Source organism: Apteryx mantelli, chromosome 3 (assembly GCF_036417845.1).
Source record: "Apteryx mantelli isolate bAptMan1 chromosome 3, bAptMan1.hap1, whole genome shotgun sequence".
Classification (NCBI taxonomy): domain Eukaryota; kingdom Metazoa; phylum Chordata; class Aves; order Apterygiformes; family Apterygidae; genus Apteryx; species Apteryx mantelli.
In genome coordinates this window covers 73179285-73281230 of record NC_089980.1, presented here as the reverse complement: position 1 = coordinate 73281230, position 101946 = coordinate 73179285, and the positions used below count along the sequence as shown (strand labels likewise).

Here is a 101946-nt window from a genome sequence, read left to right as displayed (position 1 = left end):
AAAACCCCCTTGGAATAGTTATAGTAAGAAGAGGAAGAAACCCCCCCCCACACACAATTATTTGGTCTGTATACAATAACCAAAAAGGAAAATACTTAATTTTCACCGTAACAAATGGCATACTCAGCAGAAAAAAAGTCTGATTTGAGCTATCCCTTCATAGGGTAAGTAGATGGCAAGAGAATTTAAGTAAAAAAATGAGACAGTGAGGATGAGGACTGCTAACAGGCAATCCATTTAGTTTGAATTTTGAATAGCGCTCAAGGAAATTTACCAGAAATGTAGACTAAGGAACTATACATTTCTTTGACCCAAGTCAATACTAGCATTTACTTTTTATAAATTATAACTATATTTATTAATTTAGTTTGCTTACAGGAGTATACAAAAGGAGTAGAGCCACAGATTACCAAGAGAATTTGACCACTTCTGACCAACAGCTGAGAAAATGAGCAAAAAAAAAAGTCAACTGATTATGATCAACTGCTTGTACATGCCACAAAATTACAAAAAAAATTTCCCTGCAGACCTGTGATAAACCCCTCCCCACCTCTGAATAAGTTTCAATTCCCAGGTAAAGATGAATCAACAAAATTAAAATATTGTGCTGTTTTATTGGTGTAAAAATCACACAATTGCTAGTTCTGATTCTGCAGAGATACATCCATGCAGTTAAACATCTATGATCCCACAGCCAGAAAAAGCCATTAAATAGAATATCTGCTGTTAGTCAGCAATTAATGCAAATTTACATATGAGATCAAAAGGTGTGTATCATACAATATACAACAAATCCTAATACAGTACATCAACCTGAATAGCAAGATACACTCAAGGAACTCTGTTAATAGTGAAACCTGTCTATACGCCAGAGAAATAAGGCTTGAAAACAAGATGACAGAAGGTACCCCAGGATTCCTAAGAAGCAAACTGTTCTTTTTTTATTTTTTTTTGCTGGGAATTAGAAGTTCATAGAGGTGTTGACACATTACTTGACAATACAATTTGTTATAGTGGAGACTGGTGGATGTGATCTGTTATTAAAAGGTAATGTGTGAAACATGCAATTATAGGTGGTGCTCAGGAAATGTGCAGTCAATATGTTTGGGATTTATACCAACTCTTTTCACAGAAGGGATGACTGGAAAAGGTCTGTTTGATAGACTATCAAATGTACCATAAGTCTTTATATGCATGCAGCTGAATCAGGATCATGAGTGGATAAAATGCGAACACCTGGCAATCTGTGGTCACATAGTCTACAATGTATGTAACAAAATCAAAATCAAATCTGGTTGATATGGCTAACAGCCTGCAAGAACACTGTCAGCCTGAATAAGTTGGCTTATTGCAAAGAGGCAGGCTTTCTGAAATTGTGAACAATTTTCAAATTGTGAAAGGCAGCCTAGGAGATAATCGTGGCTGATGATAGCCGATTTGTTTTTCTCTCTTCTTGCACAATAAAATAAATGCCATAGCAAAAGAAGAGCTTATGTGCTTGAAGTTTAAAGTCAACTGATTAGCAATCCTCTTCTGCAAAGATGTTTCAATGGGGAAAAAAAGAAACCACTAAGAGATTCCAGTTGGAAATTTTGGCGACGAACTCTGCAAACTCAAGTCCAACAAAGATCACGGATGCCCACAGAAAATGAGAGGCAGTGTCACATTCAAGGAAAAGGTTTTTCTGTACTGAAATTAAAATACTTAAATACAAAAGTGGACAGATTGACAAAACAGAACCATAACATTTAATGCAGAATAGAGTGCACTGAGCTAAATGCATGGATCTTTAAATAGGCTTTGAAACCAATACCCCTTTCAAAATTAGTAAATTCACAGTTAACGGCAGTAGGCTTAAAGGTGAGAGAAGGGTCGAAGTTGTTCCAGTTGGACTTCCAGGGAGATTCTCTCTTCAAGAACATCCTACAAAAGAAAGATTTTCTACTCACTGTCCACAGAGAAAGAATACTAAAAATTTCCTCATGCGATGAAAACTGGTAAATGTCAGCTTCAGTTTTGAGAACTCCAAGTCCTTTCTAAAATCTGGAGAGCTTTTCCCATAATCTGAACAGCAGTTTGGCTACCCAATATTTCTAAACAAAAATCAGTACTTTGCTGAAAATTGAAGTCATTTAGTATTTCTTCATTCCTTTCAAATTACCCACAATTACACAGTTGTAACCAGCTGCAAATCTAGCTGTAATATTTTCAAATGAAGTCTGATGTGTTAAGAGAGGCCCTCCTGTTAGTTAAAAGATCAGCAGCTGCCAATTTTTTTTTTCCAGTTTTTCCTCTTATGTGAATTTTATGCACCTTTACTTTTTTAAATAACCACTAACAAGTAAAATTCAGGTTTGGCAGTTTTTAAAATGCCATATCTTCAGGCTAGATAATAAAATAAATCTAAAAATGAATTAATATGTTAACTTGCTCATTACATTTAGACAATGTAAACATAAGGAAGATGTAGGTACCTACAAACAAATCCAAAAGGACAATAGCTTATACCAGTTAAACTGATAACTGTTGTTCTGTTTACTGAGCTGAGAATTTTGCATTCTACACCATTTATTTTATTATGTATATTTGTTTAAAAAATATTTATAGTTTTAAGACTTTAAGGTTTGCTTTTTCCTTCAGAAAAGGAAAGCCACCTCGACTGCTCTTCTTAATACTCTGCTTGTAGAATATTTGATGACCACAACAGCTACCCTGGATTATTAAAACTAATTTAAAATTTCAGCATTTTCCCCCCCTCATTTTTAATGTATCTGAGAGCAAATCAAGACATTGAAAAGCATATTTTATAGTAGTAAAGGTATCCTTTGTAATGTAACTTTCACAAAAGTTGTCACAATTAGGTATCTTTTGTGATCTATAAAAACAACTAAATATTTTAAATTGATATCCTCTACTACATATCATTTGCATGCACAGTTACCAGTTGTAGTGCATCACTAACATCTTGCCCTCTTCAGACTTTTTTTTTTTTTTTTTTTTTTTTTTTAAAGACAAAGATTATGGTATTACCTTTAATTGCTGCTGTAGTTCACTATTCAATCTGGCCAAAACAGTGTTCGTTTCCTTGTTACGTCTGATTGATGCCTGAATTGCCTTCTTGTCCTTCCCCACTGATCTGAGAATACATTAAAAGTATTTTAATAAGTCATTTTGTTGCTTAACTGAATATCTCATTTATAGTCCCTCTTTAAGTGAGCAGAATCTCCTTTTCAAAATTTATCTTGTTTCAATGAAACAGTGAAAAGCACATTTTTAAAACTGTCATAATAAATCTCCTGAAGTCCCAACGCACTATAGCACATTCATTTACCTCTAATTGACTAATGTAATAGTCTACTCTCATGCTAGGACACAGACTGCAGGTTTAAATTTTGGACTGTTAATAGCGACCATTATTTAAAATTAAATACTACATCTTAATATTTTCATCACTTCTTTCCAGCATACTTGCAGAAGTTAAGAGTCTGCACTCCAAAAATCAAGCTCATTACAAGGTCTCTCAACAGTAGGGACTTCAGGATGATTTCATTAAAAACAAAAAACACTTTAAATCATTAAGTGACTAATTCAAACACACTGAAATTGCTCACAACTCTTCCCTAGAACAGAAAGTGTGTCTGCTGCTAAAATGTAAACTTCCCAATAACAGATGTATTTATACACTTCTTGGGTTACCTAGGAATAGATGGCTGTGAAGCAAGAACAGCAGCTATGACACCTGTTTTCTGTGTATGTTCCTCAGCTTCAGGTCTTAGCTCATCTTCTGACTTTAATCTTCTGCGAATAGGCTTTGGTGGCGGAGCAAGTGGGGTAGTACCTTTACCCTGAGAGGGAAAACACAGCCTATTAATTCTCACAAATATAGTGCATTTCTACTTAGACCATATCTGGTCATTTGTGTTATGTACTCTTAGAACCAGTTACTTGGCCAACTGTGAATTTATAACCCCAGATATATTTTGATAGATGTCTAGCTGCATCCTCATACTGTCTGGAAAAAAACTAAGCACTAACTCCTTCCCTGGTGAAAGGGCAGTAAATTGCTAAATGCTGACATGCTTGATGTGCAAGCAAAAACCCAGTGGTACAGCTGACATAACTACAAATACACAATAACATCTTGGTTATGTTTCTTCCCTCCTCCAGTATCTACATGCCTATACCATAAAGAAGTTACTGTTACCAAGTTCTGCACTAAACCAGTTTTGAACTGTTTCTAAAAACTTGAATACTTAAAAGTATCATAATGCTTTGTTGTTCATCTTGAGAATAAAACTGAACATCTTATGATGCAAAAATTCACCATACATGGGCCTATTTTGAGACTTTTACGTGTAAGAAAACTGGATTCAAGTGGAAGTATATAAAGTTGGTGTATCAAAACAACTGCATATTTTCATATACATCAGACAATTGCACTCTTTTTCCAAGTGTACTTTGCATACCGCATTAGTGGGGACATTAGCAGGTGCTTTGTCTTCAACTCTTCCATCTGCTTTGGCAACTCTAAGAGAACTTGCAGAATCAGAGGGCTTTTCAACCTAAAAGAATTTTAAACTATATTTAGAAAACTATTGCTTAACAAATATTTGATTCAGCAACAGTTGGAATAAACAGAAGTATGCTGTGTTTCTGATATAAGAATACAGTTAACATTCTAAATTCTAGTTCAAGTCTTCCTTAGAAGCATATGCTGGAATATAATAACAATACCTGCTTTAAAGCAAAACTCATCCAAAACCATCTTTGTCACAAACACTGCTCTGATCTGGGAGCAGGTTATAGAAAAGGCACAAGGGAAAAAGCTGCGCTTCCAGAATCAGCCTGACCTGTTTTTTGTAACAGAAATTCAGATTTTGATACAGAATCTAAATTCACCATGAAAAACCTGCTAAACAGTTACTTGAAAGTACTCTGCTCTCAAGCACTGTACTCTAGGTGTTTAGAACACGGAAAGACCTCTGAACAAAGTTGGATCCCCACTGTTACAAGGCATGTACAGGAGAGGCTGTGACCTGATGATAAAACACTACAGCTGTTTCTGCAGTAACGTTATTACCACCATCTAGCTATTTGTTACTGTCAAAGGTTAATTCCTCCAATGGAACAGATAATATGACTGTTCCCCATCCACCTCAGTGCCAAATGATCAGCAGGCTTAGCTTAAGCAGCTTTCAGTAGCAGCTTAAACTGACATAGCTGATTTTGCCATGAAGTACATGGAAAGTGCTCAAGTTGTCTATCTCACTGATTTTGCTGGGTGAGAGAAGCAATAATATCCTGCTGATAGGCAGAAGGATTTTGAAGCATCACAGATACTTTTGCAACTGATGATGCCCAAGTGCCCCAAAGAATTTACAGTCTGTATGGAGGGTGCAAATTATGAGAAGGAAAACATGAAGTAATGCATGTAATCACAGTAAGGCAGTAACAAATGGGAACAAACCTGCAGGTTTCCAAATTCCAAGTCCTGTGTCATATAGCAGGAAACCAGGCTTTGTAAATATCTCAGAAAAATCTATTACAGGAAGATTTTGGAGCTCTATTCACTTCAGCTGTTTGTCCAATGGCTTTGAACTAAACTGAATAACTGGATTTTAGCAGCTGTTTATGATACATGACAGTCATCTCATTTAGAAGGACTCACTACTTTAGAACTTATCTGCAAGTCATTTGAAAGACTGGCAGAAACAACCAGAAGAGAAATCTCTCCTGCACTGAGTTTTAAATGCACCAACACAAATATATTTGTTCACATACACATGCTAATAAATACAAAATCTTTTGAATTAAGATCAAGAACCAAGAGCAAAAAAATTCTTCTGCCCAGGTGTTTGGTAATTACTAAAGATGACAGCAATATATAATAAAATTGTTTTCTAGCAATGGATTAGGCCACTAAAAAAGAATCACTACTTCAAACAGCATAAGCGGGTTTTAACAGTGAAAGTCTTATAACTGTTGGTAGTATTAAGTAATTGATAACATCTTCATTTCTGCTCACCTGCAAGACTTCTGAGTGTGTTTCAATTTCATCTTCTTCCTCTTTGTTTACACCTGATACAGCAAATGCCTCGAACTGGCTGAAGTCAGCAAAATTTGGCTGCTCTGGTATTTGTTGAGGTGAGGTACTAGTATGAGCTATTAGGCCTTCAGCATCTACTGGGCGATGCACATGAGGACCTGGACCCTACAATAAAACAATGAAAACAGTTAGCAACAAAGTTCTTGACGTAATGGATCTGAGGAAGAGATTTCCCAAACAGCAGTTTGTGACAGAACACTAGTAATGAAAATTGCCTTTTTAGCCTCACAATTTATGTCCTGTTATTAGAACAGAGCACATCTCATCCAAGAAAAACAGACAAACCACACTCCGCAGTTATAAAAACAGAGAAATAGTTAAGAGAAAAGGAGGTTCAGTCAGATAAGCTATTATGTCAGTGGAAGAGACTGAAGATGGATGTATAGTAGGACTATCTAGAATCACTGGAAAGCAGGAACATTTCTGCTCTAACAGAGTCCAGCTTGGCAACATGAGGCTTGAAACAGATTTTTAGCCTAGTTCCATAAAGAAACATGCTTATGTAATCATACTGTGTGGAAGTATGTGTCTGCCATTGTACCCTCCTTCCCTGCAGATGATTTCTGAATTCACTGACTGACTTCATGAAATTTTATAAAAACAGAAATCCAAGTAGAGAACAGACATTACAAATGATCCAAATGCAGGACCTGCTGTACCATGAGCTCAGACATTATTACATATCAGAGAAAACCCACAGGAGACCACTTAAAGAGTATTTACACTGCAGAAACAGCTTCAAGCAAAAAAGAAATCCATGAGAACTAGGCTTTATTTCTGGTGTTTATAAAACTATTAGTCTTCTACATATGACACAGACAATTAATTGCTGTATGACTCAAATTCTAGCTGCTGTTGAAAAACCATCAAAAAGCAACTCTACCTGTCCCATGTCAGATCTGGACAGCAGTTGAAGGATTCAGCTGGTTGAGACAAGGAAAAACTTCTTTGCAAGACATGTTTTCTACCAGGTCAGCTAACTGAACTGATTCAGGTTAATACTGCAAGATCACTTAGTCTATAACATGGGAAGTAGTAGAATCACTCTTTTGGGGAGCAGACACGTTATGTGAAACCATACCCTGTGCCAGACATATGGATGTAAAGACAAGTACTTAAGTTTCACAGCACTTCAAAAGATCTCTCTGTGTGTTATGTCCTATTAGCAATACAGGAACAGGGAAAGGAATGTAAAACTAAGTTTCCTCTCTTAAAACACAGAGTGCCAAAACTGTTCATTCCTCCTCAATCTCTAGTTTAAGCTCTTCTCCATGGTTCCACCAGAAGCAATTCCTTTTTCAGGAAAGGCTAACATAATGCAAAGACAGAACGTAACCAACATTGACATTCTACTGTTTTCCAAAAACACCAGCCAATAATCCACATTTTAGAGAGAAGTTACAATTTAGAGCAAGATAAAAATATTACTGTCTCATGCACCAAATTAGAGTATGATATTTTCAAAAGTCACATCACCTGTGAAGGCTGCGGTCTTGGAGGCACTGCAGGGGGATAGGCAACAACTCCAGCCTGTTGCTGTCCTGCAAGAGAGGCATCACATGTGGCTAAGATTGTTACTCTAATAGAGCACTGATTTTTCAACTTGTCAACAAGAAAAATCCTGCAAATGATGCCTACGTATAAATCTGACATATTTAGGACTGTAATGTCCTTTCAAATTTACAAATAGACAAACTAAGAATATGGAGGTATTGTCCTTCACTCCAGCTTGAAATATAAACATGGTCATACTTTTCTGATCTTAGTCTTTTCCTTTTAACCCTATTATACACTGTTAACATTTCCTTGCACTTCATGATCCTGAGCTGAGAAGCACCTTTCAGAAGTGCAATAAAAACCTTAACAAGAACATCAAAAGCAACTTTTAATTATTTCCTCTTAAGTGAAGTATTTAATATTTATCTTCTAAATAGCTCGAATAACAAAAGAACTCCTCTTGAAGGTAACAGGCAGGCACAATCCATGACATGTGGATGCAATACCAAAATGATATTTCCCAATTCTGCTTCCCATACTCATCCACAGGACTAAAATGCCAGCACTCAGAATTTACTTTTAAATTACCTATTTAACCAAAGCAGCATATAAATTTTTATATAAACAGTAAGAGTGACAACTTGAGATTTTCAGCTTTTTCATTCAGAAGTAATATTTTAAAAATACAGTCTAAATCTTTCCTCAAAGGAAAAAAGAAACTGTCTGCTTCAGAGACAGATGTTCTGAAAAATAAAATACACAAGGAACACAGTATATCTACCTGGGGTGACTGAAAAGGATCTGTTCATATCTAAAGATGATGATCGAGAATGAGACTGATGAGGCCTTGGAGGGGGTGGAGGTGGTGCAGTATTGTCTGGAGAGGTTCCTGAATGTGATCTGCAAAATATATAAGTCTCTGCAGTGTGGTTTTTTTTTTTTTTAAAGCAGTTACAACAACAGAATTAAAATTCAAAATTCCTTCAAAGTATGCAATTAAAAATAAGTTTGATAGGTGAAAAAGAGCCTGACTATTGCTTTTGATTTTGAAAGGAGCAAAATCACTTTTAAACCTCTGATATTCTTTGATTTCACAGTTTTTATATTTCTAGTTGCTTTAATCTCCATTCTCCAAATTATTCTTATCTTGCCTCTAGTAATTTATCTTGGGGAAACCTATAGCTTCTAACAGACATCCTAATGATAGTTCAGGAATGCAGAATCCTCAATATGGTAATTCCACCCAAATGGTAGTCACTATTATTTGCAAAATATGTAAGATGTAGTCAACATCCTGATTAGCTTTTAAACTGTTAAGCTCAATGTCATTGAAAGAGAGTATTATGTTTCTGTTGCACCTGCCTTCAGGTCTATCAAGCTTAAGTAAGGTGTGCATGCATGCGTATTCTAATACTCTGCCTGAAATTTTCCAAATCTGTGTACTTGGTAGGATCTTCAGAAATTTTGACTCATTTTTTGGAAGGGTCACCATCTAGTGGATCTCTTGTAAGTTCATCAAGCACACATTCAGAAAGCATGTTAGAAGGATGAAGTACTGCACTACTCAGTGCAATTTAAGTGGGATTTACCGTCTACAATATTTTTATGCAGTTTTCATTTAAAAAGCAGCTTGCAGAAACTTCCTGGAGTAGTCCAATTTTGAGCAAAATACTGACATCTGACATTAACATAGCTACACTTTTATTCAACTAATACAAAAGTGAGTCTTTTCTACACGATTGACTCCTCCAACATTCTTCTATAAATATCACGAGACGAAGCTAGGAGAGTTAAGAGGTACCCTAAGTTTCACACCAAAACCTGAAATTTCCAAATGTATAAATCCAGACAGAAAACTGAGTTATCCTAATACAAGTATCTGCCTTTTCTCCTCTCCAGGAGGATGCCTCTGTAACACTACACAACCCCTCCAGTTAATGAAATACAAACCTAATTACAATGACTCCTGTCACCTGCTGAGCTAGTAGTATCTTAAAGGCACAAGTAGGAAGAAAAGAAAAAAGTGGGTTAAGAACACTCCTGAAGTATCATTATCCGACAAAGCCTTGTCAGTTTTATCTTCTTCAAAATATAAAAAGTACTCTGAACTTATGGCAGGGTTAAGCAGAACGCTATGTGTATAGGTAAAGTTGCAATTGGTAAAAGAGATATCAATGGAAGGGAATTATAGAGAAAGTAGGAGAATAATTTCCTGGCTATACATTGCCAGATTTGGAAAATCTGGACAGAGGCTACCTGTGCCAGAAATGGGCCACTCAGAGTTGCTGATCTACACAAGTCAGCAAGAGAACCCAACCCAAAAAGTCAGAGACAAAAAGAACGTGCTACAACAAAAACAAACAAGAAACCATCATCTTGATAGGGCAAAAGCATACATAGAATCAGGACAGAGAATCAGATTTGCCATTAAGTAACAATGGGGGAAAGTTTTCAAGATGCTGTACTGAAAGGTAATTGCAAGTCTGTCTTTGCTATTGAAGTCACCCTAATTATTTTTGTTTTGAAGCTTACCTTTGAAACTCATTGTAAGATGGTTAATGGCGTAGCTGGTTTTTAATCCTATTCAGGCACAGATTTAATGGGGACAATTAGCACCAGCTGGTACAGCACATTCTCTTATGTCATAAGATGCATTTTTGGTTATGTGTTGCATAGCTTCCTCCAAACCCTTAATTTATACTGGGCCTATGACTGTCCTTCATTTTACACAAGCTCATTATTAACAGAGATTGATTTACTTCCGTGATATTTCTAATTTATTTTTTAAATCTTTTATGCTACACAGAATTACCAGGTTCTTCTCCTTAATGCCTAATATGGTATTTTTAAAAAAATCAGTTGCAAGCAACATTATGATCACCTGTGATTATACTCCCTTGTGTTTAAGGAAAAAGTTTTTATCAAAACTTCTGACTGATCAGAGAGTTTCATTTGATCAGCCAATCCCAAACAACTCTTTAGACTACATTATTTTTTGAATTCTTGCTTTACACATTAACAGTAATAGTATACATTTCTAATACATTAGAAAACAGACTGCCTTCAGACTTCTGACTGCTAAAGTAATAGTCTTGGCCATCACTTTAAAAGCTATTTGTCAAATAACCAGAAATTCAGAATAGGGAGACTAGGCCTCTTTAAACACCTTTAGTTTATTTGTTTATTCAGTTGCTGCTCTACTGACCGTTGTCGTGTTACAGTGCTTCCAATTTGCTCTGGATCTGAAGTATAGGAGTCTGAACTGCTGTAACCATCTGCTGGTAGAAGGAAAGCACAACATTTCATATTCATTTTTGCATCATTGTTATACTCTAACAGATACAGTTAATATATAATTTCAAATTACCAAAAACAATTTAATGTCCTTGTAAGATATCATCTGGGCAGGATTCAAAACTCTTGAGTTTACATAACTGAATGTCCTAATAGAAGCCAAACCCAGCCCCCAATACTATGAGTTGCTGATTACTACTGGGATGGTCTGAAGAACAAACAATGACAATAATGTTATATTTAAAATACAAAAGGTAAGTTTCCTAAGAGTAATTTTTATCACTTGGCATTCTATCACTTCAACAATCTAGCCAACATGAGTAAGGAAAACAAAACAAAACAAAAAACCCCAAGGAGTAGGACATGCTTGATTTTAGAAGCTCTGAAGAACCCTGTCATTAACCTTAGAAGTCAAAGGAAGAGATATGCACAGTACACAGATGAACTCTATAGTTATGTTACTACTGTAACTTCTTTACCATCAAGGCTAGTAGTCAGGAGTCTCACCAAAATCACAGTATTTGTGCAGAATTTATATTGACAGAAAGCTGTTCTCAAAGAATAATTCATCACATTGGATGATTCCAGAGCACCCGGTGAGGCACAATGCAAGGTAGAAAGTCACTGGAGCAATAAGATTCATGATCAGAAGACAGTAAGAAGAAAATTCTACTTACGAACATCAAATCATACAATTAACTCTTCTGAATTACACAGACTCAAAGGATTACTTTAACCTCCTAGGATACTAAGATTTTCAAAAGTGTAAGACACATGACCACCTAGAGATGAGAACTCAGAGGAAATTATTTTCCTTTACAGTAAGACACATTCTTACCTATTATTTTTTTCTTAAAGCTGCATGTTTTTCTGCATGCACCTTGACCTAGTGAAGTTTACTTGAGACACTTACTATGCAGAGTCAGCTCAGGCATAGTTTATTTCAACTTAGTTTCAGGTTAAAGTTACTCTGCAGGTGTACACGTATCTCTATTGAGCAAGAACTACAGAGAATTAAAAAAAAAATGAAATCTTTATACACATTTGTTAAAAGCCCAGAAATGGCTAACCTGAGATGACATTCGAGGATGAAGTGAGAGAAGCAGAAGTTGACTACAGGGTGAATGAAATAATCTCTCTCAAAACATCTAAGTACTGGGTATATTTGTGGAGTCATTCAGGATGAAATATAACCTAGTCAGACAAGAATTTGTGTAATTGATCACACTTCTAAAGAGGCAAGGAGTAAGCTCTTCTGGACGAAAAAGCCAGTTTAATATTATTTCAGTAGGAAACAATTAGGTTTCCATGATAATAGAATGAGTAATTCTAAATGGATTTCAGAGATTTGAATAGTAAACAGTTTTAATCATTATATAATGCTAGTCACTCAATTATAATCTTCATACTACACCAGTACTGGCAAATCCAAACTCACAAGAGTTTGAACATAATCTTAAATCTATTTGAATCCTTCTGAGTATTTCTCCAGTAACGTAAGCATGATAATCAGGAAAAGTTCAAAATATGAATAGTATATAAATAGACTTTTGCGATGTAATTTTTCCCTCAAGGATGGTTCTACTATTCAGTGTGAATTATACAAGTTAGTTGGTATTCATTACGGAGGGACATGACAAGTTTATCTTTCCATTCCAATTGCAGTATTCTGCAATCTTGTTTACATCACTGAACCAGAGTTTAAATGAACATATTCACAAACTTGTTTTTAATGATATACTGAAGTAGCATGCTGCTCTAAAGTTAAAACAATCTGGGATGATGGCAATTTTTTCCCCCCACTTTTATTTTACTTGCATAACAATTTCAGCAGTATGGGTATCCAGTAATCAGAAGAATTACTAGTGAAAATTTCTATTTTCTAAGGCTGTTTATTCTCTTTTCTCTGTTTCAAATCATTTAACTTGTACAGAAAGACAATTGTGCAGTGCCTATATCTAAAGGTTTCTTTCTCATCTTATGCCATGGAAAAGTTTGTCCTTTCTTCCTGGATTAGGTTTGAGATACAACAAACAAATTCATCACTTCCAGGCTGAATTACGGTTAACGCAAAGCACTAATAAAGACAAAAAGGAAATTTCTCAACATCAAGCTGATGCTCATAAATCTCCACCGGTTCTCAGTTTCAAATACTATTTTAATATCTTGACCCAAGAAGAGTAGACTCTTGAAGTAAAATACCCTGCATCTAAATTTTGAGTAATAAAACACCCAGAACAAAATATTCCTAGTTAGGAGTACTCATGTATGAAACAACACTTCCAAAACAGAAATATACAAAAAAACCCCCACACACACTTCAAAAAAGTTTTTTTTTTTTTGAAGTAAGAATGAGACTCCCTATTCTTAAATGCCTTCTGGCATAGCTGAACCAAAACACGCAACTAAAGCAAACACTGAAAAAAGAGATCAGCCCAATAATTCAAGAAAATGCACTAGGGACACTGTCGCTGATTTAGCATGGAAGGTGCTTAGATACATTGTCAATATATGACTCTAAAGAGCCTTAGGAAATGTAATTACCAAGACAGCAAGACTGCAAAGAAAATCTTGTCAAATTCTTTGCATTGTCTTTAAACATCAGAAATTCAGTTTCTAAAGTTAGTTTAGATTAAATGACTTCTTCAGGATTCACCCCAAAGGTGTTAACCATCCAACTTTCAACACCTACAAGAGCCATTTCTTCAGTAAAAGGATGGGCTTCCCACAACAACTACAATTTGAGGTGCTACAAAGTGGCCTCGTTACACAGCAACAAGATCTGTTTTATATCACTACATTCTTCTGAGGGAAGAGTCATTCTTGGTATAACTAGAATTACTGGCCTTTTATTTTATCAAAACTTTACTGCTGTTGTGTTGGAGGATTAACCTATATTCAGATAAAGGAAAAGGAATATGGAAGGGCTCTCAGAACTTAGATCCTGCATATAGTAATAATTTCCCCACTACAAGACCATGTTTCCTCATTCTTTCTCTTGCTTTTAAACTGGTAAGTTCAATGTCATTGAAAGAGAATATTAAGTTTCTGTTGCATCTGCCTCCGGATCTATCAACTTTAAGTAAGGAGTATCTCAGTGCATGAGGTAGATATTCTAATACTCTGCCTGAAATTTTCCAAATCTGTATACCGGTAGGATCTTTCTTTTGCATCAGAAGACTTCCTAGTAAGAGAGCTCTGCTGGGGGGGGGACAGAAAGGCTCAAGAAATTACCATGAAAGAAAACAGTGCCACTGAAACAGAGCTCAAGAGCAAAAGAAAAATTGTTTCAGAAAAGCACCTTCTAGATAACTCCTGTATTACTGACCTACTAAAATACTTCCATCTTAATATGAATTCTTTATCTTTTTACTGAAGGAAAGTTCCCAACTTAAAGGGAAAAGGATTTCAGAAACACTCTAGAGACTCAGATTACATGTGATCCGGAACTTCTCTCAATACTAGACAAATAGGCCAATCAAACCAGAATAAAGCAAAAAGTTTTAGATGCAGAAGGTGCTTAAAATAAATGAAAGCTATCATGGGCAAATATACAGTTAAAAAGCTGTACCTACAAAAGAGATCTAGAAGTCTATGACATTTTGTTAAGAGCTAACACAGAGGAGAATAGCCTGAAAATTTATTTTTCAAAAAATATGTTATAACATGGGTCTGAGAAGTAGAATCAAATGCTACTTATTCAATTTAACTTTCAATACATTTCAATTGCTCATTCTGAAATTAAAATAGAAAACAAAGATGACAAAACAGCTGATAGGAAATAGACATTTTTTGAACAGAGATAGCAGGAAGAGTCCAAGGGAAACATCTCCAAGGACATCAATAGTACTTATACTTTATGTTAGAAATGCCTTTATTCTCATGTTAAGTTTATGCTCATTTCAGGGCTTCTGCATCTAGCAAGGTTTCATTCACTGAAAAATTATCAGCTCTACAGTTTGCTTAATTTAATAGCGACATCCAAAGGTACTTTGATACTTACTAACTGTATTTCCAGCTGTAAATTTTACAGATGAACTCATTTTGTTTTCTTCTGGGAGATCAGGTGGTTTCACAAGTAATGGACTAGTAGGGTTAGCATGATCTAGACGAAAAAACAAGTCTAAATAAATAAAATGTATTTACTTTACTTCTCAGGCCAAAGCTTTAACAAAAATGTTCTCCCCTAAACTGAAGTGCTGTAGTCAAACTAAAAGTGTTTGAACTATAACACTTTTTATTTACAAGTCATTTTATTTTTGAAGTTTTACATTTTAATAGTGTATTTATATTTCTCAGTGCTCAGAGTTGTGAATCTTTACCTATTTACAAGGTTAGCGGAATGCTGAAAGTAGTGTGTTCTGCATACTTGTTTATTCTCATATGCTATAAAGCAGCACAAAAGTTACATGAGTTTATGAAAGACTGGAGTATTAGGTCATGTTTATAAATTGAGACTGTGGATTCCACTATTCCTAAAGGAAAAATATCAAGCAAGCTTGTTTATTGTTGACCAGAGTATAAAAAAGGCCTGCCAATCATTTCAAATGCTGTCAGGTTTCAAAGGAATAAACTCAGTATTTCTGACTGCAGCAGAACAAGCCGTCTCTCCACAGCTCAATTTTATTAACTACAAAACACAGGATTTACCAAAGCAGGCAATGTTCTCAATTTGCACAGCCTCCTCCAGTATTTAATGAGAAAACCTAGGCATGCTCCCAGAGTCCCCAAACAAATCTATACTATCATGCCTTTGAACTACTCCAAGCAATCATTTCCTATAGACAGTGAAATCCTCTCAGTACCAAACAGCCAACTCGAACTCTGCATATACCAGAACAGTACTCTAATACTTAACACAGAGAATCTCATTAATAGTTACACTGGTTGCAACTCCAGATATTTTTATCTAAGTACATGGAAAAATGTCAGATTTTTTAAGGAAGCAAAGCCAACTGTAATTGTACAAAACTTTCTTGATTAGCAAGGGAAAACATCCTACCACTTCCAGTTCTTTTAAGCTCCATTTCCTGCATGTGGATTTTGCTTGGAGTCATTCTTATGGGAACTGGGTGTACAATTGCAGTATCCTGTGGAGGAGATGGAGGAAGTGATGTCAATCTAGTTTTAAATTGTTAAATCTCTCATACCATGTGAAAGCAGTTTCCAAACAAAAAAAATCATAAATTTAATTTCTACAGAGTTTCAGGGAGTTGAACATACCCATAAACCCAAAGTTGTACGAGCCAAAGTTACTCTGAACATTTATAAAGTGTACCTAGCGTTCAACTTTAAAAGGGCACTAGAAATGTTTCTACAGTTAACTGTGACTGATGTAATTAGGACCTCTACTTTGTTAGCTTTCTGCCATCATCTGGCATGCCAGATATCTGTCACTTCAAATGCATCTTCAAAAACTTTAAAACCCCACTCCCAGGTTTTACCTATGATGCCCCCAAAAGTTATGGGCTTTTTAAAAGAGCATGAGTAATTCTCTGTAAAGTACATACTTTGCAGCAGTTTAAGCCAAATAATTTTAGGTATCTTCAGAACAGTAAAATCCTTGAAACTTTAGTATAGTAAACACTATGAAATATATCTTTAGATAGGCATTGACTTTATACCTAGGCATTTTCTTTGTCAGGGATTACACTATTACAATGTATTTTATAGACAGCCCTTTCCATTTGATTTAGATACCAAGAGTAGATAGCTTAAAAAAATCCCCAAACTTTTACGCTTGCCCACATGTAACAAAAATATAGACATACTCATATGAGATTTTTTTCTGTCATCTATCTTCAGAATATGTGAATGGATGGGCCAATGACAGCACAAAGAAACAGCATATTCTGTCTCTAGGCATGCATCAAGAGGTTTCAAAACTCCTCGGGCATCAGAAGCTTAACCTGATTTTGACTATTCAAGTAGATCACTTCCACAAAGCATAGTACATTTAGATGAATAATTCTAGTAACTGTTTAAACTGATCTGTATTACTCTTGCTGTAATTATAAACTTAAGGTCACTTTCTAATAACAGTTCAAACACTCTTGTAACATAACTTATGGATGTCAATTAAAAATATATTGGATTTTTCACTAATGGGATTGCCATGCAAAGTTCATTCTTGCTGTAGCTTTGTTCCTGTGCTCTAATCTAATGTGCAGCTAATACAAAAAAAACTAATTTGTCTGAAAAAGCTAAATGAACTTCATATAAAGTATTAATACAGATCAATATACACAAAGCAACTTAACATGTTACCAACTTTCACTTAAACTAGGCAAATTATGTTCATATACTAAAGAACGAAAGGGCTTTTTTACTCCTCCCACTTATCTTTTCCCTTCAAACAAGCTGCTTCTCCAACAGTAAGAGAAAAGAGTCAGTCTATCAATTTACTCTTTAGTTAGTTTTTAATAAATGCTCAAGAAAGCCGATTCTCTCCTTTGGGAAAGCAGGAGAACAAGCTGTTCTGTAACTCAGGCCTATGGCATTACTGTTGAGATTACTAAGATAAGAAGTCTGCATGGTACTAACAGAAATTTCATGTCATTTGTGTCTTATTTCAATATGAAAATAAAGCCTCTGAAGTATTGTCCCCAAGGCGGTTACTTTAGCATGCAAAGATGTTCACTGTTCTTTTAAAAAAAACCTACCATGCTAGTAGTTGTATTGGAGAGGGTGAGTAAAAAAGCCTTTCAAAAATGTGATCTTACAGTATTTTTATATATATTTTCCCCATATATTATCATCACAGTTCTACTTTTAAAATTATCCACGTATGGGGAAAAAATTTACACTTCAGATTTCTGTTATTTGTTAATTATATGTAAAAATAAATTACTAATCTATTGTGGAAGCAATATGGTGATAGCTACTTACTATTGAGCAATTGCATATAATAAGAAACAAAACTAGGAACTGATTTCAGATACGTACACTTCTTTAAAACTCATAAGTACAGCACATTAAACTGAAGAAGTCTATCGTAGAGATTAAAAAGGGTTGATTTTAGGTATGACATTTTAATTTGCTTTGAATATATTTAATAAGGGTGATTCTGGGGGTTAGAAACAGTGCAGTCTCAATTCTATCGTCCAGCATCTAGAACATTATTTCTAACAAATATCAGTGTTAACTTCAAGAATACAGACCACCTATATACATATATATACAGACTTAAAAAAACCCAGAAAACACAAGTGACCCGTTTAATATTAGAAGCAGTGAAATGCATATTATGGGTATTTATTATGTTTTGTTATACAAAGAAATTAAAATGAACACTAACACGGTGATAATTAAATCTGTGAGAAAAGCAGAATGAAAGCACCTAAATACTGAAGTAATTTTAATGCACTTCAGAATTGCTTCAGTGTCACATGCTATAAAGTTTGAAACCAGCAGAACTTGAAGCACTGTAGTAAATTTCTGGCTCCAAAGCTTGGCAAAATATTTAACTACATAATTATTCAGAGCACTCCTCACTAACTAAAGTGTTAAAACAGCAAAGGATTTAACTGGAGAAATACTAAAAGCCCTATTAGTAACATGGTAAAAACATTAGGAGTATGAAATACCGCACCCATTAAAGTCTGATAGTTTTTTTCCTTAATTGGCACTGTTAGCTCTAAGATTCTGTGCAAACCAAGCTCTGCAATTAGAAAAAGACATTGAAGACAAAACTTGAAGAGCAACTGATTTATTACTGATAGTGGCCCTTGAGTTATCTTACGAATATTTTCAGAAAACCCTTACATTTAAATACTTTGCATAATACAGGTTTGAGAGCAGTGTTGTATTGCATCAAAATCAAGAAAAAAAGTATTTTTTGCACTTTGATATTAAAAGTGAGTAGTACCAGAAACTTATATTCCTAACATAAGCAAAAAAATTAATAAGCCTGCCACCATTCCCAAAAAAGCAGTCCATGGAATCATGCATAACAGCTAAATACAATGTATGGAAATTTGGTGTTAATAAAATTAATTTCAAACAAGCAAGCTAAGTGATTGACTTACAGGATCAGCTGGTGCAATGTTAGAATCAAATTGGGTCAGAGTTTGAGAGCTTGAAGAGCGTTCGCTAAATGTCTCCCACTGCTGAACAGACAGAGGAGAGAAGTCAGCATGATGAGAAAGAAGGAAGTAAAAGATCACTGAGGAGATTTAGCACAGTAGTTCGGAGGTTGCACTGGAAAGTAGTGTATTCACACTGGACAGTATTTGACTTGGAAACCACACTAATATACACTGAATCTTTTATTTCAGTCTGAAATTCCTGTGCAAGCAAGTGTATTACCTACCAATATTAATGGTCTATATTCACTCTTCTTAAGGAAGATACAGGTGCAGAGTCAGTTCAGAAGTATTCTAAGAGTTTGTGTTTGTCAATGAAAATCATACAAGTTAAAAAAAGCTGCTTAAGTCACTGAAATATTGTAAAGATATGAGCAGTGCCATATGTTGTGGGTGTTCATAACTACAAATCCCACAGAAAGGTTCCTTAGTTTTGTAGTTGCCAAGTTTCAAACGTATTTAGTAAATACGATTTTCCTTCAAAGTCTTGGACAAAAATGAACACTGAGCAGAGTATGCTAATTAAACCAGTTCAGCTTGCCAGTGCAACCCCTGAGAAATGATTCTATTCTGCAAAAGAGTATTTTTACAAGCCTAAATCACTGACAATGCACAGAATTAACTTCAAATATACTGTTGATTGCTAAAAGCAAATAAGTCAATCTCTGAACAGTTTTACAAGATATAGGCATGCTGTATCAATACATAATTGTCAAGAGTCCTCATGCTCAATAAGTAAAGCTACAGCCACAGGTGCATCAATGAGGTACTAAAGTATATACAATTAATCCGTGATCCAGAAACTAGATTACAAATCACACGAGGAATGCTACACTTGTTACATCTTGGTAAAATAATGAGTAAATATTAGTCAAGTTTCAAACAGTACAGCAAAAAATACAGATACAAGATTTTTAGTGCTCAGAAAATTTGACAAAAATGACATTAGTACAGCTATGAAAACAAATGAATACTTTTGTCCCACCTTTACAAGGCAAATAACTGTAAATGTTTCCAGAAGACACAGGATGAGCTATATGGTTGTTAGCCAACCTAATCTCATGCACGCCTTTATACCGTATTATATTCGGTGAATAGCCTGAATATGAAACTAGTTTAGAACAGTTATTCCAGAAATAGTTCTTTTTATGGAAACTCCTAAATAACTGTTTTTAATCAGCTGAAATTAATTACAAAAATTCAGAAAAAGATTCACAATGTTTTTAAGTGCCTTCATGTATGGAGATGTTCCTTGTATATACAGGGCCTTATCTCCTCATTTCAGAATTTCAGTTAAGGCATAAATCATGCGACATTATTCAGCTGCTGTTTTTTTTTTTCCCCACAAAACTGTCCCTTTGTCAACAGACTCTAATAAAGCCTTTATAACAAGGATGTAAGCTTTCCCTCCCTAAATACTCTCTCCTACTCCCTGTATTAATCCTTAACTCATCTCTGGGCTTCCCCTCTCCTCCTGGTCAAGAAGGGGCAGCATAGCACTGCAAGTAATTTGAAGCTATCTAAACATGTTGAGTGAGCCAGTTTTGACCAAGTCAGAAACTTAACAGCCGTGTTCTTCTGGCCTCTTCCTTGGCTTTGCCTCTTGCCTTCACATAGCTGCCCATTTTCATGAAACTTGCAGTAGCATCTATTTTAGGACTACCACTACCCTTTTAAATGCAACTTGGTCTATGGCTTCAAAGTTACTGGTGAGACTGGCAAACAGTTTGATTACAGAAATCTTGCTCCTTTATAGAAGAGAAGTTAAAAAAAAAAGACATACAGTATCTATGTTACACCTAAATCAGTGCCAAATCTTGTTTAAGGTGGGTGTCAGAAATGCTGATGTACCTTTTTTTTTTTTTAAACCTAACTAAGGTTGTAGTATGCTGAATGTACCTTTTATTCTACTTCTCTGAAGACGTACAGCAGGACATTTATTAATCAGCCTCAGGTTCCCTAGCTGGCCACAGAAAAATCTTTTAGAACACCTTCTGGCTGCCCAGGGGAACAAGACATTTGTGCTCCCTCCTGAAATATTACCAAGGGGTAGTCACTGCTAATTCCCTGGTTAACAGAGAAACACATATTAAGTATCTACTGGACCGCATCTCAAACTCTGTGTATGGTTTAAGAAAGAGGTTGACCACACCTGGTTAGTTCCAAGATTAAAACTCCCACTAACTAAAATATCTGTCTTCCAGAAAAACCTTTCAAATGGTTAACTACTAGCAACTAAAACTCACAACCACCTGAACTGTTACTACAAGGTTTAAACATTTGAAACAAGGTCATACGGTTGTGAACTCAAAACCAACTCTCCATATCTGTGTCAAAGCTAATATGATATCACACTAGACAGTTTTCAAAGAAATTTAAAAGGCTTTTCAGTTTTTTACATTCTCAGAACTAAGTGCTCAGACTTGAGACTAGATGACATAGGTGTCTAAAATGAGAAAGAAGTGATGAGCAAAGACATAAGAATGCATGCATGAGATGTATGCATGAGATTAGTATCAAGAGTAAGGTGGACTTTTATGGTGCTCTTGCTTTTGAGGTTTGAGGCTGATGCTTTGGTCCATACTCATGAGTTTACACTAACTGAGCCTGGCAATTAGAATCTAAAAATCAACTATGAGCTAGAAAGAACAGAGAAATCAAAGCTTTTGAAAGTAACTGGAATGAAAACTGCCTGAAATGACAGTTGATTCAAAGTTGCACACTTTTTCAAACAATCCCTTTGCGGATGACAGTTAGAAGAGGTTCAAAGAGGAAACAATTATACTGGTGCCTGAAGTCACACCAGAAATTCTTTTGTGGCATTAAAACCTTGTGGACTTTGACCTGACTCATGATGGAAGGAAAAGGATGAGGAGCAAGAAACATGCATAGCAATATAGGTGAAAAAAATGGAAATTCCTTGATTAGATGAAAACCTCCTCATGCATTTCAGCAATTTCTTAACACTTAATAAATTTTTAACTCTCAGTATAATTAGTGTTTGCTAGTATATTTAGTTTGAGAGCTTTTCCAAACCTTTTAAAGTTTGAACTGATTTTCAGAGAGAAAAATACCACATTGTCTATTTGGATGGAGAATGTCAGTTATGTAAGGGAGATTTTGGCTCACAAAGCAGTTGCATTAGTGGAGCAAAGTTAATGACAATTTGCTATATAATTAGTTTGAGTTGCACTGGCCACTGCAGGAATCTGTTCAATTGTGTTTCAGCTTACCAAATGATTAGCTTATTAAACCTTTATTACAAGTATGGAGAATACATCAACACAGAATTTAAAACAGTTGCAGACATTTACAACTTCTTAGCAACAACTGAGTATCTGCTCACCTCCTTCCCAAAACATAGCTTCTACCAGCAATCTAAGAGCCACTCTGTTAAATGGAACAGCTAAGAATCACTAAATCATATCCTTACTTATTTAATGATAGCACCATTGTAAGGCTTCCATTTGTCAATAAAAGGTAAGGCAAGCTCTTACAAGTCCTCCTAAAAGATGAGCAAAATCTCATCTGCTCTTGCCTTTTAATCCTAAAAAGTCTGCTTATTTTCATTTTCATATTGACTCCTGTTGGTTTGTCTAGGTTTCCTACTACCAAAATTCTATTCACTTGAAGGCTAAAGAGAGAGAAAAAAAAAAAGGCACAAAAAGTTCTTTCAGTACGAGACTTAAGAAAGACAGTTCTACCTATAGGTGAATATTATTTTAGCTGTTAAAAGAAGTTTTAGACTCTTCTTGAGCATCTCAGACTATTAAATGAAAAGACTTTACAACGAATACTTTCAGTACTTTGCTCTTGTTTTCTTATAATGAAAAATAAGTCTACATCTTTATAGTATGGTTGCATTCAGGAGTACCAGATGTAGCCCATGGCCCCTAACCTTGACAGTCACTGTACAAACAGTATAATTTTTCCCTTCTCAGTTAACCATTTGAGTCTCTGAAATAGCTCTTAGAACAAAACACTGGTTTATTCAGAATATATTGTAAATCCAAAAATCTGTTAAAACAGATCAACAAAAAAAATTCTAGCATAATGAAACTTACAGATATTTTTAATCAAAGGATACTTGTGAAAGAATCCTCTTGGGTAATTTAGGTTTCAAATTCTGACAAAATAGAGGTTTACTATATAAACAATCTTATCTAGATGATAAAATGAATACCAGCAGTACATGATAGCAGAAATGTAATATTTAAATAAATTTAGCCAATGGTTGGCTTCAGATTCAACTTTGAATTTGTGCTTCTGAAACAAACACAGAGCTACAGCTTCTCTACCTTACTGGCAAGATATTTTACATTTTAAGGTAAAACCTTCACAGTTAACGGTCTCAACATCCATATCTGTCAGAAATTTACTTCGCAGTTTTGCAAAAGTTGTGTCTATAAAAGTTTGAGTAAAAACCCCAAGAAATCAAGAGTGGATTAAAACTGATAAATATGAAACAAGATCATTTTATGATTCATATAAACCTTAATTACTATTAATGACATAACATTTCAAACAGTAGCTCATCTCACCATGAGACAGGAGAATCAAAGTAAAAATTACCTTTATTACAATTTAACATATTGTAGAACCTTCCTTTTTTTTTAATGTCTATTGTAGGGCTGAAGTTTTTTCAATGCATTCAATTCATAATCAATACTCCACTTATGATGAATTATGGATGCATACACAATTTAGTTATTGACTTTGGCAATGAAAGTATTCTTAGATAAAAGCGTTTGCTAACCTCACTGCTCTGATTCAGTTCTGGCCAGGTCTGGTTTAGGGATGGCATAGATGGTGACTTGCTTGGAGGAGCTTCTGCTGGAGAGCTGGCGTAACCTACCTCACCAGTCTGTTCCCCAGCTTCTGAAATGACAGGAACCACTATAAACCAAAATCATGAATTGCATTCAGTTTAATCTCAGTAAAAGCTGCTCGCATCTCACAAAAAGTGCAAGTACCTTTTGTTTTTGACTTTTCCAAGCAAATATTTAGCAGCAGACAAAATACACTCATTCAAGTCAAATGTGCTGTTTATAAGGCACTGCCCTCATTTTGAGGATCTTCCTGAAAAGCAGACTTTGAAGATTATTGTGTCACACTATCTCCCTTTGCTTGGGGTTCTAAATAGCATGAACACTGACTACATGTAGAAATAAATATAATTTATACTTACATTAGGAGCAATTAACTTCACCCCCCCCCCAAAAAAAAAAAACCCAAACCCCAAACAAACCAACTAGTAAATGTGCCCCTCCAGAAAAGCTGGAACTGGAAACACTTGAATAGTCAGTGGTGACCAACTGCAACTTGGGAGGCCAACAATAGGCCATGGTCTCCAAAATGCTGGTGGGGACAGCAAGAGACCCAGACCAAAAAAACCCAGCCAACTCACTGAAACCCATAAGGGAATTAATGGTCCCATAATGTGGTAATAGGAAGCTGAGATGTTACTGATTAAAACCAAAAAAACAAACAAACAAAACCCCCCCACACACATATACACAAAAACCAGTAACTCAAAACATCAAAGGTCTTGTAAACTGTCTATGAATAACCAGGTATCAGGCCTCAACCTTCCTAAAATTATATCAAGTACATAGCATCTTGTACAGCTGTCCTTCAGAAAAAATAAGTTTATATATTATTCAAGATAGAAGCTGCACCTCCTTCAGGTAAGAAAAAACAAATTCCAGCAATAAAAAAAGTTTACAACAAGCTGCTGTTTATAAGCAGCATGCATCAGCAAGTAGTCAAGATGATACTGTGGCCATTGTCCGTAACACTCATATACTAAGTTCAAAATATGGTAGTGGTAATGCTTTGAGAATACTTAGTGCATATCAATTGCTTTGAAGTGCAAACTGAGCAAAAATTTCTAATGAATTAAAAAAAAAATCACTCCAAATTCTGATTAACTGTGCTATAGTACATACTGAACAACTACTGTTAAATGCAAGGTCAAATGATAAGGCTGAAAACTCCTGTGGATAAACTATCTAGCTTTTTGTAATCCAGGGAATTTACAAGGATCTACACAAACCATAGACATACAGGGAGAATGTCAAGTGGTTAAAGTTATCAAGCCGTATAAGACACAAAGCATGGCAGATTCTCCATAAAATACCATCAATAAGCAGCAAATTTTAATTATATGCTACATTTTGTAAGAATGCTGAAAAATGTTTTTACTAAGAAATAAAACAAATCAGGACTAAAATTTTATTTCTTAAGAAAAGCATCCTGCATAAACAAAGTATTCTTGGAAGAATTCTCAGTCTATTGTCTATTAATAAGGAAGATAGCCACAACAAACTAATTTATTTTCCTTTTCTTAAAAGGAAATGGCATTGTTGCAGCAATCTAAACAAAAAACAAAGTTACAGAAAGAAAGGTAAAAACTGTCTTGAGTTTTGTAAAGGGTTCGCAGCTTTCTTAACTCAGATGAGAAGTGATTTTCAAGGGGAAATATTCAAATTTATTTACATAATAAGAACTGGGACTACTACTCTTTTCAACTGCAGATCAAGAAAACATTCTGTCAAGACAGTGGCTAGCAACAGTACTCAATCGATAAAATATGCATTTAAATAGAAAAGTATTCATATAACTAGTCTTTGTGTGGATTTTCAACCACTGCAGTTTTTTCTTCTAGAGATTCTTACCCAGACACACCTTGCTCCTTCTGAAGAGCTGACATTATGTAACTACAAATACCACAGCACAATGTAATCTTAAGTTTAACTGCAACTGCTGCAATCCAAATAATGCTTTGAAGTATATGATCCAACTCAAAATACTAAAACAATTCAAATGTATTGCAAAATTGCCACATTATTCCAAGATTACAATTTCCAAGAACTTAAAAACACCTCAAAGAATAAAACCTATATATCTCTCCCTAGTCATGAGAAAGATACTAAAATCTTTTCAATTTTATTTTTACCAATTTTCAGCTGGGATGGACCACAATCCATAGAGCCAGAGTGCTATTCTGCCATAAAAATGACCAGCTATACAAGCGCTTCATACAAGAGCAATACATATGTGCTTGCATGCAAGAGACAGCAAGTGTCAAGCACAGAGAGCTGCAGCATGGAAGATCAAGGGAAAAAACTCTAACAAAAGGACAGAAATAAACTTATCTTTATTTCAGAAGTTTTAACAATAAGCTTAAAACTAATATGCAAAAGGTAAACAAAAATTCAAGTAATTCAGCTTCTTGAATCATTTGAAAATGTTATTCACACTAAGGCTTCAGGCAGCAGGAGAGGATCACTAATACAACTTCTTTCTTTGAAAAAAGTTGCATCCCATGAGAAAACACACTCAAAAAGATACTCCAGTACCATATTTTGCAGTTTCTATTTCTGAAAAGGCTGTTGGAAGCAAGCTTTATTGGAACACAGCTTCTATGGAAACACTACAAAAATTTAATTGCTTAACTTCTCCAGGCTGACTTACAGTCATCAAGTTGTACCTGTATAACTTAACCTGCACACTATCCTGCACATAGACCTCTTAGTAGCTTTTTATTTGGATTAAAATATTAAACGTATACTGGAGATTTGGACTGTTGTAACTAGAAATAAAACTATAGCCAAATCAGTAATTTTTCCTGAAGTCTTTTAGTCAACTTAAAAGTTCAGGTGATAGATCATGCTAGGTGCTAGAAAAGATTGTCTGTTTCCACCACTGGTGGCTCAAATTAAAAAATTCATGTTATTAGATAAAACTGAACAAGTTTGCAAGAATTGCTGCTTTTAATTTCAGTTATTAATGACATCAGTAGACTTAGATATCAACTGGACAATTTTTTAAAGCATAGCTTACACAGTACAATAACCTTCTAATATTCACCAGAACAAATCAGATAACTTTCTTTTACTATCCGAGGAAAAATATTTTTTCTACTTTTAGAAAGCAGTTTTTCTTCAGATTTAAAAAACACTTTGTACTTCATGAAAGTAAGTCACAATAAGTTTTATATTAACCAAGTTGGCTCTAAAACAAAAACACCCTATAAAACTTTCTGGTTTAATGTCTAATTTATACTTTAAGGTTTCCAGACAACTTCAGTTAAAAATGACAAAATCCTCTGGACTGACTATGCCAATAAAAGGCAGTAAAAGCCCAGTTGTAGATGTAGATATAGTTATAACAATGGTTTATACAAATGAATGTTACTTCATTTCCTATCATGACATTGCTTGACCAGCAACTTTATATATATATATATATATATTATATATATATATATATATATATATATATATATATATATATATATATATATAAAAACAAACAAAAAAGACACCTACACAAACGGTGGAGCAGCTGAGTTTTAGACATTTGCCAGGCATTCATCCAAATTCATTGTAGATATTTCTTACAAATATTTTAGCCATAGTAATGTGCTTACTCATACTGAAAACAATTACTGCTGACTGCTGCTGAAAGGTACTTTCAGGGGCCAAGCTACTCCCACAAAAATGGTTTAATTATTAAAACAGATGTTTTAAGAGTCACAGTATCTAGTTTAAGAACTTGTCAATAATTATCAGGTGAAAACCCTGCAGCCTGATTCTCTGACATACTACAAACACAGGATGAAACTACTCCTTCAACATGTTTACTAGAAAGAAGGAAACCAAAAAATCTGTACACCCACTGTATAACCTGACTTTCCAAAGCAGACTGCTTGTTAAAAAGTAATCTAAGGAAATGAAATTTCTACCTTTTTAATATCATGACTTCTGTAGCCACCATAATATTTTTTCTCTAGTCACTGTATCTTGCTTAAAAAAAACCCACCCACAAATACAGAAGTAATCAGTAATTAATAGCACCTGAAAAGATCTATCCTCCCTGGCTATAATAAACTGGTAACAACTACAATAGTAAAAAGGATGTCAAGTTTTAATCTAAAAATTCAAAGCCTCATCATCTTTAAGAAGAGGTGAGAAGTAGTTAGTTTTCTACAAACAGGGAGTAATGTGGTACAAAATGGGTAGGGGGCTTGAAAGGGGTTAGTATACCTGAGTTCCAGGCTTTTATATAGGCCGCCTGCCTCTAGGTCTGTAAACTCATCCACTTGGATAAGCATGGAGTTTGGTAATGAATTTGTAAAGTTAGTTTTAACACAGATTATTACATTCTCAGTTCTACAAAGATTCAACATTCAATGCGGATATACCATTTACAAAGTAATTTAAAAGTTTTCAGCTTCCTTTATCTGTTTATTATAAAAATGAAAAAAAGACTACAAATACTCTGTTTTTAAATGCCGCTTTTACATGGAACAGTAGTTTGCTTTTCAGTCATGGGAATTCAAGTGTTTTTGACAAATATTAACAAGCAGAACTCATATTCAGTGGTTTATCTGAGAGCAACCAAAGGTAAAGGACTGTGCATAGAAAGACTAGGTATCACGAGTATAAATGCTGCTGTCAATTCAGGAGTAGAATAAAAAAATTCTGCACTATTGATCCTGTACTTTAGAACTATGAAACTATCCTACCTCTTGTCTTGAATGGGAATATTTTCTAAGTACCTTCAAGACTTAGAAGCTCATGCTCTATTTTCAGAAGTGACTGCAAACAGAAAGCATATTTATTTGAAAACAAATTTGAAGTATGGCTGGATTGGGATTTTGGAATTCAGTAGCTGATCATGAATAAATCCATACAGTCATAATCTTGTTTTGCTTAAACCACCTTTAAAAGAGACAGGCAGTATTTCCAAATGAGTCCACATATGTACTATTCCTAAATAACACCTCCCTGTACAGAAATACGTATGTATTTGGATTAATTCTGAGCACTGATTAAGGTTTCTAAAAAGCACACACTACGCTGAATAAAGCATTATGCTCAGTCTGTTTACAACCCTATAAATATCTGCTGCTATACTGTAACCTTAACTACATGGGCATTTGAAAATAGTGAAATTTTGGTACTGAAACATGTCTTACCCGCAGAGTCTTCCAAATCAATCAGTTTGGGCATTAAACTTTCAGGCAGTTTTTCTGGCAAATCATACCCATTCTTCCTAGCAACTACCAGATGAAAAGCAGCACAAAACTCATCCAATGTCAGCGCACCATCTTTATCAAAATCTGACAGTTCCCTACAAGAAAAGCTTAATATAAATAAAATGAAGTTTCTTAAGATTGTTTAATTTCCAAGAGACATAATTCTGCTGTGTTACCTGAAAAATCAGAGAATGCAGACTACAGTCCATTTCACCCTATTAACACCATGTAATTAGAGTGTTATATGCTCTATTCTTCAAAGAATATGAGCCCTCATTAATGACATTTCTTTGAGGCTAAAGATGAGATTTAAACTCAATTTAATCTCTTCCGTTTTTTAAAGTCATTTCCGTGCATTTAAGACAGTACTATACAACATTATTTGCCTCAGATTTATGGCAAGTATAATGAAGCATTTTCTTGCAGTGCCTAAAAATGATAGTGCTGAGACAACATGATTTGTTTTTAATGAGGAATATTTGAATTAAAAACCAATATACTGTTTAAGAGAAAAATCAAATCTGCCAAGGGAAGCTGTTCAATGACAGCACCCAACAACGTAGTAGGCATTCCAAAATACAATGAAAGACAAGCTTTGTGCTAAGTCAAAGCTAAATTTGTCATGAAGTACCACCAGCATTTAAGAATATTTGTTTCTGTATATTCTATTTACTCTTACTAGCTAAGACACAAATAAATAAATATAGATAAGTAATTATTTATAATTAAGTATATCTTTAACAATAAAAGACCTCAAAGTACTACTTACTCTGAAGCGTTTGAAATTTCTTCAAAAGCTCAAAACACTTTGTAAACAGTATTTTGCCTAGACCCTTAAGTCCATAAAAATACTGGCATAAACGTGATTAGGACTGAACACTGAAGTAGAAGTGAAATTTTACTTAAGGAACAACTTCTAGAAAGTAGATTATTAGATGACTGATTGCCAGACAGATGTCATCCTTCAAAATAATTATCCCAAATAAAGACACATCATACTTACCAAATATGAGAAAGCTCAAGAATAGGTAGCTTTGATTTAGTGAAAAACTCTTTAGCTGCAGATCCTGAAAGATTATAATAACAGTACTTAATATTTAATGCAATTTAAATCATTAGAAGACTTAGAAATGCATGGTAAAAGAGGCTACTTAGCAAAGGTTTGAGGGGAAAACGGCACTAATTACAATAGTTAAACGAAGAAAAGCCAAGTTTCAAGTCCTTTCTTGAATTACACTGAAGTTTACCAGTGTGGTATCAGTAAAATGCATAACTTTCTTCAAAATAGTATATAGACCTATGTACACAACACCGTCTTTGTAACAAAATTGCTGCACCCATAATTGTATTTTTAGAAAAGAACTTACCTGGTATAAATCCATTTAGATCAGGTTGAATGGTTTTAAACTGATTAACATAATACTGCCTTTGTTCATCAGTTATTTTCCAGGGATCATCATAACTACTTGATTGCCTACGAATTTCATTTGCTGTTGTAGCTGATGCTACAGTTCGTACTGTTGTCTGGTCCTGAAATGAAATATTTTTCCTCAGTATTATCTACCTAAAACGCTCCTATGAATTCTAAACTTCTTGCCTTCAAAAAGCAAAGCATAGTTAAATCTCATAGTAGTTTAAGAACTGCAGGAAACTATCAGCAGATTGCATCTACAGGATAAGGACAGGATATTTTTGCACACCGATACAAATGGGTAGGAATGACTGCAATTATGTAAGCAAAAACAAAAGTATGGAGCATATGCAAAAAAGCTAAGCACAAATATTTTAAAGTCATGATTGCTGACATTTTTAAAATTAGTAACTTTCTGTTAAATCATTCCAAATGAAGTCAATTCAATGAATGAAATATCTGTTGGATAAATAACACCAAATGGACAACAGCCCAGTTCCATAGTAAGCAACTGCAGTGAAAAAAATATACAAAAAAATGAACTGCAACATCAATCTGAATGAAGCAAATCAAATACCAATAAAGTGTCACACCTGGACAGAAGCAGGATGCATGGTTAAAAGAGCACTGGTTGGTGGGGTATCTGCAAAACTGACCCAATTTTCTTGATGAGGTGGTGGTGAATGGCCAGACCATATGGGATCACTAGTAGTAGATGAGCCTGAAAGCAGAAGAAATAATTCCTGTTCAAAATACAATTTTGGAAAACTGAAATCTCTGGATAGGGAAAGCAGTCACAGGAGACACAAGCTCCTCTTTGATCCTGAGAGTGTAGAGCTTCTTCTATGCTTGTAGAATTGTGAAACAAACTGAATTGCACCAAGATGACAAAGCTCACCTCCCAGCAACTCACTCATATAAGTTTCTATATCTGGCCAACTCAAGTCTGCACTAAAAAGAAGCGAGCAATAAGCTTATTGCAACATTTGTAAAACTAAAACTGGGTTTTGCATATATAATAGTTTTGAACGAGCTAATTAATACTCCATGTTTTCACTTAATTGTAATGAATAACTTGCACAGACAAGCAGTTATTTAGAAGTGGTGTATGATAATAGCATACAGCTTTATTATTATTATTATTTTTTTAGGTTTTGGTTTGTCAAAGAACTCAGTCTTGGAAAGTCATCTTAAGAATCAGTTCTTTTGGCATAGACCACTTTTTTTTTCTCCAAATAATTTCTAGACCAACTTACTCAATTGCTTAAAAACAATCAACGAATAGTAAAAGGCATCCATATACAGCACTGACAGCTGTAATGTGTTAAGTATCTAGAATACAATAGTTGAGATTCAGCTAAAGCCTTCTTATAAGCTTCTTCTGAAATACTGCTGCTGTTCAATATCTTAATATTAAAATAATAATGATGAAACAACTATAAAAAGATTTGGCCACCCACTGCTCGTTGTACCAAAGACTCTAAATTCTCTCAAGTTACAATTACAAATTAAAAATTTGAGTCAAACCAGGGGTAAAACAAACTATCTAGAAAGTTCTAGAAGAATCAGAGGACTCCAGTCTATTTCCTGACTCATAAAAGAGATGTTGAACTCCTGAAACCTAAAGAGCAGTTGTGACACTGAATCTTTTATTCTAAACTATTCTTCTTGTACAACAATGTTTTGTCTTGAGATCTGTTAACTGTTCTCAGAAAGTAATACTTAGGAATGTCTATCACGTTTAGAAGCAGATTTGCTTAGAAGCAGGTCAACTTTTTGTGGCTTTTCTTAAGCATTCAATACAACCCACAAACAAGCAATAAGACATCAATATTATAACCTCAATCTTTCCACTCAGATCCAAATCCAAGCAACAAACCCCAGGAATTTTTTGCCAAGGTGCTGACTGAAAACATAGCCCTGAGAAGTCCATGTATATGGGTAATTTATTCTATGAAGCTGACAATCAATGTTTTCAGGATCTTGGAGACTGATGAAAACTCTGGCACCCAATCTGCAGTAAACAGAGTAAAGGAAGCCTAAAAATCAGTGAGGCACACTGATGACTAACACCTAAAGTACCCTTTAACATTGTTAGTATACAGAGTTACTATTTAACATTTAGCAGGTAGCAATTATTCTTTAGATTGGCAATTGACTTTTTCCCCAGGAGAAAGTAATGAGAGAACTACTCAGAACTGGTTTGTTTTTCTTCTTTTGCTATGTACAGTAGCCTTATTTGTGTACAATGAGTTTAACCTTGCATTACATAAAGTAAAAAATGAGATAGGCTTAGATTTCTGGTAGGAGAAAGAACATCTCCTCCAAAAATCTTTTAGGTAAGCTGAATATACAAAATTGAGAGGTTACATCATTTCTGAATTTCATCAAGATACCAGAGTAACACCAACATTGTTTTAAGTTTGCTTTTATTAGGATAAAGCTGTGAATGAGAAACCCCCATTAAATACTCCCTTTGATCCCTAACTTGCCTTCCACTTCTAGAAGCTCCTGATGTGATCTGGAGCTTCTGGTAGCTTTATCCAAAATTGCTGAGAATAAAGGCAATGAGTTTCACAATTCTTGACTTGGGGTTCTTCCTCAATAGCTAGCCTAAGTCTAAGACATTAAAAAGAAACATGTGGAAAAGCTCAGAGTTTCTCTCCACCTTGTCTCACTGAGCACAGAGCTGACGGACAATAACATTGATGCAAATCCTTCCCATTTCTCCTATGGAGATGTGGCACTACAAATTCACTTTTGATGCAGTGGTTTTCTCCTTCTCTGTCCCTCAGTCACTGACATTATTACCACTAAGCCTATATATATTTACCCTGCCTTTATTTCTTCCAATAACTTGTTTTAGTGCAGTCTAATATGTGTACCTCTTACCACAGCACCTCTTCCAAAACAGTACTGTGATAGCAATGAGGAAGCCAACAGCACCAAATGGTTATACCTTCCAAGTACTTTGCAAGTATTACAAGAATGGTTTTCTTTTCCACTGTTCAAATCATCTCAGCAAGAATACTGCTGCTTTGCTGTTCTGGTTATTTATTCTGTGATGCAACTTTTAGGGCATAGGACAGGAAGGTTGAAGAAAAGTTACTTCATGATTAACTGCAGACACCTGGCTGTAGACATACATTGACACTAGCTGATACTCAGCTCTCAGAACATCAAAACTACATCTATTTGACATTTGAATTGGAGATTGTCAACCCTCAGTTTCTCCTTGTCAACTACAAAACCAGACTGAGAACACTGAGGTAGGAGGGAAGGTGGAAGCATTAACACTTTAAATAGAGGGTAGGCTTAAGACTGATTATCAGATGTCGGATCTGAACTAACTGGAGAAGTCTAATGCACTGTTTAGTATGAAGACATAACTTAATTCCTGTGGCTGCTATATATCCTTCTCCTGCAGCTTACACATCTTACCAACACATTGACTACTTGTGGAAAATGGATCTCAGTTCCTGTGGGATGGAATTTCTTTCTTTAAGCTGTAAACATGAATGTAAGAAATAGTCTATCTAGGTAACATCTGAGTAGTCTGTACTTTTCTATACACTGTGCAAGTGTGACTTTTACTTAGGGAAACGAAATTTTAAAATAACTTTTTAAATTAGCATCAGCTTTCCTCACCACTGCTTTGTGACGAAACCTAACTAGAAGGGGAGCACAATTTTGGAAATAAGACAAGGTGTTGTAGAGCTCTTCCCTCCTTGAATAATCACGTCTAAGTAAAAGCAATCCTTACTCTGTGATAAAAACAATCCTTACCCTGTAATAAGGAAGGCCAATTATCAATAGTTACTGAAATAGTAACTAGGAGACAAAGCACCATTCAGTACTCTGCAAGCACAGTAAGTATTTTAGGACCGTAAAGATGTGAGTGAACTAGTAACCACAGTAGACATCTTCCAATTTTATGAACCTTTCTGGTTCCTGGTTTTATGAACTGCAGTGAAATCACTTAACAAGAAAAAAAAAAAAACCCTGTGGTTTGGGGCTGCAGATTCTCATACATATTTGGACATCAAAACAGAGCTTTCTTGTAATGGCAAAGAAAGCTAGCAGAGGTTCTGTGACTGAACAGAAGACCTCAGATTTCTCGACTAGCTTGAAATTATTATCTGGATACTACCAACAAAAATATTCTGCTCTTTTTTTTTTCCTGTTGAGATAAGCAAACTTAAAAGTAATTTTTACCCTCTATTCTGACATGCCACTCAACTATCATTTGAGTTTGGCGGTGAGGAAGGGGTTCTTCTTCCCAAGTTTGCAACAGCCAGCATCCTTCTAGTTGCTGAAGCTGGAGTATAAAGTGAGCTGAAAAGGGAAAAGCATGCAAATTTTCTCTCTCTCCTATTACTACAGGAATTGAAGGTTCTCATCTCAGATACAATTCTGCTTCCTTATAAGTTCACTCTTGCACTTTATTGTTCTATGAATACTGATCTAGAAGAAATGTTCAAGACTGATCAGAGATGCAAGCCAGAACTGATACACAATGTGATTTTCAAACAATAGCTTTATGTTAACAATATATTAAACACATGGAAGACTTGAGAGACTCAGGTTTTAATAAAATTAACTGACATTTAAGAATTAGACATAAGTAAACTTTCATTTCACACAGGTGATAAATGATTGTCACTAAACTTTTCATTCCTGATATTAAAAGTAAAATGCACATGCCCATTCAGTGCTCTCTTTACAAAAAGACTCAACACAAGATGGTAACAAACTTTGGCTGCTTATCTTAGGTCAGTTATGTATACGCAAACTTAGTTACTCATGACAACGCCTCAAATTTCAGCTTCTTATGAAGTATTCCTAACAGGATCCTAACTGAAGTACTGGACAAAAAGGTGAGGGAAAAATTATAAAATCCAAATTCTGCTCTGCCAAGAACAGGTTTTCTTCCTCAAGAAATTGAGGACTACAGCTAGAAGCTATGATTTAGACTTCTGATACAAGATGAGGTGTAAATTTTTTAAAAAACAATAATTGATTTTTTTTTTTTTTTACTGGGCCAATTCAATACAGAAAACACCATTTAGTTTTACTTGTAATGGTAGTATGACAATACACTAGTCTCTTTACTGTGCACAAGTCAATCTTTATAAATATATATTTTTAAACAAAATCAATTTATGCTTTGATTGTTGCTTTTCTTGTTAAAAGCAATATGCCATGTATTAGACCCATCAGAAACATTTTCACACTTGAGTTTCCATGCTTTCAGTTGACAACCTCACCATTACTCTCAACCTAATCTTTCACCTACTGTTATATAAACAGAGACACCTGGGTTCTTGTTTTTCTTGGATCACAAGTGAAATGGCACAGTCCTGCCTTAAATTCTAATGAAATAATGTCACATACTTGCAAATTACCTGATTTTTCAAGACTGGATACCCTGCCTCAGAATCAAGACGAGCTTGCACTGCTCATTTAAAGAAAAAGTAAACCACAACCTACCTAAGTCTACCTAAATGTTAGCAGAACTCCATTTTTCTAAAAAATACACTCCTTAAAAAACATTCTCAAGAGAAAGGAAAACACACATGAGGAACTGTCTAAAACTCAGCTAGAATTCAAGGGAATAATTAATGGTGAAAACGAATCATCTACAGTAAATCAGGATGACAGTTTTTGTTAAGCTAGTATGATGAGAAAATCCACTCTTACAACATTAGCACTGACAGAACAGGCAATTCTTCTAATAGCATGTCCAAATTATTTTAAACACACTAAGAACTTATCTCAGTGTGGAATACAAAATTGACGAATGTTGAGGTAATTCAAAGCTCTTCAGACTTCTGAAAAATGTATCTGCCAGACATCACAGGGAAAGCACTGCAATATTAATTTGGCATTACAACTTTATTTTTAGAAAAACAGTGTGGAGCAGTTCAATCATTATGAGCAGTTTCCATGCTTTCTTTTAGTCCTTGACTTCACTAGTTAGAAAAGCTTCACAAAATAGAAAGCAGGTACCAGACAAACTTGTATTCCAGCCTGCAAGAAATGCAATGCTCAAGAACTAAATATGCAAGAAAAAAAGTCAAGAGACAAAGCTGAAAAATCATTAACAGTATGTTTTAACTCTAAATTGATTAGCACTCACTAGCAAATGATATTCAGGAAACAGGCATAAACCTTTCCATACAACCTATTTCATGCCTAAATACCCCTGAAAACAAGTTTTATTTCCTTAAAAACTGGTAATTCAACCAATTCTAACAACATAACACTTGGTCCTCCACTGATGGTTATAACTACAAAATCAAAATATACTGGAAGATAATGAACTCCTTTGGGAATATCAAGACTGAAATAAACAAATCACAATTCAATCTGAAACTACAAACTACAAAATGCAACATATTATTTAGTAGTATTGTCAAAAAATGGAAGCTGAATTAGAATTGCTCTACTGTTCCCAAATTTAATAAGGTTAGCAGATATCAGAAAAGAAAACAAATTGTTGAAATATGAGATATTACGGTGGAAAGCTTTTTACAATTTGAGTGCTGAGATAAAACAACAGTGATGGTCTTCATGTTAAATGAAGAGCAATTAATACAGGATGAAAAGCCATATACTGAAAAACAAGTTATGATTCTACCTTGACATATTTGAGATACCAGGCTTCAGTTATGCTTACATAAACTTAAAGAAAGAAAGGAGAAAAAAAAAAGCTAAGAGAATTAGTCATTCTCACAATTCAGCTAATCTACCAGAAGCATAATTAAAGCAAACAATACATTATCTTTCTCTTTCCCTTGAGCTCCCCATGTTTTTGGGAACACCAGCAGTTCCTGCACAATTTCAACAGGATGACAATTTTATATTTTAACTTTCCACTGGGAAACTCTGATACTCTCCCTCCCTCCAAACTCTTAGCATTTCCAGTATCACACTAAGAAATGGATCTGCCATACACAAGACCACAGATTCCGCATTGCTGACATCAACATGGACATTTGAATCTGCAACAAAGTTTCCAGGCTTGAAAAATATGGAGATAAATTGCCCTAAACTCAATTTTTTTTAAATTGTATTTGTTTATTTAAAGAGTTCCACAACTTCGGGTTACAGCTGAAGCATAACAGAAGACATTTATACCTGGTTGTGCTTCACTAAATGGAGCCCAAAAAGGCCCAGGTCCAGCAAGAGGTCGTTCATTATTCCCTCCGCTGGGATGGCGGTTGTGCTTCCTCCATGTATGTGGAGAGGTTGGTGGGGATTGCTGTGGTGAAACAACTGGAGATGTGGACTCCTAATAAAACAAAGGAACCTTTTAAGTTTTGTACTATATAACTAAATACATAAAAGCCTATCTGAAACCATTATTTCTAGGAACAACCATTCATTATGGTTAGAATTTTTTTCTGGAGAGGGAAAAGTTTAGTTCTTATCAAAATGAGGGAACAGGAGGAGTCAGGTACAATATGATGGACACTGAACACATTCATTTCAAAAAACTTCATCTAATACATTTTTGAATTTACTATTCTTAAGACAACAGTGATGTTGAGTGGCTTCAGTATAAAGGAAACCAGAAGATTACAAGACTCACTTTCACTTGTGATAAAAGCTACATTTGAACCCAGGTCTTAAAGGAAAAGGTTACTTACTGTACAACCTATTATCACACCTAACTTTCATCAAGTGATATACAATCACAGTTACTTTCATTTAAAAAAAACAAATCAGAATTAAACATTTTTAAAATCAGTAGACAGGCCACAAAACTTTTTTTTAAACACTGAAATGTGATTTTTTCAAGGAATGACTCCATCTAGAATATATTTTGCTAATGTACAAATTATAAAGTAGTTCTGTTATAATTTTAAGGCCCAGGGTCTGTCTTTTTTTTGTTTTTGTTTTTGTTTTTTTTAATCTCATACTCTATTCTCTCTGAACAAGCAGGGAAAGAGAATCACAGGTATAATTTCTACCTGAAATCAGTTCTTACTAGACATTTAGATTACCAGTTTATTCAATTTCACAGGAAAATATGATGAAAAAAGCATTTATATTGTAGAAAGCAACTTTCTCACTACTTCTAGATCTTTCAAAATCCCTGTTTGCCAGATCTGCCAGTTTAAATCCAACCACATCAGTGAAAATAAGTGCATCAAGAAGGCAAAGCTTGAGCTCCGTATTTCCCAAAAAGTAAAAACAAAACTAAAGATCTCAGAATTATTTCAGTACCAGACAAAAAAGTCTGCTTGTTTGGTTCTCTATTGACTGAACAGGGGCACTAAAAAGTATAATCTTCATTTTCCTTTTCAGTTCACCCACAAAGCACAGAGATTAACTCTGTAAATATATTTTCAAAAATTTATTAACACACCTGAATGTGTGCTTTGAAACTTGAATTAGTTTCAAAGAGAGCTATTCAAATAAGTTTCATTCTGACCTGAAAGTGCATGAACATCTAGGAGGTAGTTCCCTGTCAACTGTTAACATACTATCAAGTACCAACAGCCAAACTGACTGGAGGTTTCCATTTAACTAGATTTCCAATACTGAACTTGTTTACTTTGCCAAATATTCAAAGGCCATTATGCCTTTTATTAATATTACATCTGTAAAGTCTGAAACTCAGTAAGAAAGTGCCATAAACCACCATTTTTCCAAGTAAGGTACATACTACAACTACATGCATCCTACTAAAAAAGCTTTAGGGCCATGATAAATGATTAGTTTCTAATGTGTTGATGTGAACAGTCTCTCACTATTTTTTCCTCTGATTTTCATATTTTCTTGGATACAGGACCAGACCGGCTGATTCTGCAGTTGAGGTATTTTCTAAAGCCTCTGACCATGAAGTCAGAGTTCAGTATCAACTATCTTTTAAACAAGTTCCTAGAGCACAGGATTTTGAACTTTGTATTAAAAGCATCTAAATGATGCCTATGCATATTTGCAAAAAGTGTTACAAAGTGGCCTGGAGCAGTACTAATTAACTCAAACATTTCATTCAGAGACCAGATGATTGCATGGTCAAAGTCACCATTTTTACACAGTACCTCTACTAGCTCAGGATTTTTTGTTGCAGTTGCCCACCCATCTGAAATTTGCTTTGGGAAGATGCTTCTTAGCATCTTACTTGACAAGAAAATTATTTTAGATGATAGTATATTCTTACCCTTACAGGCACATGGGGAAACAAGGGAAAGTAGTCAGAGTATCCAGGGTATCACTTGTAGCCTGGAAGCTACAACTGAGGTTGAGCAGTTAAGTCCACTTAGAGCATAGTGCAACAGGTACTAGGAGTGCCAAGATGATGCATAATGGAAATCTACATGAAAAGCTTCCTCTTTGTCATCTTTTTTCAGACAAGATATGAAGGATGTTTGAATTTTTAGGCAAAACACCATGAACAAACCTAGGGAGTGCTAGGCTTGGACACAGCCATTGCTTGTTTACTCCAGTATTCTTAATCCGACGAATGGGCTGGTCCAGAGGGACACAGAAGAAATCCTGAAGCAGACAAATGTATGACAATCTACCTAAAGAAGACTACTCACTGTTTCTAGTAACTGGATGTGAACATTTAACTCTGACACATTGCCCTCACGAAGCAGCTTTGCCGTAGACAATCTGACAAATGTCACTATCCAGTAAGTGTCTAACATTTTGCCCTATGTTCACCCATAGGCATAAATAGTTAACAGGATCCTCAACCTCAATTTTTCTAAACATTTACTTTGTAGGTGATTCCTTAAAGCACATAATAAAGGTAGAGAAAATTAGAATATGAGAAGCACAAGAAACATTATAAATATTTAACTTTTCAAAGTTGCAGTCAGTGTTAGATCAGAATTCTGAACACTTTTACAGATTTCCCACAACTAATCTGGTGCTTCTACTTACAGACTCCAAAATCAAACGGCAAAAAAACATGCAACTAATTCTGGTATCATAAAGTTTCTGGAAGAGGAATAGGCCACATCTTCAGCTTTACCTTCATTATGAGACAGATATTCCAAAAAAAATTTAAATCAATTTATCATGATATTATTTCGGCACCACCTTTCTCCTGTGCAATCTCACTCCCTCTCACATCAGCATTCACTGAGCTTATGAGAAGCTCAGAAGAGCTTCCCCAAAACCAAAACTGAAAGAGATAAAAAAATTAAATGGCTTAGCCAAAATACTAATAGGTCAATGCAAGTGCAAAGAAAGGAGGATTCAGGCCAGAAAAGGCTGAGAAGGAGGCAAGACTGTAGCAACAACGTTGACTCAGACTCAAATGTAGACATTGAAAAATATGAGTAGGGATTTATTAAAAATTTGATTATATACAGAATGTTAGGTTAATTCATCCTTTATAAATAGGTTAACGTCAACTAGGTATCTGCCTTTGCAGTGGATAAGAAGTTCACATTCTAATATACTAATGCCTAAAAAAAAAAAGTTTATTGTAGAACAATTTCTGCTTTAATTTTGCATTGGGCTTCAGTTTTAGCAAACAGAGGCAGTATGTTCATTAGAATCACCTCTCTCTAGACAGACTGTATTTAGCAGTTGAGAAGGTAGGAATGTTCACTTTCATCTAATTCATTAATAAATTGTTTTGAAAGCCTGAAATATCTGGGATCAGATTTTCTGACAGTATTAAGGTACCCAACCTAAGTGCTTTTGAAATTCCTGATAGTTAATAACTACTACAGATTTAAAGGCAGTTTTGCCAGCTCAGGTCAATGATTAACTCATCAATTTTGAATTCCACTGATTTCAACAGAAGTTACACACCTAATCTCTTTGGAACTTTGACAATTTTACTAACCATCTGCATTTGTTTGACCAAAGATCTGGCACAAAGTTAACTACAGTTAATATTGCGTTTATTAAATCAACTACTATTAAAAACTTAATTTGATAAACTGTTTTAGCACTTTCAATGTAATTCTATGAACACATTTAAAACATTAGATTCTAATTTCCATCCAAATAAAGCTGAATAAAAATCAAAGAACCAGAAAGTTATAATTACTATCAAGGCGGCATTCTGCAATAACATAAAGGGGAAAAAATAAGATCTAAATAAACATCTTCCTCATTCATATCAGTTTTAAATGCAGATCAGCATATTTTCATGTTAAACCAAGCTGCTGAGAACATCTCTCTGAATAAGTAATAATAAAAAAATAAGGATATATCCTACGGATGGATATATATATACACACACACACATATATAAAAAAAATCAACTAACAGATCTTGATTAAAAAAACACATTAAAAAAATCTAACTTAAGTTGTAAAGTTTTTGTTAAGGTGACACTATGAAGACACTATGAAGTATTCAGAACTTGGACTTTATTGGATTGACAAGCAGTTACTAAAAATACCATCTTAATCATAAAAATGTGGTATAACAGATGGCTCTAAAAGGAGACCCTTAGAGAAGGTAAGTCAAACAAACTGGTGAAAGGCAATGCAATAGTGTGCTAAAGCAACTCTGGGGTGACCTCAACCTCAGAAGGGAATTGCAAGCATACATGAGTCAAATGAGTTTATAAACCTTTTCCTGGATCTCACATCTCAGGCCAGAAGAAAGCCTCCTAAGGAGAATTCCAGAGACAATGAAGCCAGACATGGTATCCGAAGAGTAGCTCTAAGGGTGTTGTGATCCAGGTCCTGATACCACACAGCCTGCATAAGAGTCAGGGAACAGATCCATCATGAAGAAAGATTATGCTAGAGATGGCAATCGTATTGCAGAATCCACGTTTTTTTTTGCAATTAACTATCATTCATACTGAAGAGTAAAATAGTCCAGGGTTCAATGTGAACTTCTCTACATGTAGCAGTATGTATTTTCAGATGGGGGCGGGTGTTTCAGCCAATTGCAAGCTTATTATTGTGACCTCAACAGTATGAAAGGTTTTAGACTAAACTTTGAAGAAAAGAATAATTAAAAATATAGAAATAAATGGAAAAGGGATAAGCCACAGCATAGGTGAGTTTACTTAAGTTGGCTGATAATATTTTCATAATTTTCTAGACAAAGGAACTGCACTACATTTAACCTGAATTTCAGTAAACTTCAGTGTGGTGTCCCACAAGATAAATCCAACAATGTGGAGATTAATACAAGAATCTAAGGAGAAAAAGGAACTGGCTACAGAGGAACAAAGCTGAATTATATAATATGGGGGAGCGCAAGACCGAAGGAAAGTTTTAATAATACTCCTGAAAGACTGATTGGGGGAATGACCTTATTTCATACTTTGGTAACTCTGGCACACTAAATAGGAGCATGCAGATGGATTTTAACAACATATGTAAGGAGGCATCATTAATACAGATGGTCTGCATTACCTCAAGGACACAAATAATGGTAACAAGATCAAATACAAAATTCAGTTTCCTGCATAGCTGAAGTTAATACCAAAATGCATAATGAGAACCAACCAGCTGAAAACAGAAAACAGAGTGGATGCACAGGTCAGCTGTTGGACCACCACAATATGTCAAATATGACATAACTGCTTTTCAAAGCTGTTGAGGCATATAAGGTGAGATATATCAAGTAGAAGGAGGGACATATTTTTTTTAAAAAGAACATTAAAACTAGTGAGATCTCAGTTGGAACCAGAAGTACAAGTCTAATTCAGATATTTGCAACAAGAACAAATTTGAATTGGATCAAGGGCAGAGAAGGGTTACAAGGATTACCAGGAACTATCTTATGAGAGGAAATTCAGAGCATGGATTGTTTAGTCAAGCAAAATGAAGGCTAAGAGGGAATACAACGGTTTTCTAGTACATACTGTGGTGACCTGCAGCACATACTAAAGGACCACATTATTAAAAGAATAGATATTACCTGACCTTAGTAAATTTAGATAGGAATTAAAGTATTCTAAGGCTCTGGAATAGCTTTCCCAACATGGCCAGTGTAGACAGAATTTCACAATTTCAGGAGAGAACCTGATTATTTTTAACTTATCTGATACAATGGCCTATGATAATAGAGGGTTAGACTCAATGACACTAGAGGTCTTTTCCAGTTCTGTGCTCCAAAACAACTTCTTTGATACCAGACATATTTTACCTGGAATTAACTGTTCATTCTACAAAACAGAAGCTAACAAAAATGGACTACTGTCAAAACCTTAGAAGAAGGTCACATAACATTTCATGTAATTTAAAAAGTTAAAAGGATCCAATTTTGAACTGCGGGGGCGGGGGGGAGGGGGACAGATTTGAGTTGTCCCATCCTAAGGCTGCACTGACATACCTATATCTATATAATTTGGATTGCAAGTACTATGGTTAATGCACATATTGGAAGACACATACCTTCAGCCCTGTTTTATTTTCACCTAGATAAGCAACAGGACAGCCTATGAACATTTGCCACATGTACAGTATTTAGCTGTTATAGCAGCAAGCTCTATTCAAACTAGCTACTCCCCCATTCCTAGGAAAAGATGTCAGGCTAGGTAAAAGTATCCCAGAGTGGTATCTGGCTCAACACCTGGATCACATTTAAAGACACTGGAAAGTGTACTTGCTTATTGGCTTTAACAACAAATCACAAAACATCCAAAGGCAACATCTAGTAGACTGATGTTGAGAACATTTAGTCACACCTAAGCCACAATTTCAAAAGACAAAGTACTTCCTAATCTTGACAGTGTTGCTTCTAAGAAACTGCTTTCAGAACATGCATCTTATTCCCCTCACCCTGCCTTTTTTTTTTTTTAATTAATTCCTAAAAAATCTGTATCTACAGTGACAGCTCCTAATCATACTAGGAGGATTTCTTAAAAAGCGCAAAAGAATTTAGACTCTCAAAATTGATCTAAACTACAGATTTTTAGTAGCATAACTACTATCATCAAGATATAAAGGTATATACAGTCCATGGTAACATACCTATATCAATGAAACTGCTGATACAGGTGTCACAGTGTCAGCATAAATGTTCTCATTTGCTTTGTGTATATTATTTAGGAAGAAGACATTATGCCAGCAGAAGAACTACTTCCCCCTTATGTGTTTTATCTCTGCTGTGCAGCCAACATAGCCTCTAGCAAGTCAAGGTACCTTTCATCATTTGTCTTAACTCCTAAAATTGGTTTTGCAGCTACCATGACAGTTGGGCATGACTTCACTCATCTAACTTCGTTTCATACTAACTATATTAATAAATATAAACATCTGGCTAGTGCTGCATTTGCATAATACTAACCTACTATAAATGACAAATGTCATCATAAAAATGGCAAGAGATAGAAAAAGAATGTTCCTGAATTTGGCTTGTGCTTGCTTTAAAAGATGACCTCATTTATAGCTACTCTTTGGAGGCACAACCTGATTGCTAGTTCCTGATACTCCACTGCCTCCGAGTGAAGCTCATTGAGGGGACCTACCAAAACAATGCATTGATAAAGAAATTATTTTAGCTAGGACATTTCAGTACACAAACCCCAAGTGAAATTCTGTGACTCATTTGAAATCATGATATATTAACCTACACATGACAAAAGTCTCACCAATATGAAAAGTTGTACATGAACAGAGGAGGCTTTTAAAGACAAAGGTCAAGATATCTTATGATTTCATACAAATAATACTTCAACTACAGTATTTTAAGAAACTGATATATTTTGAAGTGGCAGGCTTACTATCAAAGCCAGTAAAAAGTATCTGTTAAAAATCAAAATCCAGATTCCCCAATGATGTATCTAATAGCTAAGTGGCAAGCTCTAAGAACAAAGTCTACAAGCGTAACTTAGACACTTAAAATTCCTCAGAAAAGAAAAATCCAGGAAAACGATGTGCTGTAATCTGCTCTTCTTAGACTTCAGCCCTTTCTAACTTAGTCACTGAAAAAGACAGCATGCAACTGGGATTCAGTCTGAAATTCTTTCTAGGTCTTAGAAACCTGAGCAACATCTCTAGGTAAAGACAACTAAATCACTGATTTCTCCAAAAACATGGCTAAAAGCTCTATCTTTTTGGAAAATAACCTAATTGCAGTCAGTACTCACCTGGTAAGTGAGAAACCTGTGTTCAAGCCCTTCTCAGCCCAAGTGGATTCAAAATCTCAGCTCATTTCCAGTATGGTATCCTAACCAATAAATATTAGACTGGGGCAAGGCTGCTCTTCACTGATTTGAAGAAATCTATTGCACAGTCAGAAATGTAAGAATCAGCCACAGAAAATGCAGTTTTACAACAGGGTGCAAAACCAGACAATACTTCCCTGATGTTCTGGGTCCCAGACCATGAATTCAGCTTAATACTACTGGACTCAGTGTTGTGTTGTCTGTCACAACTGTTCCAAGTCTGGTTTCTGGGCCAGAGTTGTACACAAATGACTTGTGCACAGAGTTTCCTTATTTTGATAAGCCCACACAGGCTTCTGTGGAAGAGGAATACCAGGCTGCTTGCATCAGCCAAGGTGGCAGAATGAAACTTGGAGGCGTACATGCCTTTGTGAATCTGTGGCTTCTTTTGCCAGAACTTGGGGGGACCTCGAACACCAGATTTTTTGTTATTTTAAAGTTACACCAGTAGGGAGTCCTGTATCAAAACTACAGCTGCCACTAAAACTCACCGCCACCATGGGAGAATACTGTTTCAACCAAATTAAAAGTTGTCATCTTTGAGTGATTATTACAGACCCTAGACAAGCAGGTCTGTGATTGTTGATTTCCCCATAAACTTCTGAGACGCTATGTCAGACACACCTATCCAAAGCTAGATAATGACAAATTATCTTCAGATCTCCTGTCAGTCCTCCTCCTTTCATTACAGTTCCCATCCCCCGTTTTGGAAGGGAGGAAGTGGCAGAAGTGCTTACTTGCCAAACACTTATTACAGATAGCATCTGCTAGTTTGCTTTTCCTTCACTATTGGAAGAATCTGGGCTATTCTTGGAGAGATAAATGTTTTTGAGCGAGTTCCTTCATTCCCAAAGACATTAAGGAATGTTTGCAAGTTTCTTGATTCCTTATAAAACAGCCCAAGAAAGGGCACACCATGAGGAGGAAAACAGGACAGTCAGCTACACAAAGACACATGCACCCAACAAAATAATATTTGCACTTAGTGTTCTCATTTTGATAGGAAGCACCAGCATAGAGATTTCCTAACGGAAAGGAAGTGTAAAGCTCTTAGGTGAATAAGCAACAAAGCTTTTAAACAAAGAGTTATGAGGAGGAATATTCAGAGATTTAAGCCTTTTCAGTTTTCATTCATTCAGCTATCCCTTAAGCTGAAGATGAAAGAACTAGTGAGTAAAAGGAATCAGTTTTCAGTTCTCATTATTAGAGCACAGTGAAAAGCTATGTGAAAACTACTGTCTTTCCATTCATTTCTGATTCTCATCTTCCCTACTTAAATTGCTGAACTATCAAATGTAAATATAAAGAAGAGTCACTGTGAGATTTTTTTTTTCCTAAATAAAGTATCTCAGATTTAAACATAGGGTAGCATTTTGAAAGACTAGACACTCAATCTTCCATGGCATTCAGTAACACTGTTTGGAAGTTCAGGAAGTTGATGTGAACTATCTAATAAACTAAGTATTAATAACATAATGATTAAAACTTGATACTTACTATCATATCTTACACATTAAAGTTTTTATTTTGTTTTCTGTCTCAATTCTTTGTCAATTAGTACCAATATTTCCAACACAGATTTTAAGACTACAAAAATACCGCTCACATGCAAGCATTTCAGAAGCATAAGCAGTCTTCCTGTATATATTAATACCTGGGGGGGGTTTGAAGAAACTGTATCAAAAGCAACAGAGTTTAGAAAAATTACCAGTCTGATACCTATGCAGCAAAGAAGCAATTAAGAGTTCCAGTTAATCTTTTAAATTAACTTACCTGTTGATCTGCTGAAGTACGTTGCTGAACTGCATCATGGCTCACAGAGCCTTTTTTGACTTGTATCCTGCCAGGTGGAGGAGGAATTACACCTGAATACGAAGCTGGGTTATCAGCATCTGAAGAATACAAGGCTGTGTGTCTTGATTCTTGTTCATTCTTTGACACAACAAATCTGGGAAGAGGGAGGTCCTTTACTGTTAAAAAACAGAGCAGGCCATATAAGCATGATGCTTAAAAATAAATAAATAAAATGCATTTTTAATTCCTACTTAAAATTTAACATATGCCGCAATTAAACACAGACTGCTGCTACAGTCAAGCCAATATTTGCCAGTTGGAAAAAAAACAAAAAAACAAATGCCTTTTCTGCATCATATTTTATGATTCTGCTACCCAAGTTCTGGTTTTAATATATGAGAGGGGACTTCACCTAGCTCCATAAACATAAGTTTTGCACCACAACTCTGCCCGATTGCCACTGCATTTAAACACAATCTGAATTCAGCTCATTTTTCTTAGTTTTACCAACATTTTAATTACTGAAGTGTGATTTTTCAAGAAATTATCTACCATTTCTAGCACATACCTAAAATTAAAGTGTTAGTGTCTTCATACAGAATGGTTCATCAGTAAAAACAAATGTAAAAATACTGCAGTATATTCAACATCAACCTTTTCTAATGAACTAGTACTATGTTTATTTGCACAGCAGAAACTACAGTTTAACCTTATGACAAATACTGCAAGTATTGCTTAAACACATCCGTGCCCACCTTTCTATATGAAAAGCTAAATTAGTAGTTTTACTACAATACAACTGGGAACGCTCCAATATCAACTGTTGCTTTGTTACAAACACTATAAACTAAGTTTCTACAAAAAGCTAAGAGGTCCTTAGCTTTATGCACCTTGGTTTAGTGTTGTCTGATATAAAAATGAAGTTTTTTAATTCTCCAATGTCTCGCTGCAAATGCCTACCACTTTTTTGAATCTTAACCACAACTTTCTCAGATGTCCACTGCTAATAAAAATAAACTGCAAATTTTCTGTATAGCTTGTAGTTGTTTTTCCAACACAAAAAGAAATTTAAAAGCATGGCTGAAGTTTAATTTCTCATGTTGACTCCCGTATATCTATTAATTTTGGTATTAAAAACTGGTCAGTGGTACTATCGATATTATTAAAATATTAGACAAAACTACATACAGTTTATTGCATAAAAATTGAACATTAAATTGATTTGTATTTGAAGAGTCTCATTTGAATCCATAATACTCAACAACTATACAGACCTTTATGTATCCTGTATTGAAGAAAAACACTCCAGTAAGAACAAACTTGATTTAAGCCTCTCTAACTTAATTCAATGTGCCAAATTGTTTTCATCACAGGGAAGAAGCACACGACACAGTCTACTTGCTAAGTTTGTGGTTACATATCAGGTGGGAATCCCAATGCCTTCCTCATTCCTAGATGCTCATTTCCACATCTGTACTATGGAAGTCATTCATGTGACTGAACAGTGAACTAGAACTAGCCACAAAAAAAGTGAAAAAGTTCACTGCATACAAGTGGAAATTCTTATGCTTGCAGAACAGGGCATAATACAAGCACTAGAACAGGCAGCTAGCACAGGGGAAATCTATGCAGTCTATGCAACTGATTGTTCCAACATGAGGCTTTGGTATGAGACATTTAGCACTTTATCTCACAAAATAGGGCTTGTAAGAAACAAAATATTCTAGTCATTGTCTTGTTTGAAAAAAAAAAGACTGGATAAATATAGATTTATTTTCACTGTACTGTATACATTTTTTCATAGACGTTGAACTATGCCATTTTAACCTCTCCCCATCTCTGTCTTCTCCCCATAAAAGCAAAAAAAGTCATTTTTAACACTGCAACATTTGCTACCATTCAGAAATTCTTCAAATATACTTGTGATAGCTCTATGAATGGAATTAAGATCTTAAACTAATTAGAAAGCTCTCTGTACTTTTCATGCCCACCTCCTTGCTAGCATTTTCTTCCACCAAAAAAAGTATTCCATACTTGAAAAATAAATATTACACTGAAACAGGCTGAACCAACTAATACCTGCTCATTAGTGTCTAAGTTTTTAGCTTCCTGGAAAGAAAATTTTCTAGGATAGCAAAGGAACAACAGATTTAGAGGTCTGCAGTACCATAACTAAAGTCAATATTTTTAGTATACTACATTTGAGTAATCAAAAAAGCGTTAACTAAGAATCAATTGGATGAGATTTGTGTTGGATGGACCGAGTATCTAAAATTTGACTGTAGCCTCTATTCAGCAATTCACATAAAGAAAGCTTCCCATCTACTGAAGAAAAACATAGGGAACCAAAAAGCAAAAGAAACAAGGAAAAATGAGGAGAGAAAAACTAAGGATAAAAGAATGAATAACAAGACAATCACTGAATAAAAAACATGCATAGACTGCAGAGAGAAAAAATAGATGTCCTAAAATACAAGCTTTAACTCTTGTTAAATATTTTACTCTGACAAGAGAGAGTGGCTTAGTTTTGGGATGGTTCTAACAGTTCCTCTTCCAGATCTCTTGGAGATAAGACTGTGGGCAAAACTCAGCTGGCCAGGCTGCTGAACCCCAGTTCACAAAGGAAGGTAATCCAAGCTCAGAATCATTTTATAGGTCTTCAGCATGCCGTATTTTAGCTGTTTAGCAGCTGCTACAACAGCACTTGAATCATCCTAGGAACAGGAACTTCAGCGACAGGACTGGAACCACTGATACCAAGGCAACAGACAACCAAAGCTAAAAACAGTTAGGGTAAAAATAAATGTTCTGTCAATTATACTTGTATTTGGTAAGTTTGGAACCAATACAGAAAATTATTCCTAGAAGTCTAGAAACCATTAAAGTATGCCTAGCATTGTCATGAACCAAGGAAATGTATTCTATTACACAAGTCCCAGTGGCTCTTTGCTCAGTTTACAACATTTTTTTTGTATTTTGGAATTAATTTTGTACCTTCATTTCAATTCCTTCCTTCAAATTTCTTCTGATATTACAGCCAAGTTTTTTTTTTTTTAAATTAGCAAGCCTCCTCCTAGTTAAGGCATCTTACATTAAAATAAAACCAACCATATAAAAATCTGAATAAAGCTACATACAAAGATTTTAGTCCTTGCCTTCTTCAACAGATGTTTGATGAGCAATCCCATAACTGTGGTTATATCAAGTTTCAGTTCTATCAGATATTAAGAGCTGAAGGTCCCTTTTCCAACTATTGAATTCTAGAACCTTCCACTACAACTCACTGAAGCTTTAGATCTTGGGAACACCCAGCAGGAAAACTAGGGAAAGAATTCATGATCATATGGTGGCTTGTGAGCAAGGAACTTGAATACTAGCAAAGCACTGGATAAAACCATACATATTTCCAAAAAGCTGCAAAAACCATGAAAGCAACATCTATTGTTTGTAGAAGCACAGCTGTAAACATAAACATAACTAAAAATCTACATGATGACTTCTTGCTCTTTAATAGCTTTGTCAAATACTTCAGGCCTATCAGATTTTGGTTTTAACAAAGTCTGCTTACCAACTCCATTTAATCTACATCCTTTAGATGTAATGACTCCTAATCTTTCTTTTAATTACCAGCATATATAGATTCTATCATAACATGTATTCCAAAAACAAAATCTACCAGAGAAGTCACCCTGATGCAAAGCTGTGCTCCAGAGATACCGCTAAGCTTAGAATTGCATACTTTGTTGCAAATGACTACAATGGCTTAAAACTCACTACTTGATCTTTCTAAATCTCTTTTCATTCCATAGAGCAACCTGGATACAGATCCACTTATATAACAGCAACCCGGTAGGCTACAGCAGAGCCTCCAATCAAAGCTCTTTGGGCTGTCCTGAACCCTTCTCCTAGAGCAAGTTTTTATTCTGTTCCTACTTCACTATCTCCACTATGATCTTTCAAAAGCAGGATGACAGCTGTTTTGGCTGATGATAGACCATTTACAGAAAGATCCTTTGCAAGTCAGGTTTTTCACTAGAAAAATGCTAATCTTAAGACATTAATCTTACAATTTTCTCTCTTCTTAGCCCAAATAGGAATACTTAAGCCAAGTGTAAACAAAGGAATGTGGTAGCTCTGGAAAAGATAACCTTTCATTTGCTGCAATCAAGGCTCAGTAAATTCAGCAACTACAAAACCTTGAAAATGTTGCATTCATCTTTTCCTTCAAATCCAGATTAGTCCTTTTAGTACTTCTATTTACAGAATGTAGCACAAAAACAAGTTATCACGTGGCAATCCAGGAAATGAACTTGTACCTGCACTAGTCAGTCATATTTACCCATTTGCTCCCATGACGAGCACACTGCTTATCTCATTCTCAGTAGAGTAAGGCATCTCCCATTCAGTGCATGGAAAGAATATACACCCTCATATTCTCTCTAAAATGATTTTCAATCTTTTTTTTTTAAGGTAGGAACACGTATTATATAAAAAAAGACTCCAGTAATTAACAAGCTTGCTCTGTCAGAATCTTTGAGCCAACTACAATAATTCTGCTTATTGACTCAATTACCCCCCACTCTTTGATTCACCTGTATTTAAACTTTCCACTCTTAGAGGGAGACCAGTTTGAGCCACAGCAACAAGTTTCAAAGCAATGTAGAATTGACTTCTTCCAAAATAGCCAAGTCTTGTTGCACCACAGAGCTCCATAATCTGCAAAAAAAAAAAAAAAGGCAACAAAGAAAAAGTTACTTCTATGAAGAAAGTTAAAATACTAACTGCTATATAGAAGCAATTTAGTACATTTATCAGCATGCCTTGCATGAAATGCTCATGTTCTTTATGCAATCTTTCAATAACAACTTCACATGCAATCTCTAAATACTAGTGACAAGGGTCAAAGAGTATGGGATTCCTGATAACCAGCAAAAGTAGCAAGCCTAGAACTTAAGGCTTTCCTAATTATCCATCTTTTCTTTCACCTAGGCTTTAGAGGTTCTACAGAGATATAATGCGAGATGGAACAAAAGAGACTAGCTGTTGGGATCATGTTCCTATTTCCAACTCTTTTACAAGAAACCACCTAATAAACATCCTAGGTCTCTATGAACTAGTCGATTAGCCGCTATAATGTCTTTGCTTCTCCAGTTACAGCTACAGAAGAGCAATGATACTTTAAGAGTATTCATCACTGTTAGTATTCTATTGATTATGTTAGATGTACTCCAAAAACAAAGATGAGGATTTTAAAATGATTCTCAGGCAAATTTGAACAGCATGTTACTGAGCAGTTTAGAGGAATGCTCCTGCCCCCATAGCTCTCCCAGAAGAAATTTCAATGGAGAGGTTAGAACTTATAAAAAGTGAAAATCCTGGACAACTGCAAGCAGTACCTGGCAGCCTACTCTGACATAGGCTTGCTGTAGCTCATAACTATCAACTTGTAAAACAAACCTATAAAGCATTCATTCAGAACACACGCAAGTATCCACACATACGCATGCATTTCAGGACTGACTGAGAATACAGAACTTCAGGTTCTCACAGATGCTCTAGTTCATTTAAGAAACGTAACAGAGAACAGTGACGTTCACAGGGAATCAGGTTCCCTTTTCTTTCCCAGTGTTCTGTATAACTGAAAAGAGAATACTTTTTGTTATGAATTTTGAGAAAATCTACTGAAATCTTCACCCTGCTTTTTCTAAGATGCAACGAGTTAGGGGGGGGGGGAAAAAAAGAACGCAAGACAGGACAGAGCCACTACAGCAAGGTGGGGAGGGGATTAGCAGTTGCTCAGAACACTCCTAGCTTCTCTATTATTTTGCTGTGGCAACACAGAATCATTTTAATTATTTTCAGATTGAATTCAGACATTTTAATCATTCTAGGGGTCAGAAAGCTGGATACTGCTGATCTAAATGACCTGGGTCAGCAGTAAAACACTCTTGTCAGCAACTTATTCCACTATTGTTTTTTCCTTTGAAGTGTTCTTATGTACAAAACAGCACAGCATGAAAGATGAACTTGTTTTTATAAAGCTGCATATTTTCAGTATCTTACACATATACAATACAGCTGATGTTTAAAAGTACTCTAGATACCTCTTTGTACTGCAAAATCAAGTCATTTAAAAAAAAACTATAAAATTCTACTTGGAGATGTGCTCTCCCTTGCTTGTAGACAGCAGCAGAGAACTGAAATTCACATGTCCTCCCTATACATTAAGTAGTTCATATACATTTTGTCGTTTCCTAAAGATCAGAGCAGAGTCATCAGGAATAAAAAAATCTGGAAGAATAAAAGTGTATAGGGGTTTGCCAATAGTATGAACTTAAATAACTTTACAAACTTCCTTTCCATATTCTCCCTCTCTACTCAGTCCTGTTGAGGCCACATCTGGAGCATTGTGTCCAGTTCCGGGCTCCCCAGTACAAGAGGGATGTGGCACTACTGGAGCAAGTCCAGCGAAGGGCTACTAAGATGATTAGGGGATTGGAGCATCTCTCTTATGAGGAAAGACTGAGAGCGCTAGGCCTGTTTAGCCTGGAGAAGAGAAGGCTGAGAGGAGATCTTATTAATGTCTACAAATATCTGAAGGGAGGGTGTCAAGAGGATGGGACCAGACTCTTTTCAGTGGTACCCAGCGACAGGACGCGAGGCAACGGGCACAAACTGAAACACAGACAGTTCTATCTGAACATGAGGAAAAACTTCTTCACTGCGAGGGTGACAGACCACTGGAACAGGTTGCCCAGAGAGGTTGTGGAGTTTCCTTCTCTGGAGACATTCAAAACCCACCTGGACATGATCCTGTGCAACATGCTCTAGGTGACCCTGCTTGAGCAGGGAGGTTGGACTAGATGATCTCCAGAGGTACCTTCCAACCTCAACCATTCTGTGATTCTGTTCTTCTTCATGATTTCTTTTGAGGTTTAAAATGAGTACTGCTAAACACCACTTTAGGTACTATACGCTGAATTTGCCTCAAAATAGGTGCAAAATGTTGCTTCAAAAATCCTAATAATACACACAGTCTATTATGAAACGTTTTATGCATACTACTGTTGTAGACAGGACTACAATCTGTGTATGTGGCTTTATTCAGATTTTTATATGGTTAGTTTTATTTTAATAAAACAACTAGGCTCATTTAGCCTAAGAGAAGGCTTGGGGGAGGGGGGAGAGGTGGTGGACCTAATAGCAGCCTTCCAGAAGCGAAGAGGAGGAGGTTATTGAAATGAAGATGGAGTCAGGCTCTTCATCAAGCTGCACAGTAGGGAGAGACCATGGTTATATATTTTAACAGGAAAGGTTCCAACAAGGGTGTGTGTGTGTGTCACTATGAGGATGATAAAGCACTGGAATAAGCTGCCCAGAGAGGTAACAGAATCTATGTCCTTGGAGGTTTTTAAGACCTATCTGATTAAATCCCTGAGCGACCTGGACTGAATTAAGTGCTGGTCCTGCTTGGATCAGGAGGTTGCACTAGATGACCTCTCAAGGTCCCTTCCGAACTCGATGAGCCTTTGATAACAAGGTCAGTCAACATTAGCAAAGTTCTTAAACTCCTCTGATTTTGTTAAAACAGGGGACCTGCCTGCTTCTGTTAGCATCACTTTCCAGTAACATATCTGTCTAAAGGCAGTTTAGTTACCTGTCTGGTGCTGTAATTCTCTTCAGAAACTTATTTATCTTACATATGAATTCATATTTTGAGTTTCTACCAATCTTTCCTGGATTATGATACCAGTTTCTACCATACTGTTGTCTTTTTCCCTACTGTGCAGCTTGGCAAAGAGCCTGACTCCATCTTCTCAATAATCTCCTCCTCTTCGGTTCTAGAAGGCTGCTATTAGGTCCCCCCCGCAAAGTCTTCTCTTAGTCAGGCTAAACAAGCCCAGTTCCCTCTATCTCTCTTCACAGGCCATGCACTGCAGCCCCTGATCACAGTGGTGGCCCTCTGCTGAACTTGCTCCAGTTTATCAACATCCTTCTCATACTGGGGAGCTCAAAACTGGACGCAGTATTCCAAATATGATCTAACGAGTGCCAGGTAAAAGGGAACAATCACTTCCCTTGATCTACTGGTGACACTCTTTTGAACACAGCCCAATATGCTGTTAGCTTTCATCACTGACAAAGCATGCTGTTGATTCATATTATTCAGCCAACTGTCCACCAAGACCACCAGGTCCTTTTCTGCAAAGCTGCTACCCAGCCAGTCAGCCACCAGCCTATGCTGCTCCAGATAGTTAGTCCCTCCCAGATGCAAGACTTTGCATTTTTCTCTGTGGAATTTCATTAGGCTTCTGTTGGCCCATTCCTCTAGCCTGCCTAGGTCCCTCTGAATGGCAGTTGTGTACTCAAACGTATTGACTGCACTCCCCACTTTGGGTGCCTACCAACTTGATGAGGGTGCATTCCTGCTTCTTCCAGGCCACCCAGACGACATTAAAAAGGACAGGTCCAAAGTAAGGCTCTGAGTTCAATGATCTAGCCAGTTCTTTACCAGTCAAGCAGTTCCATCTAGATTATAATATCCCAAATGAGATCCCACAGAATGATGTGGGACACTATGTTGAAAGCCTTGGCTAAAGTCAAGGTAGACGACATCTACTGCTCTTCTCCCCTCAACCACAGGTCTAGTCATTCCATCACAGAAGGCAATCTGGTTGATAAGCACCCTTGCTAAATCCGTGCTTGCTAATCTTAAGCACTACCTTCTCCTTGATGTGCCCAGAAATGGCTTCCAAGTAGACTTACTCTAGGATTTTCCCAGACCAAAATGAGACTCACCAGCCCGTAGTTCCCTGAATCATCCTTCTTGCCCTTTCTAAAAATTGCTGCAACATGCCTTTCTCCAGTCACTGAGGACCTCCCCTGATCTCCACAACCAGCCAAAGATAAGAAAGGGCAGCCTCGCAACGACATTAGCCTGCTCATTCAGCACCCTCAGGTGCATCCCATCTGGTCTCATGCACTTGCACAGGTCACTATTTCTCAGGAGATCCATGACTCAGTCTTCTTGTACTGCTGCTATTTTCTCTCCTCCTTCAATCCTGTCTCCAGGCACAAAGGCCCAGGAGACCTCATCTGTGAAGATCAATGCAAAGGCGGCACTGAAAATCTCAGCCTCACCTGCATTCACTGGCACTAATTTCTCTCCCCACCCCTCAAAGAGATCAGTCATAACTTCCCCATTTAGCAAAGCTAAGCTTGGTACGTCTTCTCATTTTCCTGACTACTGGGATGGACTATTACTGTGTTTAGAAAAAGCTGTGATTTCCCAGCTCTCTTTGGAGGCAGTTATGAAGAGCAGAGAAGCTCACACTTATTGCTTTCAGACATGTTCCTGTTGAAAAAAAGTCAGCTGCACTTTCACACAGTAGCATCTGAACAATGAAGTCCATGAGAAGTTAGCCTGCATGCCTCAGCACTGTTGACACAGGAAAGACACTTTAGTAACTATGCACAGACAAACTGATGGGTTCATTAACTACAGTTGAGCTACATATGGCTCAAAAAAAGCTGTTTGCATGTTTCCTTACCACATGCCATAATTCCAGAACCCCATCAAAATAAATAACCTGTTGTCAAACCTGGTACAGGAAGGAGTGGGATGCTGACAAACACTTTGTTCCAAAGGAGCCCCCAAAAGACCAGCAGGCCTAGGACTGTGCACAGCACTCAAATGCTTCTAAACAGAAGCTAGCCTCATTAAATTACTTTGTTATGTCTGCCTTACACTTCCTATGTCATCCTACATCGCCTGCATTGATAGGCTTTCCCTGCTATACTATTTCTGCAGCATGTCTGGAACAGAAGTCAGGGGATAGCACGGCATTTTTCTTAAGTTCATTAATTAAAAGAAAATAGTTCAAAACATCTGTGGATAGCTGGACTGCAAAGACCATGCCATGAGAAAACAAGTGACAGTCTAAATTGACGGGTGACAACTCAAAGGATAAACTTTGAGGCATCAACATCTGAAAGAAATTGCCTACATCCAAACTAAAGTTGAAAGTAATGACTCATAAGTGCCAGAATTAAAGCATTGGAGATTCAACAACAGACAGCTAACAGTCAAAATCAGGATGATGGCAAGACCAATGACTTTCTTTAAAGCACCGTTTCCTGGAAGACCGACGAATATCCATGTACTCGACTACACAAAAAACAGGAAAAGCTTGTAGATCCAGTGGTCTAACATTGACAGATGAATAGCTGAGCAGACTCTGGAAAAACTCTTTAAGACAGGAAGCAGTGACACTGGTGTTTGGAACCTATGCAATCACCAGACAGTAATGGCTTTGGGCAATTTCAAAGTCAGTGCCAAGTTAAAAATTGTCATTTTTGGAGCTAATAAGTAGCTTGTTAAATACTGGATTAATAATTAGGCTACTGTGGCAGATAAGTATGATAAAAGAGTGACAAGCACAGATTCAAAGGAAAGATAAATGAAGAAAAAACGCTAGATTTAAGTATCAAGAAAAGAAAAAAGCTATGGATACAGAAAAACAACTAATCACAAAGGATGCCCTTATGCTGTCAACAAGTAGTTGTCAAATCCACCCATAGTTAGTTAAACGAATTCTCTATTTCAAAAGCAGCATATAATATTATTAGAAAGATGACTGAAGGATGAGTAAAATCGTTAAATGCAAAGATCTAGTGGAGCCTCCTTTGTGAACTGACAGCATGTTTGAACATACCCCAAACAGCCTATCTATAATCTCCTTAAAGGAGGATTTAAATGTTCTACAGGCAATAAGCTATACAGACAGGATAAAAAATTGGGATTGCTTCTCTGAGATTTGTTTTACACTTACAACCTTCATCTTCCTAGGATTAGAGAGGATAAGGAATTTCTTCAAACTTGTTAAGGAATGTAGTGTTATCTTCAAGAGGCAATCCTTCACAGCTGTTTGCATCTCCTTAGCTGTGAACATCTTCAGGTCACACTACTGCAATTAAGCAAATCGGGGTGACAGCTCCAGAACTGCTTGCTGTTGACGCAAAGATCAGTGCAAAAACTGTAGAATACTAAATTGCATACTAAAGTCACCATACTGCAAAGAAGGAACAGCAGCATCAACAATATTAGGACCTGGTGCAGAGCAGACATGCAGGAAGTGGTATTTTGACATCAAAATACACCTTCTAGAACTCTTGCAGGTTTCAGATAAGAGGTTCTTGAACTTGGGAAGGTTTGTGAACCAAAGATCTAAAAGACCTAAGAGCCTTAAGACTCCAGGTGAAGTGGAACAAATCACATTTTTTCCATGAAGCGTAGTGAAATGCATTTTTCAGAACTTAAACCTCTCTTGGAAAGACTACCAGAATATCACTCCCCACAGACTCTTCCACAAAGCAGATCAAGCCTATGACCTGTGAACACTATGCATGCAAAGGAACAACAGTATTTATGCACAGAGACTTCTTCAGTGGTAAAACAATAAAGGAAGCAACATATAGGCACATGTGCCACCTACATAATAAAGATTTTTCATTCATATGCTTGAAGTGAGTTATTAAAGCACAAACTTTTCCATAAAAGAGGGAGGTAAGAGGCAAGACTTTGAGGCAACTTTTGAAGGCTGGCAGTGGCAACACATGTAGTGGGGAAGAGGGAAGAGAGTGAATAAGCTCACTGGAGAAGCTTCTGTATCACTGCATCTGAACTAAGATATTAACACAAGTCTGCTATCCACTAAAAATATGTATATTTATATATACATATATAAAAACATATAAATATATATATACACACACACATATATACTGGATATTAAGAGAGAGAGAGAAGCCAAACTGGAATTTAGAATAAAAATTTTGGTCCTGTTTTTATAAGCATTCTTAATTTGAGGTGTTTTAGTAGTCCTACTGTGACTTTGCATGAAACTTCATTTTGTATTGCTAGTGTGAGGTTTTGTCTAAGTTATAAACACAAAGAAACCCTACACAGAATCATAGAATAGCAGAGTTTGGAAGGGACCTCTAGAGACCATCTAGTCCAGCTTCCCTGCTCAAGGCAGGATAAGTTGGAGCAGGTTGCTCAGGACCATGTCCAGTCAGGTTTTAAATACTTCCAAGAATGGAGACTCTACAACCTGTCTGGGCAACCTGTTCCAGTCTTTGATCAGTAAAAAAAGTTTTTTTTTAATGCTTAAACAGAATGATTATCAGGAATGATATATAAAACATACCCCAGAGTTGCAAAGACAAGTGTACACCTTAGTTGTACAATATCTGATAAAGACTTAATTTAAGTTGAATTAAACCAGACTAAACGAATATAGGTGCTGTTCAACATTTATCAAATGATTTTCCATTTCTGCTATGCATATTAACAGTAGCTTTTTAATGAAAAGCAAGCAATACATTCAAAAACAAACTAAGACCCTTCTTCAAATAAAAAGGCAAAAAAAATTAAAAGAATAGTCTATATTCAGTTTTAGGTTATTTAATAAAAATATAACTATGACCACAGATTGATTTTGATTCACAATTTAAAATGAAAAGCATAGTTATTTTTGTATCCAATATGCAGCAATTATTAATGAGAATGCTATCCACAGTGGAAGTAGACTACTAAAATATCAATAGAAAAAAAAACCTACAGGTGACCTTTGACAATTAATTCTATATAAATACTTAGAGCTAAACTTTCCTATGCCACAGGTCATTTCAGGTTCAACTATACATGTTCTAATCAAATGAAATTACAGAATTCATTACATCAGAAGAACAGAAGTTAATTAGTTGGTCAAAGAATGACCCAACATTTTTAAGTCTCAGAGGAATGGTTCTGTCCCTGTACTTTGGAATTTGGTTTAGAAGGGTGTCCAACCCCTGAATAAGGAAGGGAGATGCGGAAAGTGAGGTGGTTCTAGAAGGAAACTTGGAAGGTTTGGAGTCCTGCTTTCACTCTGTTAATATAAAAGCAGTAGACAAAGAGCACTGAAAAACTGAAACTGATTTGTGACAGATGCATAAAATTAATACATATCTCAACAAGTGAATGCTTTAAAACCCAACAGTACTACATTAAAAGTTTAACAGAATTTTCACCTACTGTAGGTAGATGAAAGACTGGTTTAGACCAGTTATGTTTTAGAGCCTTCATTTCTAAATCCATCTTTCTCATATATCTTAGTTATTTACCTTTGGTACCTTTTTAAGTTGAGCTATGAAAACCGATTTTGGCATATACAGAAGTTAGTGATTTAGAAGCCCCACTAAAAATACAAAGCCTAGCTTCAAGAATCAAAAGATCACAAGGGGGAGGTGAGTGCACCACACTGGAAACATGGTCCACTTGAAGTATGTCATCTAGTAGACACCTTCCTACTACTAACAAGAACTAACGTAGTGAGTCTTAATCTGTTTTAGGGAATCATCCATGTCATAAGATAAGTGTTCCTGAGCACTAACTGCTGCTCACCTATCTGAACACTCAGTATAATTCCACTCAGTAAGCCAGCAAAGCCTTATTCACCTTTCTCCTTGCTTAGTTATCTGCAGTTTTATTCAACTGAATCAGTTTACTGTACAACCAATGAGCAACTCAGCAGCTACAAGACATGCATGGGAGCATGTGGTTGGTGGCAATGCTTTGTTCACTTGGCTCTAAACTTCTAGTAAAGCTACAGACTCAAGAAAGTCCTGTGCTTTTCATTCAACAGTGGCAGAAGTGGCACAACTGAGGCAACTGAATAGGATGTCACCTCAAGAATACTTACAATCCCACAAAAAGTATTTCAACTCTCACCAAAAAACCCCCTCCTTACAATTACTGGGGACAGATTCAGTAATGGCAGACATCTAAATTCATGCAAGATGAACAGCAGCAGAACTGGAGGGATGCTGAATAAAGCCTTCTTACCCATGACACACCTTTTCATCTCTCAAACTAAAACCATGTATTTCTAGATATTTGCAACACAGTAATGAGAAAGGTGCACATGGCATTTCTCTCATAGTGCCTGGCAGGGGCAACCTCATCATTTTGCAGAGGGCCAGCATGAAGTGGATGCCTGTTAAACCAACTGGGCAGGATTTCAGCAACATTTCACTGCTGGAAAACCGACCATGGATAAGTCACATGAATGTTCAGTAAGCTGAGACAGACTTTGGCTTCTTCAGCCTACGTGAGGAATCACAAGGAACCAACTATCTGCTTAAGACAATTCTTAAGATTTCCATTGTCCGTGTCAGCATGGGGTATTTCCTGGCTTAGAAAGAGGACAGATCATCCACAACCTCTCACATGAAGAGCAGGAAAACAAACTGATTACGTGCCCCATTCATGTTAAGATGATGATCTGGTTGGAGTTAAGATACAGAAGACAGCACAGGTCCTTCAAGTAAAAAGCTGCAAGACTCAACATCAAACCCAGCTAAAAAGATAAAGGGGGAAGACAAACATGAACATTAACATTCAGAAACCCTGCAAAGTACTGTAAGAAAGTACTGTAAGGATGCTACTGCATATTCATCTTAACATGAATGTCACTCTGACAGAGCTGAAGGGGAAGATGCACTGATATATCATGCTGCTAAGGATTCCCCTCAAAACAAGGCTGTCTCCTTTCTCCTAGTGCAGCCACTGGGAGTAGCAATGTTTGACCATAATGAGGTCAAGCAATACAAGAGGAGGGAACACACTTTAGCACCAACTCTCAAGGTGTGAGCCGGTCTGTGCCAATTTGAGACTCCCACAAATGATTGTGTGACATTCAGTGACCATTTTTATGGAACAGAAAGTAGCAGCCAAAGTATCCACATAAGTAGTTAGAAAGCATCTAACTTCTGCAGGCATTGAGGTATTTTACAGTATAATATATTTAGTGTTTCAAATTATTAATCCAATAATGAGTCAAGCAAGCTGCTTCATGGGAGGTCACATGGATGTTCTAACTATGAATACTCCTGCCCTGCAACATTAAGTTGAATATTTTTCCTGCAAAATGTCTTACATGCTAAACACTGAACAGAAGGAGCATGTATATTGACATTTCAATTTCTTTCAGCCATTCTATGCAGTTATAACACTCCACTGGAAACTGAAGGAAATTGATATTCCAAGCAGCTAATTGATATTTGCCCCTAGTTAACATTTCCTTACTTTTTAGATTTTAATATTTTCACTAAAAGTCTTCTTTCATCACTATGGCAGAACACACAGACAGAAAAGCCTTAAAGTATGAACACAAGCATCTGGCTTTTTTTGCTAACATACAAGGTAGATTAAGGCTTTCACTGATCCCATAAACAGCGGTCATGCTGAGGTCTAACCAAATATGACTGCTCAGATCCGGCCTTGATATTCCTGAGCACTTCCATACAACTTTACCTGAAGTTACTATGTCCACCATCTTATGCTGCTCTCCTACTTAAATTTAGTTTCCTCTGAGTGTCAATCTGATCAGGTAGTGTCAATCAGTGACTTAGCTTTGCGCTGCTTTCCTTTTCCCAGTAAGATCTACAAGTCTTAACAATATGTCTATAAGAACTTAGATTAAGTCTTGTTCAGACTTTAAAAACTGCATATTTACATGGCTATATTTAAGAAGGACTTGGAATAGAGCTACTAACACTAGGTCTTAAATGATTTAAGACATTTCAATTCAGAAAAATACAAGTTGTATAAACTATTGTAGTAAGAACAGGTTTCTACAAAATTCATTACTAATATTCTGAAGAAGGAGCAACTTACCATCTAATGCTAGATCTTCTATAGCTCAGTCCTGGTTACCTTTTTCTGGAATTACTGAAGTTGAAAGGGATGTACTTGAAACTGGGTCTGCTAATTGTTCTGTTAACAATTCCAGAGCATTTTAGACTTCAGAAGTCAATACTTTCAAAAATTAAGATCAGGTGTCATCTTTTCCAAGTCCTTTAACCTACCAAAACGCAGTACCTATACAGAGACAGATAAGTTTAAGTTTTAATGGATTTTTTTGTACAACTAGTGGCAGGGAGCAATCCAAGTCTGTAAACACCAACCACAGTTGGAAAACATGAAAGTCACAAATGTAAACAGTGATGGAGTGAGTTATTGCTCAAATGAAAGAAAAACACTGCTCTTTAATAATATCCCTACGGTCTAAAGAAATGGTAAAGCAAAAAGAACAAATGGGAAATATATCCTCCTAGCAGTAATCATTACTAGAACTCTAGCCAGAATAAAATCTGACAGTCAATACAGCAGCTATATCTATCTCCATACTCACGAGAAGAAATTTTGCAGGAAAAATATTAAATTTGATGCTACAGTGCAGGAGTATTCACTGTTAGAACATACTCATTCACACACACACATATATACCTCCATACCCACTTATGACTTCAAATTCATTTAAGCAAAGAGTAGAAGAACTCTTTAAAGTCTAGGATTTCTACAAGAAAGGCCTAACTTAATATATATTTTTGACCTTTTTGTTAGGTATGAAACCTGTCTGTAAGGACTAATACTTTGAAAGCTATCAAGTATAGCTGAAAAGTCATGAGGACTGGCAGCAAAATCTTGCAATTCCACAGCATCTGCAGTAATATTTATTGATAATTAAACAAAGATGAAGATACGTTCGCAATTTTTCATAGATGGCTAGGGAAGTGCTCAAAACAACTAATAAAAAAATCACTTTTACAGGGAGGAAAAAATCAAGTTTACAATACATAATTTTGTACACCTAACGATTACACCTAACGATTACACAGCAGCTGCATTTGACACAAAGGACTCTGGTATTTCTGAAAAGATTTTACAATTCTATCCAACCACGTTATAATGGGTGTTAATCCTTTGATGGCACATTAAAAAAAAAAACTTTTCAAACAAAGCTGAGACATGATACTAGAAAATAGTCGCACTCTGTGTTGGCATCAGCAATTATGAAGGAATTACTAATCATATAAAACACTCTACAGTAGGAATTCTGGGTCAATTTCAAAGGCTCAAAAACAATTACATTGAGAAATCAGCTAAACACAAATACAAGTCTAATAGGCCTTATCTAGAGCACTAAAGTTTTGCCATTAACTTCCTGCCTTTGCTTTAAGAAAAACAATGTGATTATTCTCTGACTAAATGCTGCTGAGATATGACACTACTCAAACTAATTAAAATACTAAATGTAATTATACATTTCCATACTGGAAGAATACCTTAATAATAAACTGTTATTAATATCCCTCAGAAGAAATCTAAACTAATTTTATTTTTAAATGGCATGCAGAAAAGCTGTAAGCTTAAAAATAAAAAATATATACCCCAAATATATGGGTGGTTTTGGTCCAAACTAGGATTTGAATACAATTAAGTGATTAAAAAAAAATTGGGCTTCTGTGCAGATCAAGTAAAGGTCATCATTAGGAAAGCAAAGCTTTTTACACAGCATACTTTTTTGGGGGGTGGTGGTGGGGGAAGGGTAGATTTGAAAGTGGTATACATTTTTTAAAATAGTCCAGATTCAAACAGTTGAAAGGAAAGTATGGTGCTTGTAGTGTATAAGGAATTCTAACTTCTTACCCCACCAGCTCTTAAAAGATATTAATCAGAACTGGGTTGACTCTTCTGCATGTCCCCACCACGCAGGTAATCCTAAGCATGCTTTAGCTCAACTTCTATTTGCAGTTGGCATTTAGTGAATTCTAGTGATTTGATAAGCAGGTAGTCTTTGTGTAGGAAAAACTGAAACATTAATTGCAGCAATAAAGTCACTATGAAGGAATTTTTATTTTCTTAGCCCCCTTTCTCTGTACATCCAGTCTCTAACAAAGAAATTAAAATTTTAAATTGAGAACCTACTATTCTGTTTTGCCATGTTCTCCCTATGGCTTATAATTCAAGTATCTATTAAATTCAAATTAGGTGTAATCTATCACAGCTACTACCAGCAAAAAGAGACAAAACAATGATTATAAAAAAATCATCTGATAACTAAAAGAAATCACAAGCAACATTCTTTCGTATTCAATGAATAATACAGAGATTTGGAAGGCTATCACTTAAACTACAGCACTAAAAAACACTACACAAAGAACACTACAGGCTAACAGATGAGCTCTGGCAGCTCAGGAAGTTACCATTCCCTGTTCTCTGCTCCCCACATCTGCCAAAATTATCTACCCAAGAACAACAGAAGGGAACACATGCCTGAACCTTAGCCATTTTTCTGCACAGTACAGAAATTGTAGCTGATGAATGGGGATTTACAGTATGAGCCTGGACTTTATGATGAGCAACCTGCATCACAGATGCACACTTTCTTACAACTTTTGCTGTGAAGGCAGCAACTTCTCACAGAGGGTTGAAGTAGACAAGTAGCAGCAGTAATTTCTTGTATCCATGGCAAAAGAACAATCAAAGCTGATCTGTCTGACATAAAGACCCTTAGAAATGAAAAAAGGCTTGAAACTCCCTACCAAAATACAGACTCAAATAGGTTTTACATTATGTTTTTAATGGGCTAATGCAAGCATATTTGTAATTGGAGAAATTTAGCATAATTGTACAACTCATCTGTCATGTCAAAGACTTTCTAATACTAAATTAGAAGTCAGGTAACTGGTGCACAATGCCAACACTGAAGATGACAATTCCTTAGTTTTAGAGCAAGTACATGCAAATACTTACATATTTCTTGCTTTACAGTAATGCTATATTGTAAAGCAAGATGTTTTGACACATTAATTTCAGATGAGTATCATATGCGCAATTGATTTTATCCTCCTCTTGTGAAGTTTCTAGGATTAATAAAGAAATCAGTGCAAGTTCATAAAATTTTCTGTGATTAAATCACATTAACAAGAATTCTACAAATAGAGTATTCGAGTCTTTGACACAAATATTTTCATCTCTCAGAACATCATATCTGAAAAATGGGACAGCTATTATTACTAATCCCATGCATAAATGAATTTCACCATACATTTTTTTTGGCTGATTGCAGCTTTTACAAATAATTTCAGCATCAGAATAGAGGCATCAAGAACTGACTTTAAGAGCATGCCTACATTAGCAGTTCATACCAGAAACGTGCTTTTGAAGCAAGTTTCCTGATCACCCCCTCTGCTCTGGTTCATATTGTGGAACTACCTCAGAGCATGCAAATAGATTTCTTTTGTATGAAGCGAAACTAGAAGATGCACTTTAGGAGTACAGCCTAATGAATTCATTCTGCTATTCAGTCTACAGGACCAGGCTAGAACTAGTTCAAAGCAAATTTTCTGAAATGTATACACAGTATGAATGTGAGGTTCTCAGCATCACACCTATTGTGTCATATTACTGGCTAACAGAAACTACAGATTTTAGCTAACTAATGCTTTATGCATTAATTTATCAATAGTTCTTGGATTCCTATACTTTTTTAGCTCAATGCTCTTTTATTCAGAAAATTTATATGTAATCATTTTATTAACAGTAGTTGACACTAGCTTTATTCCACAGACACTTTAAATCACAGTCTCATTTACTAAAACTAAATGAAATTATGCATCAGTTTTCTTGCTAGGAAAACTTTCCTTTCACTATTCCATATTTGGTTGCAATCAAAATGAAGAAAATTGATGTGTTAACAGTTGTCAATTCACTCAAGTTATGAATAGAGAAGAAATTCACACAATCCTTCTACAGTATACAATGAGTCTCCACACATTTTTGGCAGCTAAAATTCTTCTGTTTTAACTTTAAATTCAGAAAATGGAAATCTAATATTTGGAGTTTCAATAATAGTCGTGTAAAGATAAGCACTTACACAGCATCTTAAGTCTGTGATTAGACTAAAAAAGTATCACAAAGTCAGTATATTCAATCCCTTAATTTTGCACGGAACAAACTGGTATCATCTCCAGAAAACAACTACTACTGCACTGGATCTCTATAATGTCCAGAGAAGGATTACTCCTGTACTAACATGTTCCTAGACCAACCAGAATTTTTTTCCTGTCAGATAACAATGCAAAATGGTGGTACTTCTACCACAGCCACATAGAACAGGGCTGCTGCAATCCCATCATGCCCCCACCATTCCTGCTTCTCAGTCCTGCCTCCCTCCTCTTGTGCCAACACTAATGCACATGCAACTGAGCCATGAGCTCAGGGAGCTAAGCCAGCTGAAAAGTAACTTGACAAAAAAAACCCTAACTTCTGGCTGTACAAGCTCCCTGAACCATCTCACTGTCTGTTCAAATGCATGCCAGTGCCAGCATAAGAGAAGCGATGAAAACATGGCAGCTCCAACTTTGAGTGGTTTAAGCTATTATGAAATCCATGCTAGGTCACAACTGATACATCCAGTTGCTATTAAAGAGGATGGTTCTCCTCTTCTCCAGCATCAGCAAACTGTTTTTCTGCCTCCTTGTTTGTGCCAGCACTGACATTCATTCAGCCCCACAATTATCCGATACAGAGTTAAAAAAAATCAAAAAAGACTGTGATTCATTTTCTGCCTGCGTAGCCCCTGGAACCAGCACACACCAGTATCAGACAGTACTGGTGCCTCTGCAAGGGAAAGCAGCAGCAGGACCATATGGCTGGGGGAAGATTGAACCACCTCCTTCAGTAATAGCTCACCATTAATTGGTTTAGTTGCAAAGTGAAACCGCACCCTGAGAGCGATTTAAAAACTCACAGCTGTTGTGAAGCAGCTGGACTTGTTACCCCAACACACATACTTTCATTCACTATTCTATGCAAATCTTTTACCTCAATGCTAATTTCAAGGATGTGCACAAATAGGCAGAAATACAGGTTAATGAAAGCCTCACATGTCATTTAAGGTTGTAACAGTTTGTGGCATTATTGCTGAGGCAATGATAAGGGCATCCTTTTGCGGATGCATATTATATGGCTGTTTAGCTTTTCATTTCCAGATTTTTACTGCTTTGTCAGCATAGGATTTGTGTACAGCAACCTAAACTTTTTCAGTTGTTATGTTCATTTATTCCCATTTAATGCACAGCTGATAGCATTCCTTAGAGGAAGAAATGAGAATGATTAAGAAAATTAGCCACATGTACTAAATTTTCTGTTGCAGGACAGAAATCTCACACAAACATAACTACTTGCAGGAAAGGCTGTAGACCTATCCAGTCCCAAAACAACAGGTTTGCAAACAAAACAATTTATGTGCCTAAAAGGGCAATCAAGTCATGCATTTTCATTTTCAGCAGCATCAATTCTGAATTATTCAAAGGTATCTACAGATCTGTATTGCTGAAGAGAAAAGCTTACAGGTAGTTCCTCAGGACTACCCAGTCCCTGTGAGCTTGAATAGCAGCAATTTTGCACCTACAAAGGTAGTCAGCACTCACATGACTAGTACTACACTTGTATTTCAAGAAAATATAAGAATTGGGTAACTGAATCAAGTTCCTTTCTCTTAGAAATACCAGGAGCTTCAGAGGAACAGATAAGAGAGCACAACTGGATAGTTATTGGGGGGGGTCAGGGGGGAGAATTGGGCAACTGGTCCTCTCCCTCACAAATACCAGGTACTTCACAGGTGACCAATATTGATTGCACAAGGCATTTGAAATGGGTCAAACAACTGCTAAGGGCATTTTGACTTTCTTTGTATTATTTACAGTCTCATTCCTCATGCAATCTAACATCTTGTTTGCTGTTTTAACTGCAAGGTTTTCCTTGAGATCACTAGAGCGATAAGCCAGATCTGCTTCTTGAATTAACAGTTTATTTAGAACCCATGGAATGATGCCCAAGTAGTTTCTCTTTCCTTCAGATTTGCTCTACTTTGCAAGAAAATATTTTACCTTCTCTGCAACAGATAGAAATACAGTCTGTGGCACTTGTATCCACAACACCAAGTCTTTCTGCTCTTGCACTAAACCTCTGCATAGAATAAAATCTCTAGCACTAGCCTATTTTATCTACACAGTGATCCAGACAGGTTTTATGGAAAAGATATTTTTAAATACACCAAACAGGTAAACATTTGCTTTCTGGGATAAGTCTTCTGAAATGGACTGGCCATACACAAAAAGAAACAGTGGGTGGCCTTAAGGAACTTCATTCATAATACTGAACATGAAGACTCTCTTAACATTAAGCACAGTCTAGCAAGTCAGATTAGTTTTACTAGTAACAAACATTTCTTTTAGCCTTTCTTTAAAAAACAAACAAAAAAAATCCCACCCCCTGACAACTATCACCTTCTTTTACTGAGCTGGAATACATGACTGAGGACATCTTAAACTCCTTTAACCAATCCAGTTGTTTTTATGGGCCCAGAAGACATTATCAATAACCCTTGTTAAGCATAAATATTCTCCTGAAATCTGGTACTAAACTGCAGAAAGCTGAAATGTGTGTACTATAGCTCTAGCTAACGCTTTATTAAAATGCTTATCTAGAAAGAGCATAAAACTGCATTATATGCAAAACGGCTTTTAGATGCAGTTTTACCCACAGCATTTTTCAGAGGACTTCAAAATACGACAAAGTTTAAGGCATGAAAACTGACAGGGGGAACCGCAAAAGCAACAATTATTACAAATAGCTATTGATTAAGTATGGCTCCCTATGAATAATTTCCTCAAATAATTACATGAGGCACATCAGAGTAGACTTTCCCTTTTCCGCACTGGTAGCTCTGTAACAGTTACAGCTTTTGTGTGTTACCTGGTCAAGAAAAGTAGTGCTAAAACTCTTCATATACATATTGCAAATATGGGCCTAACTCAATCTTAACACTGCATTTTTTATTGTTAGAAAATATTTTGATGACCACAGGTAAGTTAATACCAGCTGAAAACAGATGCCCAAAAAGGACCACATGACATAAGCAAAGTGGATCAGCTTCAGCTGTATCCAAAAATACAAACCCAGGTTTTCTTCTGTACTGTTCTTCAACAAATTGTAGGACGAACCTTCCCCACATCCCAAAAGCACATTGGGGGCCTCATGCTTTGCGTAGACTTTACCAACATGGAGCAAACAAGACACTTTCCTACCAGTTGCTGGACAAGGCCACTGGAGTTTATCAGCGGACCTTTCCCAGTCTTGCAGTTAGACGCCCCACATATACATAGGCACCGGCCCTGCTACGAGCACGCTCTGCACAGCCACGCGCGGACCCCCCTCCCTCCCCCCTCTGGCAGAAAGGCTCAGCCCTGCCCTCCCGCCCGGGCTCAGCTGGCCGGCTCCCGGCTCGCCCCCGGCCGGACAATAGCCCCCGCGTCGCCCAGCGGGTCCGGTCCGACCTCCCCGCCCCGGCTCGTTACCTCCGGCGGGGCAACCCCAGCCAAAGGGCTCCCGGCCGTGGAAGGACGCGAGAGCAGCCAGGGCCGAGCCGAACGCACGGGAGGGGCGGCAGCCCCGGACAAGGCCGTCTCCCCGCGGGCTGCAACGGCGGGGCGGTGCCCAGGCCCGCCGGGAGGGCGGCCGTCCCGCGGGGAAGGGCCGCTGCGGCTACCTGCATGACCACGTCGTTGGGCAGCTGCGCGGCGCGGAAGAGCTCCAGGACCCGCCCGCTGGACGCCACCTTCTTGGTGCTCTCGGTGTCGCAGTAGGAGAAGAGGTCGCAGTAGTAGCGCTGCTCCGCCTCGCTCAGCGTCAGGCCCTCCATCTTACACCCCGGCACCGCGCAGCGCTGCCGCCGCCGCCCCGCATCCAACGGCGGCGGCCCGGCAGGCGGGGGCAGGGGAGACCGCGCCCAGCCGCCTCGCGCCGCCCGGCCCGGCCCGGCGGGAGAGGTGGGGGGACGCCGCCACCGCCGCCGTGCGCCCAGCCAACGGCCGCGCGCGAGCCGCCGCTCACACCTTCCCCCACCAACCGCCCACTCACCCCGCCCTCCCTCTCCTCTCTCTCTCTCACCCACCCACACGGCGGCGCGCCTGCGCGCCTCTCCCCGCGCCTGCGCCAACCAGCGGGCGAGCGCGCGCGACACGGAGCGCCGAGTGGGGAGGGGAAAGGGAGGGAGAGAGCGCAGTGGCTGTCGCTTCGGCGCCCCGGGAAGCCGGGCGCCTCCGCGCCAGCCGCGGCGGCGAGCGACGCCGGAATTGCAAGGCCCGGAGGGGCGGGGCCAGCGGGGAAGAGCGCGAATAGAGTTCCCAAGCGGCGCCCTGCGGCCCGCCCCCGCGCTCGTCGCGGGGCCGACGCCACCGGCAGCGCCCGCGGCGGGGCGGGGCCGTCGCGGTTCCAAGGCGCCGCCCCGTTCCCGGGACCCGGATGTGCGGCCGCCGGCGGAGCAAGGCCGCGCAGCAGCAGCGCCGCCTGTGGGGCTGGCGGCGGGGGCGGCCGTTGGAGCGCGGTGGCCGTTAGGGCGGCCCGGCAGCGGGGCCCGCTCGCCGGTCCGGCCGGGCCCGCGCCCCGCGCGTGGGCCGCCGGGGCACCGACCGCTGCTGGGGCAGTGGTGGAGGCCGTTGCCGTGGGGAGGCTGCTGCCGGAGACCCTGTGTCGGCGCGGCTGCGCGGGCGCCTGCCTCGCTTGCGAGCTGCGGCTGTCCCTGCTTGCAGGCCGGCCTGAGGAGCCAGCAAGGGCCAGCTGTTTGCCACACGAGAATGGGGCGGCAAGGGCAGGGCTGAATGGTTTCCGCGGCCCGCCTTCCCTGTGGCCCAGAGGGCTTCGGGGCACACAGGCCTCCCTAATGCGGGTTTTCCTGAAACTGATGAAGAGTTATCTGCTCTAGCAAACGTGCCTGACTGTACGGCCATGTCCTCAACATCCTTTCTCTTTCTGCCATCAACGCTTCATGCAGCGTTGCTACATAACATAAAACAAGAAGGTGCCTTGATAATAGCTCCATACATCAGCCCAACAAGAAAGAATAAACAAGAGCTCACTTAACTCTTCAGCCGGAGTTATCATTCTGCTTGTCTTTCTCTTATATTTTTCCTGGACTCTTCTTCGGTGGATAAATCTATGCCCTCACCACAGTACAACTGCAGAGTCTTCACAAGGTAACTCAGCTTCTGGAGGGAGTTCACCATTCCTGACAGTAAATTAACCTATGCAGAATGTTATGGTCTTCTACTAGACCCTTGGTAGTACCTGATCTGATTTAAAGCCTGCTGAGATGGCAATCCAGTATTTAGAGGCATCCTCTCTTTCTTGGCTTATTAAGGTACCATACTTTTTATACTCCTTTTAATGGACCTTCTTAGAATTCAGAATTAAGAATTAAACTGTTCTCTAGCTGGTGCCTCATTTTACTGTATTTTCTGTGAAGCAACTATTAGATGACATATTAATATCAAAGCAATCATTCTTTTAAAGGATCAAAGTCAAAGAAAATCGTCATTATTGGAGGGCCGAGACTAAGGACCCAGATGGAAGGAAGTGCAAAGTTATTTTGCTGCCCATAACAATTTTTAGAATCAGAACCAAATTAAACACCAATAAAACATTACTTTTTAGAAAAGGAATACTTTACAACTTAATATGCAACTAGAAACATGTATGTCAGTTGCTACTAGGAAGAAAAAAAAACAGATACATTGTAGTATTTTATTCATTTAAGGGAATTGCCAGTTAAAACACTGTCCAGGTTTCAGTATATTTTATTAGCTATGAAATTAATGATGGTTTCTAGAAACTAGTTGTTACGCATACTGAGACTAATTTCTAGAAATAAGTATAATTCAAACACATGCTTACGCAGAATCTTGTCTTTATTCGGTGCAATGGGAGTGCCATCTCTAGGATCTCCCTGCTTCTGATGGGCCTCTGAATCTCTGTATTCTTGTTACAGAGTCTCGTGTACTGCCATTATTTGCAGCAAAATAAGTCATACATTCAGATAACTTTTTTATTGAAATACATTTAAATAACTTTGCATCTTTTACAGTATGTGTTTGGGCACCCTTTCCATCTTGTACCTCTTTCCCCAAGTTTAGAAGAATGGCCCAAAGGTTATTTGTCATTGCTCTTCTAAATTCCTTTGCATACATAATGCTGTGGAGCAGGTTTTACAAACTCTGTCAATGTATTCCTTTACTCGCAACTCATCGGGAGTTACAGGAACTTGTTCTATTATGATCCTTTAGTGGAAAGACAAGTAGATTAATGCTAAAAATGAATGGGAGAGGTTTAAAAAATCTGCTGCTGTTGGCTTCAGAGCTGCTTTTTATTACTACCCGGTCTTTTCAAAAAGATACCTTTGGAGGTGGCGTACTTTATTCCCAGACAGAACATGGTGTTAACATTTCTAAATCAAAGAAGTCCTTGTTCTGCTCTTCTAAAGACCTCCTTAATTCCTATCAGATGAAAAATAAACTTTTTAAATGTAAATATAGTCTTTTTATAGACTTTATAGATATTTGTGTCTACAAATCTGTAAATTTCTGCATGTGTGTTCTGTGTGTTACACTTCATGACTTCTTTTCATCCTTGATATTTACATTCTTGTAATTTTTGTAAACTACCAAAACACCAGTTTTTGGTCAAGTTTTACCTGCTGGTGATTTTTTATCTTCTATGGAATAGCATCCATATTTCAAAAAATCTACCCCCACTTGTCCTGCTGAGATTGTTTCTGCATCAAAAGAATGTCCCATGTTTTAGTCTATTTTCAATGACGGATGAAAAAATTCTTTCCACACGGAGCTATATAGCAGACAATAACAGCAAGGAGAGTATCATTTTTTTCTTTTGTACAGAGAGCCCCTTTGCAAGGAGTGTTCAGCAAGTAAACAGTGGATCTAAAGGAATATAGTTACCACAATGTGGTCATTCTGATCCCTCCTGCATCTCTTTGCAGGCACATCCCATATGGGAAGATAAGTTCTTTCTCAACAGGCTCTCTAGCATGATGTATCACCATTAAAATACGTATGGGATCCTGGCTGGAGACATTTATTATCTGTGGAGTTTTTTTTTTTTAATTGTGTAAATTCCCACAATGGAGGATGAATAATACCTTTCCCATATCATCCACCATTGCATCTGCTCAGTTTTCCCTTAAGCTTTTAATTCATATATATCTATCATGGTCTTTGTAAAAGTTGCGCATATTTCAGAACTTGACCCCTTTTCTCTTTCATCCAAATATGTCAATTGATTGAAGGGAGTAAGCAGTCAAATGAAAGCCTTTAAAAGAAAAGTTGTTCTTTATTTAAAAAATTCCAAGTCAAAGATACTGGAGAAGAGAAACCTTTTTTCCTTTATGATTTTTGCAGATTTCTACATGTGAATTCATATCTGCACCTTGAAAGATGGGGGGCACCTGCCCTTGCCCAAGCACAGCTGTGTTTGGTAAGTTCTAGGGAGGAATTCCTTCAGAGGATGAATGGAGAGTTACTTTTCGTATTTATCTCAGGACCTCAAAAGCCTGAGCAGCTAGTCAAATCCCACCTCTCTTTAGATTTTATAACTCTTCTTGTTTCTTCTGAAAGGATGTCTCCTGCTTGCCTGATATTTTTAAATTAGTCTCTTATTATAGAAGTTAAAACTCCTTTTAGAGCCTTCTAACATTTGATTATAAATGCATCTGGTCCTGCTGCCATATTTATTTACAGATTATTCACAACAGTGTCTACATACTCTTTTATAAATACATCCTTTATTTATAATTTAGTAGTGTTGGGGGAGTAAAAGAGTTTAACTTTTCTTTGTGCTTTTTGGCATTATCTACCATACATAATTCTTTTTAAAATCCTTTATATATTGATAACAAGTGCCTTGAAGTATGATAACGTTATATTCAAATAACTTTTTCTTAATACATTTAGTTATTTTTGTATATTTATTCCTAAAGTTTACATTACTGAAGCACCAGCTAGTCTGAACATATTCTTATACCCCCTTCAGTGCCTTTATTATTTACTTAGCTCCCATCTCTCTGGATTCTTAAGAATTCTCATTGTTCTCATACTTTTTACCCTTTCCTCTTTGCCCTTGAATGTGGAAGTGCACTCTAACTTGCTGATGGAAGAGGATGTTATCCCTTCCTAACTTGAATAATGATCTCCATCTGGGAGGGTTGTTAATGGCTACTTCAGGAAACTTCTGGCACAGTACTGAATTTGTCAGAAATTGGTTACCAGGTGAGAAGAAGTGCTGAAAGCCAAATTTCAGATCTCTATTTACAGTTTCCCATATATACCCTTCCTTTTCCTACTCTCTGCTTTTAGCCATATAAATTTAATTTTTCTTTCCATTTCATTTATATTTCAGTTTCCATCCTGCTGTTTTTTCCCTGTTTTTAATTAAAATCAGTTACTCGGGGATTTTAATTCCACCCTTTCTTCTTTCTTTTTACATTTTTCTCCCTCACACTCTTAATATAATACTCTTAAATATCCATAATCTTGGGATTTGTACTCCCAACTCCATTTCCTTGTGCTTTGGTATCTTTTCTCTTCTGGATTCACCAGGTTGTTATTTTATAGTGTGATTCTGTTTCTTGCTCAGAATTTGACTCAGCCTATATTTTTAACTGTTTTCCATTAATATCAGTTTCCCAAGAACTTTAATGTGTTCCTTTTTCTCCTCGATGATATGGGCTGCTCTTGATGTGTTAAGATAAGTAAAATGTAAAACTCTCTCTGTCTTATATTTGTTTAAGATAGCAATAATCTATTTCTTTTTCTTTAAGCCTTCTAGATCAAAACTACCCAACCCTCTTTCAAATCTGCTGCTTTTGTTAAAAGTAATGCTGTTTTAATGGCATTTCTCTGATGTTTGAGTCAGGGATAGGAGGGAGGTTAAGAATGCTATATGCTCAACCTATGATGAAGGAACCTAATACATAAGGCTTATATATACACATAGCTTTGTTTTAATATATTTTAGAGAATCTCACTTCTTCACACTTTTTCATATTTGTTATTTTTTCTATCTATAATTTTTTTTCTTTCCTTCTTTCTCCTGAATATCTTGACTTATTTGGAAGATTTATTTCTAATTGCATCTCTTTAGTCACACCTATTGTCAGGGGTCAGCAAAGACTGGCAGCTCCCTATGGAGAGGGGAGCCAGGAGCCGAGCATGATGACGAGACAGATGGAGGCTGGGACCTTGCCAACAAGAGTCCCATCGCCCCTGAGCGAGGGAGCAGGGCAGGCCCAGGGGTGGTAGCCGGGTTCAACCAACAATTCAGATCATCAGGGACCTCCAGGGGTCTGGGTCCGGGCCAAGGCTGGGCCGGGCGGTCGCCTGTGGGTTGGGGTCGGGTCTGGATCAGCAGTCCATGGCCATGTGCAGGCAGGGCTGCTATACGGCAGGGGCTCAAGCCAGGCCCTGTGCAAGAGCCCCAGCTGGAAGCAGTTCCCGGGAAAGGGGGTTGGGCCTGGCTGTGGCCTCCCCACTGCTGTCGGGGAGCCTCTCCCTACGGCCCTGGCAGGAAGGAGCTACCCTCGGCTGCGCCGGCATGGAGCTGGCCCCAAGCCCCAGCAGACAAACCCCTAGGAGCGAGGAGGATGCAACCAGGGCCCTGACACCTTTAAGTCACTGACCTCACCTCCATGTCCCCAACTTACATGTATTGTTGTAAAAACTAGAATAATGCCATCACAATAAGTAGTATAACTTTGCATTTACATTAGTCTACTTGGAAGCAGAATTTGATTTAAAAGATGGTAGTATCTTCATTGTATCACCATTCCTATTCAAAGAAAACCCATTTTTTGAGTTTGACAATAACATATATACTACAAACATAGAATTGAAACTTCTGTTTGCATTAAGTGACTCAAGAGGTCAGGAAAGAAAGATGCAATTTTCCTGTTAGTATATAAATAATTCCTGAAGCAAAGCTTTTACCATCAGAACTTCATACTAAATTTGACTCTGTTAGCAAATACTAATGACAATCCTGTAATGTAAAATCAGTTAATATTATTTGACCTGAAACTATTGTTTGATCAGAGTAGGAATATACTTAATTAATATACATTCAAATGTTCTAAAGAAATTACCTTTCTTTATTTTTGAAACATCATTTTCTGTTCCAGGCATTTTAGAGGGACTATGTTTGGTAGAATGTGTGCTAAGTCTACAGAGCTAAGGCTCTCTGCATTTAAGTAGAATTATTGCCAAGTACTTCATTTCTTTCTGTGCTTTCTATGAAAACTTCTGATCTTAGAGTTTTAAATCATAAAATTAGCACTGGCAGGATGGAATGAATGTATATACATAAATACAGAAAGAAAATTGTATATTTTGTTATCCACACATTTTTTTCATACAACTGTCAACTTGTGTGTCTGTTTGTGTGCTCTTCTCACCAAAGTCCTTTGACAGGATTTGTGTCTGTGACAAGGGAGAGAGAATACCCTGAGTGCATGAAGTGCATCTGTTTCTTTTACTGGAGGGTAAAATAAGAGGTGAAGAAAAGCAGCTCCTTGCATCATTATTCTTCCCATGTATCTTTTCTTTCAGGCTAAGGGCAGTTTGGCTCTTTTACAGAGAAAATAATTTCATTAGGAAGGGATTACAATGTATAGTTACCTCTCTGATTGAAAGGTTATGAGTTTTCTGAATTGGTGTCTGTTCTGTACTCTACAATAGATCAAACAACTATTGTGATAAAAGGCAATGCTGATTCTTTACAGGAATCCAAACACTGCTCTTATCTGGCTAAGATGGCAATCTAGGTCTTTCAGTTTGAAGAGATGCTAGAAAGTAGCAGGCTATACCGTTCTCTTCTTTGTCTTACAGCACAGAGAGAGATGTACTAGTAGGTTTCTTCATGGCTGGCTTTGGAAAATGTCTGAGTAGCACTTGTTTTTATAGGTGTCTTACAAATGGCTGAGAGATTGAGAAAGGAAAAGCCTAGCATGATCACTGCAATTATTTTGCGGTAGATCTTGTATAGATAGAAGAAATAGCAAAGCAGGGCCTGCTGGGATCTCATGCTTGCTTTCACAGATCTTCAGCTACCATTCTTAGCTGAGTAAGAGCAGAAATTTCTTGTACCGTTTCCCAGTTCATTCCAGTGAGAATTCTTATAACCCTGGCAAAAAGCCTAGGACTAGGGTAATGAAAGCGTAGGCCAGATATACTTCATAACTCAGACCTTTGTCTTGTTTATATTTGATCATCATACTCCAGCCATTCAAATGATTGAAGACTTGGGGGAAAAAAAAACCCGAGAAGAAGGAACCTAAAAAATAGTTTACTGAGAATTTATGGACAGGATATTTATTTTTACACTTTGAGCTTATTAATTTGTAAGAGAGAGATTTTAAATGAAGAGCTACATTATTTTATCTAAAAGAAAAACAGAAGCAACAGCTACCTTTGACAAAGCATTATACAGCCTTTTTATCAAATGAAGACTCTTTTGACATTGTCTGTGTAGTACAAGAGCAATTTATAGATTCTTAGATATCCAAATACACTAACTGGAGATGATGGACTCAAAGTAGCAGAGCCTTGCTTTTCCAAATGAGGCACAGTAACAAAGGAGGCAGGAAACTCAAAGGACAATAGGTCTGGTCCCATTTTCCTCTTGTCTTTATATAGAAATCTTGAAGGAAGTGAAATGGCTCTGTTTCCTCATATCTGACTTGTGAGAAAAATAACCTGTGTAGTCAGTTGTTAGCTTGGGAACACATATGAATTATATTTCCCAGTACTGAAATAAAGGATGTGCATTCCTTAGAAAGTAAGTGAATGAAAAAGAGTCTACAGTTCTACTGGTGAAATATTAGACTTATCACCTTCTGTTTGCCTCTGTGATGGAAACACAAAGATAGGGCAATCTGAGCAGTAGTAACTAATTAACTGACCTACCAAGTCTTTATTAATGACTATTTGCTATTGTGAGAAGCTGTTAATACTGAGGATTATTTCTGCATTTGCTTAAGGAATCTTTGGTTAATCAATAGAATGGGGTCATCAATATACTCTTGGTACTTCAGTTAATAGCTTACTCTGCATAACCAGTTATGTATCTCTCAACCTACAGCTGTGGCCAAAGAGCTTTTACTGGTTCCACGTATCTTTAGCTATTTAAAAGTTAAATGTCATCTCCAAGCTACTTATTGGAGCTCTCTCCATGTTGGTGCTCTTCAGAAGGTAAGGTCCTCACCCTCTGAAGGTCCTCACCTCCTCATCTCTCTTCTTTGCTACAGAGAGATAATTATATATACTACAGAGAGTTAGGTAGCTAACTTAAAACAGACACCTTACTTTCAGGTAGCTAAAATATGGTTAGATGAATATTAATGCAAATGTATGCACAGGTCATACAACTTAAAAGCCTGACTGAAAACTAGGGATCTTTCAATTCCTACCCCAAATCTTAGACATTACACTTGGGAAAATGCTTCTTAAATGCCTGTTAACTTTTCAGGAAGATTGCTAATTGTATGCATTGTGTTCTCGACACAGTTCACAGTAATCCTATTCTGCCAGCACCTATAAATTAACAGTTTTCAGTGGCTGATGTACATCATAGTGCAATGTCAGCCATTTTAAACAGAGTGCTTCATCGTCAGTCTTTGTTCTGAAAAATGTGATGAGAAAACTCCAGCTGAGGACAGTGGAAATCTTCTAAAAGATTAGAGCATAGAGGGGCACAACTCTTCCTTTTAAGGAAAAACAAGAGGCTAGTCTCTAACTACATTGTCTCTTCAGCTCTCTTTTCTCCTTTGCTTCTACTGGCAGGTGAAATAATAACTCAGTAGGAGGGGAAAGGGAAAGTTGGCTCACTGCAGTCCTTGGCTCTGCATCCCTTCCTAGTACTGGACAGAATTCATCCATTACTTGACTTAATGGTCAGCTGTCTCTGTTTTAAAGACCTTTTTGGTGTGTTTTCTTCCACCCATAGGATCTCTGTGAACTGTCCTGTCATGACTCCAGCTATGTCACTATGTTAAATAACTGAAAATAAATGCCTTCTCTGTTTTTTTTCCTCCATTTTAAGATCTCACTTCTCCTTAACGTACATCTGAGGAAGATGGCTAGGAGTACTTCCTCTGTAACCCATCCCAAATACTGTACATGTGCCCACGTGTACTTTTTCTCTCTGATGTATGTGCATACCTTGTTTAAATAGTTGGCAAGTTCCTCATCCTACACTGACTTACTTTACTTAGTCCATGATGCAACTGATTGTCTAAAGAAAAAATAACATTGCCTTTCCCTTTTTTGTTTCCTGATAGTACTGTATTTACATGGCTATTTATGTTTTCTAGAGCAGAAATACTCACATATATAGTTTCTGGAATCATCAGCAAAACCCTATTGATTCTGTCAAATTTGCAGACCATCAGAAACACACTCTCACATAATCTAATATTATTTTATATGCTTCCATTAAAGTCAAATAGAGATAAACCTTTTAAACAGGATAATAGGCTGGTTTCTAATAGTGGAAGGAAGTTGAAGCTGATCTAAACTTGCATAAGAAAGACTTGGATTCAGAGGAAGTGCACTGGGAAGTTTCTCTAACAGTTTACAAAGAAAAGAAAAACTTGCCTTCATGCAAGACAGCTTTTGTGCTTACCTTCTGTAAACATATGGGAAGTGAGATTCATTTGTCCTATTCATTTTTGTGACAAAGAACACATAATATTTGTTTCAGAATAGTATCAATGATGTCACAAGGACCTGAGAGGCTTATATTATTCATATACTTAACTAAATCAGCATGTAACACAATTAGGTAGGCTAATGAAACCAAAAAAGATAGATGGTTACACTTAATTTTCTTAACTATGTTTTAAATCTTAGCCTCACCAGACACATCAGAGATGCTTGGACAAAGTTTCCTTGAAGAAGAGAAAATAAAAGAAAAAGAAAGAAAAAGAAAAAGGTAAGACTTAAACAGCCACCCAGAAATTTTTGATTCACAATTACAATTAACTTTGCAGATGAAAAATTCATGAAAGTTCATGAAATTTCATGAAACTTAGATGTCAGCTGAAGGAGAAAATTGGCACATCATTTATAATCAAACAGCATGGTATGTTCAACAGCGTGAATTAATTTGATATTCTTATAGTACACCCCTAGTAGATACGTGTCTACTATCTGAAATCAGCATACAGCTTGATCTTCTGCACCTTGACAGAAATTCTTTCTAGAATATTAGGTCAATAAGTGAGACCATTAGCAGTGCTCTATGGGAAGTTGCATTTGGAATCTGATCGTTGTTCTGTGTTGTGGTTTCCAACAGCACGAAATCGAATTAGGATCAAAAGACTTGCAGCTACAACGCCAGTGAAATTAGTAAGTTCAATCAATTAAGTACTTGCAACTCATTTGGATTTCAGATCTGGTCTTGCATCTTGAAACCAGAAAAGAATTCATAAAAGGCAGTTTATGTAAAAATGTGACCCTAAAAATACACTTCCTCATAAGCAGGAACCAATAACATGCTCCTGTACTTGACTTCAAAATATAGTGCAATTTCAAAGATTATCAGCTCCAAATGATCCAATATCTTGCACCTATAAGCACAGTTCTTGAGCTGGGAACCTAGAATGTAGACTATCAAAATTAAAGTTCACTTCAGGAAAAGTTTTGGCTGTTTACTCCTAAAAGTGATGCTCCTAATCAGGATCATTGCATTAAATGATTATTGGCTCCCATTACTTCAGTGACAGAGAAAATTTTCTTGTGCTTTTTCCCAACCATAAACTTCTCTGAACCAAATTTCCATGGCCAGCAGGAGGTATTGACATTTCACTAAAAAAAATTAATGCAATGACTTTTGCTATGACAAGACTTCGTCTGTTAAATAAATGCATCCTGACAAATGTCAATCCACAGTTCTATTTCAATAAAATTTTCCTTCAGGAAAAGATTTGATGTACTTCTGTCACGAGTCATTATTAATGCTTGAGCTTTAGGAAGGAAATTTATATGAAACTAATAAATAAAGATATTACACCCAGAGCTGCATTTGAAGTAGATGTGAATAGTAATTCTGTATTAATGTAACTGTCATCTCTGTTACCATTAGTTGAGAACTTTATGCAAAGGCAGTTTTGTTGGTTTTCTGAAAAAGTCCCTAAAATGTCAGTGTGTGTATGTGTATGTGTAGAGGGAAGAGGAGAAGGGAGGTGATTTTTTTCAGGATACATGCTAAATATGAGGACAGAGGGACTGGACGATTCAGCTGTTACCATGCTATCTGGAGATCAGGAGATGTGCTGCCATTTCTTGCTGCAAGAGATTTCTGACACAAGGAACCTGAAAATGTAATTAGTCTTCCTGTTCCTCTCTCTCAAATATTCAGCTGTTACAGCAAAGAATACCATAAAACACATTAAATACAATCAGTTATTTAAATATTTTTTCTTTTTGTCTCCAAAAACTTTTTGATACTCTGCTCCTTCAACACGTGACTGTACATACCCTTTGCTTCACAACTTCTCGTATAGAAAAGCATCACCCAAGCTCAAAATATACTCCCTACTAATTCTGATCTTGTGCATATTTAGAGAGGTTTTGAGTTCAGTCTTACAATATTTATGTGACCATAATCAGACATGATTAGGATCATCCTTTAGTTCTTTTTAAAGTTTTTTATGTATGACTAACATTGTGGACCCAGTCTTTTAGCCTGTGCTGACAGTAGGATATTTCTGTCATTCCACACACAGGTTTAGATTGGGGTAGGTGAAGAGCAGGTAATTTTGGTGATTTCCATCAAGATTTTAAGGACTTCTTTTCTGTTCAAGTGTAGCAAAGATTTACATGCTTAATTTAGGGAGAAGGGGTATTACATTGTTTGAAGCATCTAGTGGATTACAAGAAGAGTAGAGTTGCCTTGAGGTAATTTCTGAAATAAGACACAGACAGACACAGGTGAATAACAGCCTAAGTGAATCACTCCATTTAACTCAATAGAAGTATTCATTCAAGTGCCAAGACTGTCAGCAGTAGCTCTGTTTGTATTTAGTCTCTCTTGTTCTAAGGCTGGTCAATCATGTTTGCTTTTACATTAAAAAAAAAAGCCTATGTTTTGTTAGGTTACTTTTCCAGCTCACTGAAAGAGAGAAAAAAGTGGGTTTTTTTTTTCCTTATAGGAAAAGTTAGCGCTAAGAGCCCACACAAGCGATCCCTTAAAACAAGGTTTAGAGTAAAATGCCTGGAAGGTTTTGCAAAGCATCACTATGCCTTTTGTTTTGCTCAAATAATTTTCTCCTTTGAAACAACTGCTGATTTAAGACGGAGAGAACAGCCAAATACGACTAATAATTAGTCCAGGAATGATGGAGATGCTTTGGGTGTGGAGTAGGTAAGAGAACACGGTGCTGTTTTCCTGGCTGACTGGCTTGTCCCAAACAATATAGTTTTTCTTCTGACTGTCTCTAACAGCCACACTTGCTGAATATTGTTTACTCCTCTCAGATTTCTATGACAGCACTGACTTGCTGTGATTCTGTCTTTCTCATTGCAACCAGTGACCCTGTCTTGTTCCAAGAAAAGGTATCTTACTTTTTCTGTGGTGTTAGAAAGTCCACAGGAGTTAGGAAGATAGTAGATCTTCTATCACTTGAAATCTTTAAATCATGCAAAGACATATTTTTAAAACTTGTTTTAGCCTGGGCTGAAGTTGCTTTACTACTTCATGTTGAATCATAACCCTGTAGTGGGTTGCCTAATATGGCACACCCATGTTGCGAAGTGACTCACGGGAGGCCCACTGCACAGACAGGTGGTGGGACTGGGTAAGACAAGACACATATGCATGCTTCTGCTTGAATCACAGCGCTGTAGCTTCTCCAAATTTGGAGACAATAAGGAGAATCTGTGGCACTTTGCAGCAGGTGTGAGTTGCCGGTGTTACAGCAAGGGGATGTGAGACAGGCACATGCAGCAGGAACTAAACTCCAACTAAATCAAAAACACGAACAAAAACGTGTTGAAAGAACAAGGTGAGGCCTGGATTAGATAAGAAGGCAGATAAGATGGTCTCTTTAGCACAAAAATCTGCAAATCACAGTGGCAATTCTAATGCTTTTTTAGCTAGTAAGGATCTCAACAGAAAATTTTGTGGTATACATGTGTGTGCACATATGTGTTTGCCCACCCACAAGCACATACAATGAAACAAAGCCTTAAGAGCATAATATTGTGCAAAACAAGAACAGTATAGTTTATTTATCATCAAGATAATAATAGCAAAACAAAAATATTTAGTTGATGTATGCTGGAAAACAGAAAAAATGGCCATTACCTTGCAAAAGACCTTGTAACATTCTTCTACACACTATTTTCAGGTGCACTGCATGCCTGTCTGGAGAAACCTGTTACAATAAATTTGTTTACGTGTTTACTGCAAATGCTAAATGCTTTTACAAAACTAATCTCTCAGGGGATAGGAAGACAGGCTCCAATCTGAATCAGTAAGTAGCTGAAAGGCAGAAGGAGACAAAGGGATAAAGCTGACTGTCAGGTTCCACAAAGGAGAGAGGTTACCAGAGTGCTCTTAGGAGGATCTGTGTTGGGACCTGTTCAAATGTCATCACTGACATGGGAAAAAAGGTGATGAAGTCTGTGAATGATTCTATTTCAAATTAGCAGAGACTATCCTAATACTTGGTATTCGCACAATAAAATAGCAGATGGTGCTGAAAAATGCAAAATAATGTTCTGGGAGGAAAATAATCCTAATTATATATAACAGAACAATGAATTGCTACCACTTAGGAAAGAGTTTTTGAAATCATTGTGGACAGTGCTCAGCAGTTTTCAAAAAGGCAAGTAGAATATTGGGAATTATTAGGAGTGCAAACAAAACAGAAAACATCATTATGCAATTGTATATGTTATACCCATGTGCTGAATAATACTGACAGTCCTAGTAATTCAGTCTCTAAAAAGAACATGGAACGATTTCAAAAATTATAAAGAACAGCAAGAAGGATCAGCAACATAGAATGGCATTCATCTTACAAGAGATTAAATAAAACTAGGACTCTTCAGCTTGCCAAAGAGATGGGTGGTTGGAGAGCCATAGTCATGGACATCATGGAGAAAGGTGAAGACAGACAGATTACTTGCTCAGAATACAGGAAGTAGGAAGCACTTAATGAATTCTCAGGAAGAAAGTTAAAAATAAGCAAAACAATCTACTTTTTACACATAGTTCCATAAATTAATTATGCAATAATTGCCATAGAATGTCATGAAACCAAAAGTGTAAGTAGGTTAAAAAACGAATTAGACAAATTCACAAATGCCCATCTGTGAATTTTAAAAGTGATAATTTGGGTGTAACCTCCAGCTCAGGAAATCCCTAACCTAATCCAGTAAATGCCAGCAGTTAGGAGAGAAAGCCAGGGGATCAACTGTTAGTTTCCCTGTTTATTATACTCTTTCTCCAGATGCCTACTCCTAACTGCTGGAGGCAAAATATTGGGTTAAATAGATATTTGATTGATCCGGTATGTCTGCTTTCGTGTTCTCAACCCATATTTTAAAATCTTGTGTTGCATAATTCCTCTTTTTTGTAAAGTAATGTAAACTAATTGTAAAACTATATTTGGGGGAGACAGTAACAGTATGAGGTATCAGTGATGGTCAAATGAGAACAGTCGTTTCAAGGTAGAATCTCCTTACTTTGGGGAACCCAAATGCAATAAGGAAAACTTGAATTATGATTCCAAAGATGACCTTAACCAGTGATATGAAATATGTATGAGCAATGATCTCCATATCTGTCCTATGTGCTCCAGTGTCCTGTTTTGTGCTTTTCTTTTAAATACCATTTTGGGGAAACAGAACAACAGAAAATCACCATCTCCCCAATTTTCAAATTTGCTGCTCTCTGCTGCTGCCCCTGTAATGACATAATCAGCCATTTACCCCTTATGCTGCCCAGCTTGTTTGCATACTCGGGCAGAATCACTGCTGCCCTGATTGTCATGGCAACAGATGCTTTTGATTACTGATTTACCTAGTATTATCTTAACATTACATGACAAGGAAGGGCCATGAAAGAAATAGTAATGAAAGCATACTATGTTTTGATAATCTGATGTGCTCCCAGGGGCTAATACTTGGGTACATTACACTGTTTCTTTTCAAGAAACAAATTAAAAAAAATGCTTTTTAATTCCTCAAAAGGGTTAAATGAAAAAAAGATAAGGACTTACAGATCTTTGTTTCTCTTTTGCACATGTACAGTTGATATGCTTATTATAAATTATGGTTATGATTCAAAACAGGTTTTGAAAACATTTCTAACATAGATTTCATAATAATAATAAAACCTTTGGTCTGAAAAGTCCCAAACTATTACTCCATCAAACGGAAATCATCTGTAATAACCATTACATTACCCACAATGAAGGACTATATTATTTGTGCAAATGTAATGCTGTTCTGATGATTAAGAAATCTAAAGTACTTATGTAACTCAACTGAAAGCATGCTCTTAACAATAAAAGCAGAAGAATAGCACTTTTATTCTATACTGCTAAATAATTGGAATACTTCCCACATTTGCTAGCATACTAATTAGATTCTGTTTTAAAAGGTTTATTTTGGTTTCTCCTTAAAAGTCTACACATTTCAATATAGTATCAATATTGTACTGGCCAAAATGGAGATCTTTTGAAAAGCAGTATGCTGTGACATAAATACATAATATGGCCTCATATGCACAGTTATAACACTCTTCAGATATTACATTTTTCTTAGAATCCTCTCCTCCTCTGTCTTTTAATTCAGTTCAGCTTAATTTGATTTTTTGCAATATACTGGTGAAAATGGAATTGAATAGCAACTTACAAACCTCACAAAGCCACACAATAAAATAGTTTAGGATAGTACTCCCAGAGCATGAGACCCTCCCTTCTCCTCCTGAACTGCTCTACCATTCACTACAAGTTTGTGCAACAAGTAAGGCAAATTCATCCCGGGGATGAAGCAAGGATCAGTTTTGATGGCTTGTATTTCCTGCTAGCATAGCTTGTTACTGCATATGCTCTGAGTGACATGATGGATGACCAGCTATACAGACTCCCCCTTTCTCCCTCATTAGATGGAAGCTGGCTCAACCTCTGCAAGAAGAAGGACTCTTATGATAAAGATTAGTCTTTGTCACTTTAAAACCCTTAAAAAAACCTTTCAGCTTGGGCCTTGAGTAAATAAAAAAGGGGTTCCTACTATATAAGCCTGTGTCTTTATGTATACACATATATATACAATACATATACTATGTGCACAGTGGTTTGAAATTCAGGTGGCATTGGTGTAATTCATTAAATCTCTCACAGAGTGATTTAAGATTCATTCATTTAATTATTAACTTAAGAAGGTACCTCTTTCAACCTTATTTTCCTAATTGTTATGGTTCATTTTCTTCAAAAGAACAGCCTTTACTAATGTTAAATACAGCTAATCTGTTTGTGAAAAATGTTTTGATTTGCTATCACCTGCTGAATATATAGCTCTTTTTGCAGAAAGCAGCACACTATATTTCTGATTTTGACAAACAAAGATGCTGTTGTGATTTTTTAAATGAAAGGTAAGTAGTGAATTGTTTAATGAAAAGATAACATTCTAATGAAAACACCACCATTAAAAAAATCCTAGGAAAAGGAGAGGGCTTGGACTCCAGTTTTACAGCCCAGAGTGATGAAAATGGATCCTCTTGGCATTCTTTCCAGCATGCAAATTAATTTATCTAGCTGCAGGTTCTGCCAAATGAGCCCTAGCAGAGCTTGCTGTAGTGGTTTAAGATGCCTTTAGCTATTTATTCACCCTTATATCATGAATGAGAGAATGTAGTAAGGGACCAGGCCTAAACTGCACAGCACAGTCTGAGAAATTATCTATCTCACCTTTACAAACTAAGGCATGAAGATGTGAATTGCAAGGGCTGGAAATAGCTTCTTATACCAGCTCTGCTTTGGGGGCAGTCGTGCCTGATAGAGGCAGGAGAGACAGCTAGGAATGGCAATGCCTTAAGCTGTACCAGTGAGAGTTTTCAGAAGATATTTGGTGAGAGCCTTGCCTCTGACTAGCAGGTTGGTAGCAGGCTCATTACTTTGTAAGAGTACTTTGTACTCTGTTTTAATGCCTGTGTCCTTGAGAGAAAATGTAAACACTGCTATGAGATGAAGCAACAAAGACAACAGCAGGAGCAAATACAGCGATACAAAAATTTAAACTTCATTCTCCTTATTTCTACAGTGTCAAGGACTTGGAGGTGAATGAAAAATTGGCTAAAATGCAACATGCCTTATCAAAGCAAATCATGTTAACCTATCTCATTAACTTTTTTTGAAAAGGAGTGTTTTTCTAGAAGCAAGCAAATGCACAGGACTTCACAAAGCATTTGGCATAGCGTCCCAAGGGGAAACCAGCAGAGATAAGAGACTATGAGGCGTGGTACAATAACAGAAAGTGACTAAATGGAACATAGTGTATTACACTGAGAGCAGAAATACTGGAAGAGGGGAAGTTACTCGAGGACTAGTCTTGGAATTGATTTTTCCTAATAAGTTCCTTAATGCCTTTTTGACAAAAAGAACAAGGTGTACTAACGAAGTCTGTAGATGACACAAAAATCAAAGGTCAACAAATGCAGAAAAGAACAAGGTTGCTGTAGAGGGAGAACTGCATAAGCTTAACATCAGGTTTAAGCAGAAGCCTGCCAAAATGCACAGTTACGTGCTCAGTCTGGGAGCTTGTCTGCTGGAAGTCACTGAGGAAGAGCCAGACCTGCCGCCAAAGACAGGATGTCTGTGGGATAGTGCTGTCCCGGAGCACTCGTCAGGCACGGTAATGCCAACCCTAGGATGTTTAACAGGTAAAGTAATTGCAGTAGGTAAGTATAAATTGTATTATAGCAAGTAATGGTACAGCTGTGTCTGAGATGCGCAGAAATATAGCTGCAGCAGGCAGTGGCGGCCTGCTTGCCCCCTCAGAGGAGCCGGGGGAGGGGGTTGGAGCCAGTCGCCCCGGTGTGCCTCCAGAAGCTGGGCGAGGGCCACCACGGCAGCACAAGGCCAAGGGAGGCCGAGGCTAGGAGAAGCAGGCGATTTCTGACCCCGGGGGAGAGGGCACAGGGCCGATAACGGCCCCCGCCGCGCCGCGCCCGCACAGCACAAGATGGCGGCGCGGGCGCGGCTCCCCCACGCGCGGGCCGCGGCGGGGCGCGACGCCCAGTCGCCCCCCGCCGCAGGGCCCGGGCGGAGCAGGAAAAAGACGTTATCTCCCTGACCACCCTCCCTCTCGCCGCGGCCGTCGCTCCTCGCCCGCCCGGAAGCCGCGCGAGGCGAGGCCCCAGCGAGTCCCCCCCACCCCACCCCCGGCGGCCGCGGGCTCCTTTCGCTTTGCATCGGCCTCGCCGCTGCCGCCCTCCCTCCGGCTCTCCGCGCCTCCCGGCGACGGCAGCTGGTGAGTGGCGGAGCCCCGTGGGGGCCGGGGCTTCCCTGCCCGCTGGGGAGAGAGGGGCAGGCGCCGAGGGGGGTGGCCGCAGCCGGGGGGCGCCGCCCGGGCAGCGGAGGGCAGGGCGCGCCCCTTTCCCGCCTCCTTTCCCCTTCCCGAGCTTCCCTTTCCCTTCCCGCTCCCGGTGCCTTTCCCGGCCCCCGCCCCGCGCAAGCCCCGCGCGGCGGCGCAGGGGAGACGCGGCCGTGCGCGCCCGCGGGGAGGGACGGAGGACACCGGACCGGGGAGCGGCGTTGGGAGAGGGCTCAGCTTTTCCCCTGAAACGGGGCCCGCCGAGTAGCCATCTTCAGCAAACACAGCCCTGTGCTGTGTTTGTAACAAGAGGGGGGGGTCTGCGGTCGGTTAGAAAGATAACCGTGAAGTGAAGTAACTCGGTTTGCCGGCAGTACTAGGTCCCCGCTTGTTGGGTGAACTTCCAGTGAATAGGGGGAAGTTTAATTTTCATATTAAATAATCACATTCACTCCTACCGATATCTTTGCATAATTAATATGAGACACTGATATTTGGTGTGTAGAGTACATGACAATATAAAATTAATATTTAAACGTGAATATTTCATTTAAAAATACCTAGAACCCATTCTTCCACTTACTTACCCCTTACACAGCCATAGTTCTCCTTGATCCTGAGAATTTTGCGTAGTAATGTAGACTCCTTTTTTTTTTTAATTCTAAATGTTGCTATTTAAATTCACAGTGTTTATTATCTATGGGGGGAGAGAATTTGTTAACAACTTTAAGGAAGCTAATGATATCATAGCAACAAATATTAAAATTGTCACTTTGGCAAATTATTAGCAGTACTGTAAACTTTTAGTTAGATGAGTCATGTTTTCCTCAATGACTTCTAACAATATCATTGGTGCTCAGTTAAATAAAATCTAAAAGCTTTGTTCCATGAGCTATTAAAATTCTGAAATCGTGTTGCCATGCAATTTTAATACACTTTTTGAAGACGTGATAACCAAGGCAGTATGTGCTGTTGTAAAGTTATATGTTAGTTTATTAATATCCGCTTGAATGTTTGTTGTTACCGTGCAGTAGGGATGAAACTGTGGTTTGGGTGAGGTTGTGTCTGAAATCCATGCTGATGTCAAGTTTGCTCAAATTTGCATGTAAAAAGATGGATCTTTTTGTAAGTGAATTTGGATTCTGAAAATCAAGTTCTGTTTATTGTATTTTACTCCTTGCATAAGTCATGAGGGGTCTGAGGGTAGAACTATATCACTCTTACCTATTTTAACCCAATACATAAAAAAAGAAAGGATTTTTTTTTGTTGTGAGAAGGAAGAGTTGGTGATGCAGCCAGATATTAAGTTTTAACTCTGTTTACTTACCAGATCTGTGCAGAATTCTGGTTCCCTGAACAGCAGAGACGGTATCTGTGCTCACAACTCTGAGACCCTTTCAGATAGTGCTCCACTCCAGAAGCTCTCTCTATAGCTTTTATTCCAGACTGTGTTGCCAGCACCTCTTGAAGCTGCATTTGACACTTGCTGTCTGCTATCTTTGTAGTGTCCCATTGCATGTACTTATCTCGACACCATTATTAGCTTACGATGTTCCACATCTAAAGGTTTCATTGTGTTGATGCTGCCTTGTATACAGCATAGATTTCAAAATACCTTTTAGGTGCTTGCAGTTATTAACCTTGGGTCCTTTGTAGCCAAGAAGTATTTTGTGCAACTGTAGTATTGCCATCTGCTAAGTTGCATATGGCTAAACTTTAATGGCATTGATGCGCATTAATGACAATTGCCATGTTTCACAGCAAAGAGATGCACCAGATTATGTTTGGTATTGCAATAGTTCCTTGGGATCACTATGAATGGAAATAAATATTGGCATCCTTAGGACACTTGCATAGTTTGTCTGAGGATCAGTTCTGCTCTCAGTAGCGGATATGCAGTAGCAGCTGCCCTCTCAGGCACTGCATGCATAGACCTTCTATAATGAGCTGAATGACTGGGGTATCTTGGCAGGATGAGTAGAAAGCTGGGCATGGTTTTAAAAACAAAACTAAATTCCCCTCCAAAATATGTGGTGGGCAAGTGGCTGTGGGTTTTTTTTAAGAAAGATGTTCCCTTTTTTATTGAGGGCATTGACAGAAGAATGCAAAGCCCCCAAAGACCTATGATGTTACCAAACCAGGATGCTCTGATTTTTGACTGCCCCTGAAATAATAATTGGCCTAAGCTCGTTATTTAAAAAGGAAGAAACAAACAAATAAAATAAACACCCCAAAAACCCAGACCCACACATTTTAGCACTTTGAGGTGAGTTTTTCATATAAGAGTTTAGAAAGTACTGAGGTTTTATTTTCTATCCTTTTCCGCACAAATGTGGAGGCTCTATCCTTTCAATACTGAAATCTTAGATTATCCTGTAACCATGTGATTCCAGGCTACAGGGATTTATAAAATGTTGTGATACTCCTGATAAACAGAACAGGCTGTGATGGACATGTGCAAAGAACACATGGTGTCCTAATAACTTTGTTAAAATTTATTTTACTTTTTAGACAACAATGAATGTGGAACATGAAATTAACCTCTTAGTTGAGGAGATTCGGCGGTTGGGAACCAAAAGTGAGTACTGTAATAAAGTATTATAATATCTCTGACCATACGGATGTAGTCATGTTATACCAACTTTTGAACTTGGTAGGTTTAATTAAACAGGCTCAGGTATTCTAAAAAATTGTATATATAGTTAACGTTGGACTGCACAGTACTCTCTAGAATTTATTGTCTAAAGTAGTCCCATTATGAAGTTAAACATTTAAGCCTCTGCAGCACAGGGGAAGTTGGCCTAAAATCTTACTCGCACTAAAATCAACTGCAAAATTACCCTTTTATTTAGACTTCAAAGATATTGGCTACAACCATCAAAGAAAAGAGTTACACCTTTACCTACCACCCGCTTCCTTGGTAACTACTGAACTTCAGTACAGTATTCATACACTTCAATTCTGTCCATCATAGTATTATTTGGAGGGAATTAATCTGTATGCTTAAAACTCTAATCCAGGAGTTATAGTCCCAACCTTCCCTTGAAGTTGGATAGAATGTAGACTTTTCTCTTAAGAATGTTTTTCATTGTTAAAAATCTACTTTCTTTGCAAATATTTATGCAATTTGTGGATGTGGGACCTGTTCATATATTTTTCAGTTCTGATGCAATTCCATTTGTTTCCATTTATTTTTCAAAATCTGTCATACACATCTTGCATTTCATATGATTGTATGTCTTTTAAGAATAACTTAGCTAACCTTAACATATATTTTCAAATTCTTACTTTGTGTGTGAGAAATGCACTCACACTTTTTCAGTTTGGACCTTAAATATTCATAAACGTAAAAACTTGTTTAAAACAAATTTACTCCTTGTGCTTTGAAGACGTTCAGTAGCCTGGGTTGGTCATAGGTTTCACAAGTCATCAGTAAAAATAAACACAGTAGATACATGGTCCTTCATACAAGTCACTGGGGGGGGGGGGGAAGGGAAAGTCTTACTAAGCGAGAACTTTGCCTATTGTTTATCATCATCATTCATAGTATCTTCCCCCACAGTGCTCTTTATAACAAAAACAAACATCATGTAAGTGAAGGGAGGTATCAAGTTGATGGCAACTGGGGAACACCATGGGGTTTACTTTCAGCATTCTGAGTCTTTCACTTCTGTTCCTGCAGTAATCTCCTAACTGAAAAACAATCTGCATGTGTTTTCATGTTTTATCTTTGATTTAGATGCTGATGGACAAGTGAGTGTGAAATTTGGTGTGCTCTTTGCTGATGAAAAGTGTGCCAACCTCTTTGAAGCTCTAGTGGGAACTCTTAAGGCTGCAAAACGACGAAAGATTGTCTCTTATCAAGGGGAGCTACTTTTACAAGGTGTTCATGACAATGTTGATATCATGCTACTGCAGGACTGAAGCAGTATCCATTTCAGCTGTGCATTAATTGAATTGTTTCAGGCAGTGACTTGCAACATCCTCTGAATAAGGCTAATGATGCTAATACGTTTTGATGTATTTTCTATATCTTTCTAGTCAAAAGGAAGCCATCCTATTTTGGAAAACATTCCCTTTTGTAATTCTTCTTCAAACAGTACTGTACACAATTATGGTGAAAGATGCCAGATTTTTTTTTTTTTTTTTAAATCTCAGGTAATACTCATAAAGGTATTTGATGGTTATTTTCAACACATGAAGAAGGGGACTGATAATTTAATGTTTACAAATTAAAATGTGCCATGAAAGTGTAAAGTAAAAGCACATACTTAAATTCATATTGTTGTTTTTTTTATTTGTAAACTGAAATGAAAGCAAATTGAATTCCAGTAAGCAACATGGTTAAATGACTGTACAGAAAATGTGCCAGTGAGTTAGAAATAATTTTACAGCATGGTTCAATCAAAGAATGTCCATTTTTTGTTATGGGGAGCAAAAACAGAGAACATTGAGTCAGATGTGTAAGTAGGCTTGCTTCAGAGCAGGTTTATAAGAGTAAACTGAGTGTGACATGTTCAACAAAGCACAGACTAATAATAATTTGCTTCTGTGTGGCAATCACAGTTTTACTTCCCACACTGCTGAATTCCCTCAGCAGAATTTACTATAACCTCCAGCCTTTCCCACCTCTGTATTGCATGTTTCTCCTGTTAGTGGGAGGAAGCAAAGCTGAGGCAAGCCAATGCTACAGCAATTCCTCATTGTTTCCAGCTCCATAAAAGCAATGGCAGTGAGGAATGCAGTTTAAGGCAGCTGTAGAGCTTCTTCAGTTTGTCTCCTGGCTCAGATGAGAAAGGGAAGAGCACATAAACGCATAGTAAGTATGAACTTGTTTTTGGTCTTGAATTACTTTCCAAACCCATTGCCTTTAATAGTAATTTTCACTATTTTCTTTTTCTCATGAAGCTAACAGACAAATAAATGCCTGCTCATATGTCACAAAGTGTTTGTTTAATGACCAGATTGTGCACAGAAAGCTACAAATGATAGATGTGCCCCATCCATCTCTGGCAGTGTAATATGCCTTCATTTATTTGTCTGCTAGACTTATGAAGGAAATGGGTGAGGAGTTCCCTAAATGCTTTCATCAGAGTTAACCAGAAGCGGTACAGCAACTTCAGATTATGATTATTTCTCTCACAGAAATCATATGTTCTCTTAATCACCCCAGGCATAAATTGGGAGGAGAGGAAAAAAAGCCCTTTAGATTGTTTTCTAACCTACTGCTAATTCTTAGCAGGCTAAAGTACTCCCTCCAGCAGGGAGAAAGAGTTGTTTAATAGGGAAAGTCATAGTGGGTCTAAGCAAACTGCCTGCTGCTCTGTGCTTCTAGTCTTCACTTACCACTCTTTAAAGTTGGTGAATTTGCAAGGTGGGTGAATTTCCCTCTACTTAGCAGCCTTTCACAAGTGCAGAATGCTTTAAAGATGCCTTCTTATTTCTAGACAGAGGAAATGCATGCGTGACTATGGAATCTCTACAAAGCTGTGTAATTCCAGCTGCTGTCCCTTTAATCTTTGCTTGCTCTGCTTCATGCAGCAAGAGAAAAGCTTAAAGCACGTGTACAAACAGACTTGGGCTTCCTCTGCCTGTGCTGGCCCCAGAGTCTGGACAGCAGGGAAGTGATATGCAGGGAAGCTCGAGCTGTCTGTGTACAGGCCAGCTCAAGTTTGGAAGCAGAGCAGACTGTCAGCAAGGTTTACTGGCTCCAGTGCAGTGTCACTCAGATGCCACTATTCTGTTTCCAAACCTGAGCTGACAAGTGCATGGGCCACTGTACCCCATAGGTAAAAGGGAGACTGAGGCCAGACCTTCTGCATTTGGAATGAAAGCAGAGGGCTTTGTGTTACCAGATAACCACAGCTGTTTTTTCCTCTGCCTCTGTTTTACAGAAGGCCTGAGTCATTGTCTGGCTTCATAGGATAGCCTGAGTATACTGAGATAGTGAGTGCTTTGTGATATTTTGGGATGTGGGCTTTGGTAGGGGAGGGTACCAGCCTGCCCCACAGAGGACAGAGTTCTCTGGGCATGTTCACAACAGCTTGGTAAGCACTGAAGGAGCTTCAGGCTCAAAAATTTAGGTACTAGTAAATTCAAGTCTCAGTGCTGGGTTGGAGCTGAGAAGGGATTATGAAGAGACCTTTATGTCTCATTTTGAATTTATCCTCTTAGTGATGCTAATAAATGTATCCATAGCTTCTGGGAACACTGTGTAGCAAGAAACAGGGAAACTTGGCACTAAAGCAAATGTGTAACAACCACAGGAGGCTCCGACTGTGTACTGCCCGAGGGACTTAAGATTCATTTTTTGCTCTGTTTCTGGAAGCAGAAGAGGAACAATGTACACAGAAATGTATATCCAAGAACCTGTCCTAAGTGCAATGTATAACTTTTCCAGTGGCCCCTGAGTGTTGTAGGCTTCTTTAGACTCCATACCAGCAGTCATGATCTCATTTCTAAATTTGTCACAGAGAAAATCAAATGCTAAATGTTTCATATGTGTGGGACCATTCCTCTGTATCCTCTTGCCAGAAGGAAATAATTACCACAGCTAATGGCTGAGAAACAAGATGTGGTTCCTGGAGCACTTGACACAATAATGGAAAAGCTAATTACGGGAAAGACATCACCTATTTCTGTGAGCAATAGGACAGTTAGCAATCCACCGTGGTGGGTTCATGACCCTATCAGTCATGAGTCTGAGGGAAATGGGTAGGTCAGCCAGGAACAGTGATTCCAAAATAGCAAGTCATTCCCCTGACTCCCGCAAAATAGGAAGATATAAAGGTATGATCTTTGACAACAGCGTCAAAGAGTGGTCAATAGAGTGGTTACCTGCATATCCCAGTGCTGGGAAATTAGTTAAGGACTAGCTTAACTAATTCAGTCTTTCACCTACCTAAGATCTCGGAGCATGGTGGAACCCAGGAACAAGGTTTGATGAGCCCCAGGTAAATGTAGCTGGTGCAGTTTAAGATGTTACCACTGTACCTCTTCAGCAGGGACTGTTAGAGTAATGGATGGGGTGGAGTGTGTGCACTCACCTCACCTCAGCTGCTTCCATGCAAAATCCAGTGACTGAATATAAAGGCACTTTCCAGGCAGTTTTGACTAAGCCGTGGAGTGCAACTTGAGCAAATGAAAGACTCAAATGTATGCAGTATTATCTTTCCCATGCCTCTTCCCCATTGGAATGAATTTTGAAAATGTATGTTGTTTTTGCTCATTTCCCACCTCCCCTCCAAAGCTTTCCTGGAGGTATTCTTTCTGTTTCAAGGGATTTCTCTCGGTGACAGCAATGCCACTTTTGCAATTTGTATCTGTGTAAAGCTGGTTGTCTTTACTTAGATTGTTTGTCACAAAAAAATACTTGAATGAAAGAAAAAAAAAGTAAGAGTGGCAGGAAATTCTCACATACTGATTATATTGCAGCTGATACTTAGCAGTTTTACTTAAAAATAGCTGAATGTTTCAGAGACAGACTGAGATTCTCTTCTACTCCAGCAGCACGAAGTGGCTGTTAAGCAAGTTTAAACAGTTGCAGAACCTTTGTTAAACCAATACAGCACGAACCACTGACTGCTACAGGATTGGCCTTATGGCCCAGTGTCAAAACATTACAAAAAATTATCAATATCTTTGAATCACCCTCACCTAATATAAAAGACCAGTCCTGAAGATTTGGTCTGCACAGTGCAGCATAATTCACATTTGGTATTCCCTGAAAACCCTCTGTCTGATAATTGTGTGACAGGGACCATGGTTTCAAGGACTTAAAACACAAACAAACAAAAAAAACCCTAAATGTATGCATTTCTTCTGGAAGTTGACAAAGTAACTTTTACAAAAGTGTTCATGTCCATCTCAAGCAAATGTGGGACTTCTGCTCTGTAATGCATCTTTATCTGATGGAGCATAAGAAGGCAATTCATTCTGAACTCAGTCACAAAGGGTGGAACTAAATACAAACAAAGCAATTTGAAGGAAAATGAGCTCCTAGACCAAAAATATGTTTCAGTGCTCTGACAGCTGTTTGGAACAACAGGTGATCTGGCTAGGTTAAAGAATATGAGTTTGATGACCCAGTAGCATATTTAAGCCTGAATACCTTTCAGTACAAAAGTCAGTATGACATATTTTGTTTTGCACCCCAAATGACAATGGTATATGCCAAAAATACTCTGTTTTTTCTGCTTCCCTACAGACTAGTCAAGTTTTTTTAGGAAACAGGCCATTAAGCTTGTGATAAGGACAAACCTGCCCCCTTTCGTGCATGCTATTATGTATCACAAAAAAAGGTGAAACAAAACAGCTGCCAAGTGCTATCAAATAGGTGTAGACAGGATCAAAGTCAAAACTGTTGATGCTGCAGGTGACACTGAAAAACAAAGGTCTGCCTTTGCTCAATGAACAAACACCATACCAACTTAGATCTTCTGAAAATTTGATTTTAAAGGCAGGATATCTTCAACATTTTGTTCTGAAATGACATTCTCAGATAAAATCAACAGCAGATTGAAGAGAAGCTCCAGAGCAATGATTTCAAAGAGTCTGTATTTCAATATTTCTAAGAAGTACTCTTAAAAAAAAAAAAAAAGTATGGGTTAGTTAAGGATAACTGCATAGCAGCATTTTTTAGAAAGGCAGTGCATTTAAGATCTAGTTACATAAACTACTTTTGTGGAATTGTTCTAATAAATTTTCCTGAGGGTGGCAGTTCAGTGGCAGTTCAATATAGCAGCATTATGTTCATGCCCTTGCTTCTTTTCGGAGCTTATTCTGGCACAAACACTGCAATTTGAGTGACACAAAAAATCATAAGGCCAATTTGCTGTCCTTAAAGCTGGTTCTCCAGAGAAAACAATAGTATGTACCATATATTTATGTATGCATATTTATGTAATGCATTCATGTCAATACAACATGTACCCACAACCTGACAATTTTCCCAGTGAGGAAGTGCTCAGTTAATGACGTGTTTGAATAGGAATGTAGTGAGGTGCATTTAGCAGTCTTCTGAAAATCTACTAAATGCCACAAAAGATCACTTCAGAAGAACCGGGAGTTTATACCTTGCAGAATTAGGCCTCGTGTGAAGCTTTGGTGAAAGTTGATATGTAAGTGCCAGGTCTTTATATTAGTCAAGAGGCCATGGTCTGTCTCCATAGCTAATGTTATAAAAAGCTTCCTTTACAAAGCTGTATTTTGGAGCACAGTATGATTTTCTTGGAAATCTGCTTTCAGTTTTCTTGGAAAAAAAAAGACATAAAGGCAACAGCAGTTAAAGACACTCAATACTGTCCAGCAGGAATTCAGCACTGTGTAGCAGCAGACAGAAGACTAGATTCAAGCATGGGAATAACTGCATTACAGGTAGCTTTGGTGACGTTTAGGTACCTAAATTCAAGTATGTAATTTACTGATGTGAACTACTACTGCTGCTAAATGAGTAGCTTGATTCCAAACTACTGAGGTAGCTCCAAGTCTACAGGCATCTAAGTCATGACTGAAAAAATTTGGGGGGAACTTAAAATCGTGTGATCCTCTATGTACCTAGAGGCATTGCCATCTTGGCTGTGCTGAACATCAAAGCGCCCATCTCAGGCTTATGTCCACAGGGGATTGACACATATTCATGTCTAAATTCCCTCAGAATCTGTGCTGGGAAGCATGGACACTTAGTAGTTCTCAACCCTGTACAGAAAAGTCTGTAATTTGCTTCATAAGGGGCCACCAAGAGGCCTTCTACTGACTTGGCGAATTGTTCTGGCTTGGTGGTAACACATGGAGGGACTGGGGGTGCTGGAGCGGGTGGTGCGCAGCCTGCTGTCGAGGCCCCACGCGCTTACCTCCCGCACGGCGCCCGAGGTCCTGCAAAACACGTCAGCAGGCAAAGAGAAATCCCTTCATAAAACACTGTGCCTCAGGCTCCTTGGGAAGCTGCTCTGTATTTCTGCATTGACGACGTGAAAGTTGAGTAATTTGCTCAAGCTACAGCAGAGCCAAGAATGGCATCCCCTCACCTGTACCTTGCTTTATATACATATATATTATATATATAAATATATATATATTTTTTTATATATAAAACAATGTGCACTTTATGTAGTTATGTTTATATTGTATTACATTTAAAGGAGCCCAGCCAGCCAGCTAGATAACTGGGAACTGCAGCAGGGGAACTTCTCAGAATTGTTTTGTTCCCTACGAACACATTTGACAGTTTGCAGCACGTCAGCTTGGTTGCCTGTCAAATACCTCGCATAGCGAGAAAATGAGTTTCTAATCATACTTGGGACCCTGTACAGAGATGTGTGCCCTAATAAGGGTCTTTACATCTCTGTTGACATTACTGAACACATCTAGTTTTAAAACCATAACAACATGCCAACTAGAAAATGAAGGGTTAAAAAAATGACAATGCCACAGTCCCATTATCATCGCTATGTTTAGGCCTGGACCCAACACACTTCTGTTACATTTTTAAAACAGCCAAAGACAGCAGGCTTTATATTTGGATTTAAACGTTAAATGTTCCTCACTAAGGTTGGCAGCCTCGGCATTGTCAGGATGTGCCAGTGCGTGAAAGCCATGAGTGAAACGGACCTTGCACTTCTCCAGAAATGAAAATGAAACCAATTTATTTGAACAGAAGCAAGAGGAAGTAAATGGTATAAACAGTACAAAGCAAATGATATTGTGCATTCTTGTTTTATTATAATCCAGAGTGCTAGTAATAATACAAATATATTTAAAAATTGTTATATTGATCATCTCCCTTTTAAATGAAAAAAGAAACATCACTGAAACTGTCTAGAAAAACACTGACTTTAGCTGTACCTTGCAAGCTATATATATATAGCTGTCAAGTCTTATGACACTCCGTTATATTTAAGAAACAAAACTAATCATCTTTGCCTTATTAGCTATGGATGAAGGCTATAATCTTGGCCAGTTAATGATGTCTTGAGGGTAAGATGCAGACAGCTGGTACTTTATCTATTTATAATCATTTTTAAAATGGCAGTGCCATCCCTTCATTCCCACTCTGCCTCTCCCACACACACTCAGCATTTTATGAGTCAGGCTGCAAAAATATCGAGAGGTTGATGTAAAGATGAGGTTTTGGAAAGTTCTTTCGTGAAGAATGCTTGAGGTTGTTCTTTGCCTTTCTTTTTCTGGCTGTGAATGGGTCATATTTTCAAGCCACGGTTTACAGTATGAAGGAAAGCTTTTTATTAAAAATGCTATAGTTATAATTAACTCTATAAGTAAGGTGAGACCATAAGAAAAATATATTTTTCCATTAAATTTGTAAGGATTTTGCTGCATTTCCTAGGACCTTTATCTTTGCAGGCGTTTAGGAATCTATGGGCCAGTTCACATTCATAAAGCTATGTGTATAGCCATGGCTATAGAGGAAAGGGGACAATCAGTGTAAAAATTACAGATATCATCGCTGCACTCACTATTTATGAGTGTTCCCATCCCCAGCCCAGGCAGTCTGTAAGCCATTCAGGCATAACCTCATGATCCTGTGGCGTCACGACTGACAGTAGTTAGTGGCACCGTACCAGTGATTAGATGGTACCAAGCCCATAGCTCAGACATTAAATGAAATTCTAAATACACTTGTCTCATGAGAGAGGCTTTTATTTCTATTCAGGTTTTAAAAAACACTCAGTAGGAGATGTGTTTAAATTTCCAGTGCAGTTGTACTGGTGTGGTGGTTGCTGGGTAATTTGAGGCTGTGGGAAGGCAGAGATCTCCAAGGAGAGGTTGAAGTGTCTGAGTGAGGCTGAGGTCCTGCTGCGTGCTCAGCTCAGCCCTGCTCACAGCTGCAAGGTGGGACTCCCCTGTCCTTTCCCATGGGTGAAAAGCCCACAGTGCTCCTCCTCTCTGGGCTGTCCACAGTATGAGGTGGGCGCCTGGTGCCTCTCCACCACCTACCACTTGGAGATGTGGCTCTCCAGGGCCAAAAGACTGACTATGTTTGCCCTTGTTGGAGGAAGCAAAGTGTGAGTTTGCATCTCTATACAGTCTGGTCTATAGGCATGTCTCCTTCTCTATTTTTTGGTTTAGTTTTTCTCTCTAGAGTAGACATTTAAATTAAACAGAATTCCATCCCCCTTGCTCTTTTGCACCACCAAAACCCCAGTGAGCAAACCTTTACCTTTTATACTGCAAAATGTCTCTATCTTTGCATAACAGGTGGACAAGATCACCTCAGACTCAGCCCATAAATCCTAGAATGAGCTC

The 101946-nt window shown here is 37.5% G+C and overlaps 2 protein-coding genes across 15 annotated transcripts; one reads left to right on the top strand and one right to left on the bottom strand.

Moving 5' to 3' along the window:
- Positions 1 to 594: 594 nt before the first annotated feature.
- On the bottom strand, positions 595 to 71063 carry REPS1 (RALBP1 associated Eps domain containing 1). 11 transcript variants are annotated; one of them, XM_067293648.1, is made up of 20 exons: positions 70788 to 71061; positions 51936 to 52059; positions 47323 to 47519; positions 37578 to 37731; positions 31031 to 31158; positions 30394 to 30556; positions 30030 to 30093; positions 28967 to 29121; positions 23738 to 23877; positions 18925 to 19005; positions 15900 to 15987; positions 14901 to 15002; positions 10809 to 10881; positions 8385 to 8503; positions 7583 to 7647; positions 6026 to 6211; positions 4467 to 4562; positions 3697 to 3845; positions 3031 to 3136; positions 595 to 1923 (listed from the first exon to the last, which is right to left on the bottom strand). In XM_067293648.1, exons 1-20 carry the CDS (start codon positions 70938 to 70940, stop codon positions 1855 to 1857), a joined length of 2412 nt encoding a protein of 803 aa, XP_067149749.1. In that variant the 5' UTR covers positions 70941 to 71061; the 3' UTR covers positions 595 to 1854. The 11 variants fall into 11 exon arrangements, with proteins under 11 accessions (XP_067149749.1, XP_067149751.1, XP_067149750.1 ...); XM_067293650.1 differs by having other exon boundaries at positions 10809 to 10878; XM_067293649.1 differs by having other exon boundaries at positions 18925 to 19002.
- A 645-nt stretch (positions 71064 to 71708) lies between these two features.
- On the top strand, positions 71709 to 93965 carry ABRACL (ABRA C-terminal like). 4 transcript variants are annotated; one of them, XM_067293645.1, is made up of 7 exons: positions 71709 to 72273; positions 74491 to 74566; positions 80992 to 81073; positions 81437 to 81489; positions 88512 to 89032; positions 92197 to 92263; positions 93425 to 93965. In XM_067293645.1, exons 6-7 carry the CDS (start codon positions 92203 to 92205, stop codon positions 93607 to 93609), a joined length of 246 nt encoding a protein of 81 aa, XP_067149746.1. In that variant the 5' UTR covers positions 71709 to 72273; positions 74491 to 74566; positions 80992 to 81073; positions 81437 to 81489; positions 88512 to 89032; positions 92197 to 92202; the 3' UTR covers positions 93610 to 93965. The 4 variants fall into 4 exon arrangements, with proteins under 4 accessions (XP_067149746.1, XP_067149744.1, XP_067149745.1 ...); XM_067293643.1 differs by lacking the exon at positions 81437 to 81489; XM_067293644.1 differs by lacking the exon at positions 81437 to 81489 and having other exon boundaries at positions 88414 to 89032.
- Positions 93966 to 101946: the final 7981 nt, after the last annotated feature.

What these genes read in the sequence shown, in the direction of transcription:
- REPS1 (XM_067293648.1), bottom strand. Translation starts at nt 70,940, where the DNA reads ATGGAGGGCCTGACGCTGAGCGAGGCGGAGCAGCGCTACTACTGCGAC. An exon ending in GTACTTCAGCAGATCAACAG is followed by an intron (nt 37,732 to 47,322) that starts GTAAGTTAATTT and finishes TTGTTTTATTAG; the next exon opens with GAGTCCACATCTCCAGTTGT. An exon ending in CTAATGTCCCCACTAATGCG is followed by an intron (nt 3,846 to 4,466) that starts GTATGCAAAGTA and finishes TTTCCCTCTCAG; the next exon opens with GGTAAAGGTACTACCCCACT.
- ABRACL (XM_067293643.1), top strand. Translation starts at nt 92,203, where the DNA reads ATGAATGTGGAACATGAAATTAACCTCTTAGTTGAGGAGATTCGGCGG. An exon ending in TCGGCGGTTGGGAACCAAAA is followed by an intron (nt 92,264 to 93,424) that starts GTGAGTACTGTA and finishes TCTTTGATTTAG; the next exon opens with ATGCTGATGGACAAGTGAGT.